We start from the raw sequence: 141,105 nt of genomic DNA, 5'->3' as shown, positions 1-141,105 counted from the left end.
TGCAAGTATGTCCTACCTTATCAGTAATTACTTCAAATGTAAGTGGATTAAACTCTCCAACCAAAAGGCAGAGACTGGGAGAATGAATTAAAAAGAAATATCTGGGGGACCTGGGTGGCTCAATCAGTTAAACATCTGACTTCAGCTCAGGTCCTGATCTGGTTCATGAGTTTGAGTCCTGCATCAGGCTCTCTGCTGTCAGCACAAGCCCACTTCAGATCCTCTGTCTCCCTCTCTCTCTCTGTCTGCCCCTCCCCTGCTTGTGCATGCACACGCTCTCCCTCTCTCAGAAAATAAGTAAATGTTTAAAAAAATAAAAAGAAATAAAAAGAAATATCCAAGTATATGCTCACAAGAGACTCACTTTAGATTCAAAAACACAAAGAGGTTGAAATTAAAAGGATGAAAAAAGATATTCCATGCAAACAGTAACCAAAGAGAGCTGGAGTGGCTATACTAATATCAGAAAAAATAGACTAAGACAAAATTATGGGGCGCCTGGGTGGCGCAGTCGGTTAAGCGTCCGACTTCAGCCAGGTCACGATCTCGCGGTCCGTGAGTTCGAGCCCCGCGTCGGGCTCTGGGCTGATGGCTCAGAGCCCGGAGCCTGTTTCTGATTCTGTGTCTCCCTCTCTCTCTGCCCCTCCCCCGTTCATGCTCTGTCTCTCTCTGTCACAAAAATAAATAAACGTTGAAAAAAAAAAGACAAAATTGTTAGAAGAGATGAAAAATGACATTATATAATAATGAAAATAAAAATTATATATATAAATATATAATAATAATAATATATAAAAAGGTCACTCTCTCAAGAAGATATAAAAATTGTAAACATATATGCACCTAGCAACAGAATCCCCAAAATATATGAAGAAAAAACTGACAAGATTGGGGGAAGTAAACAGTTTGACAATAATGCCAATTTTGATAATGGCTACAGCAACTAGATGCAGATCAGCGAGGATACAGTAGACTTGAACAACGCTATAAGCAAGCTAGACCTAGGAGACAACTATGGAACACTCCACCCAACAACAGCAGAATGCACATACTTCTCAAGTGCACATGCAACATTCTCCAGTATAGACCATAATTAGGCCACAAAACAAGTCTCAATATTTAAAAAGAATGAAATTATGCAAAATATGTTCTCTGATTACAGTGGAATAAAATTACACAAATCAATAACAAAGAAATCTGGAAAACTCAAAAACATGGAAATTAAACAATACACCCTTAAATAAACAATGGGTCAAATAAGAAATCTCAAAGGAAATTTTAAAAATGATTGGAGATGAATAAAAATGAAAATACAACTACTACATCTTACAAGATGTGGTGAAAGCAATGCTCAAAGGGAAATTTATACCTGTAAGTGCCTCCATTAAAAAAGAACAAAGATCTCTAACCAATAACCTATACTTCCAACTTAAGAGACTAGAAATAGAAGAGTAAATGAACTCAAAGAAAGTAGAAAGAAGGGAACAATAAAGGTTGGAGTGAAGATAAATGAAATAGACAGTAGAAAAACAACAGAGAATCAACAAAACCAAAAAATAGTGCTAGAAAATGATCAACAAAGTTGACAAACCTTTAGCTAGCCTGAACAGAAAGAAAAGACCCAAATTACTAAAATAAAAAAAAAAGTTGTGGGGACATTACTACTGACCCTACAGAGATAAAGAAGGATTATAAGAGAATATTGTGAACAAATATATGCCAACAAACTAGGTAGTTTAGATGAAATGGATAAATTCCTAGACACGCAATCTACCAAAACTGACTCAAGTAGAAAATATGAATTGGCCAATAACAAGTAAAGAGATTGAATCAGTAATCAGAAAACTTCCAACAGAAAAGGGAATCCTTGTGCATTGTTGGTGGGATTGTAAACTAGTACAGCTGCTATGGGAAACAGTATGAAGGATCCTCAAAAATTAAAAATAGAACTACCATATGATCCAGCAATTTCACTTCTGGGAATATATCCAAAGGAAATGAAAACACTTGAAAAGATATCTGCACCCCCATGTTCATAGCATCATTATTTACAGTAGCCAAAACGTGAAAACAACCTAAGTGTGTGTCCATTGACAGATGAATGGATAGAGAAAATATATATACATATATATATGTATATACATATATATATGTATATACATATATATACACACATTTGTATATATATACACATATATGTGTATATGTGTATACACACAATGGAATACACACACATACACACACACAATAGAATATTATTTAGATGTAAAAATGAGGAAACCCTGCCATTTGCAACAATGTGGTTGAAACTTGAGGCATTATGCTGAGGAAAAGAAGTCAGACAGGGAAAGACAAATACTATATGATTTCACTTATATGTGGAATCTAAAAAATAAAACATGAATAAACAAACAAACAAAAAGCAGAAACACACCGATAAATAGAAAAAACTGATGATTGCCAGAGGGGAGGGAGGAGGGGAGATGGGCAGAATGGGTGAAAGGGAGTGGGAGGTCCAAGCTTCCAGTTACGGAATGAATAAGTCATAGGGATAAAAGGTACAGCACTGGGAATGTAGTCAGTGGTATTGTGATAGTGTTGTGTGGTGACAGACAGTTGCTACACTAGTGAGCACAGCATAACCAGTAGATGTTGTATGCCTGAAATGAATGTGACATTACATATCAATTATACTTCAATTTTTTAAAAGTGTACAATTCAATGGTTTTTAGTATCTCCACAGAATTGTGCAATCATCATCACCACAGTCTGATCGTAGAACATTTCTGTTATGCCAAAAAGAAATCTCATGTCAGTGAGCAGTCATTTCCATTCCCCTCACCATCCCTCCCTCAGCCCTAGGAAACTACTAAACTACTTTCTGTATTCATAGATATGCCTATTCTTTGCCTTTCATATAAATGGAATCATCCAATAAGTGGTCTTTCAAGACTGGCTTCTTCTACTTAGCGTAATATTTTCAAAGTTCATCCATGCATTCCATTTACTTTTAATATCATTGTTTATGTGGTGGGGTTTAAGTCTACCATCCTGCTATTTCTTTCTATTCATACCATGAGTTCTTTGGGTTTTTTCCTCCTTTCCTGCCTTCCTTTGGATTGAATATTGTTTAAGAGTCCATTTTATTTTTAATTAAAAAATTTTTTTAATGTTTATTTTTGAGGGAGAGAGAGACAGAGCGTGAGCAGCGGAAGGTCAAAAAGAGAAGGAGACACAGAATCCGAAGCAGGCTCCAGGCCCTGAGTTGTCAGCACAGGGCCTGATGTGGGGCTTGAACCCACAAACTGTGAGATGAAGACCTGAAGTCAGAGGCTTAACCAACTGAGCCACCCAGGCACCCCAAGAGTCCATTTTATTTTTGTTGGCTTAATAATTATTCCTCTCTCTTTTTTTAGTGTTTGCTCTAAAGTTTGCAATATGCATCTTTAATTTCTCACAGTCTACCTTCAAATAATATTTACCACTTCACAGATTACAGAAGAAAATTACAACACTATTATAGCTCCTTCTCTTCTCTCGTCTTTTGTGTTTTTTGTCATACATTTTACTTCTACATATGTTATAAACTCTATAGTACACTGCTACTTTTTTTGCTTTACATAAACTCTTATTTTTCTTTTACATAAATTTTTTAATGAGGGGGAAACATCTCTTACTTTTACCATGTCTGGTATTTATTTCTTTCCATTTATTTCTTTGTGGGGATCTGAGTTTCTCTACCTGGTATCATTTCCCTCAAGCCTTCAACATGCCTGCCATCAATGAATTCCCTCAGCGTTATCACCGGCTACAGAATTCTGGGTTGACAGTTTTTTGTTCCATTCAATTAAATCTTAAAGATTTAGGGGCGTCAGCGTGGCTCAGTCAGTTAAGTGTCCAACTCTTGATTTTGGCTCAGGTCATGATCTCACAGTTCATGAGTTCCAGTAGGGCATTGGACTCCATGCTGACAGTGTGGAGCCTGCTTGGGATTCTCTCTCTCCCTTGCCCTCTGCCCCTCCCCTACTTGTGCTCTCTCTCTCTCCCTCTCTCCAAATAAATAAATAAATAAATACACTTTAGGGGTGCTTGGGTGGCTCAGTCGGTTAAGTGTCCGACTTCGGTTCAGGTCATGATCTCACAGTTTGTGGGTTTGAGCCTCTCGTAGGGCTCTGTGCTGACAGGTCAGAGCCTGGATCCTGCTTTGGATTCTGTGTCTCCCTCTCTCTCTCTGCCCCTCCCCCATTCACACTCTGTCTCTCTGTCTCTCAAAAATAAATAAACATTAAAAGAAATTTTTTAAAAAACTTTAATTGGTTAATTAATTAAAAAATGAATAAGTCTTAAAAATTTAATTCCATAGTCTGCTGACTTGTATTATTTCTAATGAAAAGTCAGAGATTATTTTTATATTTTCCTTTGTGTATAATGTCCCTCCCCCCTCCCCTGGCTCCTTAAAAAATATTTTTCAGGGGTGCTTGAATGACTCAGTCTGTTGAGTATCTCACTCTTGATTTTGGCTCAGGTCATGATCCCAAGGTTTTGGGATCAAGCCCCTGTGTCAGGCTCTGTACTGAGCATGGAAACTGATTAAGACTCTCTCCCTCTCTCTCTTTCTCTCTTCCTCTACCCCTCTACCCGCCACCCCCCCCCCGCCCCGGCTCTCTCTCTCTGAAATAAAAAAAAATGTTTAAATCTTTTTTATCATTGATTTTCAGCAACTTAAAGATACTGTGCCTTGGTGTGATTCTCTTCGTGCTTGGCATTGATTCAGCTTTTCAGATCTATGGGCTTAGATTTTTCATCAAATTTGGAAAAATTTCAGCCATTATGTTTTCAAATGTGTTTCTGCGCAGCCCCCAGAGTCTAATTACATATCTATTATTCCAGTTGGTATTGTCACAGGTTACTGACATTCTGTTCCTTTTTTTCAGACTTTTTTTTTTCTCTCTCTGCTTCTCCTGCAGCCTCTCCAGAAGTCATCCAAACCTGTAGGCCTTTAACTGGAACTCCAATCTTTATAAAGCAACTTATCCTTTCCTTTGGATTTATTTGTGTATTTGAAAAAGCAAAAAGAGTGCAAGGACATAATAGAATAGTGGTTCCCCCCCCCCCACCCCGCCACGAGAAGAAAGTGGGGAAAAGAGATGGGAAGAACACACCAGGGCAAGTTTAACTGTATTGGCATGTTTTGTCTCTTAAACTGGTGACAGGAACATGGGGTTTTTGTTGTGCTATTCTTTATATCGGTTTGTTTTAAATATTACTGAATTTTAAGAGAGCCCAAGGACATGAATCTGTATGTGTTAAAATCTCTAAAAGTGTAATGAAAGCGTTGAAATAAGATATTGGGGCACAGAAAACATTGGGGTCTAGATTTTGGCTCCCTGGCACTGTTTCTCCTGTCCCTCCGAGATGCATTTGGTTCTCTGCCTCAGCTCACTCTTTCCTGAAGCAGCCGAAGGGGGTCCCATGATGGAGCAAGCAGGGATAGAGGCGGTGGACCCCCGTGGGTCATTTGTTGACTCTGGTGCCTTGAGGCTGGCACTACTTGCTTTCTAGTATATTTTACTCCTGACTTTATTACCAGCATATTATTAGAATGCAGAAAATATGGCTAACACATGAGTGCCTTTATGCTGTGGCAAGGCGACTCTTTCCCCCAGATTTCATTTCCTCTTTGGCTGAGCAATGCTTCATACTCTTAGCTCTGTTCACTGCAGCCTTTCAGATGCTTCTAGTCCTTGCAGAATCCTCCCTTTCTTCTGTGCCTCTCGGTCTGATGGGCTGGGGACCCAGCTCCCTCCCTGCCCCAGCAATTCCCTCACTAGCCTACATAGCAGCTAACCTTTGGTAGACTTCTTAATCTTCATGCTGACCCTACGTGGCAGATCCCATTCTTCACAGTTCTCGTTTGATCCTCAAAATATCTCAGGTAAGGGAGACATCACGGTTCTCATCTAGAACACTTTATGGATGAGGAACCTGAGGTTCAGTAGCTTGGTCAAGGTCACACAAGCAGGAAGTGGCTCAGCTAACTCTGGACCAGAGTTTTTCTCTCTCTAGACTCTGTGTTTCTCGTGGATGGTCGGGAGGACCTGGGCAACCTGTAGGATAATGAGAAACAATAAACTGTGGTTGATTTGAGCCACTGGGTTTTTGGTGGTTTGTTGCACAGCAATATTTAATTAAAACAGATGCTGAAGATTAGATGGTAGATGAAAATTTTCTCCGTATTTACAGTGTGTTGTTAAGCGAAAAAAAGCAGGCTATAAAACAATATATGCAACATGATTTCACTGTTGTGGAAAAAAAAAAAAAAAAGGCACTTAATCTGAATCTATTCAATTCCTGATTCGGGTAGTGTGTGATGTGGAAGGATGCTTGTATCCCTAACAGGATGTTGATTAGTTCAGATCCTATTTGCCTGGGAGCTGATGACTGGACACCGAATGGGGGGTGGGATGGGGGGTGGGGAGTGGGGCTGGCACGGACAGGCTCCCTCACTCCCAGGAGAGGGGGAAAGCAGTGAGGCATGTGGCACTCCCCAGGCATTTACAGGCTCCAGAACCAGCCCTGCTACTCCAGCCAGAGCCTCCGTTCCTCCCTCTTTCTGCCAACAGATGAGGATGGTCCGAGCCCTCAGTCCCAAGTGGGACCAGCTCCCTAATTCTTGACGAAAATGAGTGGCTCCTTGTTTGAAAGTTACTAAGAATTTCAAGACAGCAGAGCATTAGACCAAGCATGGGGGGCACTGATGGTCCTGGGACTCTGTGTGACTGCACAAGTCACATGACCCCAGGCTGGGGCAGGAGTGCTCCACGGGTTCCCCTTCTACTTTCTGGGAGTGCAGGGGGGCTGCTAGAGATTACTCCCCGAGTAGGGTACCTGTGACGGGAGGACTGGCACCCCATGCCTCAGCTGGGTACCCACCCATAGCCTCCTGGGAAGAAGAATGGACAGAGAAGCAGAGCAGAGCTGGGGGCAGTGCAGGGCACCCCACCCCCCACCCCACATGCCTCCATCTGGCCAGGCAAAGGTGCAGGAGTTTCCTGTGGGAGGTGTAGCTGGGGAGGAATTCTAGTGGTGAGCCTCCAGGGGCTAGAGATGACAGGGTGTGTTGGAAAAAGTCCAGGCAGAGGGGCCTCTCCCCAGACAACTCAGCTGCACCCCACTTGGAAGCCTGTCCCCAGGAAGCACTGGTCATCAGGGAGTGTTGGCCAAGAAAACAAGACCTGTGACTGCGCCCCTCTCCAGCTCTCATCCCCCCACCCCCCACCATCACATCCCAACCTCAGACCCAGGAGGTAAAAGCCTTCTGATGGGGGCAGGGGAGGAGAATTACCCTAGATTTGCATATGGTGTTTAATTTTTAATTTTTTAATGTTTATTTATTTTTGAGAGAGAGAGAGAAAAAGCACAAGTGGGGGAGGGGTAGAGAGAGAGAGAGAGAGAGAGAAGATCGGAAGCAGGCTCCCCGCTGACAGCAGACAGCCTGATGTGGGACTCAAACTCACGAACGATGAATGAGATCATGACCTGAGCCAAAGTCAGATGGTTAACCAACTGAGTCACCCAGGTGCCTTGATGCTTAATTTTTAAATTGGACTGGATTAGCCTGGGCTTTTAATAATTAAACAAACAAACAAACAGGAAGTCTGACCAGAAAACTAGGAATCTGCCTGGAATATTGTTCAGGGCCAGAAAAGATTTAGCAAATCAGGTTGAAGGCTGTGGTTAGAGAGACAAAGCAGACACATTTCCTGTTTGGATCCTGTCAGCCTCAGACTTTTCCATAAACCAGGTGCACATGAATAGAAATATGTCTGGAAGGGTATAGAGCTAGGTGTTAGACCACAGTTGGGTTTGGGGATTTTGTACTAAGACAAAGAGTCACTTTCAATGGACGGAAGCATTAGGTCCTCCAACCAGCCCACCCTCCGAGCCAGACCCTGCTTCTCACAGGCTGCCCCGCCCCCCAGGGCCCAGCCGGTGCTGGCTCTGGGGGCAGGACTCCAACCTTAGCCTCCTCACTCTTGCAGTGTGAGTCCCTCTGGACCCAGGGCCCCAGCCTCATTCACTTCTGTCCCCCACAGTGTGGGACAAGTCTCATAAAGGCCTGTTACATCAGAACACCACCTCAGAGGCAGGAAGGCTTCTCTCCTCTGTGAGGTGCGATTTACAGGTAACCCCGGGGCCAGGGGACAGGTGCAAGATGAGGAGGGGAAATGAGATGGACAAGTCGGGGGAATCAACTTGTCCCTCATCCTGGGCCATCCAGGATGGCTAGTCACCCTAGGGGCAGGGGTGGGTTGGATGGAGGAGAAAGCTGGTAGAAATGGGGTGGAGAAATGGCTGCTGAGGCACAGGGGCCCTGGGAGCTGCCTTTCCTTTGTCTCCTTGGCTTTTACATCTTGTGAGGAACAAAGCCTCTCTCTGCTGGGAGGGGTTCCTTTTTCTAAGCCGGGAGGGGTGTGTGTGCATGTGTGTGTGTGTGTGTGCGCGCGCGCGCACCTGAGAGCTCTCACCACGATAGAGCTCTCTCTCTCTCTCTCTCTCTCTCTCTCTCACTCTCTCTGGAAGCAGGCCTGCCCCCTCCTCCAAAGCTCCAGTGGGAATGACTCAGCAGGAAAGCCAGGCCTGCCCCTCACTCTGGCTCCAAGGCAGTAGCTGGGCCCCCAGCCACTCATGGCTTCCTGCCCCCTACTTCTCCCTGTGGCACCCTAGGTATGAATCTCCCTGACCATCCCTACCCCATCATCAGGGCAGGGGACTTCCCAGGCTGAGGCCTGCTGCCATCTAACTTGGTGGCCTTGAGGAGAGGCACTGGGCAGCCGCCTGGGGGGCAGCTGGCCCCTACTCACCCCATTCCTACCCTCTCCTCTCCCCTCCTCAGGAGCTAACATGTCTGGGTCCCTGAGCCAGATGCTGTGCTAGGCATTCAGCATGCTGATTTCATTTGGTCTTCACGTGGTGAGGTCGGTGTTCTAACTATTGTCACCTATGGATTCAGAAAGTGAAGTACAAGAGGCTGGGTCCCTCCTTCCTACCCAGGTCTGAAGGATACACACACCCACGCGGGCTGAATTGTATAGGCAGGCACTCACTAAAGAACTGTACCCTGTAGGTAACAGAGACACCTGACTGGCTCAAGTGAAAGAGCGTGAGACTCTTGATCTTGGGGTTGTGAGTTTGAGCCCCATATTGGGTGTAGAGAGTACTTAAATAAACAAATATGTAGAAAAAAGAGGGGCGCCCGGGTGGCTCAGTCGGTTAAGCGTCCAACTCTCGGTTTTGGCTCAGGTCATGATCTCGCCGTTTGTGAGTTGGAGCCTCACATCAGGCTCCCTGCTGACAGCATGGAGACTGCTTGGGATTCTCTCTTTCTCCCTCTCTCTGCTCCTCCTCTGCTCGTTCTCTCTCTTTCTCTCTCTCTCAAAATAAAGAAACTTAAAAAAAAAAACTGTGGGTAACAGCTGGAAACAATTCATGCTCACCTAGTAGGGCGCATCAAATAAATCATGGTGTATCTGCATGATGGGACACCATGCCCCCATTAAAAAGGCTGAGGTGCTCTGTGTGTCCTTAAACGTGAGCAATCACCAGGTACAGCAATCGGGCTGGGAAAGGGTGCTGGGCAACTGGTAACTTAGCAGCTTGGAGGGCTGGTAGACAGATGCACCCGGCATGGCCCAAGTGGTGCATTTGCATAAACAAAATAAAGCAGAGTGCAGAGCAGTGCGCCTGTGGGCTACCCTGTGTGTGTGTGTGTGTGTGTATGTGTGCGCGCGCCCGCATGTGAGTGAGCAGCCTTATAGACTCTCATCTGCGAACGAGCTCTGGAAGGCGACACAAAGAAGTGGTGACAATGGCTGTCCCTGGGGAGGGGAGCAAGAGACTGGAAACAGTGAGGGGGAGGAAGACCCTTCCTTATTACATCTATGTGTGGTTCCAATTTCGTATATTGCCTTCTGAAAATGAGAAGTCATTGTTTAAAAACCACAATGCAGTATATAAAAGCAAACTTCGTATGTGACTTCAGAGCTCAGACTCTGACACCCAAGAGTGTACTGTCTTAGAAGAATTTAAACTAAGGGTCCCGTGCACGTGTGTGTGTGCAGGTCTGCTTGTGAATGTTGGAGTACAAGCATGCTTGTGTGCACGAGTAAGAGTGTATTTGTGGGAGCGGGGCTATGCAGATAAACTAGCAGGACATCCAGCTCTTGGGGGGCCTGGCTGGCTCAATCAGTGGAGCATGTGACTCTTGATTTGGGGATTGTGAGTTTCAGCCCCACATTGGGTCTAGAGATTACTTAAAAATAAAATTTTAAAATAAAATAAAACAAACAAACAAGAACATCCAACTCCCAAACAAGAATATCCAACTCCTGGTCCCAAGTGGGTTTTCCAGGATGTGGGCTGAGATGGCCTCCACCCCTAACAGCCTCACCCCTGCCCCCTCCGGGAGGGAGTGCTGCACAAACTGTGCCGGTAGAGAAGCGGGCCACGAGGACAGGCCTCCATGTGCAGACTCTGCAGAGTTGGCTCTGGGAGAGGCGAGAGGGCGCCCTCCTCTCTACAGCCTTCTGGAATGTTCCAGGCACTTCCCTGATCCAGCAGCCCTGGGACTGAGATGCAGGGAGGGAGGATGACCAGCCTGCGGGGAGGAACAGGGAGCTGAATGCAAGGGTATGTGGATGTGGCCTCCTTTGCTGAGCGGAGGGGTGATTTTTCTGGGCCTGGAGGGATTAAAGAGGGGGCAAAGCCAGTGTCCCTGGACATCAGGGATCAGGGTGTGGGCAAGATGCCCGGGGAGCGTGGGGCAGACAGGCAAGGGGAGCGGGCAGGGGTGCCCACAGCAATCTGTGGCCCGTGACCGCTCAAACCATAGGCCAGGCCCGTGGCTTTTTGCCAACATTCCCAGCCGGGTCATATTTTCTCCCCTTGCTTCAGACGTCCCCCTGAAGAGCTGGAGGGGACAGTCAGTACAGCAAACACATCTGACAGTCTGCTTAAAATTCCGCCATCAGAACCCTACCTGGGACGCATAACTCACGAAGATGCAGTGGCTTGGGAGTCACAGAGCTGGCTCTAGTCTCGGTGCTTCCACCGTGAGCGGGCTGACCGGGGCCACTGCCTTGCGGCCCTCGGGCCCAGAGGTTGGATCTCTCAAATGGGGATGAGGCTCCTAAGGCACAGGGCTGGCATGAGGGTGCAGGGAAAACTGTTACTGTCCCCTTCCTCATTCCTCGCCCTGGGGCGTCTGAGGGCTTGAGAGCCCCTTCTTAAGGGAAGAGGTAGTCAACGGGCAAATGAATATTTCAAAAGGGTGGCAGGGGGAGATAACAAGGTGGGACCAGGGGGCCTCAGCTCCCAAGAAGTTCTCCTAAGCCAGAAAGAGTAGGCGGTGGCGGGTCAGGAAAACACATTTAGCAGCATTCTAGAAACCTCTGCCCAGCTCACCAAGGCAACCGCCACCGCTCCTGTGCTGTCACAGGGCCTCCCCGTCACTGCGCCCCACACCTTCTCTTCAGCCAAACTCCACTCTAGGAAGGGAGGAGGGGCAGTGTTGGGTGCATGGGAGGGTTTGTCTCAGGGGTGGGGGAAGGGATGCTAAAGCTGAACCTGCAGGAACAGGACTGGGCAGCTGAGAGCTGGGGGTTTGCGGTGCTGAATGTTGGCAACAGGGATATGTAAACGGTATTTACACACAGAGAGGAAGTTACGTCGTTACTGTCTTTCCATTATTCTTGTTCTGTGATCTTATGGTTGTTGAGTTATTGTCCTGGTTAATATATGCCAGGGACCTCTTGTAGGCAGGAATTGGTACTTCACAGGTAAGATGTGCTAGAGAATTCTTAGGATTCCTCAATAACCATGCTCTTTTTCTCCCTTAGGAATTGAACACATCTGAAATAAGGACTATTTCCTAGCCTTCTTTGCATCTAGATCTGATCATGTGACTCAGCTCTAACTAATGGGAAATAAATGGAAGTATCATGAATAAGTTCCAGGGAGTGTCCTTAGGGAGAGAGGGCATGTCCTTGCTCAGTTGTCTTTCCTAATTCTCGCTGGTGGAATGTTGACTTGATGGCTGGAGTTCAAGCAGCCATTTTAGACCATGAAGTGGGAGCTGCATGCTACGAGTGGTAGGGAAATGTTATAGAAGGGGTCTGAGTCCTGATATTATAAGGGAAGGACTTTGCCAGCCCTGAAATGCTACCTCCACCGTGAGGACTACCCCTGACAGATGACAGAACAGGGTACTGGAAAGAGCTTGAGTCCTTCCTGACACTGTACAATGGCCATGTTAGCTCTGGACTGCCTGCCTCTAGACTTCATTTACACGTGAGAGCAATGAGTGTCTATCTCGTCTAGGCCACAACTACTTTGGGTTTCTTGTCTCTTCACAGCCAGACCAAACTGAGGTGAAACCCATGGTGAGTTTGTTTGCTGCTTCCCAAACCTTGCCCCAGTATGAGAAGGACACGGAAAACCCCAGCTGAGCCTCTCTTGGTCTGGACCTCGGAGGAGACTTGTGGTGGTTGGGGCCAAAATGGTATTTACAGAACCCAGTCATTACGTGGCCTAAGAACTAGACAGGGTGAGACTGGGCAAGAGTTCTTTCTTCTTAGAGTCCCAGAGGAATGGGATGGGGTCTGATGACTCAGGAACAAGATGGCAACTATACTAATTTTATTGCCCGTCATGCGACCGTAAGGGAGTAGAGGGTAGAGACTGGCACAGAGCCCGGCCCATAGTAGGTGCTCAATAAATATTTGTTCACTGGCCTACTGACGGTGACTCTACTAAGGAGTTTGGAGCAAGACTGCAGTGGTGGCCAAAGCCCCTGAAGGGTGATGGATTGGTGCTGGAGGCTGGGAAAGGGATTCCCTAGGAGAAGACGACCCTGTGGGGGGAGAGCGACAAGATGGGAGTCACGTGGCTTGTGACACACCCCCGCCCCAATATATCCTCCCAGGGTAGTGTGAAGAGTCCAGCGTTTTATCAATGCAGGATACTCCTGGGCAGAGGTGCGTTACCGGTGGTGAAGCGTGGGCACGTTCAGGGTAGCGTTTGTTCTTCACAGCCTCAGGGGCAGGGATGTTACTGCATTCTGAGCCGAAGAGAAAGCTAGGTCCCAGAACCGCAAGGTCACTTGCCCCAGATCACTCACTAGGAAATACAGCAGCTGGGACTTGAGCCCAAGGTTTCCAACCACAAACATTACCTTCTCTGGACAATGGGTGCAGGTGGGATTTCTGACTCTAATGTCAGAAGTTCTGCTGAAGTTCTCAAGCCAAAGCTGAGGTCCTGGGTGTGGTTTTGTAAAACCTTGAAGCGAAGAGGAGGAGGGACAAGGCTGGGAAAGGGTGTCAGGCAATTTCTCAGCAGTTTGGAGAGATGGGAGACAGCTGCACCCAGCACCACAGATAGCCCAAACAGTGCATTTGCACAAACAGCAAAAAGCACCCTTAATTTAAGATACTTTACTGCCATCTGCTGGAAAATTGTTGCAATAACCACACAGATCTATGAAATGTGAAAAATGTGCCCCCGGAATTGTAAAGTACAGAACCTGAACAACTGGACAGAGCGAACTTAGATGTATCTTCCTTTGCCGGAGAGAATAAAAGACAGGGTCACTGCTACCATGATAGTTCAAGTCCTGGCCTCTTCTTTCCTGTTTGGGAGGTCCTGGTTCAGAGAGTCTATAGTGGTCTGTCTCCCACAGGTACTCCATCCAGACCCATGTAAGCATCCATCCATCCTCCCTTCAATTCTGCTATTCTGTGCACATGTCCTGAACATCTACCCTGAGCATCTATCCACTGGGCACTGCGGGTACAACATAGGCAGAAGCTAGTCCCTGCCCTTCCTGAGCTCACAGTCCAATGGAAGACAATCAACCAGGCCATTAAAACTTGGTACGATATGGTGGTAGGACATGTGTCAGCTGGACTTGGAGGCTTGGGAGAGGTTTCCTGGAGAAGCATGAAGCTATATGAAGCATAAAGTGTGAGCACAATAAGGCAGACACAGGGGCAGGAAGTGTGTTCCAGGTGGGGCCACAGCACATGCTGTGGTTAGTCTGAAGTTTAGAGTGAGTGTGCAGTCTACAAGACTTTGGATAGGATCTGGACCCACCCACTCAGGTGGCTCCATGGAGCTCCAGGGGTCCCAGGACGCTGCCCAGGACAGGCTCCTTGCATAGGTGGGGACTAGAGAGAGTCGGGGGCTGGCTTCTGACTGAGGCAGCAATGGGGTGGGAGCCTTTGCTCACTCAGTCTTATAGCCACTGATGAGGAATGATGACTCTGCCCACATTCTGTGATTTAAATTGAACCTCAGAGAGCAAGTAACTTTCTCAGGGTCACGTAACTGGAGAGTGACGGAATCAGATCAGACCCAGATCTGTATGACTCTGGGGTCTGGTTGCCCACAGGTGCTGTGTGTGTCTCTGCTGAAGGATGCCAGTGAGGACAGCAGGCTGGCTCCTTCCTCACCCCCTCTAGGCTTTCAGGTCTCAGTTCCCGGGTTCCAGAAGTGGAAAAGGGAAGGAAGGAGGAGGCAGGTCCTCACGTGCGAGGACAACACTCCTCTGCCACCACCCGCGCAGCCCAGGCAGTTCTGCTTCAGGCTAGAAGGTCGCTTGCAGCACCTGCCCAAGGCTGTCTACCCTCGTGCGTCCCCCTCAGCTCGGGGACAGTACATTCTTCCTCCGCAAGGCCTCGGAACAATAGCCTTCCTGCTGCTGGGGGATTCTGAAGGCTCCTTCTTTCTTTCTCAAGGCTTCAGGCTGTTACAAGGGTTATAGAAATGTATCGAAGTATGCTTTCCTGTCTGGATCAGAGAAAGGATGTGCATCTATCCTGGATTATTTGGGTCCCTCGCCATTTACTAGCTGTGAGCTCTGGAACATTTCCTAAGCCTCTGGTTCCACCTGCGTAAGATGTGGATCCTATCTCACCAGGCAGTTTGAGACCTACATGAGATAATGTATAGCAAGTCCCTGGCACGTGGTCACTCTTTTTACCCCGTCCCCCCAAGTGGTCAGCTGCCAACCTGTTGTGGTGGAGGACTCAGTGGCCAATAATCTTGACCTGCTCCTGGCGCTGTTAGTCTGTTACCACACACACACACACACACACACACACACACACACACCAGGCAGGTGGGCAGCTCACTTGGGGAGGGCAGACACTCAGACGCAGTTTCCTTCAGCAACAACCAAGAAGCCCTGGACGTGAATCCAGGTAAAGTGCCTAGCACACAGCCAAGCCCAGAGCAGAGGCAGCGTTCAGTAAGTACTGGCTTTCACCTTTCTTCCACATTCAAACCCTGGCCGGAAATGGATACAGCTAGGAGGACTTGGGGACTGCTCCAGTTCCCCTGGGGTTGAATAGCTGGGGTCATGGGGATCGGACCTTCTAGTCTTCATTTACCTACAAGAGAAGGCTTTCAGACTATTGCTTCATCAGGCTTCTGGAAACTTCCATCAGGGTTAGGAGCAGGGCCACCCAACCCTTGAGATTCAGTTTCCTTATCTATAAATTTAAGCCAGCAACATTTACTTTTCGTGATCGTTGTGACCCAAAAAGTCCAAAAAGCACCCAAGGAGTCTACCATAATGCCAGAGAGAAGATAAACACAAAATGAATTATAGCTGTAATCACAATGATGGGGTCCAGAAGAGTTTGGAGCCGTCTGAAGGATGCTACTCTCAACCACCCAACTGCCAACCACAGCGGGGGGTTGAAAATGCAGGTGCCGTAGCTGATGAGGAGCCAGGATACGATCTCTCCCTACTCCCCCCCTCTTGCGGGAGGCAAGTTGGTGCAAACTTTCTGGAAGGTAGTTTGGCAATAGGGATCCTTTTGATCCAGCCACTCTACTACTAGGAACCCAGCCAAAGAAATAATCATAGAGCCCCATGGAGTTGTTTGTGCTAGGACACTCATTGCAATGTTGCTAATAATAGTGAGAAACCGGAAGTAATCTGAAGTTAGAGATGTGCTCAACACACTTTGGCTGGATGCCAGGTGGCCGAGTGTTAAGATCAGTATTCAGCCGAAGTCTAGGCCAATGCCTACGATCGTCTTCATGGGGCAAATATTTTTGATAAAGGAGTGCGTCTAAAATTTTATCGGAGACTGTTCCTGATGGTAACTTCGTTATTAATGAATTGCACTGTCAACGCTGTGCAGTTTAACACGACAGGGCAGGCACAATTGTCTCCTTGTACCTGTAGTTGCTGGCTTGCTCCTACGCTGTATCTTATAGACATGTTTGTGTTCAAAAATCAAAGCTTCCTTTTGACTGATGATGGTGAAGGAGTGGGATCCTCACTTTTTCCAATAATTTCTTCTTCTCTTCAAAGTCTTTATATTCCTCTCCACATTGGGTCAAATATGATTCACCATGGATATTGTTACATGTGATAGAAGCTTTCTTCCTTATGAAATTGGGAGGTTGATTGACATCCTGTTTTTATCTTTACAGATATCTTGTAGTTTATCTGTACAAGACGAATTGTAAAGATATCCACAACTGGGCTTTTTTACTAAAGCCTTATGGCCTAACTAGAATACAGTAACTAAAAAATTGACGTTTGTAAAGATTATTTTGTTCAGTGTTACAAATGCTAGTATCCCAAGCAATTCTACAAAGATTACAACTATTATATAATCTAATTTCCATTATCTGCTTCATATTATTACTTTAATGTTTTATTGTTGTTGCCCCAAAAAAGTATCTTCTGAAAGCACCTGGCAGGCAGGCATCTCAATATTTGTATCAGTTTTCAATGTTTCCTTCTATATTTAACACTGGAAAATTTTTAACATAAAAGGGACAGTGTTTATAACTGTCATAAGCAATACAGCATTTCACCCTTGTAATAATAAATATACATTTAAGCTTTAGCTGGCTGATAGGATTTCAACAAATAAAGCATAAAAGAAGATATTCATTACAAGCCACATGTGGAAGGTTATCTACATTTGAAACTAATTATTAACAGTAAATCCAAATGACATGCCATGTGTGTATAACAGAGGTTATTATGTTTCTTGGATACGAAGATTATGTAATATGGTCACAGGATCATGAATCGTACACAAGTCTAGGGAACTCAGAAATGACACTGAAGTCTGAACTTGAGCTATTCAGCCTTTCAAAGACCAAGACTGAAGCTGAAGCTGAAGAGTATATTTTGATGAGACACTAAGTTCAAAGCCAAATTTTGGTGTATCCCTACTAAACTGTGTCCCTTCTGTAAGAGAAGCAATCAAGCTGTCTGTTAAAAATGATGTGGGAGAAGTGTGTTTACCAACATGGGAAGATTGTCTTACTACTGTGGAATTTTATTTATTTTTAAAGTTTATTTATTTATTCTGAGACAGACAGTGACAGCATGAGCAGATGAGGGACAGAGAGCGAGGAAGAGAGAGAGAATCCCAAGCAGGCTCTATGCCATTAGCACAGAGCCTGACGTGGGGCTCAAACTCGAAACCTGAGATCATGACTGAGCTGAAACCAAGAGTCAGATGCCTAACCAACTGAGCCACCCAGGTGCCCCACTATGGTGGAATTTTAAATGCTGGTTATAAAAGAGGATGAAGATGTGAGCCCAAATTTATAATTAAAAGGAAAAAAATCTGAATAAATAGAAGATTCAAAGGCACATACAGAATATTAATGATCATTAGGTTTAGGATCAAAGGATTTCTGACTTATTTTTAATTAAAACTTCAAATTTTCATGCAAAAAAATGTTACTCATAGGTTTTTTGTTTAAGTCTACTTATTTATTTTGAGAGAGAGGGAGAGCGTGTGTGCCTGTGGGTGGGGGAAGGTCAGAGAGAGAAGGAGAGAGAGAAAATCCCAAGCAGAATCAGTTCTGTCAGCACAGAGCCTGATATGGGGCTTGATCCCACGCATGTGAGATCATGACCTGAGCCAAAACCAAGAGTCAGACGCTTAACCCCAGGCACCCCAGTCATATGTTTTTTTTAAATAAAAAAATATTTAAAGTACATCCTTTCTGTCTCTCTCTGTATCATCAGGGTCAGATGTCCTGCTTGCTGAGCTGGCCAGATGGCCTAGGACACTGACCATAGCTGCCTGTAGCGCACATTGTCTGTGTTCATTTGAGGTCAAGCCTTTGCCAGGCTGGAGCTGCTTTTCCTGGGCTTGTTTCTATGAGGAGAAATGGCCAGAGGGAGGCAAGGGTCAGTGGGAGAGTGGGAAAAGGCAGAGGTCGTAGCCCCATTTGACCAATGAGAAACCGGAATCTTTTTAAAAATGTATTTATTATTTTTGAAAGAGAGAGAGAGAGAGTGAGCAGGGAGGGGAAAGGAGTGGGGGGGGACAGAAGATCCAAAGTGGGCTCCAGGCTGACACTAGTGAGCCCGATGGGGGGCTCAAACCTACAAACCGAACCCATGAACCATGAGCTCAGGACCTGAGCCGAAGTAAGACACTCAACCGACTGAGTCACCCAGGGGCCTCGGGAAACAGGAATCTTTAAGTGACCGAAAGTGCCAGGAAACTCTTGCTTCTGTCCTGGGACTTGGGGGACAGACAACTTGATGTGTCTAAACTTTTCCATAGTAGAAGACAAAATCTGGCTTTGAGCTTAGTGTCTGGTCAAAATATGCTCTTCAGCTTTACCCTCAGAACTTTTCAAAAGTTGGCCCCAAAATTAATTTTCCTTTTCCTCTTTATCAATACAACTCAGAAATGTTAGCTGGTTACATAGGTACTTGTAGCTAGGTGTGACCACGTGACTAAGTCCTGGCTGGTGAGAGGTAAGTGGATGTATTCTAACTTCCAGGAAATGTCCTTGAGGAGAGGGGTATGTCCTTTCTCTTTGTCTCCTTCTTGCTGGCTGGAATATGGACATGATGGCTGGCCCATTGTGGGCCATGAGGCAGGAAGGGACATCAGGATGACAGGGCAACACAAGAGAAAGAATCTGGGTCCCACATGATCATGAAATGTCCATAGCAGCCTTGGACTGGCTCCTTTAAACTTCATTTATGTGAGACTGAAGTGAACTTCCATCCTGGCTTACACCAGTGTTTAATTAATTAAGATTAGGTACAATGGCTATCACTTGTTTAATGCTTACTATGCCAGCCACTATCGTAAGTGCTTTGCAGATGTTATCTTGTTTAATCTGCACGGCAACCCTATGAGGTGGGAATTACAATTAACCCTGTTTTACAGATCAGGAACCTGAGACACTGAAAGGTCAACTGACTTGCTCAAGGTTGCACAGGTGACTAGTGGAACTGAAATCTGAACCCAGATCATCGGACCCCGGAGACTGTCTTCTCACCGCTCTTCTGGACACCCTCTCCTTTGGTTCCCTTTTATCTTCTGGTCCCATCAGACCTTCCCACGCCCTCCTGCAGGCCTGTTTGTATTAACTCTATGCCACATCCCACCCCAATCCCGATCTCCAGACAAAAGCCCATTCTCTCTATCCCCTGTTTCACTAAGAAAAGATTTTGACTGGCTAATTCATGCGAAAGAGTAAAAGATGAACATCGTAAACATCAGCATAATATGTGACTCTGCCATAAGAAAAACAGCCTCTGTATTTCTGTCAGTGTGAGGGTTTAGGGGTGAGAGACAGAAGAAACCCCATTGGGTGAGACTTGGGCATTGGAGTCATGTGACCTGGATTTCATTTCTGCTGCCAGCGAGCTTTGCAATCTTGGCAAATCTTGTAACCACTCTGAGTCTCCATTTCCCCTCTACAAAATACGTAGAGTCAGACTTCCGTGAGGCAGAGTTGTTGCAAGGATTTAATGAGTTAACCAATGCAAAGGCACTTGGCCCCCTCTCAGCCTGACACATAATGAGTGTCAGTAAAAATGAGTCTTTATTAGTTGAATTCTGTTGATCCATTGCTCCCTATAGTTTATTTTTTAAAGTCAGGGGGCACATGGGTGGCCCAGCCAGTTGAATGTCCGACTCTTGATTTTGGCTCAGGTCACGATCCCAGGGTTGTGGGACAGAGTTCCGCATCGGGCTCTGTGCTGAGTATGGGGCCTGCTTGGCATTCTCTCTCTCTCTCTTTCTCTTTCTGTCCCTCTCACTGCCCACCCCCCACACACACTCTCTCTAAGATAAAAATAAATAAATGAAAATAAAGATCAGATATTAAGGGTATAATTACATATAGTAACATCCACCCTTTTGACAGGTACAGTTCTATAAGTTTTGGTAAACATATAGTCATGTAACTATCACCACAATCAAGGTATTTTTTACACCCCACGTCAGTCCCTCATGCTTTTTGTCCCCCAGACTGTCTCTTATTTATTCCAATATTTACTGAGTACCTACTGTGTGCCAGGCTCTGTGCTGGGTCCTAGCTACAGAGGCAAAGCTAATGGGCAAGTCCCTGCCCTAAGGGGTTTATAGTCTATCAGATGAAAAGAAACAGTAACAAGTAAAGAAACACACAAACAAGATCATCGCAGAGGCAGTAGTGTTAGGAAGCATGCAAGATGATTCGGTAGTTGGGGGATTATTTAAGTAGAAAGCCCAGGGCCTACTGAGTTGGCATCTTTGTCATGTAAAATTGATGACAAAATGCAAGTTAACGGACAGAGAATTTGAGGCTCAGAGAGGCTAAGGAAGGTGCTCAAGGTCACACAGCAAGTAAATAGGAACACAGGGATTTAGGCCAAGGCCAGCGGACACGGAAAGCTCACACCAAAAGCTCATGGTTGGTTTTTTTTTTTTTTTTTTTTTTTTTTTTTCCAATCACACCACACTGCCTCTCTCCTGGGCCCTGGGCCCTGGGCCCTGGGCATCTCTGCTGGAGCACTGGGGGAGATGGAGGCAGAGGGGTTCAGGGGTGTGAGGTCTGGGCTGCCCGCTTCTCTACGACCATTACAACATATCGAGAGTCTTACAAGCAGCCAAGGGCACTGCAGTGCCTCTCCTGGTCTCACCTCCCTCCTCCTCTGATTGAGACGTCAACCTTCAGCTTCATTCCCTCCCATCCTGGACACCTGGCCTCGCAGCGCTCTCCATGGAGACAGCGGATCTCCCCCGCGCCCCTGAGCATCGTCCATCATGAAGACATACTGAGGTTGTGTCAGACAGATGAGTGTGCTCTCTCTCAGCCCCTCTCCTTTCCTCTCTTTTTCTTCTCCCCTCTGCTCTCTGCCCACCTCCTCTTTTCCCTTCCTATGCCCCCTCTTTCTCCCCCTCCACTCCGCTCCCCGCCCCCCACCTCCTGCACACTTTGAGACCAAAGCGCCAATTAATCCTGCTGCCACCACCTTGGCTAAGCTGCACACTGGCCCACAGGCACAGGCCTCCCTACCAGGACCCGGAAACCATGCCTAATTGGTAAAAGATCACATTTGTTTTTCCACCGCCTGAACACTCTAAAGGAGGCGCTGTCAAGCCAAGCCAAGAATTCCACTCTTATGCATCAATCACCAGGGAGACTGCCGGGGCTACCCGTCACCCCAAGGGTGACATTCAGACCTGCTGTTCCCACCTTGACACGTAGGCTTTGCCGAAGAGCATCACGGCTCCTAATTCCATACACGCTCTCCAGCACCACAAACAGCAGAATGCTTGAGAACATTTGATTAATGTGCTGCGGGCTTACTTTGCCTTATTTTATTTATGTAGCTTTATATAAATATCTCACATAAAGGAAGATCATTCAGGTCTTTTATTCTGAAGGACTGTGTCATATACCTGCTTCCTTTATGCACTTGAGATGTTCCAAAAAAGTTGAGTATTAGTGAGATTCTTGCATGTTGAGTCACATTTTAAATCAAACATAGGCAAGGCTTGCAAATTAACACGGGGCAAGTCTCTGAACTCAGTTTCCTCCTAAGAAAAATGGGCTTAATAATTTTTGTCCCAGCTAGCTTACAGGGCTGTTGAGAGACTCATAGAATAAAATTTTAATTTTGTGGATGTACTTTGCAACCTGCAAAGCACTTTATTACATCAAAGTAACGTGTTATTGCTAAAATGAAGACATCGTCGGCCAAGTACCTTACCCCCTCCAAATAGAAATTCTGTGATAATCCAAATTCCATGTATTGGGTTTGATAAGACAAAGATGACCCTTATATGCTTTTTGGATCCAGGCAGGCAGGGATGGTGTCTCACTAAGCCTTCTGAGACTCGGGGAGCACTTTGTGGTTGCCCCTGGCTATGACTTGCTATCTGCAGCAAAAAAACATCCTGTCTGAGGATGTCTATTAAAATCTTAATTTCAGGGTACCAGTTAACCTTAAGACCCCAGTTTATCTTCACCCTAATCAATACGATATAAGGGTATGAGAATGAAGGAAAATCCCCACGGCCTCCTTCTTTGTGGCCCCTTGCATCTTGGAATGTTTTCCATCCCAAACAGCTGGGAGTTATAGGGCCGGATACACATGTGTGTGGGGTTCCCCGCCCAGGGGAGATGCCGCTTGCTGCACAGAGTTCCTCTCTGGGTACACAACATTTTGAGGCAAAATGGAAGATAGCCACTTGGGAGGGAATTCATCTTATTCAAATAATAGCACCAAATAGCAAGATTTATGGCACGTATTTCTGGGAAAGTGCTCGGCAGCTATCGGATGCCTGTCTTGTTCCCGCTCCCTTGGGCCCGCCCGCAGATATAGTCATAGCTTAACTCTAAGAATATATGACAAGGGCAATGGAGAGTGTAGTTTATAAATTATTTTCTGATGCTGTTTATGGACGATGAGACCATAGTTGGGGGGGGGGGGGGCGTGGGTAGTGGCAGGATGCAAGATCAATGGCGTCTGTGTCCTTACCAGATATTCCAAAGACCTTGGAACACAGCTTTTCCTCTCAGAGAGAGACCAGTATCAACTCATCAGTCAGTACACTTTTACTCAGTGTCTCTGCGGGGCAAATAATCATTTTAGGAGACATGGAAGAGACCCCAAAACATTTCCAACATAGAGAGCTCTCATTTTAGCTGGAAAGGCAAGATATTCTTGTGGGTAGAGATAAGGGCCCAAAAGAGAGATAGGAAGAGAAGAAGCTAACACTGTCCAATCTCCTGCCAGGACAGAAGTGCTTAAATTACATTATCCCATTTGATCATCACCACGAGGTGACATCTTCATCCCATTTTATGGGTGAGAAGACTGAGAACAGAGGGGTTAAGTGACCTGCTCAAGGTCCCACAGCTGGGAAGTAGCAGTAAAGTTGTTCATTCTTGGTCTGCTTAATTCCAATGGGTCCAGAATCGAGGTGAGGTTTTCAAATTGACTTCTCTATTGATTTTGTCAGGGATAAGCACCAATTTTAGAAAAACAAAATAACATTTGGCTGTACTTCCTCTTACTCAATTCACTAAGGTGGGGGGCACTGAGGAGATGCTAGCTGGAGATCTGAAGCTTTAATGTCTTCTCCTGTTGATAAACTATATTTCTACACAAGTAATTGTTCTTGCCCATCTGCGTTTCCACAGCCAGACTCTTTCCTGGCTGAGTGCTCCCTTCCCCCACTGACATCTTCTCTCTCTCCCTTCCTCCACACACACACACACACACACACACACACACACACACACACACGCAAATCCAGACGCACACCTTCCCACCACACACCCATATGCAAAATAAAATTAGAAATACTGCGCGACTCTCAAGGTATTTAAGGAATGGAGATCTTCAATCAATATAACCCAAACCCAGCACTCCGGCCTCCCTCCCTCCCCAGCCAGTGGCGGGGGCCAGCAGAGCTTACAAAGAGGGCCCAGACAGCCATGATCTCTACACAAAGCAGCTCTAAAGGGAAAAAGGCTATTTGTGCTTCTCTGTGTCTGCCCTGTAGCCCCCGGAGTCACAGGGCTACCAGATTCTCAGAGACCAGCCCTTAGCAAGCTATGCTTTTGCTTACACGTAAGACCCCTTCAGAATATAAAGAGGTTTCCTGGCCCCCTTTTTATTTTGATGTATACTGATAAAACACAGAGAAAACGGTGTCTGCTGACTCAAAACTATAGGCCGAGCTGATAAACATATGGTCCTCGTTTTGAGGGATTGCCCTTGTTTTAATCAACCAGATGAGAAAGCAATAAACATTTATTTATTAATTTAGCCTTCACCCAGAGGAGAGGAATAGGCCAGATGAGTGAGCTATGACAGCCCAGGAAATTGGGGTAGTGGTGACACCATTATGCCTGCAGTGTATCTAAAGCTTTCTCTGCTTCCTCCTCATCCCCACTGAAATGCACGGGGCCAGGTGTCCCCACCCTCTTGGTGCCTCTCAGTACCCACCTCAGAATAGTGGAGTCAGGAAGAGGAAGGACATAGGAATAGGGGGCAAGGGGTGGGGCTCTAGGCATGAGCTTCTGGTCCGGATAAAACCTTCTGCTGTCCTCCCTTCTCCCAAATGAGAGCTCCCCCTGGGTCTCAGGGTGATTCCGGGTGATTTCTAGAGGCTGAAGGCATATGCATTAGTTCGAACCCAGGCTCTGTCACTTCTCCGCTGTATGACCTTGGGTGTGTGACTTAGATTCTCTGTGCCTCAACCTCCTCATCCGCACAATGGGGATGATTGAACTTCTGCTGAGGATTAACAAAGCTGTCTTATGCTAAAGGCTTAGCACAGTGTCTGGTAGGTAACAAGAGCCCAGTAAACAGTGGCAGTAATTATGAACTAATACTCAAATAGAGCTTGCCACGGGCAGGCCCTGTTTAACGGCTTTACATACATTGTCACATAATCCTCACATCTCTGTTTTACAGATGAGGAAACTGGAATGTGAAGATCACACGGCTGTGGATGGGGGATATTCAGACCCAGGCAGACAGGCTCCAGAGTTGGGGCTCTCAGCGCCTCTGTGCACAACAACGTGGATCATTATGGGTGTTGCCCCTGGCAAACTGAGCTCTCAACACCCCCCCCCCCCCAGGCCTCCCTCCTTCCGAGAGAGTGGGGAGCAGGGAAGGAAGGAGCAGATGATGGCTAACACATCCACATCAGCGCTGAATCCAGATCCCCCAGTTGGTGGCTGAAGTCCGGCAGAGCGCCCCAGCCCACTCCAGGGGAAAAGGGGGGGGGGGCAAGTCTACGATGCTGAGAGGGGTGGCCAGAGCGCCGCCCCCAGGAGGGGAGGGAGGGGTGGCGGGGTTGAGGGGTGCCCAGCTGCCATCCCCGCCGCCTCCTGGCCCCCACTCGCTGGCGCCCAAGTGGGAGGACGGCAGCTGCCCGCTCCCTCCTCCCCACGTCCCCGCTACCTGCCCAGTCCCCGAAGCGAAGCGTGAGGAGGCTGCGAGCCAGCGGGGCCGAGCCCACAACTTTGCAGCCTCGGGGAGCGTGAGAGCCGGCGTCCGGGGCTCCTCTTGTCCGCGACCCGAGCTCGGTGAGTTCATTTCCCCACCCCTCTGCGGCGGTGCGGCGGCGGCGGCGGCGGCGGCGGCGGCAGCGGCGGCGGCGCGGGGGGCGGCTTCCCCGGCGTCCAGGAGGCGGTGGCCGAGACGCCGGCGGCCGCCCGCGCCGCCAGCCTCGCTAGGGCTCCCGGCCGTGCCGCCCTCCGCCGCGGGCGAGGCGGCCGCCAGTGCGGAGCGGACAGCTCCCCGCACCCCCCGGCCGCCCGGGCGGTCTCCGCGCTCCCTGATCAGGTGCAGGGCGCGGGGGCCGCCGGCCGAGCGCCCCTCGCTCCCCCAGCCCCTATCCGCCTGCCAGGAGCCGCGGCGCATCTGGAGGCTGCTCCCGCGCCCCCCTGGCGACCGGCGTGGGGAAGACACTTGCTTCGCCGGAGACCGGAGCCGAGGGCTCTCTGGGGTGGGCAGCGCCGCCGCAGCCCCCGGGGGCGCCTGGGTGGGGGCGGTGCCCGGCCTCTAGCGACCACCCCCGGGCTTGCTCCGGGCTGAGTTCCTGTCGAGGAGATTGGCTCGCGCTCCCTGTAGCGGCCGCAGGTCCCCGGGGGCACTGGCACCTGCAAAGGGGACTCCAAGGTGATCGATCGCCCAATCCGGACGGGACAGCCTGGACGGAGGCCTCGTGGCATTTGCCCATCCTGGGTGCAGCCGCCTTCCCAGAACTTTTCCTGCGCCTAGGGCTCGCCGGCTCCTTAGCCCCTGGAAAAGTTCTCTCGGGCGCCGGGAATCCTATTTCCCGGTGGCTTCCGAAGCTGGGCAGGAACCAGGGCTTTGGGGGGCAGGGTAGAGTGGGGAATGAGGTGGGGGTGTTCGGCAGCAGGGGGTAGATCCGCCGAAAAGGCTGGCCAAACATCCACTCCTTCGCCCAGGGCTGGCTTGTTGGCATCGAAAGGGTTTCGGCGCCATCGGGGTTGTTTGGGTTCTCGCTTCAGGAGGGTGGGGGGAGGGCGCAAAGGGGGATTTTAATTTCGTCGCTTCAAATGAAAACGCTCTTTGCAAAGAAATAGCCAGGGCAGCCAGCGTCGGGGAGATGGGCTGACCAGGATCGGCTGACACAGGTATTCAGACTGCGCCCCCCTTCACCTCACCCGGTGCCTGAGCGCGTGTGTGAATGTATTGATTGTTTTAATCGATTTTTTTTTCTAAAAGCCAGGTGGCAGCGGCTGCGTGTGTGATACACAGATATATACATACACAAACACAGATACCCAGGCACACACATATTACACGGACAGTCATGCACAAGGAATGCCCCCCACATATACACACACACTCACCACACCACAACCACCACCACACACACACACACACACATCACAGACCTGTAAGCACACATACCTCCAAGGAGCCTTAGGTTAGGGGTGTGGTCCCTGAGTATTGCCCAACATTGGGGGAGGGGGGTGGCCAGAGGGTCAGAGAAAAGGAGGTAAAGCAGGACTTCCAACAGGTCATTTCTCTCTGCCCCACTCCAAATTCTTCGCTTTCTCCTCCAAGGGAGTGTGGAGGAGAAATCCCAAACCTGGGCTCATTTCCACTGCCATAAAGGAGCGGAGCGCTGGCCCCACGCCCTTCATTCCCCCCACCCCCCACCCCCCAGACTGCCTCGTTGTGTCTGATTCCAGGGCTCTAGAGCCTCAGAGGTTGCTCAAAAACCAAGCGGGCACTGGGAGATAGGGCCTGACCCCCAGAGGCCAGTTGGGTCTTGGGGTTTGACACCTGCTTGGGCTCGGATTGGGGAAGAGAGGAGGCATGATCCAAGGGACAGGGGTGGGGAGCTTGGGTTTCAGTGGGGCGGGAGCGACCAACTGCGCCCCCTGGACACTGCAGTAAGTCTTCCTCTCACCCTGGGCCCCTTAGGAATGTAATCGAGGATGCTGGCCCTGAGGCTGCTCAACGTGGTGGCCCCCGCCTACTTCCTGTGCATCTCCCTGGTGACCTTCGTGCTGCAGCTCTTCCTCTTCCTGCCCAGCATGCGCCAGGACCCCTCGGCCGCCTGGCTCTTCTCTCCCGCGCTGCTCCACGGGGCGCTCTTCCTGTTCCTCTCAACCAATGCCCTGGGCAATTACGTCCTGGTCATCCAGAACTCCCCGGACGACCTGGACGCCTGCCAGGGGCCCTCGACCAGGAGGGCCCCGTGCCCCCCGCCCAGCACCCACTTCTGCCGCGTGTGCGCCAGAGTCACCCTGAGGCACGATCATCACTGTTTCTTCACCGGCAACTGCATCGGCGGCAGGAACATGCGCAACTTCGTCTTGTTCTGCCTCTACACCTCCCTTGCCTGCCTCTACTCCATGGTGGCCGGGGTGGCCTACATCTCAGCAGTCCTTTCCATCTCCTTCGCCCACCCCCTGGCCTTCCTCACGCTCCTTCCCACCTCCATCAGCCAGTTCTTCTCCGGTGAGTGGGCCTTGGCAGGCAGGTTGGGCCCTACATAGGGACCCTCCACCCCAACCCCAAGTTTGCCAGATTTAGTAAAGAAAAATACAGGATGCCCAGTTAAATTGTAACTTCAGATAAACAATGCATAACTCTTTTAATATAAGTATGTCCTAAATATTACATAGGGCATACTTATATTATTTTTAAATTCTGTTAACGGGGTGCCTAGGTGATTCAGTTGGTCGAGCATCTGACTCTTGATCTTGGCTTAGGTCACGATCCCAGGATCGTGGGATCGAGCCCTGAGTTGGGCTCTGTGCTGATTGTGGATTCTCTCTCTCTCTCTCTCTCTCTCTCTCTCTCTGCTCCTCTGCCCTGCTCATGCTCTCTCTATAAATAAAGAAATACATAAAGAAATATTCTGTTATGTAGCTGAAATTCAGGTTAACTGGGCATACTGTATTTTACCCGGCCACCTCCCTCTCCAACCGGCGCCCCCCACCCATCCTCATTCATCATCTCCTCCTTGTTTGCCACCGACTATTTGCTCATAGAATTGTGTGGCAATCCAGGCAGTACACTTGCTCTGTGCCAGACAGGGCTGGGTGCTGGCCATCCCTCCATGCAGTTTGTGAGGTACACCCATGCTATGACCTTCCTCTGCCTGGACTCCAGTCCTGTTCACACATTCCCCCAAGGATTTTGCCTTCCAAAGGTCTCGCCAACCAACCACAGTGAGACTGACCAGGGTGCCAGGCCAGCCCCCGCAGAAGGGTAAGCCCTACCCTCCTGCCCACTAAATTTGTCCCCACCAGGCTGTTCTCTAGCCTGCAGATGGTGCAGAGCAGGGGCCACCCCGGTTAGAGACGCAGCCGTGTTTAATGGCTCCACCTTCACATCACAGTGCTGTGGCACTGGCGTGTGATTTGACCCTCCAGGGAGACTCTCACGCTTGCAGGAGCCAGGCATGTGGGCCTTCACACCAGCACTCTGTTGAGCACCCTGGTGGGGACTGTACTTTCTATAGTGTGCCCCCAAGGAGAGCTCCATGATTCCTGGCACAGAGGGACCTGGCTCCTGGCAGTTTACCTGGCCTTGAAATTTGCCCCTACCTCATTTCCTTCCATTCCATCCCTACCCTGGCCTTTGACTTCAGCTGACTTGTTTCTTACAGTTGCTAGCATGCATGCATGTGTGTGTCTGAGATTGTTATCTCCACCTCCCAGATGAAGAAACCTAGGCTCATATGGGATTGAATGGCTTGCCCAGGATCTTACTATTACTGACCAGCAGCCTCTGCCCCGCCCCCACCCCTGCTCAGGTGTTTAAACCACCCCCAGCAGCACGGGGAATCTAGCACACCATTGGCCTTTCAGGGACAAAGACAGACATTGCAGCTACATCCATTGAGATCCCAAGATTAGTTAGATGTACCTGGGCTGGACCCTCATAAAAGTTCTGCTCCATTCTGGGGGAAGCCACCATTTTGGTCTTTGTTGGGTCTGCAGCCCGGTCCTTCACAGGAGCAGAACTGTTGTGTCCTTGGGTAGTGGGAACTCAGAAACTCAAGAAGGCCACAGCTGTGGGGTTGCCTTGAGGGCTGGTGGCTGAATTTGGCCCAGAACTTGGAACTCTGGGGCCTTCTGGATCTTGGCACGGGCCTAGGAGGCTGCTGGGACCAAAATAACCAGACCGGGGGAGGGGAGGTGGGCGGACTAGGGGGTGGAGTGTGAGCACAGACAGGTGGAGGGATGAGGAGAGCCAGAGAGCCTGATTACACTTTCTTTTCCAAGTAGCATCATCACATCAGAATGAATGGTTCCAAAGGGAGGATCCTGAAATGGTTTGATTTGAGATAAGCCTGGGCTTGAGGCCTGTCCATATGTGCTAGGTTTGGGAGACAGGATAGAAGGGAAGAGGGGCTCTTACTTTGATCTGGGGGAGAACAGAGCCAGTCAGTGACTACCTTGGGGCCCAGATCCTTGTTGCAGCACCCCTTTTTACCTCCTCCCCATACCCACTGGGAAAAGGGGGCCAAGGTTTCTAATCTCCAACTCTCCTGTCCCACCCATCGTCCTCCTTTGCTGACCTTCCTTCTTCCCCCTCACCAGGCCTTCTCCCTCCCCGCCCACACATGCACCTGACCCCATCAGTGTCTCCCTTCCTATGTCTTCTCCTTCTATTCTCAACCCGAATGGTTGCGGGCACACCCTCTCTCATCTGCTCAGGGGGGCAGGTGGACAGGAAGGAAGAGGAGGGGATAAGCTGTTTAATAGATTGAGCTGTCCACAAATGTGGTACCGACCTGAGTCAGATCTGCCACAAGAGCACAGCATGGCTGGGAGTGTTGGCCCTCCGCTTATGCCAAGGAGGTGGGAGACTAGCCAGTTCAATTTTGGAAGTTGTCCTTTCTTTGGGCTTCAGGGGGTTTGGTACAGGTTGTGTCAGCCCTCTGAGTCTCAGTCCTCTTATCTGGGAAATGGAGATGACACCATCTGACCTGTGTCATTGGGATAAGTGTGCCAGCGTGTTGGGTGCCACTAGAAAGTCCAGTAGAAGGGAAAGGGGACTAGCATTTGCTGAACACATAGTATGTGGATTATCACATCCATTTTAAAGGCTCAGGAGCCAAAAGCTCAGCAAGGTTAAGTTGCTTCAAAACCACACGAGTGTGACTCCAACCCAAGATTTGGACTCAGAGCTGCTAGCCTCCAGAGCTCATACTCTTTCCACTGCACCACACTGCCTCTGGAGCTGCTTCTTGATGAACGGGCTACTTTGGGTGGAAAAGAGGTTCTTGTCCCTGGCTGCCTATTAAAGATGCTGGGTGATGATCTGTCAAAGGTGTTACAGATGCTTGGTAGGAAGCAGAGATGGAAAGATTGGATGGTGTGACCAATCAGGCCCTTTAGGAAAATTCTGTGATTTTTCTAAAAGAAGAACTATTATTAAATAATTCAGAGGAGCTGAGGCAGCTAGGCTGAGCAACTTCAAACACTTCAAGAGAAAGCAGGTCCCCAGAATAGCCTTTTGTAGCTGCTGCAAGGGGCCAGAAAAAGGCCACGAGGTCTTTTCCGCATGTCTTGATTTAGTGCCAGAAAAAAGCCTATGGAAAACAGCTTCCATCAACTCAGGCTTATCCTTGCGGCTGAGTTGCAAGGCAGGCCCTGCACTTGACAGCTCTGATGTTCTCACATCACAGCTCGAGGGCCATCTTTGCCTGTCAGCATTCCTGGAGCCTGGAGGGCACCATGGTCCCGGGATCCTTCATCCTGCACGTGGCTGCCTGAGCTAACCTGTGCTGACAAGGAAGAAGTGGGTCAGAGGGATGGAACAGCCCTATGTAAGCCCTGTCCCACTGCCGCCCCCATGCCAGCTGAGGGGCTGCTCCAAATGCCAGCTGGAGTGAGCTCTCCATCCCCTGGGCAACTGGACTTATTTGTCTCCAACTTTGCAAGGAGAAACCTTTCAAAGCTCCTAGGGCTGAGGGCAAGACAAGGCTGTTAATGAGCAAACCTGAATCTGGCCCACATCCTCCTGGCTGCGGAGTCCACCGCTGCTCAGACTGGACAAATTTTAAAAGCCCAACCCTCGGGGGTCTGGAAACTGGGGACTGGGGAAACCAGGGAAGAGGTGGGTTGGAGCCAGGGGGATGCTGGAGAAGAAGGATATGGTTGAGATTTGCAGAGGCTGAATAGATTGTAAGGTGGGGTCTCTGGAACAGGCACCCTCATCTCATTGGAAGGGGTGGAGGTTGGCTTGCGCTACAGGGAGAGAGGGGCTGAGGAGGGCTTTTGAGTTCTCTCCTGGACCCAATGCCCTAGCTGCTAGGCAGGTCAAGGTAGGTGTCTCTACCATGGCTGCCAAAGCTGCAGCCCATCCAGGACTCAAAGCCCTGGAAAGAAGGAGAAAGCTGGCTGGTTTTGGGAGTTAAATGTGAGCCCTTCTTGGATGTAGTCTCCTCATCTATAAATGACCCTCATCAGGGAGCATTGCACTGAGTGTGAACCAGAATGCTGGTCACTTTGTACACCATTTCCCTGAATCACGCAACCTTATGGAGTCATTGTTATTATGCCAATTTTACAGATGAGCAAACTGTAATTTGGAGAGATTAGATAATTTATACAAGGCCACAGAGCCGGGAGAGTCAAACTTAGCATAGATTGACCACCCCAGTCTGACGAAGAGTGTGGGATCTCGTATTCAGTGGATGTTTAAAACCAATGATAGAGAATGCTAGTTTGGAGGGGTTTGGAGAGGTCCTGCCCAAGGCAGGGAGCTAGACTGATGATCTTGGGGGCCTCTTCCAGCCTTAGCAGGCCCTGGCTGACAGCTCTGGCCAAATGTTCTCGTGGCCATACTGTCCTCTTGTTAGCATTAGTGACTGAATTATTTTCTAAGTCAGCGCTCTGCACTGCCTTTGGAGCTTGTGACTTCTTCTTGATGACTAGGCCCTGTTCTCCATCATGCTGTCATTTTCCAGAGTCCTCCCGCCAGTGTTCCCAGTTCTGTAGGGAGATGGGGCTGCAGTCAAGGCAACTGCCCAGGAGCCAGCTCCCTCCCTCCCTTGCATCCTCAGCTCACCCCCCTCTGCTCCTGAAAAAACACCTTCTCCCTGTTTCCAGATCACAAAGAGAAGGTAGAGCAAGACGGCGTCTCTGACCCTAAGGAAATGGTGGCATCTAGGCACTGCCAGGAGAAGACGCTACCTTCTCTTCTCCCCCACGTCCCCCAGTTCTCCCCTCTCACTTCAGGAGCCGTGGGCACTAAGAAAAAGTTAGGGCAACTAGTTCATCCTTCCTTCCCTCGCTGCAGCGCTGAGATTGCTACAGCATATAGCTTCAGTCTCATTAATCTCCCTCCTTCCCTAGTGGAAAGCGCCTGCATGGATCGCAGTTCAGTACGTGGCCTGGGTGTAAAGCGATTCTGGTCTTTCCCCTCCCCCCTGCAGGAGCTGTCCTCGGTTCTGAAATGTTCGTCATCCTCATGCTCTACCTCTGGTTTGCTATCGGCCTGGCCTGCGCGGGCTTCTGCTGCCATCAGCTGCTGTTGATCCTCAGGGGGCAAACCCGCCACCAGGTGCGGAAGGGGGTGGCGGTGAGGGCCCGGCCCTGGCGCAAGAACTTACAGGAGGTCTTCGGGAAGAGGTGGCTGCTGGGCCTGCTGGTCCCCATGTTCAATGTTGGAGGTGAGAGCTCCAAGCAGCGTGACAAATAGCAGGCATTCCCATCATTTCTGTGTGTGTGTCTTAACTCCTCCTGAACATAAGACCGTGGCACTCTTGTCTCCGCCCATGACCCAATACAACCTTGAGCCAGTAAGGTCCTAGCATCCACCCCTGGTCTGTGACATATAGAGAACAGCGTTGGCTGGTGGATTGTGGCGAGAAGGAAAAATGGCCACTCAGGCATTGCTAGGCTCCCAAGAGCCAGCCAACTGCTAGGAGGCCTCTGCTTTTGTTCCTTCCCCCTTGGAGCCCCTGCTTTCCCCCTCTGCCGGGCTCATCCACTCTCTCCCATGTCTCATGTCATCACTGCTATTGGCTAGAGCTCTTCCTCTCAGACCCATGTTAGGATGGAGAGTGGATTCTTGCTGTTGGTATGATGCTCCCAGGACCTAGAGGTAGGCAAAAATGTTTAAAATTACCATGTGTGAGAGATAGCCAAGTCAGCTCTGCCAACTGCTAGGGAGGTTGAAACAGGAGGGGTGTGTTCTTATTCTCTCTGTGGATTTGTGAGCAGTGGAAGGGAAACTCAGGAGCTTACTGCCCCACCCCCAAGTTGCAAAGCCTTTTCTCTGGGAGACAGCAGCCAATGGCCTGGATTTTCTAGGTGCTGTGTCTGTCCATCTTGCCCCATATGGCCACCCCAGCCCAGTCTGGGACCTGCCTTGATGCTTCCTTTCCTTGGCACTCTTGTAGCTTTCCCTCTGCTGTCTAGTCTTTGGGGTCTTTGTTAGATGTTGGGAAGGCAAGAAAGAAGGAAGAAGGAAAGGAGAAATACCGATAAGTGGGAGAAGCATGTGGCTGCATGACCATACAGAAGGGGACGTGTGCATGTGTGTGTGTGTGGGGGGGGGGTGGTGGTGGTGGTGAGGAGTGTTGTGAAATTAGAAAATGCTTAGAGGAGGGGAGGAGAGAGGTCACACAGAGGTTGGGCACTGGGATATTTGGGAGATGAGAATGAGAGGGGCAAATGGGCTCATTTCTGAAGGACATTCTAGCATCTAAAGCTGTTCAGTATTTGAAAAGCTGCCTGGGGAAGTAAAGAGTGTCCCACTGGAGGTATTCCAGCAGGGACTGGTCAGTCATCTGGCAGGCATGCTGTGGAAAGAATTTCTGCACAGGGTCAGGAAAGGGAAGATCCTTTCCCACCCCCAAGAGTCTTGTGTCCTCTTTGTGACTGCCAGGTCCAGAGGCAAGATCTGTAGAGATGCCTGTGAAGTATTTGCTTTCACGAAGCAGGAAGAAGGCATGGAAGGGTCTGAAAAATCATAATGCAAACCTTCAGGACCCTACTTTGCCACTGAGGAGGGGTCTCTGGTGAGACAGGACAGACTGGGTGTTAATGCTAGCCGAGGGGGTTGGCATTTGAGGAAAGGGAGATGGAGCAGTGTCAGGGGCAGGTAGGGGCCATAGCGGGAGAGCAAGGCTGGAAGGTCAGGCAGTTGTGAGGCCAGCCTTGGTTATCTAATTGGCTCTGGATGGGGGCACTGCTCTGTGTTCTGGGGCCCAGAAGATCAAACCTCTGGGGCATATTTGGGAGTGGGGACAACACAAGTGCCCCTTCTGACTGGATCCCAAGGCCAGTCTACCACCCGTGCAGGCAGCAGAGCTGAAGCCCACACCCTACAGTGTCCAGCTGGCGGCCACAGGCACCCCAAGCATTGTCACACAACACTATGAGTTCTTGAGCAGAGCTCAGGAGCACTTTACCTTGGTCCTGCGTTCATGCCCCCTACAGGGCTAATGTAGTAATGGCACCACTGGCTCACACTCCCTCCCATTTTCATTCATTCATGCATCCTACATATATTTCTTGAGTGCCAACTCTGTGCCAAGTCTCTTCCGGGCACCGGTATACAATGATGAACAAGGCACACTTGTTGTAATGAGCACTGGGTGTTATATGTAAGTGATGAATCACTAGATTCTAATCCTGAAACTAATATTACACTATATGTTAACTAACTGGAATTTAAATAAACACTTGAAACAAACAAAAATGATGAGCAAGACAATAAAATCTCTGCCATCAGGGGCATCTTGTCCCTGCCTCCACCCACTGAATCCCACCCCTTGGAAAATGGTTACTCTGCCATCTTGGTGTCAGCAGGGCAGGTCACTTGGAGGGGAAGGATATTGCAGAGAAGGCTGAAGAGGAGCCCGGGCTGGCTGGATGAAGAAATCATTGGGGAGCATCTTTACCCCCTACTTCTGGCCATACTGCAAAAGTGGGAGTGGAAGGGGAGGGAAGAGATTCCCTGGGCAATCCAGACCTTGGCTCTTCCCTGACTGCAGAGCTCAAGCTTGGAAGCTAGCCATGCCATTCCCAGCCTCCTGGAGGCTCAGCACTGTAAGACTTGACATGGGGAGAGGAACTAAAAGGGAGACCTGCAGGAGTCGGCTTCTGGCCGATTGGTCAGTGGGTGGTGACGGGGGGGGGGGGTTGCCAGGTGTGGGACTTGAGTAGCATTTGTACACATGTCCCTGTATTGTTGATGAAGAACATCAATAAAACATGTGGTGTTAAATTGGATTTGATGTGATCACACGGGCACTGTGGTTGGTAGCAGAGCAGGCAAGGCTGTAATGCACCGACACAGTCAAACAAGCTGTTGAAATATTTAAGGTAAGTATTAAAAATACTTCTGTTCTAGTAGGTAAGTAACCATTGTCCAGACTCCCTGAGAACCTACTCCTGCTGCCCCAGCTTCTCCTGTTCCTCCCCTGGATTCCTGGCTAGCTTCAAAATCCAGCAATGAAAAGGGCAATGCCTATTACCTGCATGGAACCCTCAGGAGTTTATTCCAACCCATCAGCCAGTGTCCTTTGTGACTGGTCAGGGTTTGTGCTGTGTGGCTGGTAAATGTGTGGATACCACCCCTTGTTGGTAGCAGGTCTATGTGCTGGGATCATGGACCCATGGGGGCCAGGGGTAGAATGTGTAACGTAGTAGGAACTTTCCTCTTCCTCCTCCCACTCCTTCCCATGTCAGAGGACAGGTGGGGAGAGAATGAAGAGGAGAAGCCACTTGACCCTCCATCACAGGTAGAGCTGACTGCCCCCTGAGGATCAGCCAGGGCCCCCTGACCTCTCAACCCCTACAAAACTTGAAGACTTCAGGCTGCCCAGTCCTGAGGGCAGCTGGGAGTGGGTTAAGCCCTGCAGGGAGGGAGTGGTCCCTGAGCAGATGAATGGGCATGACCTCTGATGCATCCTAAAGATGAGCAGGCCTGGACTAGTAGAGGCACAACTACAAAGTGTTAGTTCTTCTTGGGCTGGTGAAGAGCCTTCAGCCTAGGCCAGTGTTGTATATAGGTCTGCGTTCCCTGGACACATGCCAACGAGCAACCAAAAAGGCAGACCCAAGATATGCCGGCGGTGGGGTGGGGAGGGGATGAATGGAGCTGTGACTAATCTTCGGCACATTGTAGAGCATGGGCTGTCTACACTCCATGGGGCAGACACACCTGCCTTTTCACCATTGTATCCTAAATGCCTAGCAGGGGCTAGGCACATAGTAGGTGCTCAGTAAATATTGACTAAATGAATGCTTAGATTTTGTGCTCATTTGCTCACTCCACATCTCTTCTTTGCTGTGCACACTGTGGGGCTGGAAGACAGATGAGACAACACTGTCCTCCAGGGGTTCACATCCTGGGAGAGGTTGCTGGGAAGCCCCAGAAGAGGAAGAGAGCATGTCCAGCTGTAGGGACCAGGGAGCTTCCATGTGTGCAGAGCTTGGAGGAATGGATGAGATTTGAGAAGGCAGACATGGATAAGAAGGCTTTCCAGGAAAAGGGAACTGGCCTGGAGCCCTGGAGTGATCATGGGATGGTGAGCATAGCGGCCATCATGGAGAAGCAGGTGGAATTAAATCTGGGAGTTGAGAAATCCTTATCAAAATAACACCAGCATTCTTCACAGAACTAGAACAAACAATCCTAAAATTTGTATGGAACCAGAAAAGACCCCGAATAGCCAAAGCAATCTTGAAAAAGAAAACCAAAGCTGGAGGCATCACAATCCCGGACTTCAAGCTGTATTACAAAGCTGTAATCATCAAGCCAGTATGGTACTGACACAAGAACAGAGACTCAGATCAATGGAACAGAATAGAGAACCCAGAAATGGGCCCACAAAATGTATGGCCAACTAATCTTTGACAAAGCAGGAAAGAATATCCAATGGAACAGAGACAGTCTCTTCAGCAAATGGTGCTGGGAAAACTGGACAGCGACATGCAGAAAAATGGACCTGGACCACTTTCTTACACCATACACAAAAAGAAACTCAAAATGGATGAAATCCCTAAACGTAAGACAGGAAATGATCAAAATCCTCCAGGAGAAAGCAGGCAAAAACCTCTTTGACCTTGGCCACAGCAAAATCTTACTCAACACGTGTCCAGAGACAAGGGAAACAAAAGCAAAAATGAACTACAGGGACCTCATTAAGATAAAAATCTTCTGCACAGCAAAGGAAACAATCAACAAAACTAAAAGGCAACCAGGGAATGGGAGAAGATATTTGCAAATGACATATCAGATAAAGGGTTAGTATCCAAAATCTATAAAGAACTTATCAAATTCAACACCAAAAAAACAATCTAGTGAAGAAATGGGCAAAAGACATGAATAGACACTTCTCCAAAGAAGACATCCAGATGCCTAACAGACACATGAAAAAATGCTCAACATCACTCATTATCAGTGAAATACAAAACAAAACCACAATGAGATACCACTTCACAGCTGTCAGAATAGCTAACATTAACAACTCAGGCAACAACAGATATTGGCGAGGATGCGGAGAAAGAGGATCTCTTTTGCACTGCTGGTGGGAATGCAAACTGGTGCAGCCACTCTGGAAAACAGTATGGAGGTTCCTCAAAAAATTAAATATAGCACTACCCTATGCCCAGCAATTGCACTATTAGGTATTTATCCAAGGGATACAGGCGTGCTGTTTCAAAGAGGCACATGCACCCCAATGTTTATAGCAGCGCTATTGACAATAGCCAAAGTATGGAAAAAGCCCATATGTCCACCGACAGATGAATGGATAAAGAAGATGTGGTATATATATATATACAACGGAGTATTACTCGGCAATCAAAAAGAATGAAATCTTGCCATTTGCAACTACATGGATGGAACTAGAGGGTATTATGCTAAGTGAAATTAGTCAGAGAAAGACAAAAATCATATGACTTCACTCATATGAGGAATTTAAGATACAAAACAGATGAACATAAGGGAAGAGAAGCAAGAATATATAAAACAGGGAGAGGGACAAAACGTAAGAGACTCTTAATTATAGAGAACAAGCAGAAGGTTGCTGGAGGGGTTTTGGGAGGGGGGGTGGGCTAAATGGGTAAGGGGCATTCAGGAATCTACTCCTGAAATCATTGTTGCACTATATATGCTAACTAACTTGGAAGTACATTAAAAAAAATCTGGGATTTGAGATCTGAGCAGAGGGGGCCTTGAATGGCAAGCTAAGAGATCTGGACCAAAGTTGACGGGGGAACCATTGAAAGTTGTGAGCAAGGGAACTACATGATTAGAAATATATTTCAGAAAGTAGGGCTTTGGTGGGTAGACCAGAAGTGGAGATGGTGGAGGGACTCAAGAGGAGGCATTTGCTATGAGCTGAGGGTGACATAGCCAGGGTTTGGGTGGGAATACTGGCTGTGGGCTGGTAAGGAAGGGAAAGTATCAGAGCCATTTCACCGACATGGAGCATGACTGGAGGGGTCCTGGGGAGAAGGCCCAAGATGATCCTGAAGGTGAAGACAGAATGGTCAAGGTGACCTCAAATGAAAGGCCATCAGGAGCAGAGAAGATCATGACCCTGGGATTCAAGGTAATGGGGATCACTTGCCTCTGTCAATGGCCCATCAGTTGGTGATTGATGCTATTGTCCTTAACTAACCACTCCGTAACCTTGCACTGGAGGAAGAGATTCAGGGCAACCTGCACATCGTGCCATGCAGCACAACCTTCTGGCTGCCAAAGCTGGGAGAAACCATCTGCCTGTGGCAATAGAGGTCATGAGTCCTTGAAGCAACCTGAGCCCCCACCTGCTATAATGAAGAAACCAATGCTTAGGTCCCAGCAGCCACTCTTTAGCCAGTCTCTTTTCCCAGGATCATGGTTGTCTTGTCACTTCATGAATTTGGTCCTCCTGGCTCCTCTCTGTACTCAGAATCCTGCAACTGGCCTCACTGCTCCCCGCATCTCCCTCCTCTGGGCATGCTCTCAAGGATGCTTGGAAGGCAGCTCCTCCTGCTGGGGAGAAAGGGAGGGGACGGGTAGGGAGCTAGGATGCATTGCTCCTGCCTTATCTGAGATGCTTTGGAGATAAGGCAGAACCTTGGACCTGGTCACCAACCAGGGTGAGCCTGTTGGTGGGGTTGGGGGGGGGTGGTCTGGGATAGTTCCTGATGTTGGTTTCTGCTTCTGTCCTCATTCCTCTCTCTGTGGGTAGTGCTGGCCCAGCTCCTCCATTCATTCCTCAGGCATTCATTGATGCCGACTCCATGCCAGGAATGATGCCAAGAACCAGGAATGCAAAGATTAATGAGAACTATTACCTGACCCCGGGAAGACCAAAGGGACGAGGACCAACTACGGACAGTTATGAGGGAGGACAGGGTGCCACAGGAGGAGGAGAGCACCCTCTCGGCGGGTAGGCTGGAAGACTTCCCAGAGGAGGCAACGTCAAATTTACACAGGATGATTAGGAGTTGCCAGACAGGAAAGCAGGGCTGCAGGTAGGAGTGCAAGTAGAAGGGACTGTGCAGGGGCTGGAATGCCAGATGATTCCTGGGAGTTGTGAGTAGCCATTAGGAGTGATAGGGCATGAGTAAGCATCCTGTGGTCACAGTCAGAGTTTAGTCTTCAGGCCACGTTCCCCATGGACCTGCCTCTTGCCTCTGATCGCTTCTTACAGGCTGTCCTGCTTGGGTGAGTCAAGCACAAACTGATGTCTACTTTTTTTCTAATGATCAGCACGATCCTCCACATTAGAGACCAAAGGCAGAGGGTCACGTTTATTTCCCCAGGGTTCAGTCCAAAGCTGTTGGAGAACTCAAACTGGGGACATCAGAGACACTTGGGCTCAAAGAAGAGCCTCTGGGAAGAACTCCCCATCACTCTTTCCTTCCCATAGAACTTCAGCAAGGGGGTTAGAAGGAAGTCGTTTCTACTAAGATGGCTACCAGGGGCTCAGGAAGAGGGGTGACCTTTCATGATGTACAATCCTCTCATCCTGACTGGCGAGGCCCATGTTCCTTTCATGGCCCTCTGCACCGCCCTCTCCCCACACCATCACCTAGTGGCCCCCGCATGTTTCTTCCATTAGCCCTGACTGGTCCAGGGAAATTGTCCCTCCTGTATGGGTTTTGTCTTCCAGCTGAACCTTGGAGGGCAGGAATGGCAATGGTGGAATTCTCTGGTTTCCCCTAGCACCTAGCATATAGTATATAGCACTGACACCATTGTTGATGCATGAGTCACAATGAGTAATAATGACCAACATTTGCTGAACATTCACTATGTGAATAGGCCCTTGTCATACACACTTTACCTATAGTAACTACTTATTCCTCATAGCAACCCCTCGAGGTATGCTTTTTTATTACCCCTATTTTCCAGGTAAAGAAACTGAGGCCCAGAGAAGTTATATAAGCTTCCCAAAGCCATGCAGCTGGTAAGTGGCAGAGCTGGGATTCGAACTCAGGCTGTCTGCTCCTGAGTTAATCTTGTGAACCCAGACACCAGACTGTCTTTGTATTGTGGACTATTGTAGACATCCAATAAACTCCCTGCTGACAAGTAACAGTCAAGTTTTCATTCATTAATTCATTGATCGATTTATTCATTTAACCTACTGTTATTCAGCACCTGGTATTCAGTAGGCCCTGGTGGATACAGAGAAAGGAATTAGGCACAGCCTCTGCCTTCACAGAGCTCACAGTAGCTGCTTAAGGTGACTGTGGGAGCAAACAGGCTGGCTTCAGGACCCTGGGATCCTTGGGATGTATCTGGTCCTTCCCAGGCTGATGATTATGGGCAAGTTGCCCAGGATGAAGCAGCTTCTTCCAGAGGCTAATTGTGGATATCTGAAGACAGTCCCGGCTGGGGACCCTACCCCAGGTCACAAGGATGATGTGTAACCAGGGAAAAAAAAAAGGCCTGAGCTGTTTCTGGGCTGCTGCCTTCCCAGGCAGTGTCAGGGTGCCCGCAGGAGGGGACCAGACACTGCCAGAGGCCTGAGCACAGCTGGCTTGTCTCTACACCCACCCCCTGGAGACCAGGGCATGGGGGCCACCAAAGACCCCAAAATAGAGCAGGCTCTGAGGAGAAAAACATCTGCCAAAGCTCATCTATGACATATGGGAGAAGAGAGGCCTCTGGAGGGGCCATAGCGATGGCTGGTGAAGTGGGATCATGTGTTAATGCCCCTCCCCCAATTTAAGCAGCATTAGCACAAAGCTCTGCTGGCAGGGAGCAGGGCACTGACCTGGAACCCTGAGCTGAGAGCAACAGAGAACCGGCCATGAGGCCTTCTGGGGAGGAGGCAGTCCCATGTGTGGGCTTCTTCCCAGAGTCCCTGTCCCCAAATGCCCCCTTTCTGGCCTGCTTGTGATGCCTGAAATTCCCACCAGTAATATCTCCTTAAAAATAGCATTGGTCCCCCAAACTCCTCCTTGCAAATTCTGGGATTTGCCTGAGCTGCCTTCTTCCTCTGCCTGACAGCTAGTTGAGAATCGGGCCAGGAGCGGTGTGCATAAGGGATTTCAGATAGAGAGTAGGGGAGCATGGCATCCCCCCATACTCTGAGGGGCCGGGGGCCCCCATGAGCAGAGGGAGGGGTGCAGTCCTGGGACATTTCTCTGCAGCGTGGGAGAGGAGGAGCAGTAGGAACTGGGCCTCAGTGGGCAGAACTGAGCAGGGGGCTGCACATCCCCACCCAGGAAGTGGCATCTTAGAAAGATGACCACACTGAGTCCAGAGTGCCCACTGCTGCTGCTGCTGAGTCCCTGTCACCCTGGGCAAGTCACTGCCATCCTCAGACACTGGACTCCCTCTTAGACTTAACCAAGAATTGGACACTCTTGGCCTTCAGCGGGGCATGATGTTTGAATGACTCCGGAAAGGGCAAGCCACTCTGCTTTGCCACAGACCCCACCCCTCCCCACTACCCCACAGAGGGCAACCCCACACTCTTCCCTTGCCTGTTTGGCACCTGGAGGTTTCTGACTTTGTGACTCTTGAGAGATTAAGCTTCAGGGGAGCCAAGTTCTAGTCCCAGCTAGGCCCTACGTATGCTGTATGACCTTCCCCAGGTCTCTGGGCAGCCTGGCAAAACTGCTTAGCGTTTTGTGCTGTGGACGGTGGGGGAGAAGGTAGGAATAGTGCTGCAGAGAAAAAAGCAGTGAGGGGTAGGATTCAGAGATGAGAGGACAGGGAACGTGAAATAACATGAAGTTGATTTTGATGGATTCCCAGCCAGCAGAGGTCACCAGTGGCAGGGGAAAGGCTGTGCCCGCTTTTATTCAGGCTACAAAGATTGCTCGCATGGTCCAGGTGGAAAGGGAGCCAGGAGACCTGAGGAGGGACGCCCGCCGAGGGGGCAGCCAGGTGAGCGGCCATCGAGGTCCCTCCACCTGAGCACCCGCAGCCCAGGCAGAGAATGACTGCGCTGCTGCGGGATAGTTTAATCAACAGAGGAGCAGGGGAGGGGACGCGCGGCTCGCCGGAGAAAGAATTTAATTAGCAACGCTTTCAAGAAAGAAAATTAAATTACAGGAAACAGTGGTGCACTCTGAGGAACACGAAACCCCTAAACCGATTCCCCAGACCCCCACGTGCGCCGAGACCACAGCAGGTGGGACGCGGCCGCGCGGGGCGGGGCCTCAGCCGCCTCTCCCGCCCGGCTTACCCGGCGCCTGGCGTCCCGGTACCCGCTGCGGTGGCCCGGCTCCGCCGGAAGGGGGCGCCGCCGGGCCACAGCCCTGTTCTCCAGGCGCCCGCGCTCCCGCGCGCAGCAAAGGTGGGCGCGGAGAGGACCTGGGCGAACCAAGCCCGGGACTGAACGGGCTGCTGGGTGTCTTGCCTCGCCGAGCCACACAGGGCTTCGCGGGCGCAAAAGGGCGAGATTTGGGTCCCGTGCTAATAGTGGTCTGACCCGAGACTCATCCAGGGAAATGGAGTCACAGAGTTCGAGGACCGGGCAGCCTTGTCCGCATCCCGCCCCCTCTCGGGTGCAATTCCTCAGACAGGCCCAGGAAGTCGCCCAGGAACACACAGCTGGTAAGTCATGACACTGACATCACACCCCATTGGCCTCTGAGTTCTTCTCCAGCAAGGGAACACCGGGTTTTGATCCCCAATCCCTATCATGACGCTTCTCTCATAGTAGGCACTCAGTGAGGATTTGCTGAATGAATGGTAGGTGTTTTCTTGGTTGTCAGAGCCGGTGCTAACAGCTGAGAGGCTGGGAAGATGAAATGACACCGTGTGTGTAAAACACCTGGCACCACACTCGGACCACTGTGAGCATCTAGTCAAAACTGGTGCCAGTGCTTCTCAAATTTGCCAGTGTGCGGGAATCACCTGGGGATCCGGTGAAAACGCGGATTCGGAATCAGCTGGGCCTATGATTCCGCGCTCTGACAGGCTCCCAGGGGATGGCGCTGCTACTGATCACATACTGATGGCACCAGGAGGAGAGGGCCAGCTGAGATGGTCTGGGTTCAAGGTCAGCCGTTCACTTTGTCCTTACGGACAGTGAGCAGCAAACCAGCACAGCTCCTGGCCTGCCTCCCCCGCCCTGCTGCACCCAGAACAGAGCACCCCCTTGGCACCCGCACTAGTCCCTCCTCCCCACCAGCCCCGAGCCCAATATCAGTCCCGTGATAGGGAGTCCCTGCGTAGTTCGTTCCAGCCTGGTCTGCACATGTGCAGTCACCTGAGGAGCTTGAAAACTTACTGATGGGGGTGGGAAAGGGGGAAGTCCTACCTCCTGGAGACTCTACTAGGATTCGTCTGGGGTGTGGCCTTGGCATCTGGATTTTAAAAGCTCCCGAGAGGCTGCCACTGTGCAGCCAAGGCCAGAGAGCCGCTGCAGTGGGGTGCCTGAGGAGGGCAGCAGTGCGAGCAAGTGGGGCTTTACAGAAGTTCACCTGATGCAGCATGGAAGGTGGACTGTACTTGAGCCTGGAGGTAGAGTCACCAGCCAGGAAGCTGGGCCTGGTATGAAATGGAGGCTCCCGGTGAGGGTGGGGCCGACAATCAATACTCCAGATTCCTCTATAGCTCCCCACCCCCTGACTGTGTAGCCCTGAACAGGGGTGAGGCTTGGGACAGGCTGGGGAGAACGTGTTTGCCAAGTACTCTGCAGGGTGTGTACTTCAGGAGGGGCTCTGTTCTGGGTGCAGCAGGGTGTGGGAGCAGGCAGGGAGCTGGCCTGGTCTGCTGCTACTCCTTGTGCAAAGTGAAAGACTGACCTTGAACCAAGGCCGGCTCAGCTGGCCCTATCCTCACTTCTGGAGCTTCACGTTTCACCTACAGTAACAATCTTATGAGTACTGTTTATTGAGCACCCACCATGTGGGGCCACTGGACTAGATACTTTATACATTATGGCATAATAATCTTTGAGAGTAGATAGTAACCTAACAAATGAGGAAACGAAGCCCACAGAAGTCATCCAACTTGCTAGGATCATACAGAAACCAACGGGATCCAGACCCAGAGCTATGATATTTCCATCCCACCATGATGCCTCTACTCAGTCTCTTTCCTTTGCCAAAAATGCTGGCCCCTTCCTCTCAGCTAATCTAAACTGCACCATATGCCTCGACTGGGCTCAAATCTCAACTCCCCTAGAGTTCCTTTTCAGGCCTCGGAGAGCTCCTGCAGCTCTGGTCTGTAGGTGGCCTTGGGCACCAGGCCACACTACCCAGTGTCGCTGCTTTCCCGGTGAGTCACATCTCCTGGCTCAGCTCTGAGGGCTCCAGGGCCGGGACCTCATGTGCCTTTCTGTGGGCCCTGGGCCTTCGTAAGTGTTTGGCGCTGCCAGGGCCGGGACTAGGGTGAGGCAAGTGAGGTGCCTATGGTACAGAACCTCAGAAGGTGCTCACGCTTGGGGTCACGTGAATGTTCCTGCCGGCCGCAGCTGCGAGAATGCAGTGAGAATGCGGACGCAGGTGCTATTGTGGGTGAGCTCAAAACTCTGGGAATGTGGTGACAGATGGTAACTAGACTTGTTGTGGGGATCATTTCATAATGTATAAAAATATCAAATCACTATGATTAAACCTGAAACTAACAGTATATTGTATGTCAATTATACTTTAGTTAAAAAACAAAGTCTGAAGGTGAGTCACCAAACAGATAATCCACTTGTGAGAACTCTCTCCTAGTGTGCCTGGGCGGGTGTTGGGGTGGACTTAACTAATATATTATGCCTGTATCAACACTTCTGTTCTCAGTTAGTAGCTTAACGTTAAGGACCCTTGCCCTAATCGGAGGATGATAAACCCCCAGGTTATCAAAATATTAATCTTTAAAATAAAAGTAGAAGTGAGTAGGACATATCACCTTGCCCAGATTTACACACCCAACTTTGGATCCATAAGACCTAGTGAGACCCAAACCAACAAAGGGATGATGGACTTAATTGATGGTCATTGCTGCCCTCCCACTAGAATATCAGCAGAGATGATGCCTGTTTTGTTTACCACCAACAACTAGGTCAGTTCCTGGGACATAAACGTGCTGACAACTTTATGTATTTGTTACTCTGAAGTAACAATGCCAATGTCTACATCAGGTAAGCTTCAGGAATCATTAAAACTTTCACAAGAAGCAGAAATGATCAGGGTTTGAGAAAAATACAAATTTGAGGGGAGGGAGGAGCAGGAGTGACAAATCAAGTAGTGAAGACCCCAGGTTTGAGGATTTTTAAAGGTCCCCAAAGTGGGACCTGCCTCTAGGGCGGACCTGTGATGTCAGGGGCCTGCTCACTTCTGAGCCTCAGGGTCCCAGAGCACTTTTCCTCTCAAAAACCAAAATCAAAACCAAAACATCAGCATGGCAGGCATTTACCATTGACTGTGAGCTCCCACAATGTCCCCAGTCCTGCAGTTGGCGGGGGCCAGGAAGCCAGACCTGTCACCGTGGCCCAACCTGACTGGTACAACTGGCAACATTAGCAACTTACTAGCTAAAGGCTTCACAGTGTAACTGATGCTTGGAAAATGCTTCAAGAATGAAAGCAGCATAGACTGTGAAGCACAAACTTCCAAATATATCTTGAGTAGACAAGGATCAACTGAAAGGCTTTTAAAAAAAAGGGTTTTCACCTTCAAGTTATTCTGGCCCTTCTCGGGCCTGCTGGAGCGTGAAAACCGTCAGTGAAAACCCCACGTCTAAACGCTGCCTTAGCTTCCCCGTCAGCTGTGGGCATCCTGGGCTGTTTGTTTGGGCGGTTCACTGCCTCTCCTCTGTGTGTTTTGCTTAAGTGAACACTCATTTGCATTTCCTGAGCAGCTCAGTAATAAGAAGCCCAGAGCCTTGCTGAAGAACAGAGGGGAGCAGGAATTAAACACTGGCTAGAGGACCGCTAGGCCTCCAGAACCAGGCCTTCCCGCATTTGTTAAATATGATGCAGGGCCCGCTGAGGGTGCAGGTTTTTTATTTGTGGGCATCTTTAAGTGTCTTCTCTTCCCTTGACTTTGCAACAGATTATGCATTTGTACATGGGATGGGTAAAGACGGGTGATTGCAACCTGGCTGTCGTAGGGGTGGTTCCCGTTTTGCCATCTACAGGTAGCAGCAGCTCTTGGTTTCTCAGCCTCACACCCAGCAGCCGCCGTGCTCTTAACCCCAAATGGAGGGCAGGCTCCAGGCCAAGTGCTCCTGTCTGCCCCCCAGCGGTCAAGGCTTTTGGTGGGGGGGAGGGTTGCCGGAACAGTCGGCCGCCTGTTGGACTTCCACCGGAAGTAGCGAGCCCCTCCTCCAAGCCACTGCAGTTCCTTAGATAGAGTCTTTAGGAAAACTAAAGGCAGCTATTTTCACTCCTGCTCTCAAGCCACTAGGAAGGCCCGGCTCCAAACCCTAATCTTCCAAGCTGCCTGGGCCCTCACGCGGGCTGGCCTCGGGATCCTGCTTCCAATTTTCAGTCCCTTCCTTTCCTAACGGCTTCCGCCCACTCGCTGCGTTAACTTCCTGCTCCACAGGCTTTTCTCTTTCTTGCTCATCTCCTCCAGCTGCTGTAATTTGAGGCAGGAACCATACAGACTGTTCTTCCAAGCAATTCTCTAACGGTTTGCATAACTGTCCTTCCGAGAGAGAGAGGAAGGAAAGCCACGTGCTCTAAGAACGAGGCAGGAATTCTGAGTGGAAAAGGCCGGAGTGGGTCACAGGACGCCAGGGACCCACAGAATATCTCCTTCCGGGAAGCCAGTCAAAGGCTGGGTTGATATTTGCTGTCTTCCCATTAGTTGGAAATGAGACTTTGGTAAAAGACAGTCATAATTATTCCAAGCAAATGACAACTCGTAAGGGTGTAATGCCCTCACTTGCATTCTGCTGATGGGTTCGAGTTGCAGGAGGCTGCCTGGCTCTGTGTTGCGATCTCAAAACACTTCAGAGACGGCACTGTTTTGCACCTCACCAACATCTTGGGATGCCAAGCGAACACAAGATCACACCCTCCTGATAAAGGAAACTGAGGTAGCAGAGATAAAGGATGCTTCCTACTGCCTCTTCCTCCTGCCCTTCTGATCGGGCTGCCTCCAGGAGGACCTCATCTCCACCCCTCTTCCGCGCAGATGCAAGTGATACCCAGGAGGCTGGGAACAGAATAAAGTCCTCATCAAGTACCACCTCGTTTACATGGTCTATGACTATTATCTTAAAAACAATGTTAAGTCAACCTCAGACACTCCTTATAACACTCACAGAAACATCTTCCCTGGTTGGGGAGAGAGAAATCTGTACTGAAATAAAAGCTAATTGACATGCCCTCCAAAATATATGAGTTATCCTTCATTAGAGACGAAAGGAAGGAGACGTTTGCAGATGACTGACTAGGAAGGCGGTGATTTGACTTAACCCCAAACAACTCTGCTATGGGGCTCGTAATCTCTGAGAGCAGGCTTTTATATGGGAAGTAGTGAATCCATTTTAGCTGCAACCAGGCAATCATAAGAAAGGCAAAACCAAGGCAGACCAGCAAAATGCTTCTCTTAGAGCCACACGGAAGTTAAAAATCCGACGGAACACTTTATAAAAGTCATCTTATCAGAGCACTAGGGAGCTACTTTGTAGGCACCCCAGGTTTTTAAAAATCTGTTAATTTTATGGCTCACCTATAACACAGCTAGAGATCTTTCGACTGGTGAGGGCTGGGAAGAACCATGTAGAACCAGTTACAATTCTTTATTATTCAGCCAGGAGGAGTGACCTCTAGAGAGGCTTAGTGACTTACCCAAAGCCACCCAGCTGATGAGTAACAGAGGGGACAGGTGCATGCAGGTCTTTAGACCCCATCACACTGGGCTACAATCTACCGTGATGCCATCCACAAGGTGGACCAAACAGATGTCCTAGGTGGACAGATATTTCCCTGTACAGGAATCAGGCCAAGGGACCGGGGCCACAAACTCAAATAACCTCACTTACCTTAGCCTCCTGAGATCCACTGTGTGTGGTCTGCCTCTCTCAGTGCCGCTCAGATGCAAGGATGGCTGTCAGTTTCAGGAGGGGCCTCCTCTAGCCATCTTGACATTTCATTTAAAGGGTCGTATAGCCGTATATTTTAAAGTTACTTAGAAAATTGTGTAGGACAGAAATAATGCTCTAAGAATTAGACTCTGGCATCAACCCTCTAGGCCTTTACATGAGGATAAGCTCGTAGTTTTGCAGCGTCCTAAAAATCTGGGGAGGGACGGCTTGACTGGCCTTGGGGAACAGGGAGGAGCCGAGCGTTAGGAATGAACTCTAAGAAGCACAGAGGGAGGCTTGGAGTTGTACTTGCTAAGGACTTCTGTTGTAGGAAGAACTTCATTTCATGTGGTTTTAGTTTATCCCAGCAGGCAACTGTAGTTTTGACATTTGTGAAAGTGTCAGATCAGAAGAAGGAGGGGCGCCTGGGTGGCTCAGTTGGTTAAGCATCTGACTTCAGCTCAGGTCATGATCTCACGGTTCGTGGGTTCCAGCCCCGTGTCAGGCTCTGTGCTGACAGCTCGGAGCCTGGAGCCTGCTTCAGATTCTGTGTCTCCCTCGCTCTCTGCTCCACCCCCACTCACACTCTCTCTCTTAAAAATAAACATTAAAAAGGAAGAAAGAAACCACTGGACTGTATTCTCCTCTTACTCCTCCCAACCTACCCAATATAAACTTCTAAGATGCCAGGTAACATGGGACTTTCATATGCATTAAGATCACCTTCATTTCCTTTTAAGTTCACACCGGTTCAGTATCTGATCCCAACATTCCCAAATGACAGGAGTACATATGTTTGAAACTTAATTCAAATACAGTTGAGCCTTGAACAACATGGGGCTGAGGGGTGCCGACCCCCCCGCAGTTGAAAATCCGCGCATCCCCCAAAACTTAAATACTAAAAGCCTACTGTTGACCGGAAGCCTTACCGGTAATAGAGTTGATTAACACCTATTTTATGTGTTATATGTATTATATACTGTATTCTTACAATTAAGTAAGCTAGAGGGAAGGAAGTGTTATTAAAACCACAAGGAAGTGACATTTGCAGCACGGTACTGTACTTATCGAAAGAAATCCGTGGGTAAGCGGGTCAGTTCAAACCCATGTTATTCAAGGGTCAAATGTACTTACTCTAGATTTCGCTTAGTATTTTTTAAGCAGTTATAAAGCAAAAAGGCCGGATAGTTTTCAAGTAAGTGACTTTTATTTTTCTCTGACATTTCACAGTCGATTTCTACAAAACTTCATACTTCCTCAAAAGAATTCACATTTGGTAAATAAATCTCTACCCTAAAGAATTCATAGCAGGAAAAACACTTCAATATATGCACAAGGGTTACTTTTCTGTTGAAGGACTCATAGTAAAGTCAGACAATACTATAATCAATAAAAAGCAACGACTGTAATAAATTACAAATGTTATTAAACTCCATTCCCATAGCCAATTCAACCAGCAGCTTTTTCTAGATGTGTTTCAACATGGCCAAAAAATCTGCCAAAAGTTCTCTTTAAGGGTTGGTCTGAACTAAGAAGTGCTTCTCGCCTTCAGAAGCCAGCAGCCCTGCCACAGTAGTTCATACCAGATCAAAGCATGCTCTCTAAGACCATTCCTACTTACAGCCGTGTGCAACCAATGGAGATCTTTCTGGTCTACTCCGAGGTTCCTCCATTTGCCGATCTGGCTTCTGGCCCCAAACGTCTGGGAGCCTCAACGGACTTCTTCTTCCAAGAACTAGCTTCCCTATTTGGCTTCATCTGCTTACAGCTCCACGAGGGAAGGAACACCCATGCTAACAGCCTAGAGCGACTTCCAACACTAAGTCACACGATCAGAGAAGAGCCGGGGAGGTGCTGCTTCGCCCTGCCACTCAGCAGTGCAGATCGATGATGGCTCTCATCATCTTTTACCATAACAGGAAGGGAAATGCAAACCCTGATCTAGGAAGAAGAGTCCAAGAGGCTTATAGCTCCACAGAGGGTTTTTCTGATGGAATAAATTTGGTTCTCAGCAAGTATGTTCAGATTTTTGACACTCAGTAAGACTCATGACTGGTGCCCAGGCTTTTCTGAATCCACCTGTCTCTCTAGCTTTGCTGCCAACATATTCTGCCAAAAAGGAAGCTTCCTAGCATGGTGCGCGGAGCAGGGCTGTCGTAGCAGCACAGATTCAGGGGAGGCAAAGGGAGTGGGCCAAGAGGAGAATATTCAAAGGAGCCGAGGGTCTGCTTAAAGACACATTTGCTGGGATTTTGAAACTCTTTTTCAGAAAGTAAATGGCAGGTAGTAATTCTTCCCTGGATCAGGAGAGTGTAGAGATTTTACCAAGCTATTTCTAAATTGGTCAGCCATATGTAAATCATACATGGTGGACAACAAAGTGTGGGCAATCTGAAGTCTTGTCATTTCAAAACTATGTTACAGTTAACAACTACCAGGTAAATCTGAGCATTAGCTTCTGGCCTTGGTAAAACTTCAAGAACATTTTAGTGCAGAAAGGACGAAGCTGGTCATACAGAACTTCTTAAGATAATTTGTACATAGATTTTTCAAGATGATTTTTCAACATTTCAAATTTCAAGATTTGAAATTTCAAAATTTCAAGATTTTTCAACATTTTTAGATGAAAGGATAAAAAGTCTGAAATGCTACTACTTAGAAATCCCATTTACCTTTAGCACGAAGCCGAAAGAATCGGGATCATCTGGAAATTCTTATCACACCCTCCATTTCTAGATGAACTTCAAATAACCAACACCACACCTCTGGCTTTGCTGCCGATATCTAATGCACGTAGGCAACACAGAAGACTCCGCCCCACATCGCTCCACGTCACTGTGACAGGCGACAAATGAAAACTTTGGGTATGAAAATAAAATCGGTATGAAGAATGGTCTCCAATATTTTGGGGACTTCTGTGTCATGACCTCAGGATGGTTTTAATTCAAAGTTTACCAAGCTCAGTAATCATTTCTTTCCTGTTTGACAAAAACAAAAGGAAAAAAAAAAAGTGGCAGCAGAGGGGTTAACTTACATCCATTCTTAGGAACCACGAAGCTACCTTGGAGATTTTCATACATACAACAGGTTGCACTGTTTCAAAAGAGGGGGTGGGGGAAGCACAAATTTCCAGAATCTTCCAGCTCCCAATCAAGAGATGCTGGCCATGTCTACTTTCTTCAGAGTCTAAGTCAAAAAAAAAAAAAAAAGAAAGAAAGAAAAAAAAAAAGCAATTCAGCAATTATAATTCCAGATGGTACCGAATCTATTCCATACTTTAAAAATCTGAAGTATTTTGCCTACCAGTTTAAGTGAAGAGAAATCTGGCTTGGAACTAAAGTGTAAGAGTTCAATGGTGCTACCCTTCTCTCCCCTTGACTTTCCAGTTGAGGAAGACAAAGCTTCACATGATTAAGCGCCTACACCCTCGGCCCAACCTGTGCCCGTGGCATTTTAGTTTTCACCCAAATGGCACGATGCCTCGTGGAACATGAGCACACCTCGTATTTTTCTCTGTGCATAAGATATCCATGAGGAGATCCACAAAGGGATCCTTATGTCACCTACTCCCTAGTTTGACAGATGTCACTCTGTGGACTCATCCCTGTCACTGTGCCCTTGATCACAGTGAGTGAGTGGGATGGTGGGAGGTGGCAGCCAGAAGAGCCCCCACACAACCAGCTCGCCTGCTTTGCCCCGTGACCCATCTACCAGCCTGCAGGCTAAGTTAAGGGGGACTCGAGGACACTCCGCATCCAAGGTCCTCAGAAGAACGGAGACGTGTGTAAACTGTGCACAGACCACAGGTTAAGACAGCCAGGTCCTGGCATGTGGCTTCGTAAGTGAACTGCCAAACGGTTTAAGTTTAGAAGGAAAAGCTCTTACATAAGCTCTGGGAAACAGGAGTAGAAACCGCAAGAGTTAAAAAGAACCGCTCAAGTAACAGGGAAATACGCCTCCTGTGTTACATGTCTGGGTGGTCAGAAAACGCTTCTGGGTCGCTGCCCGCACGACTAGAGCCCGATGTTAACGATGCCTGCAGCTTGGCCCAGGCCTGAGGAGCCCTGCTCTTGGTGGCCTCTATAAACAGCTGGGTCTGCTCCTTCAGCTGGTCTAGCTCCGCCTGAGTCGCCTGGTTCTGACGAATCAACTCCTTGGTTTTCAGAGTGATCTCCAGCAGACCGGACTTGTGCAGGACCACCAGGGTATTCTGGAAGCGCCTGTGCTTGCTCCGCCGCTGCTCCGCGAAGAGGTCGGGGCTGCGGCACAGGTGCTCCGCGGCCCACAGAGGCGAGCCGTAGCTGGCTGACAGCGGCGACAGCGGGGAGCTGCTCTCCAGGCCATGCAGAGTGCTGTCTGACGCGCAGACGGGGCTGGCGGGGGAGGCAAAGGTCAGGCTGGGGGCTTTGGCCACGTGGCTGCTGGACACGGGCTGAAGAGTCTGTGGGCTCCCGCCTGCCACCAGGGAGGGCACACCCTGCGGGGCGGAGTCCGCGGCGAGCTTGGCGCCTGGGGGTGCCGGCGCGGGGGGCCCGGGTGGCGCGGCACCAGGCTTGGTGGGCTCACTGGAAGACAAGCTCGGCCCAAGTCTCTCCGTGCAGACTTTCTTCTGCACCCCGTTTTCCCTTCTTTCTTCCGGGCTGAGGGAAAGGCCCCTTTTGCCCGGGTGGGGGGCTATTTTGGTGTAAGAATTTAGAATGGGCAAGTAGTTCCTGGAGTCCGACTTTTTCTCGCCGGCGTGACATGGGCTGACGGGAGCGGGCGCGGGCGGATGGAGGAACAGCAGCTGTGGCTGAGCCGAGATCACTTCGAAGGAGGGCTGGACGGTCCACGACTGGAGCTGGGACGAGCTGCCGCCCTGAAAACAAAGGAAAAGAGCGGCACACTACTGTGACCCGCCGAAAGGAGAGGGGCTGCGGCCTTCTGCCGGATGCTTGTAACGATTTCAACTACAGGGCTTCCTCACGGTGGGGGGGGGGGGGGGGGGGGGGGGCAGCCCTTCTAGAGAACCCGACCGGAAAAGTGGCTGGAAAATCCATCTGAGTCTGCTATCATTGGGCTGTTGTTTTTTTAAGCCTACTTACGGGAACACTGAAGGAAATACCAGTTTTTATTCAAGTGCTATCACTGAGAAAAAGAAATTGTAGGTAGGTGAAGCCATGACATGGTTAAGGTCACAACTGAGGCAATTATAATATGGGCGAGTACAACTGCCTGGCGTAAGCTGAAGTGTGCTAGTCTCAAGCCTACAAATGTGTCTTCAGGCCAAAGTCTGTCTTCATTTGGTTATACCTGGAACCTCTTCTACCTGAAACCGACTTTTTTTTTTTTTTTAACGTTTATTTATTTTTGGGACAGAGAGAGACAGAGCATGAACGGGGGAGGGGCAGAGAGAGAGGGAGACACAGAATTGGAAGCAGGCTCCAGGCTCTGAGCCATCAGCCCAGAGCCCGACGCGGGGCTCGAACTCACGGACCACAAGATCGTGACCTGAGCTGAAGTCGGACGCTTAACCGACTGAGCCACCCAGGCGCCCCCTGAAACCGACTTTTGATTAGAAAATTACACGTTGTCAGGGCCCCTGTTTTTGAAGTCAGTGATGCCCCAGCAACCAGAAAGCCACTCAAGCGAACAGTGCTTACCTGGTACTTACTAGGGGTTGGCACTGTGTGTGATGGTTTCTGGGGGTGCTTCCATTTAATCTCCCTAACAACCCATGTGGTCCTTACTGTCTCCTTTCATAAATAAGAAATGGAAGCTCAGAAAGTGGAAACGGCTTGCTTTAAGCCTCCAAGCTACTAAGTGACGGAGCTAGGATTCCATCCTGAGTCTGACTCTAAAACCCAGCCTAACCATTCTCTACTCTGCTTTTGTTATGTTACTCCTCAATCATACACTTTTATTCTTCAAGTAGTGATCCGGATGGAAGCCTATTAAAGAAGGGCATGGCTACTTGTCTCTAATATTCAAAAGCCAGTCTACTTCCAACTTGGTCCCAAAGATAGGAGTGGTGACGAGGCTAGGAAGAGAGAGAACCCGACAAAGGTTCTTATCCCTGGTGGGGTCATTTGAGTTATCTGAAGAAAGCTATGGACTGTCTTCCCACATCTGCCCACCATTTTGCACACGTTTCAGCTTCTTGGATGCCTGGCTAGGAACTTGAGGCCAAATTCAACTATAGTTCATTTGTACAAAGGCTAGGATTACCCGGAGAGCCCATTCTGGGGCCCACTTGGTGTTCAAACATAGCTGGGAGTATGTGTAAGCAATGCTAGGCCCAGCAGCCACACTTCCCTGTCAGAGATCCAAAATTAGGGGTCTTCTGAAGTAGAGGTCAGCCTAGCCCAGTCAGAAGCAAAACTTCAGGCTATCCCGCTAGTCACTCGTGCCCTAAGAATAGCCCCACAAGGCAAATGGATCCAGACAAGATCTAACTCATTGCTTTCCCAAGATGATTTCAGTGGACGGCTTTTACTGCCGCTGTATGCCCACTGCCCTAATAGATACTTAGCTCATTTGTCCTCATTCTTAGATTTTACAATGTATTATTCACGTTGAAATCATCTGAGGAAACACAGGACAAGATTTTCAGCTTGGATAGGATCTCAGCACATTTCACATAAAGCCTCCATGTTAAAGATGAGCAAACTGAAGTCCACGGTGGTTGAGTAATTACGTGCAAGATCACATGGGCCAGCGGCAGAAATGGACTCAGACCCTCAAAAGAAAAATACCTAAAAGCAAGCAGCAATAATCAAGACATTACACAATATGAGGAGATTTTTTTTAAGCGTGTAATTATTTTAATTTTGGAATGTGCCAGATTCTAGCACGTACGAAAAAACAACAAAACAAAACTCCTAGACTACTCCACTAGGTCAGCCTGCCCCCTGGGCCTCCAATCTCCTGATCCAGCCCAGCAGCCTTCCCGGAGGTCTTTGTCCTGAAGAATGCAGCTCTGCCGGAAAAGCCTACTCACTCCTCACCCGTGGGCTGTTCTCAGCTCCAGAGCTGCCAGCCTCGCCTACAACAAAGAAGGCGTATAAACACAGACACACCAGAAAGAGCTAAGGGAACAAGAGAGGAAGGCAGGGAGAAAAAGAGCCCCGGAGAAAGGAAGCCCAGAGAAGCAGGCGGCGCTGGTGGGGCCTGGACAGTCTCATTTGGGCTCCGTGTCATGTCTTTATTTTCTCTCTTCATTTCAGTAAGGGGAACTATGCTTCCAGCTGAGATACGATCTGCCAAGTAAAAATCTTCAAATTCTTTTCCCAGAGTCACTAGGTTGCCTTGTTGAAAATCAGTTTGTGTTTCTCTGTAACAACTACTAGGTAAACAGTTAAGATCTTAGGGTTTCCTCTGAGGCTCTAGCCATGTTCTTCTGCCTAAGGTGGGAAGGTCCACAACACAAAGCCAGATTTCAAACGTCACTAGTTTCAAGCAGCCTCATCAACGAATGGACCCATGCGAGAACTGGTATGTTTTAGAGCAAAGGAGGGTAAGGTTAAATGTTCTTTGACAAAATTCACATGATTGAATTCTCTGTTTCAAACACTGGGTCTTAGCTTACATTGTCATCTAAATCTTCTCTTCTTTCATATCCAGACAATAATCACACAATATGCATAGTTATATAATAAAGCCCAAAGCAGGGTATTTTTCAATGCCACAACAATGCTGTGTGGAGGCTGCTGGGATGGCCATACCCAAACCAAAGAGCTGCTTTCTCACTAATGACATGGCTTTGGGAGAACATGGAAATCGCCTCTACTTCTCAAACAAATAAATACACCTTTCATTCCTCAATTCAGGGGCAATTCAAATTAAAAAGAGATTGTTTTGTTGCTACCCTCACTTCTGTCAAACGTTAGAATGCACCAGGAAAGTGACGACAGGGGTGCCTGGGTGGCTCAGTCGGTTGAGCGTCCGACTTTGGCTCAGGTCATGATCTCACGGTCTGTGAGTTCGAGCCCCGTGTCGGGCTCTGTGCTGACAGCTCGGAGCCTGGAGCCTGCTTCAGATTCTGTGTCTCCCTCTCTCTCTGCCCCTCCCCTGCTCATGCTCTGTCTCTCTCTGTCTCAAAAATAAATAAAACATTAAGAAAGTGACGACATTACTGCTTCATTCCTTTATCTGTGACTAAAGAAAGCTGGGGTCCTTTTGGACAAACTAGGAATATAGAAATGAAGTAGGCCTGCCGTCTGGAAAATGGGAACACGTGTCATGACCGCTGTGGTCCTGCGGAAAACACTGTCAATAGTTGAAAGGAAACATCGTCTCCCCAGGACAGAAGTGTGCATCGGTGTGGCACTGGCAGTCTACTTCTAAAATCTCTCCTGGGCAGATAGGGAGAGGCAGGGCACGCAGGAAGCTCGGGAACATTCCCGTGCAGAGACGGCAGGAGATAGTAGTCCCCCTCACCTGTTTGACCAGCACGTTCTTCATGACAACCATCGGGGACAGTGCAGGGAAGGCACTGCCTGCAGTCTTGGAGTTCTGCCTTGGCCTGTCTTCCCGGCCCCAGCCTAAGGCGCTCAGCATGTCCTCGGATTCCATCTGCTCTGCCGAGCTCAGACATTCTGAGCTCCCATCTGGTGGGCAGAAGAGTGGTCAGTTCACTTAGGATCTAGGCGAGGGGCTCTTAAGCAGACCTTCAAAGGAGTCAACAGACTTCTTGAAATGGAATAGAACATTTGTGATAGAAGTTTTTGTGAATTTTTCTGAATGGGTCTTTAGCTTTCATTGTACTCTCAATGGAATCCCTCCTATCCCCAAAGATTAAGAATCCCTACCCTAGGACAGCAGGCTTCCTTTCTAACTCTGTTACAGACCAGAGCTTGCATCAGTTAGGGTGTATGTGAAAGTAACCATCACCACCACAGGAGAAATGGGTTGAAGGCTTCAGAGTGAGAGCATTACCTTCAAGAATCTGTTGCTGAAAGGGGAACAGAGTACATGCGTGACCTGGGGCAGGATTAAGACCTTTAGAGGCCCTGGGCACCACAAAATAGAGTTACGATAATAAAAACAAAATGAACCTGTAAACCTCCAAACTTACATCCATGCTGAAATGTAAACAGCTCCGTCATCCTAAGTTTTCTAATTGTACACTTCTGGGTAAGCTCATCAGAGCTGAAATTTGAAATGTGTCTTTGTTACCCACCTCCACCCAGTTAAGCACCTCTCTCGTGGGTGTCCTAAATGCATGCTGAGTGTGCCTCCTAGGGACCCTGCACAACCGGTGATAGAAAGACGCTGCTCTCTATGGTAAAGAAGATAAGGCTGCCCTACGGGAAATCCATACAAAAAAGACTTAATTAGCTACCTGCTAGAGTAAACCAAGAGATTGCTATAACCCTGCTAGTGAGGAGTCTGGGAATACACTAAATGCTCATCAAGAATCTCAGAGTAATTTGGATGAGGCAGGACCGAAATGTGACTATAATTTAAATGAGTGTAACTGTCAACACTTGCATTTAATCAGAATCTCTCGTGATGCTTTTTAGAATTTACAGATGTCGGGGTCCTCCCCTCAATCTGCTGAACTGATTTATCTGGTGCCCAGGAAGTGGATTTTCACAAAGCACAAGTAATCCAAACGTGTGCCTCTAGTTAAGAACCATGGCCAGAAACAAAGGACCTCAGAAGCAAAATGCATACCTAGTGGATGGATCTTGGTTTCTAAATGTCACAGGTGAGTTCAATTCAAGTCTTTGGCAGTAAAAAGTACAAGATGAGCCTGGACGTCTTATTGTCCCCAAAAGCAAGGAAGTGTTCAAACATAAATGCGGTCAAGTCAAAAAGACACAGGAACTATCAAGAAGGAGCTTCCACTGGCCAAACTTGGGACGATTTGAGTATCAAAAAGAACAATCATATAGGATTGACAGACTGAATTACAAAAGAATTCCATGTATCCATAGCAATACTCAAAAAAGGAGGACAAACTCTTCTTTACAGAAGAGTGTCAGCTAATAAAATGTACAAGGAACGATAAAATCAGATCACCCTTTTTAAGCCACAAATGTAGTAACTGATTCAGCTAAGGATAATCAGTAGTGGTTGCAAAAACCACTGGTCAAGAGTTTTGGGGAGGGGCGCCTGGGTGGCGCAGTCGGTTAAGCGTCCGACTTCAGCCAGGTCACGATCTCGCGGTCCGTGAGTTCGAGCCCCGCGTCGGGCTCTGGGCTGATGGCTCAGAGCCTGGAGCCTGTTTCCGATTCTGTGTCTCCCTCTCTCTCTGCCCCTCCCCCGTTCATGCTCTGTCTCTCTCTGTCCCAAAAATAAATGAATAAACATTCAAAAAAAAAATTAAAAAAAAAAAAAAAAGAGTTTTGGGGAAACAGGAGAGTCACACAGTCTCCAAGTATCATCCCATAAATTACGTTCTAATTACAAAGAGAAAAGGATACTTTTACGATAGAGAAATCTGGTACAGGCTTACACACTACCTTAAACAAGTGATCAGCCAGGGCTTCATCAAGAATAAGACAAATTTAGGAGTCTCATCATGTGTTGCGATGGGAAGGATGTAACATCAAAAATGTAGTACTCTGGTAAAAAGGAAATGTTTATCCTGATTCAAATAATGGGGAAAACACCAGAAAAACCCAGAGAGTGAGACATTCTACAAAACAACAGGCTAGCTCATTAAAAAATGTCACTGTCATTGTAGCGCCTGGGTGACTCAGTTGGTTGAGTCTGACTTTGGCTCAGGGTATGATTTCACAGTTTATGGGTTTGAGCCCCGCGTCAGGCTCTGCACTGAGAGCCTGCTTGGGATTCTCTCACTCCCTCTCTCTCTGCCCCTCCCCTGCTCATGCTCTCTCTCAAATAAATAAAATAAACTTGACAAAAATGTCACTGTGATTAAAAAAGAAAACAAAGGAAAGAAGGGAAGGAAAAAAAAGGCAAGGCAAGATGAGAAAGCTGTTCTAGACTACATAAGACTAAAAAGGACAACTAAATGAAATGCCCAATCCTCAACTGCATCCTGGATCCAAAACCAACAAATACACAAAAAGACAAACAAAGGACATTATTGAGACAATGGGGAAAATCTGAATATGGACTATAGCTCATTAATAACTACATCAAGGTGAAAATTCTCGGTTATGACAATGATATTATAATTATACAGAAGGTTATTCTTTTTGGAGATTTGTACTTAAGTAGTTACGGACAAAGGGTCAAGTGTTTGCGACTTACTTTCAAATAGTTCAGTACATAAATACATTTTTTACACATACACGTTTAGATTATATTATATATATATATTTATGTGTGTATATAAAGAGGTGTGCTTGTGTATAGAGAGAACAATATGGCAAAATGATATCACTCAGTGGATCTGAATGAAAGACATTTGTGACATTCACTCACTTTTGTGTAGATTTGAAGTTTTTCAAAATACAAAGTTGGGGAAATAACTAAAATGGGAATAATTAAATATGGAAAAGTAATTACAATGGGAAAAACTACCTTGGTTTTACAAATCACATCACACTCCCAGGTAACTGGAACAATAACTCCTTGAACTAACTCACTGGCACCTGGCCCAGGAGTGGCCGGAGGCATCCACTGGGGCCATTTTCGGGGGCATAATGAGTTAGATTATTTTTAATATCATCTTGTGTCTGAACAACTCAATGCTTCTGAAAGCACTTCTACATAGACAATAAGGAAACCATCAGAAAAACTATGCCCCAGACTTTGGGACATACTACCGAACAACCGGCCTGACAAGGTTGAGGTTGTCGAACGGTATCCTGAAATGTCAACATATTGGGAATAATAGGTGATAGGATTATGGAGAATGTTTCGTTTCTTCTCTGCATGTTCCTAAATTTCTAAGCTTCCTCAATGAGCACGCATTACCTTCACAGTAAGAAAAAAGGACGAAAAACAAACATGATAATAAAAGTAAGAGGTATTAGGCCTACGATGTTTCCCAAACCAGTCTGATCACAGAAATCACCAGAAACACTTGTAAAAAAATAAAATAAAATCCACCTTTCCTGAAGGCCCTCCCCCAGACCCTTGCTATCACAATCTCCAGGAGGGGTCTGGTGATCAGTATTTTTTTTTTTTTTTTTTCCCTCTCTCACAGCCCCGAGAAAATGAACCCTGTCCACCAGGAACCATGATCTTGGACTTCTCCCCTCCAGAACTGTGAGACAATAAATTTGTTTTCTGAGCCGCCCAATTTATGACACTCTGTTGTGGCAGTCCTAGCAAACTCATACATTATCCTAACCAACAGAAGTCTGGCTGGAGTAACCTCAGCTTAATCCAGGACAATATTCTTACCATCCAGATAACAGAACTACACACATTTCCAGGAGCCCACCCAAACTTCCACCATAAGCTTAGCCCATTCCCTGATCGGCAGCTTTGGCCAAAGCTCAGTATGTATGGAATGCTAAAGCAACGGAACCTTCTGACTGTCCTATGGAAGTACAACTTTATCACACAGCAGCGTGTTAGTCACACCAAATGTAGGTTTATTTTAGTCCCCACACAGAACATTTGCATTCCAGTGTCACAACTGTGAGCATCCCAGCCAAAGTGTATTCCCCATCACTGACTACTCCTAATCAATCACTGAGTGAATAAATGATAAATGAGGTGGATTTGGCTGACACTGACCTAAAGAATTGCACCAGAGCTTTCCAGAATACTGGGCAATGGTGTCGAAAGGTAGGGCCTCTGGAAACACATGTCCCTGGATTCAAATCCCAGCTCTACCACTGACCAGTTGCATGATCCTGGAAATTATGTAATCTTTCTATGCCTCAGTTTCCTCATCTGTAAAATGGGGAACATAATACTTTCTCACAGGATAGTTATTATGATTTATTGTATGTGAACTGTGATCTATGCAGCGATGGGCTGCAGCTGGTTCTTACCAGCTCATAAGGACTGGTGGTATACATCTTTTCTAGTTCCCCAAATCCTCCCATCCCCACATTCAGTAACATCTTATTAGTAGCCTGAAATTAATTGGTCCTGGTGAGAGTATACACATCACGGAAACTGGCAAACATTATTCATCAGGGCCAGCCATTGGTTATATAGAACTTCTATAGTAAATTCTATATAAATGTTAACGTCATTATCATTACTCAGGAGGTACACCGATTCCCTTGTGAGTCTGAGAAGGCATGCTGCTAATTAAATAAATAACACTGATGAAATTCCTTCAGCAATTGATTACCTCAGGGGAATCAGTATATACCTGGATGGTGGTGACTGGTATTTTTAACAAGAACCTCAGATGAGCCTTGTGATGAGTCAAGCTTGGGAAACAATGCTGAGAGAGAAGAAAAACCCAAAGGGCTATAAGCTGGCCCTCCCTTCACTGGACTGTCCCTATTCTAGTCCTTCGATCGGCTGGTGCTCTGTTCCTCTCTGAGCAACTGTCTATTTATAATTTGGCTTCTCGTGCAGCATGCCTACAGGCAGAAAACACACCCCTCTAGGGATGAGAGAGTTCTAATTTTCCTAACAGCTGCATTTCTCACTATAAATTAATAAATCAACAAGATGGATTGATAAGTCTCTGTGAAGCTGGATAACATAAATCTTCCTCTCGGGGAGGGCTCTGCTCTCAGGATGCTGACCCAGCCAGAATCCCCTGGCTTCATCTCTCTGCATCCTCTGGACCAAAAATGTTGCCCCCAGAGCTGTATTCAAGTCACTGAAACACTCAAATGTGGAAACAGAAGTGCCGGGCACAAAATTAAATGATTCACTGCATATGCAGCTAGCCCTTTCAGATAAGGTTTGAAACAAACTAATGAGGAAAACCGTTCTACTTTCTTGTCTCTAGTAGAGTCTCAAGTTTGGAACTGAGGCTCTCCAAGCCCAAATACAAACGCACAGGTACTGGCAGGGATGGGTTGTGGCGGGGAAATGTTTTTAAACACGGCAAATTACTTTCTTACTAAAAACAGCTGTCTTAAATCACATACTCCTGTTTCGTTTGCTACATGGAGACAGCATGCAGCAGTACTTTTTTTCCAGCAATGTAGCTGTTCCTATGAAAAAGGAGCTCGGACAACAGAATTACCAGTATTTAAATATTTTTTTCCCACTAACTTTGCAACGGCTGGAAACGTAAGGTTTAAAGTTGAGAGTCTGCACTGGAAAAAGATGTCAGACCATTCCTTCAGAACTAACCCCAGTGACTCTGCTGGGTAAGTGGCCCACCATGTGGCACCAGAATTGCCATTTTAAGAGATCAGAGACTTATTTATCTTGTACATGAAAGCTTCCCACCTTTATCACACAAATGAGTTCTAGGGAGGGCGTTTTTCAGGCAAATCATTCATCACAATGTGGAAGGAATAAGGTATTTTTAACCTGAAAATCCAGAGTCCTTATCTGACTCAGCAGCTGCCATGCCGTGCTGACGAGCCACTTTCTTCATCTCTGTGCCTTTGCCCAGTTTGGCCGAGAGTCTTCTGGGGCTCTCTCTGGGTGGGTTTTTCCTCTCCATGTTTTACCGGGCTAGAAGTGGATTCATCAAGTCCTGTCTTTCATCTGGATTGCCCTGTGAGACACAACAATTACATAAGAAGACACTGCCTGGAGAGCTGAAACAGGTGATCCAAACGGTGAGGAAAGGAAAGGCAAAGAACACTGGCCTCACCCACTTCCTCTGAATTTTCCCAGAGGTCTCAGCTTACAAAGGCTTCAAGTTTGCCAAACACTAGAACGGTTTCCACCCAAAAGAAGGTTCACTGTCCTCTCCTGCCCTCAAATTCCATTACGAATTCAGGGCACACAAACCACACTCAGTGGAAGCTTTGTAAACTGCGAACAAAGGCACACTTGATTAGGCTTTTTGGAAGAGGCAACTCCCCCTGCTCCCTGAGGGAGTGAGGAGAGGTAATGCCCACCTCGGACAAGGCTTGCTTTCCCAGCGTGCACTGGTGGGCTCTGGGCTGCCACCTCCCGTAACACAGTTGCTCCAATGAACCTTTCACTTCTTTGGGTGAGGTACTAAACAGAGTAAACACAGCTCCTCATACAAGCCACATACAAGAACTTTTCTGCACGAAAGCAAGATCATATAGAACTGTGCTTCGATTGTACGCAAGTCCACACACGACATTATTGCTGTTAATGTCCTCCTCGGTTGCTATTCCATTTTACAGAGAAGGAAGGTGAGGCTCAGCTAAGTTATACTCAGTCGTTTAGAAATACTTATCAGGTGCCCACTATGAAGCAGGCATTGGGCTAGGACCAGTACAAAGTGAATAGAACAGACATGGTCTCTGCCTTCCTGGAGCTTGCGGTCTAAATAGCCAGCCAGACATTAATCAACCAATCCCACAATTACTTAATTACTATTTGATAACAGCTATGAAAGGGAGGGGCTGACAGTCTGAGGGGACTGGGCAAAAGAAGGCTTTCCTGAGGAAGTGACATGTAGCCCAGGATCTGGAGAAGCCAGGGAAAGGGGGCTGGGTGGGGTGTAGAAGTGAGAAGGCCCTAAAGGTGCAAAGAGTCTGACACATTCAAAGAGTTGAGAGGCCAAGGAGGCCAGAGCACAGTGAATGGTGGGGGGGGGGGTGTTGAAGGCCATGCACTTGTGCCTCGAGGGATTGGTGAGGGCCAGACAGGCAGTGCCTTATGACCCATGATCACGTCAGCATCTTAAAAGCATTTTGGATGCTGAACTGAGATTCAAGTGGAGAGAGGCAAGAGAGGCGCTGAGGTCATTCGGATACTGCCCCGGTAGCCAGGTGGATTAAAGTGGTGGCAATGGAAATGGAGAGAAGTGAACAGACCGGAGACATATGCAGGAGGAAGACTTGGGGCTTGGTGACTGCATGTTGGGGGTGTAGATGGTGGTACCACTTCCTAAGCTAAGCAGCCCAAGAAGAGCACAAAAGAGATTGGGTGGGGTGGCTAGGCCGTTCCAGTCTTGGTCACATAGAGTAGTGGCGGTGGGCCATCCAGGTGGAGATGCCGGGTGGGCTGTCACATGCACAAGTGGGAGCCCCGAAAAGCTGAAGAAGCCTACACTTGCCCCACTGACACACAACTGGTCCACAGCAGACCTAGAACTTGGCTAACAGTGCAAAGAATGAGACAAATGAGCCCTTCAGAGGGCTGGCAGAGGCTGGGAACATTCCAGATATTTTAACAAGGCCGCCCGAGTCCCCACAGAATGGCAGGGGTGAGGATGGCATGAGAGGAATACACAAAGGATACTTCAGGGATGAAGAGAATGGGGAAAACGACAATAACAATGAAAACTGGGGAGGTGCTACGGTCTGAATGTTTGTGTCCCCCCAGAATTCCTATGTTGCAACTCTGACCCCCAGAGAGGATGGTATTAGGAGGCAGGGCCTTTGGAAGGTGCTTACATCATGAAGGTGGACACTCACGAATGGTATTATAAAGGAGGCTCCGGAGAGATCCCTTTCCCCTTCCACCACGGGAGGACAGTGAAACAGACTGTGACCCGGAAGAGGGCCCTCACTTGAGTGTGCCGGCACCCTGATCTTGGACTTCGAGCCTCTAGAACTGTGAGAAATACGTCTTTGTTGTTTAAAAGCTACCCAGTCTGTGGTATTTCGTTACTGCAGCACGAAAGAGATGGAAACAATGCCTGGTGAAGTTTTAATTCACAGTCCATTTGCCCTCCTGAGTGGAGAGAGACACAAGCTCCATGCCAAAGGGCACCGTATCTGGAATACTCCGAAACGCCAGGCCTGAACACTTCTCTAGCAGAGGATCTAGTGAAGGAGCAGAGGAGCGATTCAGGAGAAAAATTAAAAACAAAGATATTTACAAGCATCCTTGAGCAACCCTCTTGCTCATACTTTTGCATACAGAGTGGACTGAAGCGAACACATCTGAATGAGACTAAATTTTATTTAAAAAAATTGTTTTTAAGTTTATGTATTTATTTTTGAGAGAAAGAGACTCTGAGAGGCAGAGAGAGAGAGAGAGAGAGAGAGAGAATCCCAAGCAAGCTCTATGCTGTCAGCTCGGAGCCCAGTGAAGGGGTAGATCTCACGAACCCTGAGATCGTGACCTGAACCAAAATCAAGAGTCAGGACTCTTAATCGACTGAGCCACCCAGGCGCCCCTGAATGAGGCTGAATTTTAAACACAACTACAAGTAAAAATTATTTTGTACCATAGCTAACTCATGTAAGGGGACTGGCTTCCCCATTCAACCCATGTCAAACCAAGCACTCTTCCACAGGTCCCAAGTTAAGTCCTATGAATGTGAAAGATAAACAATGCCCCCCCCCCCCATCTCGCATAGCACCATCTTGCAAAGCAATGTCTCTATTGATTGGGTGGCTATGAAATTTGACAGCATGAATAATCCAGTTTAAAAAGTAAACCAAAATGTAAAACTGTATTTCTAATTAAATCAGGATCCTTTTGTATGGAACCCAACAAATGTGCAGTTTCTTTTCCCTGAAATAATACCATCCAAAAGTGAATAGGAAGCTTCTTCAAAAGGGAAGTAGATATAGCTTGTGGATGGGCAATCACTTATTCAGGTCTGACTTACTTTCTTACTTATTATTACAGGGCGCACGCGAGAGCTGGTTAGGAGCAGAAAGAGGGAGAATCCCAAGCAGGTTCCATGCCCAGCGCAGAGCCCAATTTGGGGCCTGGTCCCACGACCAGGAGACCATGACTGAGCCACCCAGGTGACCCCAGGTATTTTAGATAAAGCATCCCAATTTAGTCTACAATCCTTTTGACAATGAAAAATGTCTTGCTACTATTATTAAAGTGTAGCCAATATAGCTACAGAAGATACACAGGAGGGGCACCTGGGTGGCTCAGTAGGTTAAGTGTCTGACTTCAGCTCAGGTCATGATCTCCCGATTCTTTAGTTCGAGCCCCGCATTGGGCTCTGTGCTGACAGCTTAGAGACTGGAGCCTACTTTGGATTCTGTGTCTCCCTCTCTCTGTTCCTCCCCTGCTCATGCTCTGTCTCTGTCTCAAAAATAAACATTTAAAAAAAAAGATACATAGGAATTTTCTGGCTCATTGGAAATGTGCAGGACAATACTAATTGTGGAATCAAAACACAAATGCTGAAATAGGTTAAAAGAGAACAGATGCAAAAATACTAAGTCTTAGAGAATGAGTGGTCGTTGGAAATAACGCATAATCCACTTTAGAATAGCAAATTGAGGGGTGCCGGGGTGGCTCAGTCGGTTAAGCATCCAACTCTTGATCTCAGCTCAGGTCATGATCTCATGGTCTGTGAGATCAAGCCCCGAGTTGGGCTCAGTGCTGACAGCATTAAGACTGCTTGGGTTTCTGTCTCCCCACCCTCCCCCCCCCCACCCTTCTCCAGTTTGTGCACATGTGTGCACTTTGCTCTCTCTCTCAAAATAAATAAATAAACTTAAAAAAACAAAAAGAATAGCCATCGACTACTTTGGATGTGAAAGTGACTAAAAGTATGAAAGCCTCTGCCCTAAGTAATGTTCTTTTTAAGCAACAGAAAGCCTTAGGGTCTTAGGAAAGTTCAAGCGGGATGGACAATGAAAGGTTACATCATCCCACCTTGACCTCTCTTCTCTGCGAGGAAACGTACTTCCTTCCTGAGAGTGGCACCAGGGACATCAATTAGCCAGTGAACAACAGACCCACTCATACACAGCACCACGAGGCCCTTGGCAGGAGAGAAGCACACAGAGTGATGGCATTTACTACCGCTGTTGTCAAACCCAGGGCCACGCAAATGGCAGTCTGAAAACCTTAAGATTCTTTTTCCTCCTCAATATTATTTTACCACAAAGTCAGATGCTCATAAGCTGACTAGCAGTCAAAAATAGGTTACTAAGCCCTTACCCACCATGCCGTCCCCTGCTTCCTGGCACTGACTGGAAACCACTAATGCTGCTTTACAAACATCTGAGATCCTCACGTGCCGGACTCCGCACTGAAAGGACTCCAACTTAAGCTCCCCGGATTGTCAGAATCGACCCTAATCGAACCTTTGGTAACCGCGTATGTAACATATTCTCCAAATAGTTCCCAGACAGAATAGTACACATAAAACTCATAAGGGAAAGTGAATCGATAAAATACATAAGTTGATATAAATAGTAACTAAAGTGCACCATAGCACTTCTATTTTTATACTTCTTACATTGGAGTCTAGTTATTTGTCTCCTCAACCTCAAGAGTTGTTTTTTTCATCTTTGCAACTTCAGCCCCACCCACGCCCCCCATTAATGTGTGAGGTACTCGACAGAATAAAACATTCCAACAAACCTTCCATCCTGCTGAGTCTTGCGGACAGCCTAGCAGCTTAGCTGTCACTGAAATACCTGAACAGCTTGAATGAAGGTCAAGACTGTGCATCTCCAAACACCGTGGTCACCTCAAGACCTACCTTCCAGACCCAACTTCCTTATTCTAAGGTGAAGCCTTAGGAATAAATCCACCCACCAAATTAAAAGGTTGTCTAATCCACAAACAATCTTTATGGAGATTTAGGCTTATGATAAAAAGGAGACCCAATGTTTACAAGGATTTGAAATGCTGCTCTCAGGTCTTTCCTTTTATAGACACCTGGCAACTTTCCCAAGAGCTCAAGTTCCCTTTAAAATGTGTCACATGCATAGCATGCGTGCATGGGCAGAGGTGTGAGGTGAAAGCCCAGAGGCTTAAATACAAAAAAGGACAAGGCCATAGAAAACTAAGACCTTACCACCCCAAAAATCATGAGTAATCCCAGTTAGAATTAGAAATACATTACTAGCTTTTCTTTTGAGGTTTGTTTTCTTTTGGTCTCCAAAGATACCATTCTGGTGAAATGTCTATGTGTTTTAACAGGGGGCTGTGGGGGACCAACCCATCTACCTAAATCTCGAATATTCATTTTCCCCTTGGCATCCATTTCCATTCTCCAATTTGGCTGCAAATTTATGTCAAAGATCCTGAACCCCAATTCCATACAATGTCCTCTGTTTGGAACCAGATATGGCTCACTCCATCTCCTCCTTCAAAGAGATGAGATTAGAGAATTTCTCCAAATCCCCTGCTTCCAGAAGGGTTCACAGTAACAGTGCCCACCTCCCCATTCGCACCAGCCCACGCTGCATCTGTGCCAGACAGCAGGAGCACCCTCCAGGCATCCAACAGCCTGCCAGCTCAGCAGGGCAGAACTGGGCAGACCCTAGGACTGTGCTGTGACTGGCATACCACCAGGCTCCCAGGGCAAACGCCCAGGCAATGCATACTGCCAGGACTTGGGCAATAACACGGAGTCTGGCTGCGGCCTGTGCCCTGGGCCTGGACCAGCGCTCCCCGAAACCCACCCACTAACTTCTTACTTGGCAACACCCACCTTCTCCTCTACCTCCCCACCCCCTGGCACCATACCTGGCGAGCTGGCCACCCAGGGGAAATAACCAGCCAAGTGGGTGACAGCACACCTGCGTCCCGGGCCCAGGACCGGGCACTGTGTCCACCCCCAAACTGGAGGCCCAGGACTCTCACCGGCTCACCAGCCTCGCGCCCACTCACCTGCCCATTCCCTGCCCCTCTGCTCACAGCTCTGCAGGCCTGCAGGCTCTCCGCCCGCTGCCCGGACTCTCAGCAGGGTTAGACGGGGGCCCACCCTTCCTGAGTGCGTACCCAACTCGTTCCCCACACAAACCCTCTCCCCACACACAGCCTCTAGGCACCTGCGATCCCCTCTCCCACGCAGCTTCGCCCCTCGCAGCAAAAGCACCAACTATAAGCGGAACAGCCGCACCGCCTCCCGCTCCCACCATTTGGCCCTCCAGTCCCCTGAAAGTCCGGGTGCTCTCTCTTGCCTACGTCGCTCTCATTCTCTCTCCTACTCCTGCCTCCTTTCCCCACGCTCCCCGCGCAAACCCTCTGTCCCCGAGCCCAGCCCTCCCTCTCTCACCTAGGGCCGAGGTCGCCTCTCCACGACCGGACCCGCGGGTCAGGTGGCGCATGCGCGAGCCCGGCCCCGCGGCTCCATGACAACCCCGTCGTCGCCCAGTCTCAAGCTACCCCTCCACCTCCCGCCCATTTCTCCTCCCCGCGCCTCCTCGGCTGAATTCTCCAGCCACGTGACTCGGCTCGGAGGACCCGGCACCATGGAGACTGTCGGCGGTACTCCTAGAAGGGCCCTTCGCCGGAAGGCGAGGCCGGCACCCCTCTCCGAGGGCCGCGGACGTCCCTAAGAGGCCTGCGCGCTCTCCGAGGAAGGCGGGCGTCTCTATGGTTGATTCCGCGGGTTCGCCGCCATCTTGTACAGGGGATCTTGAACGAGGAGCCGCGGGGGCACTGCTTTGAGGCGGGGTTTGGAGGAGCGGCGGGTGGGCGGGCTTCTAGCAGACGGCAGGTGGCGTGATTCTCCTGTGGGAGCCGGTGGAGATTGGCCAGGGGGAACTGCCTCTCTCGGTGTGTATGCGGGGACACCCTTAGGGTTGGGGACCGGGACCCGCCGGGTGACGTGCACGTGAGGCGGAGGCGGTGGCGTCAGGCGTGGGAGGAGGGGTTGCCACCCTTGCAGATGTCTGGGCCCGGCGGAGGCGTGTCTGAGAGCCCCGCGCGCGCGCGCGCGCTGCTCACGTTTTTGCCACGCCTGCCGCGGCGGTTGGCTTGCGTTCCAGTCTACCTCCAGAGACAGGCCCCCACGAGGCAGGGACGCAATCAGTATTTCTGTTGGATGGTTTCATGTCATTTGACGTCTGAGTCCCTTTGTCTGGTGCTACTGTCCGAGCTCCCGGGTTGTATATGGGTACAGGCTCTCTTGCCAGCTTTTGGTGAAGTGCCACAATGAGCACACGTGTAACACCTAAAGAAAAGATAAAGTGGGCGGGGGGGGGGTGGGATTGGTTCTCTTGCGTCAGATCAGTGAGGGTTACTAATTAGATTAGAAAAAAAAATCATTCTCAAAAGAAAGAAAAACATTCCTTCTCAGGTGAATTTAAAGAGACAGGTGGAGGCAAGTTCTAGAGCTGTCCGCTAGGGTAGCCACTAATGACTAGGGGACCTTAAGCTAGCCACATTTCAAACCGTCAATGACCACATGTAACGAATGGCTACCTCATTGGACAGCGCAGATTATACCACATTGCCAGCATTACAGAAAGTTGTATTCAGCGCCGCGGATCTAGATCCCGGGACGGGGAAATCGCCCTGTGTTGGTAATCCAAGCCTTTTTGTAAGCGCTGCTAGGTCATGGTTAATCACGTTAGTCCTCTAGACACAGTTCATGCTAATGCATGTTTACATATGAATGTGTTTGTTAGCATAAGCCCCATCAACAAATAATAATCGAATGACTACAGCATGTAAAGCTTTTGTTTAGAGGATGGAGGGAGTGGAAACAATAGTTAACAATTATCAAGTAATTAAGAGCCAGCCAGCCTTACATGCATTCTCTTATGATGCTTCTGCAAATTTATAAGGTCGGTGCTGGTATTTGCAGTTGATAGATGAGGGCACTGAGGTTTATGCTCATGATGACACAAACTACTAAGTTCAAGATCTTAACCATTAGCTATATTGCTTCTTTGGGGGCGGAATAAAACATCCTTTGTCTTCAGATAGCTTAGAATCTGATATGGGGAAGACATGCTGTAATTATATGAGAATGTGATAAATGCCAAAGGATTTGGAATAGAATCTAATTAATAAAATCAAGGGAGGAAAAAAAAAAACCCTCAGCTTTTTGTTTGTTGTCAGAGGAGGAAGAGAGCAGGAGGTAAAGCTTTAAGAAGGACAGATAAAAGTTGGATTTACAATAATGGAAGTAGATGAGGGCATAAGGCATACCAGGCAAAAGAGAATAAATGAAATAAGCCAAAGCATGAGGATAGTTTTAGTCCTCCAAAGGTGCAAGTAAACCAGACTTCTCTGATTTTACCTCTTATGAGCAGAGATCCATGCTGTATCAATGACTTGAACTTCAAAGACACATTTGCTAATGGAACCAAATGAATTAGACCAATTTACTGACAGACTTAATTTTTATTGAGTATTGTTCTATATAGTCATACAAAATAAGCCCTTCATGAAAATGGTAATATTTTTATATAGCCAAGCCAATGTAAAAAAATTGCCTGACTTTGTTAATTCACCAGGGTTTATAGCATCTTTGTTGATAATTTTCTGGTGCCATGAGTTCTTTAATCTTTGCTGATAGGTGAGCCTAAATGTGAGTTTAGGTTCCTGGGACAGAGAGTGGGTTTCAAAGCACGGTTTTTTCTTGCAGTAAAGTCCTTTCCAATTGGAGTCCTCAGTGCCAGCTGTAGTTGAAGACTCATTTTGTCACCACTGCTGCCAGCAGGGGGAGTCCTGCTCCCTTAAATGGTACACTCAAAGGCTTCACAAACTGGCTTCTTATCCTCCTGTCACAGAGTGCCAGTCTGGAGGCAGAGGCTGCACTTTGACCCAGACTGCTTCTTTAAGATGTTACTCCCCCGTCCATGTGAGGGCTTGCCTTTTGAGTCCCACATCCCATAAGGATGCCATGAAGAGTCAACCTTGTGCTGAGTTTCATTTGAAGATATTCTCAAGTATTCAATATGGCATATAACTTAAAATATTTATAAATAGTTTTAAATACGTATTTTAACATTTAAGGTTGAATTTTTTTTTTAATTTTTTTTTTAACGTTTATTTATTTTTGGGACAGAGAGAGACAGAGCATGAACGGGGGAGGGGCAGAGAGAGAGGGAGACACAGAATCGGAAACAGGCTCCAGGCTCTGAGCCATCAGCCCAGAGCCCACGCAGGGCTCGAACTTGCGGACCGCGAGATCGTGACCTGGCCGAAGTCGGACGCTTAACCGACTGCGCCAACCAGGCGCCCCTAAGGTTGAATTTAAAATTAAAGTTCAGGGGTGCCTGGGGGGCCCAGTCGGTTAAGCGTCTGACTTCAGCTCAGGTCATTATCTCACAGTTCGTGAGTTCGAGCCCCGCGTCGGGCTCTGTGCTGACAGCTCAGAGCCTGGAGCCTGCTTCGGATTCTGTGTCTCCCTCTCTCTGTGTGCCCCTCCCCGACTCATGCTCGGTCTCTCAAAAATAAATAAACTTAAAAAATTTTTTAGTAAATAAAATTAAAGTTCGTTTAAACCTATTTTAAAGTAATTAAAATAGTGTAATAGCAGTGAAAGTATTCAATAGATCGAGTTTCAAATCCCAGCTCCTGTCAATATCATTTTATAAAAGAAGGGCATTTTAACATTTTCCCCCACATATATACAGGAAGGAAGATAGGCCATAATCTCATGATTTAAAAACTAAATAATTTCTACCTTATGAGAATTCATTGCATGATTCTTACTTTTCAGAATTTGCTGAGGATCAGTGAAAACATCATCCCAAGGACTAGCATTTGAGAACCATCTATTTTATTTTTCCAAACCTTAGTCTGGCCATCTGTAAAGTAGTTACCCTCTAGTCTGAATCTAGCATTATTAGCGCTGACCACTTCAGTGTTATAAGAGGATTTGCTGGGATGGTAGGCGTGTGTATGTTGTGGAGACCCAGAGCCGTGAGTCAGTAAGAGAAGAGGTTGGGGGCTCCAGCCTGTGCATGGGCAGAGGGATCCAGAGTTCCCAGGCTGGCAGGGGCAGAAGTGGGTGAGAGCGGGATGCAGACTCCTTTTTTTCTCAGCAGTCAGGTGACTAGGCCCCCATCAGCCAGGCTGGTTTTGGGCTCATGTTCTTAGGGGCTATCTGGAAGAGTGGGAACAACAATGGATAACATTTTGGTTACAATCAGGACGTTACAGACACAGGTTTGATTTCAGGGGCAATGGAAGCCCCTCCCAAATACCTGTCCATCTTCTGGCTGGTACCTGAAATTCCTTTAAGTAAAATTGCTCAACATGCAAATACTCTAGAAACCAAGACAGAGCTTTTCACAACCGCTAACACAGAGTGCTTACTATTTGCCAGACACTGTCTTAAGTGTTTTGCCTAGATTTACTAATTTAATCCTCAGAGTCCCATGGACCGTTACAGTATTATTATTCTCGTTTTACAGAGGAGGAAACTATGGTAAAGAGGCCATATCACTTGCCCAGGTCCCTAGTAGTAAGTAGCGGAGCAGGGTTTGAATTCCTGTGTCCTTGCTTTTAGCCATCCTGCTAGAACGGCTCCATGTCCATGTGGAAGCGGTACCGCCACACCCTTTCCTGCTGTGGGGAGGCCAGTGGGGAGCCAGAAGGCACTTGTGTGGGAAAGGATGCCAGGAATGGAGACTGGCCACCACAGAGGCAAGCTTTGCAGAAAACACCTCCATCGGGCCCTCTACTCTGCACGTGGTACAGGTATTTGGTGTGGGGTGGGGGTGGGAGGTCATGCAGATTTCAAATCACATGTTTCCAAACCCCTCAGCAGCTGCCTTTTACCTATTAGATCTCCTATCTAGGATCCTTTTAGTGGAAATATTTTAAAAGTGTCCTCTTCCCCCCCCACTGAGTGTGAAGTTTTTGACTTAACACTCACAACTTCTCTTTTGCTAGATGGCCCAGAAAGCCGTTCAATTTCCCCCTTTGTGTGGAACCATTTGATTTTTAACTTGTAGGTTCTCCTTGGCCACATCTCCTATCTTGCCTTATCTGCTCTCCTCCCTTCTGTAAATAGCCCTCGGATCCCAGCTGTGTTCCCCGGCACGGGATTGCCAAAAGGCAGGGCACACAGGCCACCACAGCAGAAAGCCAGTTGGAGCTGGGGCTTTTAGTGGAACCTGACACTTCAGTAATAGGAAGCTGGCTACAAAGCCCAAGATCAGGAGCAGCTCGACACAGACAGTAGTAGTTATTCCCCAGATTAAACACTTGCTGTCTCTCAGGACTTGGTCAAGACTGGTTTGCACTGTAATTTCTTGGGTACCTATCTCTTCCCCACTGGAGTCTAAGCTCCTTCAGGGAAGAGATTACGTCTAATGTTTTTCTCCCAAAAAGCAAAAAACACTACATATTAAGTATTCAAACGAGTTGTCTTCAGTGGGACCCCAGATGCCTGAAAATTTAACAGTGCGCTCACACGTCACTGACCAGAATCTAGAAAAGGAAGACTCTACCAGCCAGGGAAGTGAGTCACTTGGGTGGCCACCGGTGCAAGAACAGACTGGAGATCTCTTGTCGGTTCCCTGACGTGCTCTGCTCTGCCCCACCTCCAGGCCTCTGCACACAACTGTATGTGTCACTGGGGCTTGTTGAAAGGTGGAGTGAAGGTTGTTGCTGGTATGTTCTGCTCCACACTAGGTAATTCTGGCAAAGAAATTCCAGAGCCTTCAATGTTCCTACTGTACTCCCCAACCCCCTCCCCAGTCATTGGAGGTCTTTTCTGTTCTGGACATTTGCTCAAGAATACCCTTGAATCCTGCCTGAGGTTTGACTGAGCTCTGTTGGAATGGCTGGGTTTAGTTGGAATTCCACGGAGAACCTCATAAGACTCAGTAGTCAGTGGAGATGACCCATGTAGTGTCTTTACTTTGCAGACCGAGACAAGCCCAGCACCTCACACACCACCACTCCTTCAGGCACTGGATGTGCACGGCTGGTGTTTTATTCCACGGGGTTGGCCGGCTGGGCTTAAGTCAGTATCACAACAGGTTGGATAAATGGGCACCAGATGTTGGGTTGAAGGCTTACCCAGCTGTTCATCAAAACTACCTGCTTGATTTTATCTCAGATCAGAATCTCTTCTCTCTCCAACTGATTGCCTGATCCCAGAGTCAAGGATCTTAAAATTCAATCTTAAACAGGAGACTGAAAAGCAAACAATTTCTCAAGAAGTTTCAAATATATTTGTGGGAGTTGGGAGTGGACAAATACTCTTTTTTTTTTTTTTTTTTTTAATCTAGGAGGTGGTCCTTTTGAAACTTCACATGAAAAAGATGAGTACTCTTGGCCTTCCAAAATTTGAAGTGGCATTTAAATTTGATTTCCATTTTTCTTAATGCCAGAGAAGCTTTGAGGCATTTCTTATTCATTCTCCAGGGCTTCGTTGGGTTTTCAGCCTATTTCGAAGATAATGATGTCAATACCTACAGTGGAGTGAAGTCTTTACAAGGCAACTCATTTGCCTAAAATGTCTGGGAAGTCACAGCCAGACAAAGAAATTACCAAGAGCATTTTCTTCAGGTATAAAAAAGTGTAGTTTATTCACCCAGAACTTTGGTTTCTTTGAGATGTTGAGTGTCCCATTTTAAGACTTAAAAGACTGCTTTTTATGTGGTAAAATCTCATCCCAGCTGGAGTTACAGGACATGCTGATCTGGAGCCTTGACTGAATTGACAGCCATCCACACGCAGAACCGCAGTGCTTTTGGTCTCCTGCTTTGTGGACAGGGATAAGAGGGTAACCCACAGGGTAAACCCAAGAAAATTCACCAGAATGTCTTGTGCTGGTAGTTTAACGAAATTCTCCCTCCAGCACTTTCTGACAGGGCATGGGGATTTTCTCGTGTCATCAGACTTCAGGAGTGATTATGTCATCCAGGTGCAGGTGTTCTTGGCTGTCCTTTACCTGTTGTCTCCTCATGTCACATATAGCCAAGAAAGCAGATGACAGGTTCATCTCTGTTACACACGGAATTGCCAAGTGGTTGCCTAGCAACTCAGCACAATCAACATGGTCTCTGTTGTGGAATGTAGAGTGGTTGGCTTTCAAGAATGACTGTATTTGCATATTTCTTTGGGGCCTCCAGAAAAATAGGTATGTTTTCCTGGATTTAAGGTTATTAAAATGGCCTTTTGTATTGCTTCACCCTAGTACTCGTTTTATAAAGTGACAGTCATCTAATCAAACTGTTAACATAGCAATTGCTTCGATTAAATTCAATTCAGTAAGCATCCTCTATATACGGGATACTATACCAGATACCATAAAGAGTTATAAGGGAGCACAAGTGTGGTCCCTGTCTCAGGGAACGTCTGTGTTTAGTAGATGTGTATAAATCTGTTGTTTACACGTGTGAAGCAGACAGCTATGATGTGTATGAAAAATAAAGGTATTTTTATTTGGAAGGGTTCCTTTGTGTTTGATCAAAGGATTTTTCACTTTTATTTAGATTCCTTCCTTTATAGCTTATAGCGACGATCCGTTCAAAAAGCTGCAATCAGTTCAAAATCACTTTTAAGACCTCACTCTTATTGGCATCTCAGTAATTAGCAGCTCTTACCCAGCTCGTGTTGGATGTGACACCGCCAGTGTTGTCGGCTGGCGCGGCGCTGCCCTGAGTCTGTACCGCGGTCTTTCAGCATAATTGCTGCTGAGATGCTCACAGCCTTCCCACCTCTATTCTCTCACATTCCAGTTTAAAAGAAGCCCCTTGCCCTTCTTTGTCTACTTTGCAGCAGTGCCATCAGCCTCTGTCCACTTAAGGAGGGACTTTAGAATGTTCCATATCTTGCATCAGGGAGTCTTTTGATCACTCGAGCGAAGTTCTTTCCCACTGGAAAGATGGTTGCTAGACAGAGCCTGGGGTTTGACCAGCCCCTTTCCCTTGAGTTGGTTTGCTTGGTGGATTGGTTTCGCATCTTCCTCAAGAAGGCACCAGGGCCTGGCGTGAAGGAACTCTTCCTGACGGCTTTGGTGCGCACCCTGTGCACCCTCATTAGCTGCCCCTCCTGAGCGGACTCCATCTGGAATCCACAAAGAAAAGAGGAAGCCTTTGAGGGCAGCTGGGCTGTGGCACCAGCGTTCTCCTCCACCACCTTCTGTTAGCACACTGTGGTTTCTGTGCTCGCCTTCCCCAGATCCAGTGCGGGACTGGTGTCTCGCTCATCGTCTCCACCATCTAGTTCCCTCAGATCTTTTGCCATTCTCAAGAAATCACCCAGACCTCTTGTGTTCACACAGGGCATCTGACCTTTGCTTCCAGATCCGACGGCAGGCAGAAGAAAGGGGGCAGAAGGGAGAGGAGGACCAGACAAAAGGAGACACTGTATTGATGTTTGCCTTCTTGTTCTTGATTTTATCCTCACACGTCTTCTCGTCTTCTCGGTAGCTCCTGCTGGCCCGCTCTGCAGATGAAACTCCAGAAGTGCTAATACCCACCATTCTACTGAGCATGAGCATATTGTCCCAAGGCAGCTCTTCACTTATGACCAAACCAACCAACATTTACCATGTGCTGTGTGTCTCCTAAGGGTCAGGGACATGGTAAAGAATAACACAGTTTCTACCCCTGAGCAGGTCACCAGTCGGTTCTGTTAGGTGCTATAATGAGGACTGGGAACAGAGACAGAAGAGCAGTGAGTTCAGGTAGAGGGTGGGAGTTCAGGAAGAGATGTGTCTAACCCTTCAACTAGACCCGGGAGGCTGGCGGACCGGGGAGGTCTCTCTACTTACCTTTAGGAATGGGCCAAGAGCAGAGCGTCTGTGTCCCTTTGATGTTAGGAAATCCTTTATTGCTCTGATCTAAATCCTTTCCCCTGCAGTTTATACCCTGTATTGCCTCTCATTCCAATGTCAGTTGAGATAGCAAAAATCATTGCCTAGTAACCTAGTCAGTCAGAAGCCTTTAGTAAATCATCTCTGGTACTCTACCTTAGTACAGGACAAAACCTATTTTCCTCCTCCCCCAAACCCTGCAGCTTGACTTCTCCAGCTGCTACCCCAGGGAAGAGTTTCTGAGAGGTGCCCCCCTATTAGGGTGCTTCCTGGAAAGGTGGGGGGGAGACAGGGCAATCAGCTATGGAGATGCGTGCCCCAAATAATTGCGCTTGGAAGAGTCCGCACTGTAAGCATGTTTCAGGGCATCTTCACTAAAGACAGAATTTTTGAGGTTGAATGACATAGTAGAAGAATAAAGTCCAGTGTTTACAACATCCCACTACCAGCCTTCACCAGCCTGTGGGTTGTCATATTGACATCCGGACGTAAATTTCCTTAGTTCTGAGCCCTCTTGAAGGCCTATAGAACTTTCTCCTGGTCCCCTCCTCCTACTAACTCACCCTCAGTGATTTGATGCCCCTGAGGGATCTGGTTCATGGCAGATCCATGATGCTCTCCCACTGCAACCTCCCCATTGGTGGTCTACTCTTCACAACCCCTTACAAAAGGGTACCTCATCAGCATGTGTGTCCCCTGTGAGAACAGTGTTTTTATAATGGTCACTCGTGCTGGGCACAGCCTTCTCTCCCAAGTCACCAACTTGCCAAAGTGGAGGGCAGGATGGAACACTGGGGAACAAATGACCTTCTTGCTGATTGGCTGTACTTTGTTACCTGTGTCCCAAAGCAAAACTGTTTGTATGTTCAGTTGCTCAAAGTCTTACTTGATTACTCCTCTTTCACCCAACCTCATCTCTCACTGGGGCTGGAAAGGAATCTCTCAGGCCAAGATGGCCAAGATGGGGGTTGACAGTTCATCAGTTCCTTCCTTGCTCTTTCTCCACAGGGAGCTCCTCACCCAAACTAACCAACTCACACAAAACAAAACAAAACAATAAGCATCTGGGGCACCTGAGTGACTCAGTTGAGTGCCTGACTTCAGCTCAGGTCATGATCTCGCGGTTCGCGAGTTCAAGCCCCACATCAGAATCGCTGCTGTTAGCATGAGCCTGCTTTGGATCCTCTGCCCCCCTCTCTCTGCCCCTCTCCTGCTTGCACTCTGTCTCAAAAATTAAAAAAAAAAAAAACCTTCAAAAAAGAAAACTCAAAACTTTTCTATTTTAATAAAAAATAACAAAAGTGTGCCAATCGATGCAAACATACTAATACTTGAGGGGACTGTTGGTGGTATTCTGTAAACTCCATCCCATAATAAAACTCAGGAGTATTGGTTTCTTGTATAATTTGAAAATGAGGTAAAGACTTTTCACCCCCTTCTTAAAGGCACCTCTTATTTCCATAAGGGGTACAATGCATGATAAACTCCCATCTCATGGGCAATCTGTGACAATGCCATTTTAAGACAAATTAGCAATGGTTACAGTTCAGACTTTAGCATTGTATTGTTAGTTAGGGTTCTTTATAAGAATTTTCTCTGTAGACTCCAAGAAGCATCCATACCATCATCTTTCTCCTCCACCTCTCAAAAGTGAACACAGAACAAACTGACCCTTGAACAACACAGGTTTGGAATGCATGAGTCCTTTTATTTATTTGTTTATTTCATTTATTGATTTAAGATTATATTTTTTAAAGTAATCTCTACACACAATGTGGGCTTGAAATTACAACCCCGAGATCAAGAATCCCATGCCAACTGCGCCAGCCAGGCACCCCTGCATGAATCCATTTACACGCAGATTTTTTGGATAAATACAGTAGAGTACTATTAATGTATTTTCTCTTCCTTAAGATTTTCTTAATAACACTTTCTCTTCTCTAGCTTACTTTATTGTATGAATCCTGTATATAATACATACAACATAAAAAATGTGTTAATCAACAATTTGTTATTGGTAAAGCTTCCAGTCAATGGTATTGCTATTACTAGTTAAATTTGGGGGTAGTCAAAAGTTATACTTGATCTCTGTGCAGGGATCGGCACTCCAGCCCCCTCATAGTTCAAGGGCCAAATGTATTTAGATCTAGATAATGAAAAAAACAAAAATAGCAATGGGATTGCCCTAAAAGTAGACCTTACTGTGCAGCGGACAGAGCCCAAAGTATGGCATTAAAGATCTCACTTGAATCCAGGCCCTGTCACTTACAAGCTAGGGTCCCTTGAGAAAGTCCCTTTACCTCTCTGAGCTTCTATTTCTCATTTATAGAATGGAGCAATGATGATGTTTGCCCTCCTTTCCAGGGTCGTGAAAATGGAATGGGATAAAATAAATGTAAATAAAAGTGCTTTGCAAACTACAATGTGTCTGTTATTCCCTAAAGGGAGAGCTGGAAGAAATCACAGCGGCTCAGTCACGTCAATGTGGTTTTCGTAGGCTGGCGGAGTCTTTCTTGGGAGTGGTTCTGTGCCCGGACATCATGCCACCTTGTGTCTCCAGCATAAATACGAGCCCTGGAACTGACAGAACACATCCTGATGTGCCACCTTGTCCTTAGTTACAGTGGCAAATTCATTCTGATGAAGCCAGTTCTAGAACGAGAGAAAATGAGAATGACAGTGACTCGGTGGATGTGGATGTGCTCACTGACATCTAGCATCAACCAAATCCCCTTTTCCATTGGAGGCCAAGTCTTCTGAACCTCTGCTCATCTCAGAATCATTGCTGTTTTCCCCAACAATATCATTCTTCATACCAAGAGCACTCGTGATGCAGCATATCTTAAAAGAGTGTTTCATTATTATGTCTGGGATTTTTTCCAAGCCATGGACACTCTTTCTTCAAGTTTGATGCTGGCACTTTCTTGATCTTACCAGAAGGACCCTTCATATGCAGGGAGTGACAAACAACAGCACTGCTGAAACCAGGAAAAGCAGGGCTCCTACTCCTGCCCGCAACCCACGCACCATTGGCACAAAAATATGACAACAAAAGGCATGTTATCTTTCCTATCCTTGGAAAGTCCAGCAGGTGTCACTAAATGGTCATGACTTTGGCATTAAGAAGGTTTGGTGGTGCGATTGGCTCCACCAAAGATCCAACCCCAGCAGCAAAGGCTGCCCTCAGTTTAGGCAGCCCTTGCCCACCTCCCAAACTTTGGGCTGGATCCATCTAAGAGGGAGAGCTTTGAAGCGCTGTGTATTGGATGATGATTGGAGTTACAGTAGCAGATGGAATAGCTTCTTTTTTTTTTAAGATTGGCCTTAAATTAATTGTGATGTAAAGGGTCTGTTGACAGGCTGCCATTTCTCACTTAGAAACTTGTCTCTTTTGCTGTTCCTTTTCTTTTTTAAAATTTATTTATTTATTTTTGAGAGAGAGAGAGAGCATGGGAGGGGCAGAGGGAGGATCTCAAGCAGGCTCTGCTCTGAGCACCTGAGGCAGGGCTCAATCTCACTAACCGTGAGATTGTGACCTGTGCCAAAATCCAGAGTTGGATGCTTAACTGACTGAGCCACCCACGCTCCACTTTTGCTGTTTCTGTATAATATTTATCCTGCACATCTTATGGCCTGTTGCTCACTCACCCATGGCTACCTTGCTGTCCCCCTAGCTCATGGTCTCTCAGCAGTCCCCAAGGTGAAGTTCTTGGCCCGGTGGGGGGCATCATCCCCCCTACCCATGTTCTGCTAGCTAGTCATATTGTACCTCTCCTCTGTTGCACTCCATCCCTCCCAGGCTCTTCTCATCCTCTTCCTCCTTGATACCCAGGCCACTCATTGGCCCTGTCCCACTGGATGATGCGGACCTAAGGGCCACCACCTGGAGCACCCAGAGCACTATACGGGGTAGGGAGTAGGGGGTAGGGGTGTGGTTGGGGAGGACTGCCCAGCTGCAGGTGCGTGTGTGCAGGCACGCTGGCACAGCAGTCTCCAGGACTGAGGCACAAGGGTTGGTGGCTGCAGGCACTTGACCCTCAGGCTGTTGCCTTAGAAAACATGATTCCTCTGCGTTGGGTCCTACCCAAAGTCTGGAAAACAAGTCAGCAACTCACTTTATATCTTCTTCATATGGTGAAAGAAACTGTAGAAACTGGCTCTTGTGGTCTAAGTATTTTCTAAGTTCAAAACCAAATGTTCTGTTACCACTGTTACTTGTTCAAGCCAATGAGGGTGTCTGGGACCGGAAACTCATAGGATTTCTATCTAATGAACACAAAACGTCACTTCTACACAATATGCAATTTCTAGAAGGGAGAGGAAGCCTCAATAAACATTAAAAAAATCAATAGTATGTGACAGAGGCAGGTAAAGGCTGAAATAGAGCGTGGATACAAGTGTTCTTAAAAGGTAATATTAGGTACCCAGTGTTTAATCAACGTAATGATACATTGCTATTGTTTTCTCATAGTGGTGGATAGGAAATTATGAAGAGATGGTTTCTGGATCTCAGCACGAAGAGATGGTGCCTGGCCATGGGGAACCTTCATGTGCACTGATTGGACAATAAATACACAAGCAGGTATTCTCTACCCATTATTCTAAGTCATTGATAAATCACTATACTGCATATGGACTTACGCATTTTGTAATGCACTGATTTTAGTTCATTTTTTCTATAGACAGGAGCCCCATGAAAATATTTTCCTGGGGCCTGACTTAAGGTGGTCCCAGAGGAGCACTGCTGTATGGCCAGTGACACAATGAATTTCAGAAGTATTAGAATATGAAAAAAACTTGATCACAAAATAGATGAAATACAATAATTCAGTGGCTTAGAAAAGACAGCAACTTTTTTCTCACTTGGGGTAGTCTTCATTCCGGGGTGGAAGGGGGCTCTGCTCCACATGGTGGTTCAGGGATCCAGGTACCTTTCATTTCCCTCTCTCAGCCCCTAGGGCATCCTTCTCACTTGCATGGTCAAAGCTGGGTCTCAGGCAAGTTCATGTTCTGGGTTAAGGGAAGGGGAAAGAGTGTCAGTGAGGCAAGCCCACTATCTTCAAGCATAGGTCTGATGGTCCCTTCTATTCAGACAGTGCAAACTTAATCACATGGTCACACCTAGCTGCAAGGGAAGCCAGGAAATGCTGTCCCCAGCTGGGCAGCTATGGGCCCAACTACAGATGTGTTACTGTGGAAGAAAGGGAGGAAGAATCTTGGTGAAACTCTAATAGTCTCCATTTTAAGAAGCCATTTAAAAATTTTTTAATCTTTATTTTTGAGAGAGAGAGAGAGAGAGAGAGAGACAGAACGTGAGCAGGGGAGGGGCAGAGAGGGAGGGAGACACAGAATCTGAAGCACACACAGAGCCCAACGCAGGTCTTGAACCCACAAGCTGTGAGATCATAACCTGAGCCGAAGTCGGAGGCTTAACTGAATGAGCCACCCAGGTGCCCTAAGAACCCATTTGAATGAACCATGTCAGTTGCTACTTTGTCCTAGACACATGTAAGAAAGCTTTTGTTTGTCACCTGGAAGTTGATTCAGACAACTGTAGCACAAGCTTTGTACTGCCATTCAGCAACATCCTCTTTACACTGTTATCTCTCAATTTGATGTATTTACCAACAATGAGCTTCTTTTTAGTATAAAGACTGCTACCTGTCTGTTGCCTTTTGCCATCCCAAATCCTTTCACCTGTCCTCTGGTAGTTGTACCCTGATTCTCCTATTGGGAACCCCCACGTTTCCGTCTTGGATGTCCGGCACACAGAGCTGACTCCACCCCTAGATCCAGAGGGGGTCATGTGATTACAGCCTGACCAATTAGGTCATCACATTCCCCAGCTATTGTGTACTGCTTGGCGATGGACCCACGACCAAATCAGAGCAATGAAGTACAATGGGACTTTTGCTGGGAATACAGAAAGAAAACTACTTGGCATTTTTTCCTCCACAAATCTCAAACTGGGAACATACAGGATTGAAGCACTGGTGGCCATCTTGCCCACATGTGAAGAGAATATTCAGAAGAGCAAAGTCAGGAGGTAAAGATAAAACCAAGTCCCAGTAAGATTGTTTGAGTCCCTGGGTCAGATTACGCTTAAGCCACTACTATGCCTAAGTCCCTGGTCTTCTCAGTTACAAGAGATGACCTCCACCCCCCCCCCCCCCTTTTAAGTCATTTTGCGTTGAATATTCTGTCACTTAGTGCAACCAAAAGAGTCCTGATACAAGGACCATGAAGACTTGGTCTTTTGTACGTAGAGTGAAAATTCTCTTGGGCTGTATGCAGCCTACTTCTTCCCTGAATCTCTGGAGCCGGCTTCCAGCCAGTGGTTCTCAGTCAGGAATGGTTTTGTCCCCAGGAATATTGGGCAATGTCCAGAGGTGGGTTTGATTGTCAAAGTGAGGGGGAAGGGGAAGGAAGGGATGCTACCGGCTTCTTGTGGATGGAGGGTACATCCTAAACATCCTACAATGCACAGGGCAGCCCTCACAACAAAGAAGCATCCAGCCCCAAATGTCATCAGTGCTCAAGTTGAGAAGCCCCGCTAACCCCATGCAGAGTTCAGACACTCTGAAGGGACTCCCCAGTCCAAACATACTCGGGAAAGTGAGCTCCCAGAAAGAGCTGTGTTCTCACCAGGGAAGGCCTCACCCTGAGACCCTCCAGGGCTCGTTAGCTCCAGGCGAAGTGACAGCAACTTGTTCATGATTAAGCTCTTTGGGAAACTGATCCAAAGAGGGCAGCCATTGCCTGGTGGGGGTTAAGACTGCTTCTTGGCACCCAGGAGAGAGAAATGGGTGGCCTGTGACAGATTTTATTTAAGGCCTAGCATCTTTTAAAGAGTGTTAGGAGCCCTCTCTCCAACAGACTGAAAAATGAGACTTGTTTAGGTCTGAAATACCGCTGTTATCCTTAGCCTGCAGGGTAAATGCTTTTTTACTGAAATATAGAGAACCGGGGATCTCTCCTCTCTGAATCCTCTGTGCTGGGGAAGGGGGGCTTTTCCAGAAGCCCTGATTGTGGAATGCCTTTGCTTCCAGGCTCACATCCCCACTTGCATTGCAGCCCACGCCTCTGCTCAGCGGGGTCCTTTCTAAGAGCTTCCTAGTGGGTGTCTGATCAGCAGACCAATGCTCTGAAGACCCCCGGACTCTTCACAGACCCCCAGCTGCTGCCTGGTCCGGGTGTCTCTCTCCAGGGCTCACCCTTCTTTACACGCCTGCCTCCTATAAAGGGACAGAGCCACCCACCCTTGCTGCAAGGACAGTGAGAGAGGGGGGCTCAGAGACAACTTTATTTCCCCTTCCCTCCCCCCCCCCCCCCCCCCCCCGCCAATAATAACAAATAAGACCCTGCAAGCACTGATCAAATCACGGCTCCAACAACCCTGGGAATTTAGATATTTTTTTAGAGGAACTCTCCCCCCAGATGTTCAGCCTGGCTTTGCCCAGACCCCTCCCCCACTTAGTTGACTGCACAAAGCTTTCGAAAAACAGCTTTTGTTTCCAGGCGGAGCTGTATCCTCCCAGGAACCTCTCCTCCAGCACGCAGCCTGCAGACCTCATGCCTTGCCTCCCCCTCCAGGGTGAAGTCAGGCCAACACAGGGTGAAGAATTCGGAGGGTGTGGGTGTTTGGCTGGGGACAAGGAGTCCCTCCTTTTTTTTTTTCTTGGTGTCACTTCCAGACAGATAAGAAGGGGAAAAAAAGCAGTAAACATTCTTCACTTATGGACAAAAGTGGAGATGGAATTTTCTCCAGGACCCTCTCTGTGGGTCAGGGCTCTGCGGTTGGGGGTGGAGGGTAGGGAACGGAAGACCCAACTTCCCTCGAGAAAGTTTGAGTTCAGTGAAACCAATCCCTCGAATGTGGGTGTAATCAAAATGTCACTCCATTTTGGCCTCTCCCTGGTCCACGTGAACTGTTCAGCAAGGGAGGCACGTCCCCTCTGTTCAAGCTCAGGTAAGGTCATTCCACAATCCATTTAGAGACTAAAAGCACTTGGCTGGCTCAGTCAGTGGAGAGTGCTTATCTCAGGGTGGTGACACCTTATCTTGTGAGTTCCAGCCCCACGTAGGGTATAGAGGTTACTTAGAAAATAAAATCTTAAAACAAAAAAACTCATCTCGTCATAGATATGACACTTGCCTCCCTTCAGAGAAAAACATCTTCCTCCTCCTGCTCTAAGGTCTGTAGTCTGGACTGCTGGCCTTCAGGGACTGCTCTGTGGCAGAATTTTCTCTGTTTTCTCACCTGACTGCCTCTCCTTCCTTGCTGATGGCGTCCAAGGTCTAAGTGGGAGGGATTGTTGGGGGAAGAAGTGAGAACAGAGGAAAAGGGCAATTCTTATCTGACCGCAGAGTTGCCAGCCCTGTGGGCCCAGCAGATGGTAAAAGCTGTTGGCTGGGGCATCTCCCAGATTCTTCAGGGGTTCCCATCTCTGAGGCTCTCTCCTGAGGGTCCCGATCTGCATCTCCCTTACAGGTAAACCACTTGTGACTCGTCTTCAGCCCCCTGGGGAGTCCAGCATCCCCCTCCAACTTCTCCCTGCTGAGATCCCTTTGCCCCTTTAGGAGGTGCTATGGGGCTTAAAATGGCCCCATGCTGGACCTCTTCCCCCACAGGCTGCATCTGGTCCCTGGAAAGCACTCACAGGGCCCCTGCCCCAATCCCAGTACAATGCATCCTGTTGGCACAGACCCGTGGCAGCCCACAGCTCTGAATGGCTTCGTGGGAGCCCCCATCATGAGGCTTGAGGTGAAGGTGGTAGGGCCCCCACCTTGTTGAGGGTGGAACTCACAGGATAGCTTTACTCTTTGGGAAGGTTTCTATTTCCAAACCCTGCTGTTCTCTATACTCTGGCCCTTTTCATATCCTTGATAGGCTGAGGGGCCCGAGTGCTGTGCAGCTGGGTCTCCATTGTTTCCTTTGTAAATACTGCATAAGGCATGTGTCTCCTGCTCCGTCTGCTATCTGACATTGCAGTAGCCAGCCTCTGAGATGGCCCCCAGTTGTCCTCACCTCCTGGTTTTCTCACCTTGTGTGGGCTCCTCCCTCCCAAACAGGGCTGACCCTTGTAACCATTTGCTATGACAAACACGATGGTATGTGGCTTCCGAGGCTAGGTCGTTGTGTGGGCTTAATTGTGTATCCTATGAGGATACGTTGAAGCCTTAACCCCCCAGTACCTGTGAATGTGACCTTAGTTGGGAAGAGTCTTTACAGGTATAATCAAGGGCATAATGGATTAGGACAGGCCCTAAATCCAATGACTTATAGGAAGAGAGACACAGAGCAGACGGACACAGGGAAGAGGCCATGTGAGGACAGAGGAAGAATTTGGAGTTATGCCAAGGCTACAAGCCAAGGAACACCTGGGGCCACCAGAAACTGGAAGAGACAAGAAAGGATTCTCCCCTAGATCCTTTGGTGGGAGGACTAGAACTAGGATCCAGACTCCTCACTTCTGCTCTTGGATTGTGTTTCCTGCCGACACCTTGACCTCAGCTTCTGGCTTCCAGAATCGTGAGAGAGTGGATATCTGTTGTGCTAAGCCACCCTGTTTGTGTTACTTTGTTACAACAGCCCTAAAAACCTAATACGGTCATAAAAGACATTGTGATTTCTTCCTTGATCTCTCTTGAATCACTCATCCCAAGGGAAGCCGGTTGCCAGGTCACGAGGTTACTCAAGCAGACCTGCAGAGAGGTCCACAGGGCAAGGAACCAAGGCCTCCTGTCCACAGCCAGCACCAACTTGCCGCCACGCAAGTGAGAGGCCTTAGAACCAGGTCCTACAGCCTCAGCCAGGCCTTCAGATGACTGCAACCTAGCTGACATTTGCTGACATTTGCTACTTCTCAAGAAACATGGAGCCAGAACATTAAGCCATTCCCTAGTCCCTGGCTCACAGAAACTGTGAGGTGTTAAGCGTTTATTATTATATGAGCTGCGGATCATTGAAGTAATCTGTTATGCAGCAATAGATAACTAACACTGATATCTATATATTGGGGCTTCGGTATAACCTCAAACAGGAAGAGGTGCTCTGTGGAATCCTCATACATCACTTGGAACGGTCAGGGGCCCCAGCGCCATTCTCTTCAGGGACATTTCCAGCAACGGGCTCCCAGGCCATCTGTGGTTAGGTGTCCCAATTACTCATTTACCAGTGAGCACCTTCCATGCGCTAGGCACTGTGTTAGGGGCTGGGGCTATAGGTGTGAACAGTCTGTTCACGGCCAGCTGCCATGATGGCCGTACCCCTGCTGGTAGACGGGTATGGGCAAGAAAGACTGCACTCATCTGCAGAGCCAGGGGGAAGAGGGGACATGGAGGCCTTAAGAGGGGAAGCCTTCAGCAGTAAGATCCTTCGAAGACAGGAAGAGCACTAAGTTCAAGGGGCCACAGAGTGGTGGGAGGTAGAGCTGGAGCTGGCATCTCGACTCCCCACTTGGGGTCTTGGAGTTGTGTTTCTTAAACAGCACGGAGGCTGGTTCGTGGCACCAGGGTCTCTGCAGATCCTTGGAGGCAGAGACTCAAATCCTGCCGGGGACACTGTTCTTTGGATAATGGTGTCTCTGTGGAAAGATGGGAGCCCAAAGTCCCAGGATCTTGTTTCTGCTCTGCCAACTTGGCTAAGTCCCTCCCTTTGGGGATCCTTTGAACCATGACACATCAGCCACTCCCTCTGAAAAGCCTAAGGGTGAGAAGGCTGGCCCTTCCCAGTCCTAGCCCTCCTTCCTGCTATTTTCTAGAGAGATTTAGTCAGTTTTTGCCACCTACAGAAACCTTCCAGGCTGGTCCCTCCCAAGGTCAACTTGCATACCTTGCAGATAAGGATAACCACCATTTCTGTAGCATCTACACAACAGCAAGTGATTCCTCTAATCTTCACGGCACCCTCTAAGGCAAGGACTTATGACCCACAGTTGGCAGTTGGGGATAATGTCCCACTTGCCTCTCACTGCCCCAGAGGGTGACTAAGAGGCATTCAGTCTGAGGATTAAAGCCAGGACCCTAGGAACTGGGACTTTTTGCAGCCTCGAGGGATTACCGTGGTGGGTAGACACGGGGCAGTGAGGTTGCACAGAGTGGTGGTTAAAGAGAAGGAGTCTAGGGGAGCCTGGGTGGCTCAGTCGGTTGGGCGTCCAACTTCGGCTCAGGTCATGATCTCACGGTCTGTGGGTTCGAGCCCCGCGTCGGGCTCTTTGCTGACAGCTTGGAGCCTGGAGCCTGCTTCAGATTCTGTGTCTCCCTCTCTCTCTGCCCCTCCCCTGCTCAGAGTCTGTCTCTCCCTGTCTCTCAATAATAGATAAACGTTAAAAAAAATAAATTAAAAAAAAAAAAAGAGAAAGAGTCTAAGGCCAGACTGCCCAGTTTGCAACCTAGCTTCCTCTTATGCTCCTAGCTGCTGATTCCCCATCTGAAAGACAGGGATAAGAGCTCGTACCTCCTTGGGTTGTTGGGACGGTTAGATGAGATAACGTGTGAATTCCATGGCAAGAGTAAGCAGCCCACGACGTTTTTCTTCCTTTGATATTATTATTGACGTGACTGTCCCCCCCCCCCCGCCCCCCATGGCCACGAGACTCTTCTAGCAGGGTGATATTTGAAAAGGGACGAATTTAAGTGAAACGGATATAAAGCTGGAGGCTGATGGAAATTTGTGGCTGGAAGGCTGTTTTCTGCTTTTTGGAGGGATTCTTTTCCAGCTCCAAGACAGCTCCCTGTGTAAGGTGATGAGTGTGATTAACTGTGATCGGCTCCTCTCCACATAAGGAGGAAAGCTGGACGTCACCTGTGGCTTCCATCCAGGTGAGTGCAGTTACCCATCATGTCCACAGGATGTCGCTAACAATCACACTTCGACTACCTGCAGCCACACCAAGTAGTTCAGGGCTGGGAACTCGACAGCAGACTCCCGTTCAGGGAAAAGACGTTACGAGGGGCTGAGCGATCTTCGGCAACACCCTTTGAACCCTTCTTGACACCACAACACACTGAGTAGAAGGGTGTGTGGTGGCCAGGAGTGACTTGGCCCAGGTGACCCAGGGGGTGAGGTACAGAGCTAGTAGATTACCAGGGCCTCCCGCCTCCCAGCCAGGTGTGCCGACCCCACACCTGTCCTGTGTGTGCAAGAGGCTCGGTGGGAACAGGAGCCTGGTTTCTGGGTCTCGAGGGACGGCCACCTTAGGGAATGTGATTTGAAGATGGGGGTTCAGGGTGACACGGAAGGGCCTGTGCTCCTCTCCCTTGAGCCCTAGGCCAGCTCTCAGGGCCCTCTAGGCTGCCTTCTGATTTCTGCTATTTTAATGGCAGGAACAATGGAATTAGCAATTCATCCTTAAGGCAGGTGCTCACAGAGCCAGCCCCTCAGGAAAATGCTGGCTCCGAGCAGAGGGGTCTTTAAGGCTCTTGGCAGGGGTGGGGATGGTGTCAGCCAACACAAATTTCTCCATCCAGAATCATTTTTAGGAGCTCTGACTGGAAGTGAAGCACCAGAGATGCAAGGAGTTATAGCCTGGGGGCGCTTGGGTGGTTCAGTCGGCTAAGCTAAGCTTCCGACTTCAGCTCAGGTGGCAACTCGGGAGTTCCAACCCCACATCAGGCTCTGTGCTGACAGCTCGGAGCGTGGAGCCTGCTTCGTTATGTCTCCCTCTCTCTCTGCCCCTCCCCTGCTCGCTCTCTGTCTCTCTCTCTCTCTCTCTCAAAAATAATTAAACATTACAGACATTAAAAACAAAAAGGTCACAGCCCACTTGCACAAAGTGAAGGCTGCTCTGAGGGGTGAGGGCGAGAGCATTGTCTGTGGAGGGTCCGTTGCATGTACAGTAGTCGTAGTCATAGTGTTAGATGCTCAGGAAGCTCCATTCCCATCCTTCCTCGTTTCCTCCTAGCCTTCTGGAAGGGGCCATCCTAGCCCCATCCTGAGGCACTGCTCTTTCTTTTCTGATGATCGCAAGCTCTGTGATTTCCTTCCCCTCTCTCTTCATTTTGCCAGAATTCTCTCTCTGCCTCTGGAGCTATTTGCCCTGGGGCTCCAATCTGCAGGACCCAGAAGGCATTGCCTCTGAGCTCCTTGGCCTCAGGGAAGTTGGCTCAGCCTGGGAAGCAAACATGTAATAGAAAGTAGAGCATTTTCTCCTCCGTGCAGGGTCAGCAGGAGAGAGGGAAGACGGCCTCGACCACCGTGCATTTGGACTGAGGCATCGCATCATCGGGGCGGTCGAGGGGTGCAGCCTTCACACCTCCCCTTGGTCTACCTGGAGCAGGTAGGGCCAACCCCACTTTTACTGAGATGTGGAAATGATGGGAAGGAAGGGAAGACCCAGGACTAGGAAGTGTGGTGTTTTGTTTTTTGTTTTTTCAGAACTGTTGGAGGTAGGGACAGGGAGAAGTACAATCGGCCCGGGATTGGTTTATTTTTATTGCTTTTAAAAATCATGTGAATAATACATGTTCATTGAAAAAAAATAGAAAACACAGATAAGCCAAGAGAAGACAAATCATCTGTTAACATCTTGGCAAATAGCCCGTTTCTATGCTTAGATCACAGAGAATACTTTTGTTTCATCAATAAAATGTTTTCTTGCTGTACGTTGCTTTAAAACCTGCCATCTTGGGCTCCTGGCTGGCTCAGTCTGTGGAACGTGCGACTCTTGACTTCGGCTCAGGTCATGATCTCACTTTGTGAGATTGAGCTCTGCATTGGGCTCTGCGCTGATGGCACAGAGCCTGCTTGGGATTCCCTCTCTTCCTCTCCCTCTCTGCCCCTCCCCCATGCTGGCTCGCTCTCTCTCTCTCTCTCTCTCTCAAAATAAATAAATAAACCTTTAAAATAAATAAATAAAACCTGCTTTCTTGTCTTTTTTTAACAGAAAAATATACTAGGACATCTTCTCAGGCCAGCAGATAAGTATATTTAATTTGCATGGATGTTGTGGGCTCTGCGGTATTAAACTAGTGGTTGGGAATTGCCCCCGTCATTCTGTCTTTTGTCAGCAGCGAAAATGACCTGGGTGCCTGCACCGGGCTTGGGACTGGACATCGGTCCTTGGGCAGCTGGGGAAGGTTAAAGTCGAGCAAGGCACAGAGCTGTTGCAGAATAAGGACATGCCTTCCCAACAGAACCCTGATGATCTTGACCCCTTTGGCCCCTGACACAGGAGAATACCAGCGGATGAGGCGGGGACGAACAGAGGGCAAGGCCACATGGAGAGAGAGGTACAAGTGCGGTATGTGGGAGCCACGGTTGCACAGTGGCTAAGCCCGTAGTCTCTGGAGTCTGACAAGGACCTGGCTACCAATCCTGGCTCTGGTACAACCAGCTGTGTGATCTGGATCAAGTTACTTAACCTCTCTGAGCCTCCATTTTTGCACCTGTAAATCATAATGGCACATATCTTATCAAGTTTGTGAAAATGAAGTCAGATGATACATGTAAAGCACGTGGCAAATTGCACTGCATGTACCCAATTGATGGTAGCTAGAGTTATTTTGATCATTATTAGGTAAGTGGGCCTGGAGAGCTGGGGGACAGCTGCACATAGAAGATGAATGTGTATTTCCCCAAGTCCACAGCTATGGCTGAGTTTTTTTGTGTAGGGCCAGGTGTGGGTGTGGGTAGTTGGGATCTAGAGAGGAAGTAATGGGGCCGGGGGTTGGAGAGTGAGGGCTTATAATCATAGCTCCTCTGAAATCAGGTAAAGGCTCTGGTCACCCTTCCACTTAAGGAATATGTTGGATTTGTCCATATCGCACCTCCCTCCCTGGTACTGTGCTTGAAAAGGTCCCCGGGGTGGGGGTGGGGGTGCAGGGCATGGTTCTCAACCTGGATAATAAGAACAGAGGTCGCGATGTCTGCACCTGTGTTTGTGCAGGTGAGGGAGAGAGGGTTGTATTCAGCAGGAGGACCCTGGCGAAGGGACTAGGTGGAGAGGGCGTGGTCATTGGAGGATCGCTGCCTGGCTGCTAGACCACCTCTCCAGTGAGCAGAAGGGGGCGGGCACTGTGACCTTGAGCAACTAGGGACCTGATGGTCAACTGGGTCCACCCTCCCGGGGAGCAGGTGCCCCGCTGGCCTTGCCTGCACACCGGCAGCCTGGGTCCTGGACCAGCACCCCCGCCCCCCAACCCCCGTCCCTTTCCCGTATGGCTACTAATGAGGAGCAGGTTCTCCAAGGGCAGAGGGCTGTGCTCTCAGCAGTTGGGTTGGTGGTAGATGATCAAGACTGAGAGTGTGTCTGCCTGTGTTCTTTTAACTTCTCCAGAAAGGTCACCAAGGGGTCTCCATTACAAGCGGTCTTGAGCCCAGTATGATTTTCTCCTACAATTGAATCTACTCCCTGGATGGCCTCCAGTGTTCAAGCTGATGACAATCGCCTGTCTTTGCAATTGATTTCCTGGAAGCGGCTGGCCGGCCAGCAGCCACATGATGGATATATGCTGGGGGACTGGTGCGGCTGAGTGGGGCATAGGAGCTGTAAGCGACCCCCCCCCCCCACACACACACAGACACACATCATGGCAGGGTCTGTCAAATGTAGGACGCCTGCACTTCTGCCCACTCACTCCACCTTGAGGTAGCAACGCCCAGAGAACTATTCACACATGTGCACCGAGAGGCATGGGCAAGGATGCTGGCTACAGAATTGTTTGCGTGGAAAAAAATTGGAGCCGCCTTATCTGTTCATGCGGGATGGGAGGAGCTGCCACATTCTGAATGTGAAGGGCATCCCTTGGGATTGTGCAGAGGCACTATCTACCATAAAATCCTTTTGACTCCTGCTTCCCAGAGTTGGGCGGGCAACGGGGACCCTGAGTGAGGGTGTGAGTGGAAAGGGTAGGATTGAATCGGCTGTGTTACATCCATTCAGGCAATATGACGCAGACGCTTTTAAAAAACAACCAACAAGGATGCCCCGTGTATATTGACATGAGAAGATGTCCAGGATATACTGTTATGGGGAGAAAATTGCAGAGCGATATGGTCAACAGGAGAGTATTTGCGTAAAAGCAAAGAAAAATAAAGATCCTGGCACCCTGCACGTGCGTGCATGGATGTACCTGCGCGTGTGTGTAAATGCTTAGTAAAAGCCCGTGATGACACACAGCAAACTGCTAATACAGGTCACTGCCAGGGAAAGCAGTGATAATTGATGAGAGATGGGAATAAAAGGAACTTTTCACTTTTTTCTTTCTTTACCTCTGTGTTCCCCCCCCTTTTTTTTTTTTTTTTATGGAAAGCAAAAAGGGTAGTGTAAAAAAAAGTGCCCTCCTTTTCTGTGTGCTGCTTGCCTAACTCACTCATACACCACAGCCTCCACCAAATTCCTGTTCCTTACCATCCTCTTTGGGACAGTGAGTCCCTCCAAGGTCCCTCAGCTTTTCCTCTCAAAGGGGAAATCCTGGGCAGGAGACCTGGGCACGGCCTGGACTCCCATCAAAAGGCCCCCGGGACACTGGAGGGGACGGACAGGAGCCCGACATCTGTCCTGGACCTCTGACCCAAGTCCAGTGGGGGTCGTGTTTTCCAGGAGACACTGCAGACACAGCCCGTGGGGATGTGAAGGCCCTTCTCTGCAGATGTGCAGCAGGGGAGACACGTGGGAAGGAACCCAACAAGGCTGAGGGGGCTCGGAGGGTAGAGCTGTGTCAAATAAAGCCCCTTTTTCTGGGGGGGGGTGAGTGTCAAGCCAGGCCCTGTATGCCCACCTGGCCTACTTGTAGGCCCAGCCCCCAAGCCCAGAAGGCTTTGCTTCTTCCCTCCCGTTCTGGAAGGAAGCACAGGGAATGAGGGCAGGACACATGGATCACGCACCTCTTCTGGGCCAGGAGCCTACCTAGGTTCTCAACACTTAGCTCATTCACACCTTTTCACCACGCCACCCGTAGATGAGGCCCACAGACACAGGGGTGGGTGTTGCTTGGCCACACGGCCACACAGCAAACACGGGGTTAAGATCTGCGTCCAGGTCCCTCTGGTCCCACCACACCTCGGTGCAGGCTCACAGCTCAGCAGGCTTCAAGGAGGGTGTGCTTGTCACTCACTCCTGGAGAGCAGAGAAAACAGTGATGGAGGGAGCCAGGGGTAAGGACCTAGGCTGGGCCAGGAGGCCAAGGGGGAAACCGGCCTCCAGGGTCTCCTGAGGGCTCCTGGAACCTCTCTACCCAGCTCAAGGGGGCTGCTTCCAGGGATCCTCCTGGCTTGTGCTAGCTTCACTTACTAGCTCAGACCCTGCTCCATCGGAGGTGGGGCAGGCCAGGCTTTGCCCGCCTCATGGATTTACCAGTCTTTCCTCTGGCATCCCCTTTCCTGGACACATGGGCAGGACCCCTTCTTCTAAACTCTCACCCCTTCCTGCCAAAACCTTTTAGCCAAGATTGGGTTTTTCCATGAGAGCACATCAGCAAAATCTGATGGCGAGTATGGCTCAGATCCCAACTCTGCCATCACTAGCCATGCGACCTAAGGATGTCTCTGAACATCTCCACACGTCAGTGTCTTCCTCCGTGAAATGGGGATGGTGATAGCGGCGAGGGTTTCCGCCAGCATCACCACAAGCCAGTACTCAGAACAACTCCCGGCTGCCGGTTCCTGCTCTGTATGTCTTCACTTTTACTGTCTCTCTTCCTCCGTGGGCCTCGTGAAGGGTAGGTCATCCTGTAGACCCAAGCCTGGGCGGAAATCCGAGTGGGCTGGATGGAAACTAGCCCGAGGGCCTGATGAACTGCCATATGGTGCTTTTCTCAGAGCCGTGTTAAGGGAAGAACAAGTTCATATGCCAGGTGGGGAGATGATGGAGGCCAAGAAGGGAAATAACAGAGACATGTTTTAAAATGCTCCGTTTCGGGGCGCCTGGGTGGCGCAGTCGGTTAAGCGTCCGACTTCAGCCAGGTCACGATCTCGCGGTCCATGAGTTCGAGCCCCGCGTCAGGCTCTGGGCTGATGGCTCAGAGCCTGGAGCCTGTTTCCGATTCTGTGTCTCCCTCTCTCTCTGCCCCTCCCCCGTTCATGCTCTGTCTCTCTCTGTCCCCAAAAAAATAAACGTTGAAAAAAAAAAATTAAAAAAAAAAAATGTTCCGTTTCTTGCTCCCTATTTTTCTCCAAAGCTGTGACCTCCCATAACTCCCTGTCAGGTTTGTGGGACTCCACCCGGGGAGGGCAGAGAGGTGGGGTCTGTTCTATAGGCAGCCGTAGGAAGAGGAATTCCCCAGCATCTTGTGGAAAAGCCCCACTGGGAGGGGGTGGGGCAGCTGAGGGAGGGGCAGGCAGTGGACAATAGCCAGCCTGTCCTCAGGGAGATGCAAAGGGCCTGGTGCACTCCGTAGCTCAACCACCAACAGGTCCTGCAAGGATGCCTGAGAGCAACTGTGGGCAAAGCCAACGTGAACATCTCTAGCAGCTAGCTTTCTTTCTCCGTGCAAGAGGCCCTTAAAGAAATGACGCGTTTCCTAGTAAAAATAATAATAATGATAATAACAACAACACTCAGAACCCTCACAGCCGGCCCTAATCCCTTTTCTGGAACATTTGTATTGATTTGCCTTCCCCACCAGGCTGCCCCTGAGGATGAGACTCTCTGTCCTGCTCACCACCGTGTCCTGATGCGCTGTGCCTGAACAAACGATTGATTAGTATTTGTGGACAGAATGATGGAAGGAGGGATCTGAAAACCTGGGAGCCCTCCCTGAGGGCTCCCATGTGCGAAAGGGCCTCCCATTATATGCTTTGATGGCACTTGGCACTTCTCATGACTCTCATCGCATTTTGCAGTTACTATGAATCTGTGGAAATACTATGCTGATGCCAGTCTCTCTCTGAAGCCTGCGTCTGTTTTCTCATTGCCTCCCTTGTGCCTGGTACAGGGTCTCGTACAGAGCTGGTGCTCTGCGAAGAGCAGCTGTAGGAGTGAACGAATGAATGAAGACAAGGCAAAGGCCCTCAGAGGCTTTCCATGGTCACTACGGGCTCAGGTGACTCTGGCTCTTGCAGAGCAATGAGAAGCAATGGAATGGGAGTGCTTTGTGGCATGGCTTCTGGGGTTCAAACCCAGTCGGTTGTCACTAGCTGTGTGACCTTGGATTGGTTACTTAACCTCTCTGTGTGTGGCCTTGCTCATTTGCACAGTGGGAATAGTAATAGCACTCACTTCATAGGCTTTATGAGGATTAAATGAGTCATATATGGAGAGTGCTTACAGGGATGCCTGCCATATGTTAAGCACTACCAAAGGTTATGTCTTATTGTTACCAGAGTGCCTAGCAATGGGGTCCCTCTTGCTTGAACCCTGGACTCTGTCCAAGGATCAGCTTCTGGAGAGTTCTCGCTAGTATACTTGGGTAAGCACTAGACCCAAGGAAGTAGCCCAGGGTTTCCATTTGGATTGACTCTCCCAGGATTTGTCATCCCACCTGCCGGAGGCCTCAGTGATGGTCACATGAAGTGTGCATTCAGGGGTCTGGCTCCCACCTGGCCTGGCTCCCACCCCTCTGCTCCCCACCGCAAGGAGCTGGCACTTCTGGCCTTCCCTCACCACCCGCCTGGCATGGAGCTGACTCACCGCCAGGAGGGGTGGTGATTAGCATGCAGGGCAGATACTGGGAGGAAAGCTGTCTCCATGCAACAGCTCTTGATGTGTTTCTCTGATTAATGTGGCAGAGAGAACATTGCAGCTTTTTCCTGAATGGTCGCCACGTGGAGCCGGAGTCATTAGCATCACGTCTCCCGCTTGCCATGACCTGCTGACCACCCTAAGTAGATAAAAATGAAAATGGCCAAGACAGCTGCAAGGCTCAGAAACAAACTGCCTGGTGGCTCTGCAGAGTCTTTTATGTGGAAGCTTTCCGGAACAGCCCCGCCTTCCCCATCCTCTCAAACCCCTGTAAAGCCGTCCTGAAAGTTTCTGCTTCTCTAACTGCTGGTCCCCGGTGAGGGCAGAACCCCTTTCTCGGGAACAGAGCCCAAGTGTGTGCGGCCCCCACCACAGGTGTGCGCTCCAGGTGAAAAAAGATGGGAGGAGGGAAAGGGCTTCTAGGCAGAGGGACCAGACTGGGCAAAGGATGGGAGAGAGCTGGAGCCCTGAGGCGTCTGTGCAGGGGCAGAGGAGGTGGGCGGGGTGGAGACTGGGGACCCAGACTTTATCCTGAGGGCAACAGAGAGTTAGCTGGGGTGGAGGGAGGGTATCTTGCACAGTGTGCAACGGGGCGTTGTAAAAGTCCCTCCATCCCAGCGTGATGGATGTTGGGGGCCCAGCGTGGAAATGGGAGAACGGTTAGGAGGCCGTTGCCAGAATCCAGGCAGGTGATGATTCTGCCTCGAATTAACACGGCACCTTCCTCAGTGCTCTTCCCCCAGTCTGGGAGTTGGAGCATCGATCCGCAGTTTCTGGAGGACAAAATCTGAGACAACCGACGGCCACCTGACAGCCTCCCAAGGATGGGAGTGATGGTAGGAGGCTTGTCTTTGTTTTTGCCTCGGCTCTGTGGGGTGGGAGTCGGATTGCCATAGCATTCTGAGTCACCGGTTTTGGCTTTTTTTTTGTTTTCTAAGCTGCCCCTCTCCTTCTCCGGGCCTCGGTTTCCCCAGCCAGGCCGTGGGGGCGGGGCAAGCCCTGGAGACTGGCTCCCGGGCTCCCTGGGAAGAACCGTGCTCAGCAAGCGGGAGCCCATGCCAGCTCCACACCCCATCACTGCACCTCTGCCGCCGCCCCCTCCACCGTCAGCCAGCCCCACGGCAGCCGCTTGCCAGAAAGCAGGCCCGTGCACTCAGCCCAGGCTGGAAGGGAATGAGCAATGGCCCTAATTGCGGAGCCGGCAGGAGAGGCCGGGAGGAGGCAGCGGAGAGAGAGAAATCATCTTGCGCTGCGCCAATTACTGATCAGCTGGGACATAATTGTGGGGCTGCCATCCCGGCTGCTGGAGGTACCAGGCCTCCCTCTCGTTAATCAACGATAATCCAGAATTACGACCCTTAATGACTTGCAAAGACACTTATGCACACACGCACACATGCTCTCACACGGACACAAGTAATTGATAATCAACCATGTAATTTGAGGCAATAATTCTGTCCGGGCCAGATGACAGGCTCCACCCTGCCAGCAGAACAGAACCCAAATCACAGCCCCACCGCTGCGATGGGGGGCAGCCTCCCTGGGGGAGGGAGGCTCCTTCCTGTCTCTAGAGTGGGTGCCGAGGAGGCCTCCAGTTGTCTCTAGGCCGTAGGAGTACAGGGAGGTTTTGTTTGTTTGTTTCCCACTTTTACTTGTCTGTATTTTCTAACTTTTGCACATTATTATTTGTAACATTTGCAAACCTCATTGCCGCCGTCATCCCTCACTCGTGGCCCTAAACCAACGGTCTCAAACTTCAGTCCACGTTCACGTCACCTAGAGAGATGGTTAGAAATGTGGACTTCTGGGCTCCGCCCCAGGAGAGTTAGACCAAAACATGGTGTGGGACCCAGGAATTGCATATTTAATAAGTGCCCCAAGTGATTTGGGTACGACGATCCACACACCATACTTAGAGAACTAACACTCTAAACCAGTGACTCTTGATCCTGGCTCCACGTGGAAATCACCCCGGAGCTTTCAGGAAATTCTGATGCCTGGGCTTGACCTAAGTGGGCTCAGCCGGCATCTGTCCTCCCAACCTGTCCTTTTTTCTTTACCTTGGGAACCGCTACCAGAGTCCTCTCAAACTTGAACATACATATGGACCACTGGGCGTTTGTTAAAAGGCAAAATCTTGGAGTGGGGAGGGGAGCCCTGCGTTCCTAAACACATCCCAGGAGGGGCGCCTGGGTGGCTCAGTCAGTTAAGCGTCCGACTTCAGCTCAGGTCACGATCTCGTGGTCCGTGAGTTCGAGCCCTGCGTCGGGCTCTGTGCTGACAGCTCAGAGCCCGGAGCCTGTTTCCGATTCTGTGTCTCCCTCTCTCTCTGACCCTCCCCCGTTCATGCTCTGTCTCTCTCTGTCTCAAAAATAAATAAACGTTAAAAAAATAATAAAAGGGGCGCCTGGGTGGCGCAGTCGGTTAAGCGTCCGACTTCAGCTCAGGTCACGATCTCGCGGTCCGTGAGTTCGAGCCCCGCGTCGGGCTCTGGGCTGATGGCTCAGAGCCTGGAGCCTGTTTCCGATTCTGTGTCTCCCTCTCTCTCTGCCCCTCCCCCGTTCATGCTCTGTCTCTGTCTCAAAAAATAAATAAACGTTAAAAAAAAAATTAAAAAAAAAAATAATAATAAAAAAAAAAATAAACACATCCCAGGAGATGATGATGGTGCTGGTCCTGGAGAAAGAAGTAAGGCTCTCTCATCCTTTGCTCTAGGCCCAAGCACATGAAGTCAGGTGCCAGAAAGTCCTGTTTATGAAGCTCTTCTTCTGGGAAAGGCCATGTGCTGGGTCTGCAAAAGTGAATCTGCCCCCAGTTTTGTTCCGGTGGCGGACTGCCTGTGAGTCACATATTAGGTTCTTATAGATGCCTGAGAACAAGACAGGCTTAGGCTGATCTGCAGACCGTGCGACTCTTGATCTCGGGGTTGTGAGTTCGAGCCCCACTTCGGGCATAGAGCTTACTTTTTAAAAAGGTAGCGGGGGGGGGGGGGGGAGCGCGTGGGTGGCTCAGTTGGCCAAGCGTCAGACTTCCGCACAGGTCGTGATGAGTTCAGGCACCCCGCCGAGCTCTCTGCTGTCAGTGCCGAGCCGCTTCGGATCCTCTGTCCTCCCTCTCTCTCTGACCCCCTCCCCCGCTCTCTGTCTCTCAAAAATAAATACGCATGAAAACATTGTTTTTAATTAAAAAAAAAAAGAAAAGACAAGTTTAGGCTAACTTAGGTGCTGGGGCCCTAGGAAGCAGGAAACATTGGTGCCTGCCCTCAAGGAAACAAGATACAATAAATTCTTGCGAACACGAAGGTGTCACTGGGCAGGAGGGCCTGGTAAGACAAAACATGGGCATGTGCTTTGTATCAGGGGTCTAGCAGGCTTCATAAGAGTGTCATGGGTCAGGCCCAGGGGCTGAGATAAAGGCAGCAGGAGGCTGGGGATGGTGGTCAGTGTCCCTCGATGGCCACAAGCATCTTCCGTTCTGGTACGCGCCCTTCGCCACACCCTTCAGGAGGAGAAATCTGTTTCCCCTCCTCCTGAATCCAGGCTGACCCCGTGACTTACTTTGACCAGCAGAACGCGGTAGAAGTGACACTGTGCCAGCTGGCCCCTACGGAGCCCGGCAGCTTCTGCTTTCATTCCTTTGGAAGCCAGCTGCCACGTAAGAAATCCAACTACCCTGAAGCCACCATGCCAGCCACGTGGACAGGCCATGTGGAGGAGGGCTGAGGTGCTAGGTGTGTAAATGAAGCCTTCTGGGCCCTCCCCTCCCAGCCCAGCGGGCAGCTGAATGCAAATGAGTGACCCCAGGTAACTCATGAACAGAGAACCACCGAGGCGGGCCCTGCCTAAATTCCTGACTCACGAAATCACGCGAAAGAATAAACTAACTTTTCTAGTTGATTGGTCCACGGCGATAGATTGCCGAAACACTTGGGTTCTCGTCTCAGTTCGGACACTCGCAGGCGAGATCAGTAAGCTTGCCGGCCCTGTTTTCTGGCCTGCAAGATGGCGGGCAGGGGAGATCATGCATCCAAACCCCCGCGCGCGGGGCCTGGCACACTGCTCGTGCTCATACCAAGAATGTATGATTGTTAGCGAGGTGGTGCCAAGATGCCCACATCCGGCTCCACCCTAAGTGATGGCCATTCGGATCGTATCGTCCCACGTCCTCGCATGAGTGGCCATCATTCTCCTCTAATGGGAATGGCCTGTCACCAGGGTGACACCTTGGCTAAGAGCCGTGGCTTCTGAGCCAGACAAGCATGGACACAAGCCCTTCTCTGCCAGTTTCTAGCTTTGTGACCTCACACAAGTTATTTAAAGTCACTGAACCTTGGTTTCTTCACCTGAAAAGTGAGGCAGTCAAACCAGCTCCTTCTCTGGGAAGCCTACCCTGATTAACCTCTCCCCACCCCTTTTCTCTAAATAGAGCTTTGTCATATCCTGCTTATAAGACAGGTGCTAATTTCTGAACTTTCAGAAGAGGGCTGAAATGAACTATACTGGATGGCAAGAGGGGGTAGGGGACCCTTGATCATACTTTGTTCATAAATATAACTCCTCATTATTGAGTCCAAGAGTTTGCCACTTGATTTGCATGCACTGTCCTCACGGCATGCCTGTGAAGGAAGTCCTGTTACCAACCACTCTCACCTGAGAAGTTGGGTGGGGTCTTGACGAGGATTTGCTTCCGTGTTGGTTGTGTTTGTGTGTGTGGACACCCTTCCTTCTCCCTACATACCTTATGGATTAGAAACAAAATATGCCAGGGAAATATTTACACAAATCAAAGTGGATGATTTCTCATCTAACTCACCCCCCACCCACCCTATCTTTGGAGTACGTCCAGCAGTGGACACTCTCTCACCAACTTTGCCACCATCACCCTGGTCCCAGCCATCATTTCCTTGTCCACATCCCTCCCACAGCCTGGGCCCCCTGCTCTCCCACTCTTACTCCCTACAGAATGAGCCTGTTCAAGTGCCAGACAGATGATGTCACTTGTCTGCTCAAAACCCTGCATGGCTCCCAGCTCACTCAGGGTAAACACCAGTGTCCTCCTGATGGCCCTCAGAGCCTGATATCACCCGCCCCTCTTCATTCTCTCTCTGACATATGTCCTATTCTTCTCCCTTGTTGTCTCCAGGACAGCCTCCCTGTCAACAGGCATGTTCTTGCCTCAGGGCCTTTGCACCTGCCATTTCCTCTGCTTGGGACCCTCTTCTACCGAGTAACTACATGCTTCACTCCCTCACTTTCTGTAGATCTTTACTTAAATGTCACCTTCTTAACACAACATTCCCTGACCACGTTACTAAAACTTGGCCCCCATCCTGGGACACACAAAACACCTCGTCTACTTTGGCTTTCCCCATCGCACACGTTACCATCAAACATGTTTATGCCACTTGTTTATTTACTTTTCTGTCCCATGCCCCCACCACACATGCACACACACACTCACACTCACACACACCCAGGCATGTAAACCCTCATTGGGCAAGGATTTGTGTCTGTTTCGTTTACTGCTGTTGTCCCGATACCTCGCAATCAATAGCTCAATAAAACTTTGTTACGTGAATGAATGCAGAGGCACATAAACACATCCTCAAAAAGCAAAACAGACCCAACTTGGGTTCTGTTAATACAGGTGTTAAAGCATCTCTCTAGCCTGGAGGGGTTCCAGTGCTCACCTTTGCTTTGTGTGTGCGTGCATGCACACGTGTGTGTGTGTGTGTGTGCACATGTACATATGTGCAGTAAAGACCACTGGCGGTGGAAATTGCTGATTGTGGTAGTGATGGGAGTTGTCAATTAAAATCCATTGAGAATGTATTTCCCATCCTTGTCAAGCCCTTGCAGCCATTCCCAGTGACAGGAATTGCCCGGTAGTCTGGGAGAGAACAGGTAGCCAGGAGGGCAGATAGCCCTCGCCAGTCTGATCCTGTGAGGCTAAGCAGTCCAATTAATTCGAGGAGGAATAACCAGGCGTGGCCTGGAATATGCAGTGTGGGGATTTGCGTGGTCAGGTTTGCTGTTTGCACAATCCTGCCACGTCCACTCTCGTGGGCTCAAGGAGAGGTTCGGGCTCTGCCATTAATCTCCATCAGAAGGGCCCGGAGCCTGGGCTCAGCCAGGGTACTGGTGGATGGGAGAGCGTGGGGAGCCTGGCATGCCGCAAGAACATGACAGGATCCCTTCTGGATGAACCAAATGAGTGACAGCCCAGGTTCAAAGGGATGAGGTTTCCATAGAGAAGACATGACGGCTTGGGTGGCTTTCCACTCCCCTAAATGACAGCGTCTCTCCCCTCTGGTTTTGGGGGAAGGGTAGAGAAGACTTCTGGGTCACAGATGAGGACACTAATGCTCAGAGGGATTATGTGCCTTGTCCGAGGTCCCTCCACAGACCACCAGTCCAAATGCAAGGAGCTTTGCAAGTGCTGTATCCGATACAGATGGTGGTTCCTGGGGTGGTTTTTGAGCTCGAACCCATGCCTGCCTGGTTGACTTCAAAATAGGTTGGCTCCGAAAACCTAGTTTACCTGTCACTCATTTTGCATCCCTCTGAAATCCTGGCTGGTAACACCTGGGGCATGCTCTGTGAATACTGGGTCAATATATATGTCAATATACAGGTCAATATACAGCCAGTTGTGCTAGCGAGGATCCCCCTGCATCACCCCCAAGCTCCCTGAGCCCACAGCCCTGCTCCTTTGCTCCCAGCCAGCAGGGGGCGTTGCACACATTGTTTCCAGCGGGCTTCCCACCAACCTCTCCAGGTGCCCAGCCCATTCCCCTTCTGTGATTGAGACATACAGGAGCCCGATAGGAACCAGCCTGTTTCCTGCCCAGAGTCTTCAAATTGTGTGGCCTTCCCCCCGCAGGCAGCCCTCTGGCAACGGATGGGACTAATATGTACTGAGTGGTTCCTCCACCAGGCACCGTGCTAGACGCTTGACAAGCATGACCTCATTTCATCACGCGAGCTACTGAAATGATCAATTTTATAAGTGAAAATACTAAGGTACTAATTTTACCTCATTTTTACAAAGGAGAATACTTAGGTTTGGAGCTAGCAAGTAACTCGTGACCCCTACCCTTGAGGCCTCTCCTTTCTTTTTTTTTTTTAATATTTATTTTTTTTTTGATAGAGAGAGACAGAGCACAAGCAGGGGTGGGGCAGAGAGAGAGGGAGACACAGGATCGGAAGCAGGCTCCAGGCTCCGAGCTGTCAGTGCAGAGTCCGATGCGGGGCCCGAACCCACAGACCGTGAGATCGTGACCTGAGCCGAAGTCGGACGCCCAACCGACGGAGCCACCCAGGCGCCCCTGAGGCCTCTCCTTTCTGCTCCCAGGTGGCAGACTTGGGCAGTGGGATGGGGGTGGAGCGACGGGCCGAGGCCTGGGCCTCCCCGGAGAGGGCTGGCTTGGGAAGAATGCTTCTCAGAAGAGGAATAGTTTTTGCTCTCGTTGTGCCGGGTTCCTGCCTCCCTGGGGTTTGTTCCTCGGAGCTCTGGGTGGGCCCCTTGAACAGGCCTTCCAGCTCCATGTTGCTCTCAGGGACATCCAGGGACATTTCCTTCTGGTGTCAATTCCAGCTCCCTGGCAAACACTGAGGAGTGTCCCGGGCGGACGCTGGTGGTGGCAGGGAGAGGGCCAGCCCCATAGGAGGGGAGAAGGCCTCACAGCATGTCACAGTAGGACCAGCTAGCCCGGCCCCTCTGCCATTCTACATGCGAGGAAACAAACCCAGACAGGGGAGGACAGTGACCCAGGGTAACCTGGCTAGTAACGGCAGAGCCGGGGCCGGAACCCAGGTCTCTGAGCTGCCAGGCTTTCTTCAAGCTTTAGCAATCATGTTCTCCAGGGCCCAGAATTGCCCCCTTCCCACCACCCAACTCCCCATCACATCCTGGCCATATTCCAAGTCAACTGTTGCGCGCCCTCTTCTAGGCCCAGCCTCCCGCCCCTCTTCCCCGCAGGCTCTCTCTCCCTGTGTTAGAACCGCTTTGCTCTCTTTGAAGCACATGCCTTCCAATCTAGGTTGACTTGTCTCATCTCCCCAGCTGATGTTTGAGACAGGTGCCAACGGGTAGAGCAGTACACTGGACAGGGCACTGGGCCAGGGGCTCAGACACCTGCATTGCAACCTGGCTGGGCCACTGACCTGCAGCGTGTCTCAGGGAGGTCGGGGCCTCCGTGGCCCTGTGGTCTACACCAGTGCTTTTCAGACTCTGTCCGTAGGGTCTGCCTTGGCCAGAGGGAATCCTGCCCCCGCTTGGATTCAGCTGCGGCAGCTTTCCCCTTTTTCTTTCAGAGGGGAAGATTCTGAGGTGGTGAAGACAGTTTGAAAGCCATTTTGAGGTCCTTTCTAATCCTGTTAATTTTTGTATTTCACTCACCCCTCCCGTTGCTAGCAGGAATACGGCATCCTACACAGAGCATTCACAATAAACATGTGGCGGATGGAATTGAATGGCAGTGCTGGGAAGCAGAGGGCTGCTAAGCCTGGCTGGGCAGGGAAGGGGCACATGAGCAGGAAGTAAATGGCCAGAAGGCAGCTGGAAGGAAAGGGGGCCTGGAACAGGCTTCCGAGGTGAAGGTGGTCTTTGAAAAGGGGCCGAGACTGCCCTGAGCCTGCGGTTTCTGCTCCCTTCCTCCTCCGGGTTCCCTCCTTGCTTGCCCCTTAAGTGGGCCACCACCTCTTCCACAGCCCTCCCGCAGGGGCCACGGCGTCCTTGCACAAACCCTGCCCATCCCCTGCTGCCAGGGCCGCCCACGCGGCTGGGCGGACACGAGTCTGGCAGCCATTGGTGTGGCTGAGCTCTCCCGGAATGAGGTTCGAAAGGGCCATGGGGCTGGCACGGAACAGAATCCTGTGGCCTGGTCAGCAGGCCAGAAGCCATGGGGGGCGCTGTCGTCTGGGCCCCCGAAGGCAGGCCTTCCTGAAGCTGCAGAAGTCTGCAAGGCTTCTCCGGGCACGCAGGGAGGGGGCCGGATTTTGTGTGCTTTTGTCAGATGCAGTCTGTGCTTTCCGTTGTGTGGGTATGTTAGTGCTGCTTCCAGATCTTGGCTCCTCCTGGAGCTACAAATTACACTCTAGCCTCCATCCTGTAGCAGCGCTTCCATGCCCCAGGGTAACAGGGACCACCCCGATCGTACAAGTGTGGCCACCCACAACTAGAAAAGCCTGTGTCGTGCATGGTTTAACTCTGACCCGGGTAAGAAAAGGCCTGAGAAGCACAAAGGGGAACCACAGTGACAGCCCCAGGAAGCGCCATCAGGACACTTCCTAACATACTGTTTGAATTTCATCGTCATTGCCATGTTCCTCCAGCACCCGCCCACCTCAGAACTGCTCTCCACTTTATGCCATCTGCCAAGTTCTTGGGGCCGCCATCACAGTCATTCAAGCAAGCACTCACCTCAGCGTGTCTCAGCTGGAGAGTCTTTAACCTTTTTTATGAACGTACTATGTGTGGGGCACTTTATAAACTTCAGATACTCTACAAACTTTGTTTTATTTGGTCATCAGAACAACCCCACGAAGCCGATGCTTTTGGCCGCAAGTAACGGTGAATTCGGTGATATCAGATTGAGCCCGGGGTCCTCACCGAATGATGAAGGAACTGATGAGCTCAGGAAATAGTCCAGGGGCAGATGGCTCCAGCCGCCACGACCCAGGTTCTTGCCATGTTTCCATTCTATCATCTTTACCGTGTGGGTTAGGTTCTCCGAGTAGGTATCTCCATCATAACAAGATGGCTGCTAATGTCCCAGCCACCATTCCAGACATGACATCTGGCTGCAAAGGCACAATTTACTTCCTCTCATGCTTTAAGAGCAAGGGAGTATTTCCTAAAACAACCCTACACACACACACACACACACACACACCCAAAAGATCCTTCCTCACATTCACATCTCATTGACCAGAATTGGGTTATAGATTCGTCAGAAAATTAATCACTGGCGAGGGGAATGGCATACCAAGGTTAGTTTAGACTAATTAGGATTTCCCCTCCCACCCCAGGCAGCTTCAGGAGGAGGTGGACTCCTGAAAAAAAAAAAAAAAAAAAAAAAGCAGAGCATAAAGGAAAAAAAGCAAGAGTGATGTCTGCCATTGGATGTCTGCCATGTGGATAATTACTGTTGTCTCCACCTTACAGATGGAAAAAGTGAGGCTAAGAGAGATGAAACAATGACTTAAGGTCACATTAAGAGGCCCAGTTAGGACGTAAGTCCAGAATTGTTTGACTCCAAAACCCTGGCTCTTTCTACTACAGGATGTACCAAGCACTAGTCTATACGTGCTTATGAGTAAGAAAGATTGGTATATCCATATCCATCTCTGCTGGAACAAAGGGTATAAATAATATCCACAAACACTCGCACACTATTTTACTGCTAATACAATTATGTCATAAGAATTTACGTTCAGGTATGTTTATTTGGACCAGCATCTATCTAAGGCCTCTAGGGCCTCTAAGGTCTCTAGAAAGAGACTTTGACTTTCGGGACAGACTGGTAAGCCCTCGCCTTGACCTTTAGAGACTCCCCAATGAGGGAGTTGTATGAAGAGATAAGTACAACTCTTTGTGATATATGCAGATTGCCATGTGAGTACAGAGCCAGGACATGCTGGAGACCAGTATCACAGGAAAGGTAAAAACTTTACCTGCTGTTTTGAAAGATGCCTAGAAGTTTGCTTAAAGAAGAAGAGGGGAAACACATTTCTTCTAGGCAGAGAAAAAGGCATGGGCTTGAAAGTTCGTGTTACGTTTGAGGAACAAAGAGGGATTTAATGCGGTCAGAAAGTAATTGAGGGGCAGGGAGAGGCAGAAAGGGGGTTGTAAGCACTTTCCCAGGAGTCTTGCCTTCCAAGGTGGGAAGTGTGCCTTAATTCTGTTAGGCACCTGGAAGAATTTTAAGTGGGAAAGTAAAGTGATCAAATTTGAATGATTTTGGAGATTTGGAACCCCCTAATGAGCCCCAGTGAACGTGAGTGGACAATGTCCGTGGCTCAGCTACAGATACGTGGATTCCAGAATGAGTTAAGAGAAGTCACTGACAAGGAACGATGCCTCTGGGCATTAGCACCACGTCCCACCGTAATTGGAGCCAATGTGCCTGTACAGGGATGTGCAGAACCTTGCACGGGTTTGAGAAGACCCACAAAGACTATGGATAACTTGATTGATGTATCCATACTGAACAAACACACTGACTCTGAGATTATTATGAAAAGCTAGCATCTATTGAGTACTTACTACATTCTGAGTACTCTGCTAAGTCCCCCATATGCACTATCTTATTTAACTCTTACTTAAGCCTCGTAAGGAAGGTTTAAGCTAAGTTATATGAAGTTGCCAATATTTGATGTGATTACCTTATGAAAACTGATGAGGAAGCCTGGTGGTTGGCACAGATCACACGATCACACGTAGCAGAGCAGGATTCGAACCCAGGTCTGATAAAGACTCTAGAGTGAGGCAACCCTAAGTTCCCACTGTGGCTACCACTGACTAGCTGTGTGTCCTGGGACAAGTTACTTAACCTCTCTGAGCTTCTGTTTCTTCACCTACGCAATGAGGATAATAACCGAACCCACTTCATTAGGTGTGGGTTAGGAGAGAGAATGCATTAAAACACTTAGCACGATGCCAGACACAGAAGAGGTACCCGATGAATATTAGTTGTGTCTATCATCACTGCTATTAATATTCCAGAGCCTGGGCTGTTAAGCACCTTCCCAACCTGCTGTGGGGGAGATGCCTTCTGGAATCAGTGTGCCCCCTGGGTGGAAAGGAAAGAGATTTTCCTGCAGGAACCGGATCGGCATTGCTGGTAAATAAATAGTCTTAGGCTCGAGGGGTGAGGAGAACCAGGAGCTATGTTCTCTCATTTCCAGCACTGCTGGCCTCTGCTTATTCCTTCTCTCCTGAGTCCCTGGGTCCTCGTGGCCCCAGGGGATGGACCCGGGAGGAAGCGGCCTTCCCACTGGAAGAGTAGCTGGGGTAGCTCCCATGAAGCTACTTCTGCCTCCTTTTCCCATGAACCAGCCTGAATGAGATGTATCTCCAGGATACCCTGGCTGCTCTTGCTTTTGAGAACCGCACCCGTCAGTGAGGGGTCCTTCTAGTTCCCATTGTATGTACTTTCCGGTTTTGTGTACAGATGCCTGTGATACATGCATGCATGCAGCTGTGTGTGTGTCTCTGGACCCAAGTGGAGCTCCACTGGCACGGGCTGGAGGTTGGCACCACCTTGGCAGCCTCAGCCCCAGGACACCTTTTGCTTATTACATTCCACGCTTGGGTGGAGCTCCTGCCTGCTGGGTGAGTATTGACTCCAGGCACTTCTTCATCTAAATCTCCAGCGTTCCTTCTTTAGGCAGAAGTCACAAGTGCTGCTAACTTGAGAATGAAGTTCAAAGCCCAGCCCCCTGCAGTTCTCAGCATATCTCCTGGAGATGGGGTGCTTCCGAGCACAGACTGACACAGGCAACTGCGATAATAAGAGGCTGAAAGAAATCGAGAAGAGGCAGGCTGGCTAAACCACACCTTTGTCTCAGCACTTTTGCATGCGCACAGATCTTTCCGGCATCGTCTGCCCCTTTGCCTGGCTGGACTCTTGCACAAGACCTGGCTGCCCCCAGTTGAGTCTCTCTAAAAAACATGTCCAGTCCCCTCCAGAGGAACTCAAAACACAAGACACTCCTTATACATTTTCCTGGAAACATGCTATAGTTCCAGCCTGGGAAAGCTTCCAAAAAATTTCCAAACCAAAGATGATGATGATGATGATGATGATGATGATGATGATGATAATAATAGAGGTGGGGGAGGAGAGAAACTTGGGCAAACGCTCCCACTGATTAATGTTCAAGGGAACAGACTTGGATTGTAGGGAAAGGAAAAAAGAAGGGTTTTCCAGGTCAATTTAAACATTTGTGCTGTTTGCTTTAAAGGCAGTTTCAAAATAGTTGGCCTCCCCAAAGCGATTTTTTGGAATCTACCCAGAGGGCAAAAACTTACCCTTCCTTCCCCCATCTGGAAAGCTTTCACACCAGAGGCCCCACTCATTCCTGAGCTCTGGCTTCAGAAAGAAGGACTTTCCCAACCTTCCAAGATTCCCTGCCCTCCCTCACCCTGCTGACCCATAAGGAGCTCTGTTTGCTCCACCCAGCAGCAGCTGCATTCCAGCTGTGAAGCTATTATGAAACATTTAGGAATCCTCTGGCTGGAAGGTAAATGAAGAATGTGTCCTAATAACACCTGAATGCTGGCGAAAGCTGCAAGGAGAGAAGCACCAGGAACACAGCTTTGACTTCGGGTTCCCTTCATAATTCTACTGTGCCGAAGAGGCGGCCGTGAGCTCCCCAAAAAGTTTTTAGTGATCTTACAGACAAAAGTGCTGACCAGCCTGACCGCGCCCCACCCCCCCCCCAGCCCCCGTCACTGTGAAACACCAGCAACCAAATTCAGACATATTTGTGAAGATTCAAAAATATTTTCACTTACTCATGAGCTCTCGTCTTTTTAATTAAAGCACAACATCTTGCTCAAAACAAGCCTTTGGAACAGCAGAGTAAACAGAACCTTAATTTAGGAATTCGCCAACCAATCTCCACTGCTGCGGGCAGGTTACGGCAGCAGTTTGGAGGCAGACGATGGACTGAAAGTCCAGGAGGCTCCCTGCCCTCCCAGAGATGGTGTCTGTGCCTGACGATTCAGGTGGGAAGGAGGGGGAGGGGGCTCAGAGACCAAAGAGGATCCTTTAAATACATAGAAGTTGGCCAGACAGGGCAGGCCCGAGCAAATGGCTTTTTAGGCAGCTGAAGCCCTCAGCAGCTGTCAGAACAACTGCCACCAAGGCCTCCCGGTTGCCAAGAGCACTGCAGCATTCACTGGGGCCTTTCCCCTCAGCCTCATCGCCATCGTATTATCTCCTGGGACTGCACTGGAGACCGTTGGGTTAATGATCCCATCTCACTACCTGGTTTTAGAGCGGTCGGCAGTAGCTGCCTAGCTACACGCTGCCTTATCCAAACCGCTTCATTCCCTGGCGGCTGAGATTCTGTACTTATTCGCTAGCATCACCGGCCACCCAGCCAGACAGCAACAATTAACCACCATGGGAATGCTTTGAGGATCCAGCATCTGGGGTGAGGAACCCCACGAAGTCCTCCATTAATTCCTGGTGCTGAAAGCCGATATGGAAATTTAGCTGGAGAGCTGGTGGCCTGTGTCCCAGGGGGCCACCCAGCTATTGTGAAAGTGCCCTCTCCCTTCTTCCTGCTCCCGCTGTCCCACTTCAAACACTCCCTGTGATCCACCTTTTTAACACCTCCAGGGCCACCACTGCCACCATCACCCCCGCCCCCTGACCTAACCACCCACTTCTCATCCAGGTCCTTTTAGAGAGCAGCCTGCAGAGTTGCCATGGAGAGCACCCCTCCCCCCCCCCCCCCACCGTACCATTTGGGGCTTTGAGACCCTAGAAGGAAAGCACCAGGAAACCCCAAAGAGTTCTCCTTCTCGAAAACAATGGCTTCCAGGGTCTGTGCCAGACACAATCACAGCACCCGAAATAGACTCATTGTCCTCTTGTGCAATATCCAGGAATTTGGTGAAACTCATCATTTTTCAGGTTACCGATAATGCAAGTTTGGAAACTGAAACAGGAAGGAACACAGGCTGAAAAAGCTTTTATCCAGCCCACAGCATTTTTCTCTCCAGATGCAAGACAGTTTGTTTTTTTTGTTTGTTTGTTTTTTGGGGTTTTTTCCAGCAGTACTTTGGTGGGGTTAAAATTAGCTGGCAGCATTCTGGTCACATGCTAGACAGCAAAACAAAAGGGAGTTGTTCCCTGGCAGGTCCTGAAGCAGCCGACAGACCTTCCTAATCCATGGACTTCTGGGAAGCTGGCTCTTCAGGCCCTGGTACAGAGGGGCCACGCCACTGATTCCCCTCTGTCGTCACCCGGCTGCAACAGGGACGGAACACGGGCGGTGTCCAGGCTGTTTGGGACCTCGGAGCTTGCCTCCATCTGGGAAGTCACTCAAGGGCCACAAAATGGCTTTTGCAAATCTTCCCATTTGGGAGAGGAAGGCTGAAAAAAGGAAGAACCTCTGAAGCCCACACATAAGCAAACACTGCAAGGACGCGGAGAGAAAGAGGAAGGGCCGTGTCTGAAATGTGGACGCGGGCCTCACCTTCCGGGGCAACGGGCTGCTCCTGGCATGTTTAAAACAGAAAAATCATACATCCGAACTATGTGTGGCTAGCTTTTTGGATGGATCCTTTATTACTGGACCCTGATGATAGGGACTCATCATGATCTGCTTTGTTCTTCCAGCTTAAAACTGTCACCCAGAAGCGCTGGATGAAAAATGCAGCCTCTGATTCATGCGCACAGTCAGGAAACATCTCTTGCGCTCAGTACAGAAACATGTCCGTCAACTTGGGGAAGGAATCACCGCCACGAAATGTGCTTTTGGCTTGCCACAGCTTAGCAGCTGCCAGAGCCAAAAACCCAGCTGCCTGGGTTGTCTGGGGAAGGTGGTAGCTGGGGGCGAGTGGGGAGAATGTAGAGAAAGAGGGGCTTTCTGAATCACCTGATCTGTGTGCCTCCACCTCCTGTTTAATTCCAAGCCAAAACCCACCTCGAGATGTCTCAAGGGCCAACGGCTCCTAAAAATCGTCTTTAACACTACCCCTTCCAGCTCTGCGCCTGCCGTCAAGGTGAAGCGGATGGCTTTTATTGATTAATTTATTTCTTTGGAAGGGGCTACTTTGAAGTCAGGAAATTCCAGGGAGACAGAGTGCGTTGCCCTGGCCAGAACTGCTGTGACAATCATAAGCAGACACCCAGAGAGAGAGGTGGGTTAAAAGAAACTGCAGCTAAGCGCCAGGAACTTGGATTTTTCCTCTTTCCCCGGCCCCGGCCTCCATGTCAGCAGTGCACTTATGAAGAAATACCTCGTTTGGCTCAACATTCTGTGGTGGTCAAGGGTTTGTGCGAGCTATGTGGAGCCTGCTTTGTCAAGAGGGCTTCATAAACCAAACCGGCCTCTGACTTGGATCTCATCCTGAAGCCCTCATTATACAGGCAGACCGAAACAGAAATTCCCCTTGCTTTAACGCCCAGCACATAAAGTCCTCTTTAATAAACATACACCATTTTTCAGTGGGACAGCCTCAAGGTGTCAAAAGTACATAAAGGTCTGAAAGCTGAAACCGTAGATAAACAGTGCGCTGAAATATATTTAGCAGAAAATATTGAAAGCCACAGGAAAAATATGTTCTCTTCCTGGGATGTTAACGAAGGTTTAGGTTCAGGAAACCTTCAGGAAATAGCAAGTTGGGTTGAGAAGGAATACTGTTCAATGTAAATAAATCACTAAACCTCTTTGGCCTTCCTAGGCCTTGGCTGGAATGGAGTATTTCATTTTTTCCCCATTAAACAGGCCACCCGGGGAGTTGGCATTATAGACCTGAACATGTACCAAATCTGAATGTGCTATTTTGTTTCTGTACATTGAATCAGACTGTGTTTCAAACAGCAGCTTGTGCAAAATGGGGGGGGGGGGGGGGGAGGGGGCGGGGGACGGCCGCGCAGGCTGGTGCGCCCTCGCTCAAAGTGTCAATGACAGACCTGTTTCACCTCAGATCACCCAGTGTCTTGTCCCTGACAGGGACATAGTCTCTGTTGTTGTTGCCCAAGGTGATGTCATGCTCATTCTTAAACCCAGGGTTCTAAGGGTTGCGCTTATGCTGCAATAAAATGGCTTCAGAAAGACCCAGATTTCCTGCCGTCTCAAGGTAGGGACACAGAGAACAGGAAAGGGCAGGCAGCCACTCTCCCTAAGATGGATGCTGCATGATGTAAGCGGCTGGCTAAACGTCTGGCATCCTTGCCGTTTTAAGTTGCCAGCAAAATATTATTAAAAAGATAAAATACACGCGAACCGTGCAGAATGTAGGGCTGCTGTGTTTACATCCGGGTTTTGATGACTCAAAGACTTACACTCGGGCTTGCTGAAAAGCTCTATTAAAAACACAGCTTTGTGAAAGCCCCCAGGGAGCAGGAAGCCGGGCTGGGGGTGTGCGTGATTGTGCTGTAGGGGGGGTGGGGGCGGGGGGTGGGGGGTGTGGTGACCCGCCCAAGGACGGGCTCTTAGGCCTGCGGTCCTGGCCCGGCACTTAAAGCCCGGGAAGTGCTTCGAGGTTAACCTTCTCTCGGCTTTGGAACCAGAGCAGGCAGGGTTAACCTTTTTCCAGAACATTTATTTCACCATCTCACTGACTAGAGGGAGGAGGGGCAGGAGGCAGAGCGAGAGCCTGCCGCGCTGAGAGGCTGCGGATCACAAGGCCATTCTGATAGCCTCCTGTCCCCATGGCAACTGCAACGGCATTTATCAGTTCCTTCTGCGCACAGGCCCAGCAAATCTGCATTGCACATGGCAGGCTTCCAGCATTTCAAATGAAAGAGCACTTTGAACGGCTGCCAAGTTTGGAAGGAGCAGAACTGTCAGGGCTGCTTAAAGCTGGCAGTTTATACTGGGGAGGCTTTCGCTTCCCAGAATCCTCCGGGCCTGGCGAGCTGCCAAGTACTTAGCGGAAGCTAAAAAGTAACTCGCTCCCCTCCCTCCTCTCCCCTCCCCTCCTCTCGTCCTCCCCTCCCCCTGCTCACACTCCCCCTCCACGCCATTCACTGCAGTGCTCTCAAAATTTTCCACATGTCCTGTGTCACCAGTGCAGGCTGTACAATGAAAACCAGAACGCAGGCTGCCCACGGCCGGTCTTTTTTATTAATAAGGGGGGTGCGGGGAATGAGGCAGGTTGGGATCCGACACTGACAGCCGGGGCACCCTTTCTCTGCTGTACCTGCCATAACCGCTGGGTGTGAGCCTGTGGGGTGTGTGTGTGTGTGTGTGTGTGTGTGTGTGTGTGTGCATGCGCGCCTCTCACCCTTAAAAATACATTAATGAAAGTAAAAGTAAAAGCAGCTTCAGGGTGTAGTGGGGGTAGGTTTCCGTTGGGTGCTTTGGAGCTTCATTGAGGGTGGAAAATGGAGGTCATGCAGGCCGCGCTGTTCAGATCCAGCCTTTCCAAGAGCCCTGGGGAAAAGGGTTGTTATTGAGAACTGAGCCAGTTTCTGGAGCTTTCCTTGAATCTCTCGGGTGTCATGGTGAAAGCTCTGAGGCCACCGGTGGGGAGGGAGTTCAGAGATGGTTTTCAATGGAAAGTTTACCAGATAACTTCTGACCGTCAAGCACAGCACAAGGACTTCTACTAGCAGAAACTGGAAATTGGCGTAGTGTTCACTGTGCTGAATTTTTTCAAAAAATTATAATCTACACTGAGATCAAGGGCCTAGGCTTTATTTTCCAGTACAAATAGAACGAAAATTGTCTGCCGCTTAGGCGGTTGGATAGAGTTCAGGAAAACTATGTCTGGCATTAATTCCAAAGTGGAGGTTTTGGTTCAAGCGAGGCCCATTAATTTCAGTAAACTGTTTTCACTAGTCCAGACCCTGCTGTGCAAGGACTATTTATTACCTTTTGCTAACCTGATGTCTGCAGAGTTGTAAAGCAAAGGGAAAAAAAAAAAAAGAAAGATCCAGGGTGGAGATATCTATATCTTGGATCAAATGGGTTTTGCACCTTCCCTTTGGGGGCCATGTTTTATGGGGCGTTTTCTATCCTTGGTTTTCATCAGCCCCAGTTTTTATTTTAATCCATCTTGCAATGAATTAGAGAGAAAAAAATCCTGATGGAAAGGAATCTGGCAAGAGCAAATACCTATCTCTTACCTCCTTCAGAGGGGCACCTCCAGGCCACAGGATGTTTTGTGTGCCTGTCCCAGGCCTCCAGGTCCAGTGCAAAGCCCTGACATGATTCACCCCAACGATTGGGTCTAAAATACACCAAGACAGTCAATTTTGGCATTTGTTCTCCCTTAGGAATTTTACTAGCTGCCTTAGAAAAGCACATAAATTGCTTCCCCCTCCCTCTCTTTTTTCCATGCCTCCTCTCCTCATCACCCCCCCCCCACTTCAGTCCATCTTGATGTCATTTCAAAGAGAAGGATGAAAAGGGGGGATTTGTCAGGCGGTCAGGTTTGTGAATGTGTCTTTCCAGCCCCCAACACACACACACACACACACACACACACACACACACACACACACACACACCAGCTGAGAATGTTAATCAGAATTAAAAGCCAGTCAGTACTATTAAAGCATCAAACACCAAGACTTAGAGCAGGAGGGGGAATATAGGGTGGGGGTGGAGGGAGTGGGAATGAAATGGAATTCAGGCCTCTGCACTGATTTACTAAAACGAAGGAGGGGAAAGGTAGCACCAATTTGATCAGCTTGTCAAATGTCAAAATTATTGGTCTTTTCTTTAACTACCCCCCTCCCTGCCCCAACACAGTCAAGTTTTGTGCCTTTCCCAAGTGTGATTAATCTCTGGCAGAGGCCAGAAACAGGAGTAGGTTTCTTGGCTGCCCGTTCTGATAAACAATCTGTTCCTGGGAAGAGTAGGTGAAGGGGGCGTAAATTGAGGGGGGTAATCTCCGGGTGTGGTGGCTGGGGGGGGGTGCGTGGAGGAAAGGAGGGGAGGCGGAGGCCAGCCTAGTTAACTCTCACCACCCGCCTGGGAAATGCAAGTGTCCTTCCTTTGGAGCGCGTGGTTTTGGGGTGGGTCAGGTTTCCTGCCCCTAAGAATGTGAGCAGACAGTGAACCCATTCTTGCTGCCAGTTCACAACGTTCAGGAAATGTCGGAGGGACACCGAGGCCTCAGGGAGCAGGGGGCAAAGGGAGGGCGCTCTGGGCGTTGCAGACCACGGGCCAGTGTGCACACAGAAGGCTTGCCGGGGGAAACCGAGGCAGCGGCTGGGAAGCCTGGGTGGGGCCCGTGGTGGTAGGAAGTATTGCAAAGCGGAACAGGGAAAGACAGAAGATGTTCAAAACAAAAGGAGGGATGATTTTGCTGCATCGGACGCTGCTGGTATTGAAACTGTAGGCAAGAGAGCTGGCTGTGGATTTTGCAGTGGGTTTATTGTGTGGGCATCCAGGCAGAAAGCGGCAATATGAAAAAGTGGGGAGGGGAAGAGTCTACCTTGAAGAGAAATCAGTGCCGAGAAGCCTGTGCATGGCTGGGAAATGTCACTAAGGAGAGTGCAGTGGCACTGAATAAAAGGTGAATAATTGGGTACCTTTTGGAAAAGAAATATAAAAATATTAATAAAGGCAAGAAACCCGCTTCTTCTCAGCTTGAAAAGCAAATTCACTTCTCACCTCCTGCTTCTCCTCCCCACCCAACACACAGGCACAGGCACCCATACAGACACACACACACACACACACACACACACACACACACACGCACACCCCTCTTGTCTACTCTGCATCCAAGAAGCCTGGGCCAGGCTCGCTTTCCTTTGGATTTAATTACATGAAAATGCTGAACAAAACCCTGTAATTACACCCTTAGTCCCTGCCACTCAGGCCCAGCACACTTCCTGACTAGTTTTGTTTTTTAAAGAAGAGGTCATTGCCTCTTTTCTTTCCAAATTGACCAAAACAAAAAAGTAAAAACCCCAAATAAATCCAACTGCTCCAAGCTTCAGCACCACCAGGGATTGGGGATGGGAAATCCGTGTCCCTGTAGGAAAGAGGAGAGAAGACAGGCTGAGCTCCTGTCCTCTTACTTTAGCTCTTAGGTTGAGGGGCAGTGACTGTTGATTTGTCTGCCAGCCCAGAAGAACAGAGATGCCAGGCTGGCCACCCCGGAAGGAAATCTTCCAGGAACAGGATGAAGAGTGTGGCCAGGCCTTAGCATCAGGCCTCAATTTCCAGCTATTTTACTGAGAAGGGCTTAGAGCTGGAAAAGAGTTTTAAGACGATGGCTCACCTTTCTATAGCTCTATGCAGTTTTTTAATATATATTCTTAAAGTTTATTTATGTATTTTGAGAAAAAGTGCGCCAATGGGGAGAAGCAGAGAGAGGAAGAGAGAGAATCCCAAGCAGGCTCTGCAGTGGCATCTCAGAGCCCCACTAGGGACTCAAACTCGTGATCTGTGAGATCGTGACCTGAGCCGAAACCGAGAGTCAGAAGGATGCTTAACAGATTGAGCCAACTGTAGTGCCCCTAGCGCTATATGTATGTGTACAAACACACACACACACACACACACACACACACACACACACAGACGATTTCACAGTAAGCCCCTGAAGTAGGGAGAACAAATTTCAATATCAATGCTCACACTCAATGGGTGAGGAAACTGAGGCCCAGAGAGAATAAATAGATTGCTCTAAGTCAGTCATGTGGCTGGTGGGAGTGTTGAACAAGCACTGCCTCTGATGACTTTTATGCTCTAACACCAGGAAACTAGGACATCTAGGAGGAAATGGAGGTTTTTGGATTTGGGGCTGGAGCCAATCTGACTTGGTTCATCATTAGATCCTCAGGACCGAGAGAGAAAGTGCTCTCTAAAAAAAAAAATAGTTGAATAACGGAATGAATGGCAAATGGAAGGGCACACGTCAAGGAGCTGGGGAATGGAAACCCACCAGGCCATCTGGTGGCCCAGTTTCAGCTTTGAAGCAAAAGTAAGTGATGAGAATAGTTTCACACCCACTAGGGACATATCAGGCTTGGATCCTCTAGGTCTGGCCAGAGAGGGAAATTCAAATTAAAGCGTGGTGGTCCTCTAGATGGATCAGGGTTGGGGATACCCCTTGTTCCCTCACCTCCTATCTCCAATGATGCCTAGGCCAGGTTTGGTTGTCAGGGGTATAGACCTCCCCTGGGCGAGAAGTGTTCTGAGGACAGCAGCCGTACTTACCAAGTGGCCTCCAGCCCAAATACAGGCCTGCACAGTTTGGGTGGGTGTGTAGTCAGTGTTACCTGAATTAGGTGAGAACAAAGGGTTGTTTCTTATGTGATATGGACTGTGGGTCTGTGAGAACAAAGGGTTGTTTCCTATGTGATATCGCTTGTGGGTCTGGAAAGAGGTTCCTTCCACCATAAAAGGTATGCTCTCAGCTTTCCTCCTTCCCCTTCATCATTCAGCCTGGGGTCCTCCTCAGGGGTGAACATTTAAAATGTGGCTATCCTCAGGGGCGCCTGGGTGGCTCAGTTAAGCGCCCAACTTCAGCTCAGGTCATGATTCGCGGTTTGTGAGGTGGAGTCCTGCTTCGTGCTCTGTGCTGACAGCTCGGAGCCTGGAGCCTGCTTTGAATTCTGTGTCTCCCTCTCTGTCTCTCTCTGCCCCTCCCCTGTTCATGCTCTCTCTGTCTCTCATAAATAAATAAATAAATAAATAAATAAATAAATAAATAAATAAATAAAACGCAGCTATCCTCGGTGAGGGTAATTTAGTAAGTTTCCCAATGCTTTGGTGTGTTCGAGAGCTTCAGATTTTCCTCCAAACCCTCCCTCCTAAGGCCGGGTATAGAAAACCCAGAGAGAGAAAAAAGTCTCAGGGGATGCCAGGGAAGCAGTTACACCATTTTGCTCAAAGCTGACTGACTAGTGACTGTACCTCCAAAATAACTCAGGCTAATTTGTGCATAATTCTGCATCTATTGGGACAGCAGTGACATTCTTAACCTGCAAACTCTTGTGGGGAGATGCATTTCACTTTCTTGCAGTTTCTGAATTTCTTAGAGGCATCCGGGGACTTCCCCCCACTCCCTCCCAAAAAGCTAGCAACTCGTGGGGGAGAATAAGGAATGCTGGGTTTAAAGCCAGAGAACCTGGTTTCCAGTGATTCTGAACTAGCTCTGGACCTGCTTTCCTCACCTATACAGGAGAGTGATGAAAGTAACACCTACCTCACAGGGCTGGTGGGGGATCGGTGAGATAATGTCTGGGAATGCACTGCAGGGCCCTAGACAAATGGCCGTCATTATATTGTTCATAATCTCTTACATTTTATTAAGTACATTATAATCTTGTATCTTCCATGCAGACCAATGAGTCAGGCAAAGGAGGCAGTGAAATTATTCCCATTTTACAGACTTAAGAAACCAAGTTCAAGTGATTTGCTCAAGGTCAGATAGCTACTTAGGGTCAGCCAAGTCCAAGTGGAACAACATAATGTAAATATGTACAATGTACATATTTCCTTTCCTCCTCCTGAGTTAGGGGTTGACTGCCCAGCTCAGGCAAGTCAAAATATTTGCAGATCATAGCCATCCACCCCAACCAGTGACAGCAGTGATGATGATGGCCCGTCTGTACCAGACTTGACCGACTTGACGGTGGGACCGGGAGGCCTCAGGGAGGGCTTCCCGCTCTGAGGCCCCGCCTTCTGGCGGCCCCCAGCAGGAAAGCGGGCGGCGGCGGCGACCGGTCTCCGAAGCTAGGCAGTGGAAATCCCCAGCACTGGTGCGGACTGGTGGGAACCCACTGGCACCCCTGCTCCCTGCTGAGGCCCATGCGGAAGCCGGTAGGATGGAGGGTCCGGGGTTCTGCGCACCTGTGGCCTTAGTTGCTCCCCTGCCAAGCTCTCCTCTGACTCTAGTCCTCCAAGGTCTCCTTCTCGGTTACTCCCCTTCTTGGGGTGTGGGTATTTGCTTTAACCCAACTGGGCCAGTGAATAGAACCCTTGTCTGCCGCTTCCCATTTTTTCTCTCTAGGCCTGGTCCTTAGGAGGCTCATTCCAGGGCTCCTTTATTTTTGGACCTAAAAACACACAGCAAGCTTTTGCTGAGGGCAGCGCTGGGCTCCCCGGTGCCCTGGCACGCTGGCGAAGAGGAAACGGGGAGGAGGCAGGAACCAGACGCGACTCCCTCGGCCTTTCTTTCCTTCCCTGCTCCCCGCCCCTTCAGGAAGAAAGCAGTCAGAGATCTGATCGCTCGCTGAGGCCGCTGTGCCAGCACCAACCACTACGTCGTCCTCCTTTTCTTCCACCCAGCTTTGCCCAGAGCGCCCGGCTGCCCGCGCGCCGCAGGCTGGGCAGGTCCTGGCGGGTGGCGCTGGCTCCCCTCCCCAGGGATTCTCAGCGAATCACGTTGTTCCTGGGCTTTCACGCTCGAGTGGCTCTTGCGTAACTCTACGCCCTGGCCTAAGTTAATACTTTTTTTAAATAGCAGAATTAATACTTTAGGAAAAGGCAAATACTTCCGCCACGGAACCCGAGAAAATGTGTAAATTACTGCGCTGACTGGTTCTCCCTCCCCCAGATCCCCGAGGTTCCTGGCTCCTGGGGAAGGGGTCCCTTGGAGAGGCCGGAGCAAGGCCCAACCCAGACGTTTGTTTTCACCGGGTCCAGCTTACCGCCAGGCACAGCGTTACCAAAAAAGGCCTTTCTCCTGCCAGAGCGCTTGGCTGCATACGGCTGTGCAGCGGGGTGACGCGAGGTTCAGCCCGGGCCTCTTCGAAGGCTGAGCCAGTTGGCGGCAGGGATGCCAGGCCGAAGAGTCCCCAGCCCGACCCATCTCTGCCACAAAGGGCTCGAAACGGCTCGGGGACAGAAGGGAGACTGCAGGGAGCTTAGAAATGTGTGGACACGCTGCGACCTTCTCACCCTTAAGGTTGGGCGGTGGTCTCTGGCAAGGCCAAGTGGAGAGTTGACCAGTTTAGAGGGGGACAGTTCTCTGAGGGTGTCAGCTCAGATGGCACGCTGGAGGAGCGACAACCATAGGAAGTAAATTCAGGGAGGACTGCAGGCATTTCCTCCTTGAGCCTGGTTGAACCTGGCTTTGCTGGTCTCCCAGACCCCACCTCCAGTCTCTCCACCTGCTGTCTTAGGTGGAGCCCCAGAACAACCCCATCTTTCCCACCCACACTGTGGACACAGCACTGTCACAGGGGCTTCGCCTTCCAGGGAGAATCTACCCTCAAAACATTGATGTTCTTGCTTCTCACAATCCTGGACACATCCCCAAATAGGGCCATCTCAGACAAGCAGTTAGGACAAAACTGACCACCATAAATGACGGTGATTCTTTGAGGGTGGAAGGGTGTCAAGAGAACTATGCTTTTTAAATTAAAGGATTATGAGACTGTAATGGAAGTTTGTTTAAATGCATGTTTATTTCTAACTCAGTGTGTCTGAAGACACCCGGCATGTATGTGTATATATATCTCTCCTTTAGTAACAGCGAAGACAGAGACAGACAGGGAGATGGAGACATATGTGCACGCATACCAAACATAACACTGTGACATAGACTCCAACTTGCTTTCTCTAGCAGCCTGGCTAGAGGGTTGGGGCTAGGTTGCCGTTCCTCAGTATTTTTGGTTTAATAAAGGGGTGGGCTGGATAAATATTAATGTAAAGAAATGGGTGAAGCAGCCTAGCCAAAGCTAATGAGCCTGGAGCCCTGGGCTGGTGGGGATGTCACTCCATTTCCCAGCCCTATGTTTTGACTCACTCCAGGATAGCTGTGGTGTGGGGAGGGCTGAAGTTTGGAAGGGTGAGGCAATGCCCTGGAGCAGCTCTTTACAGAGGAATCACTGCTGGGAGCCAGTCAGCCTGGGAAAGTTTATTATTGTTGGGGGGTGCACAGCGAGCTCCCTTTTTTTCTTTTTTTTCTTTTTGCAATAACAGAAATCCGGCTGCTCTGAGATGAAAGAGGGGTTCCCTAGGGCTCTTCCTTCCCCTTTTCTCCCCATCCTTAAAATTCCCCTTCCTTTGCACCTCTGACCCCAGAATGAGCGGGAGAACCATGTGCTGAGGAGTGCTGGGTGGCAGAACAGTGTCTGAAGGTCAAGTGTCAAAATAAAAATAAATACATCTTGTTTCTTACACTCAACTTTATTACAATTAGTAGTAACAGTAGTGATGTGCATAATGACCCTCACATTTTATGCAATTTACAAAGTACTTTCACATGTTAAGTAGCAATAGTACCAACATTAATATCAATACTACTAATAACCAACACTTACTTCCTGTGAAGCCTGACACTGTGCTCTACACAGCGTATGGTGTGTTTGTTTCAGTCTGTGGCAGTGGCAGATCCAAAACTTCTTTATGTGTGAGAACTCACTGGCACAACCTGTTTGGAAAGGGAAGGATGGGGGTTGGTTATGAAGGTGTATTTTGTATAGCACTTTACGTGAGATTGTATGTAACAAAGAAGGGCCGATGGAAATTGTGAGGACTGCAAATCACCTTTGAGAACCTGAGTTTGTCACAGCTACCTCTCAAACCAGAATTACTGGATGCAGATCCCACCTCCATCTCTAATGGCTGTGTGACCTTGGGCAAGTCATTTAACCTCTTTACTTTCTGAGCCTGCAAAACAGCTAATGATAGTATCTACCTGGGAGACAGTATTGAGAGTTTAATGATGACGCAGGAAAACCACCTGGCAGTGTCTGGCTTACAGCAATCTCAGTGAGTTACCTCCGATTATGACAAAAAACAAAACAAAATCGCAAACAATTCTAGTAAGGTGGGGGCTATGATCCCATTTTACAGAGGGAAAACAGGTGATGTGAAAGAAAGTAACTAGCTCAAGGTCACAAAGCTAGTAAATGATACAGAGGAAATTCCAACCAGGTTCAACAAACTCCAGAACCTGAAAGCCCCTTCTATTGCTTCCTCTCCTCCAGCCTAGCCCATGATAATCTCAGTTTTCATGACGGTGGGATGAGGGTGGGAGGAGCAGACCCAGTACTTAGAAGAATCAGTGGAACTGTCCTAACTAGAGCTACGACCAACCTTATCTGTTTTTGCAATAAGCAATAATGATGAGCAGTGATCCCCTAACGGAAAAGACATCACGGCCTTGCTCAGCTTTCTGAGCACTACGGAATGAAATCACAACATGTGAGAAAGAATCTTGAAACTGCCACTGTGCTTTACAAAGAGATAGCAATATTATTAAATGCTGCTCCACCTTCTTTTATCAAACCGGGAAAAAGCACTCACCTGTTTGGCCTCTGCAGCACCTTCCCCCTCCCTGCCCCCAACTGCAGCTGTGAGCAGCCAGTAGCTTGTTTTCCTTAAAGGCCTCCGGGTGCTCTGGGTGCTCGCTCGTAGCGTCTTTAGACACTAAGCCAAAATTTTTAGAGTGCGACTGGGGGGGAGGAGTAGCTCACCCTGAATTCATTTAGCTCTGTCATTGAAACTCGGGCTCCTAAACGAGAGCACAAAAAGAAATCGAAAAGGCAGTTTCTGGACCAATGGAAAACAGCTAATTTTGCAGGTGCTTTGGCATCAATGGTAGCAATGAATGTAACATCCATACCGGCGGGGGTGGGAGAGCTTTGATTACAGATGAAATGGGTAGTACCCTAAACGAAATTCGCAACGAAAATCTTGAAACTGGACATTTAAATTCACTGCCCGGGGTGGGGTAGGGAGCGGGATCGGAAATGACGCTTGTGGTTTTTTAATGCGTTTTTACTTGGGAAAGCCGGGCGGGGAAAGGAAAGGTCATCGTCTGTTTAATTTCCACCCCCAGCCCTGGACTTCCAGCATTAGCTCGCCCGGCCTCAGCTGTTGTACACACACGGTGAGGGGGGAGGGGAAGGCGGAGGCGCGGAGGCGGGGCCGACTGGGAGGAATCTGGGCGTCCTGCCGCGCATGCGCCTTCCCCGAGCAACAAGTGGGCTCCACAGACAGAGGAAGTGTAAGGGGGGGGGGCAGAACTGGTGCAGAGCATGGTGGTGACGTCAGCGCTCCGCCCGGGCGGCATCCCGCGCGGCCAAGCCGGGGACAGCGCGAGCCGCAGCGCGAGCGGGAGCGCCGAGACGCGCCTCCGGAACGTAGAGTAACAATCACAACCCCACATTCCGGGCGAGTGCGAGCGGGAAGGGATGCGACCCGGGCCGAGGCGCCGCGCGAGCGCCCTGCAGCCAACGTGAGCGCCGCCAACAGCGGCGGCCCGGGCGCCGGCCAGGCCTGGGGGCGGCGGGAGCCTGCTTGCGTGCGCTCCTCTCCTCTGCTCTCGTGCGTTCTGGAAGCAGTGGCCGCGGCGGCTCCCTTCGGCCGTGCAAACCGAGGCGCCGCCAGCGGAACGGCCGACGCTGCGGAGGGGAGAAGCACCTCTCGGCTGCCACCCCCTCCCTCCCCCGGCCCTCCGGGGAAGCAGCGACTTCAGCAAGATTGGACCCGGGCACCGGGTGGCACTGAACCCTCTAGCCTTCGCCCCGGGGAGCCTGGCGGGGAGAGGACGCAGCTCGTAGCGGGGCCCCTAGGGGAGAGGAAGAGACAGCCCCTTTCGAGCTTCCAAGCACCAGCCACTCCGGGGAGGGGGCCAAGAGCCAACGGCGGCCAGCACTCGGCACCCTCGCCCCCTCCCCTCGGGCCCGACGCTTCCAGCCCGGGTGCGCGGCACCAGGAAGAAGGCGCCTGAGCTCCCCTCCCGACGAGACAGCCGCAGTAGGAGGTGGGGGCGAGGAGCGGGCTGAACTCGTCCGCCGCCCCGGCGGTGGAGCCCCCGCGGAGAGGCGCTGCGCCGGCGGTGGAGACTCGCGCTCCCTCCAACCCCTGGGGCAGAACTTTCTCGCCCCCCCTTCCTCCCCCGCAGCCGGACTCCCTCCCCAGCCGGCCAGTCCTCCCGGAGGAGAAGGCGCCGCGGAGACAGCCTGGGCGGGGGCCTACCTTCCCCAGGGCGGGCATCATGTCGGCGGCGCAGGTGTCCTCGTCCCGGAGACAATCTTGCTACCTGTGCGACCTGCCCCGCATGCCCTGGGCCATGATCTGGGACTTCTCGGAACCCGTATGCCGCGGTTGCGTCAACTACGAGGGCGCCGATCGCATCGAGTTCGTGATCGAGACCGCGCGCCAGCTGAAGCGGGCGCACGGCTGCTTTCAGGACGGCCGCTCCCCCGGGCCGCCGCCGCCCGTCGGGGTCAAGACGGTGGCCCTGTCGGCTAAAGAGGCGGCGGCTGCGGCAGCGGCGGCAGCTGCCGCCGCACAGCAACAGCAGCAGCAGCAACAGCAGCAGCAACAACAGCAGCAGCAGCAACAGCAACAACAGCTCAACCACGTCGATGGTTCCAGCAAGCCTGCGGTGCTGGCGGCCCCGTCCGGCCTGGAACGCTATGGCCTGAGCGCTGCCGCCGCCGCTGCCGCCGCCGCCGCCGCCGCGGTGGAGCAGCGCAGCCGCTTCGAGTATCCTCCACCGCCGGTGAGCCTGGGAAGCAGCAGCCACGCCGCGCGGCTGCCCAACGGCCTGGGGGGCCCAAATGGTTTCCCCAAGCCAACACCGGAGGAGGGACCCCCAGAGCTGAACCGCCAGAGCCCCAACTCCTCTTCAGCTGCGGCGTCGGTGGCGTCTCGGCGCGGGACGCACGGTGGGCTAGTGACGGGGCTGCCCAACCCGGGGGGCGGTGGAGGCCCCCAGCTCACGGTGCCCCCCAACCTGCTGCCGCAGACGCTGCTTAACGGCCCGGCCAGTGCCGCCGTGCTGCCCCCACCGCCGCCGCACGGCCTGGGCAGCCGTGGGCCCCCGACGCCCGCGCCCCCAGGGGCGCCCGGGGGCCCCGCTTGTCTGGGGGGCGCCCCAGGCGTATCAGCCGCGTCGTCCTCAGCGTCGTCTTCCACCTCGTCGTCAGTGGCCGAGGTGGGTGTAGGTGCTGGCGGCAAAAGGCCCGGCTCGGTATCGAGTACAGACCAGGAGCGCGAGCTGAAGGAGAAGCAGCGGAACGCCGAGGCCCTGGCTGAGCTGAGCGAGAGCCTGCGCAACCGCGCGGAGGAGTGGGCCAACAAGCCTAAGATGGTCCGCGACACGCTGCTCACGCTGGCTGGCTGTACGCCCTACGAGGTGCGTTTCAAGAAGGACCACTCTCTACTGGGCCGCGTCTTTGCCTTCGATGCTGTCTCCAAGCCGGGCATGGACTACGAGTTGAAGCTGTTCATCGAGTACCCCACGGGCTCAGGCAACGTGTACTCCAGCGCATCTGGTGTGGCCAAGCAGATGTACCAGGACTGTATGAAGGACTTCGGCCGGGGTCTCTCCTCCGGCTTCAAGTATCTGGAGTACGAAAAGAAGCACGGCTCCGGGGACTGGCGTCTACTTGGAGACCTGCTGCCTGAGGCCGTGCGCTTCTTCAAGGAGGGCGTGCCCGGCGCCGACATGCTGCCCCAGCCCTACCTGGACGCCAGCTGCCCCATGCTGCCCACGGCGCTGGTGAGTCTAAGCCGCGCCCCCAGCGCGCCCCCGGGCACCGGGGCCCTGCCGCCTGCCGCCCCTTCGGGTCGGGGCACAGCTGCCAGTCTTCGCAAGAGGAAGGCGTCCCCTGAGCCCCCGGATTCCGCCGAGGGCGCCCTGAAGCTGGGCGAGGAGCAGCAGAGGCAGCAGTGGATGGCGAACCAGAGCGAGGCACTAAAGCTCACCATGACGGCCGGGGGCTTTGCGGCGCCCGGGCATGCCGCCGGAGGTCCGCCCCCACCGCCTCCGCCCCTGGGACCCCATTCCAACCGGACCACCCCGCCCGAGTCAGCCCCCCAGAACGGCCCTTCCCCCATGGCCGCCCTCATGTCGGTGGCAGACACTCTGGGCACGGCGCACTCGCCCAAGGACGGCAGCTCCGTGCACTCAACCACTGCGTCCGCGCGGCGCAACAGCAGCAGCCCGGTGTCACCGGCCTCGGTGCCCGGGCAGCGCCGCTTGGCATCACGGAACGGGGACCTGAATTTACAGGTGGCGCCCCCGCCTCCTAGCACCCACCCGGGCATGGACCAAGTGCACCCCCAAAACATTCCGGATTCCCCTATGGCCAACAGCGGGCCCCTCTGCTGTACCATTTGCCACGAACGTTTGGAGGACACGCATTTCGTTCAGTGCCCATCCGTCCCCAGCCACAAATTCTGTTTCCCTTGCTCTAGAGAGAGTATCAAGGCCCAGGGGGCCACCGGCGAGGTGTACTGCCCCAGTGGAGAGAAATGCCCCCTGGTTGGGTCGAATGTACCTTGGGCCTTCATGCAGGGCGAAATCGCGACGATCTTAGCTGGAGATGTTAAAGTGAAAAAGGAGAGAGACCCTTGAACCACAAGACAGCCACCTCCTTTGCCCCTGACCGGCTCCTCTCCGATCCAGAGGGCCCCTCCCCCACCCCCCTCCCCCCTCCCTTCCCTCACCCCCAAGGTGTAGAATTGTGAATATAACAAACTGCAAAAAGTTAGTCTTATGTATAGACATTATTTTCGTCGTATGTTTCTATATTTTGAAACAAAAGGTATGTAACTTCTTCATTTGAAGGATAAGCTGGTTTGTGTTAAGCAGTATAATATTGGTTGGGTCATTTGCATCATTTCGTTAGCATTTATTTGGTGGCAGAGTGTTTGCCTAGGTACCGAATTAATAGCCCTTAGCAACGACTGCTGCTGGTGTGTATTTTTGTAAATGTTATGCACTCTCTGAAAGGAAAAAAAAAAAAAACACAAAAGAAAATGACTTTTTGTTTTGTTTTGCCAAGGCCAGTGTTGCTGCCTAAAAAAAAAAAAAAAAAAAAAAAAAAAAAAAAAAAAAAAGCTATAAAATGGTGAAAGCTTCTTTCTAAACAGCCCCGAGTGTTGAAGTCTTCACTTTATTTTGTTGGTTTTGTTCCGTTTTGTTTTGTTACTCTGTTTTGTTTGCAAAATGGTAAGGGGGAGGTGTTGGGGGGGATGGGGTGTTTTTTGTTGCAAGTTTGTGAGGGAAAATGTTTTGGTTTGTTTCTACTGACCTGGATGTGTTGGATCTTCACGTGTTGTTTTGTTTTTGTTTTATTGATGCACGGATGCTTTTGAACAGTAGAGCGAAATGCTAGACATGGGGAGTCTGCTCTGTTTGTCCTTTATACATTTCTGTAGTTAACAGAACACTGTAATGTGCCTTGGAGCTTAGTAACTTGTAATAAATTCAATTGATATTAATTCTGCCCTGAGTCAGCAAGTGTGTTTTTCTAGAGCTAAGGCCACATAGTTCCAACATAGGGGACACCCTCCCTACCAGCAGAGGACACAAATGCTGGTGCCTTTGCAAGCCCTGAGAGGTTGGCATCTGTAGAAGGCCTTGTGCTGGCTGGCTGCCCCTCCCCCCTCCCCCCCCCCCCCCCCCCCCCCAGTACCAGGCTATTTACATTCACCTCTGGGGGCAGGATGGTTGCTGACTAAGCAATTTCTGTTTACTCTTCTGCGTCTCTATTTTCCCCATGCACGCCCCAGCTGCAAATGGCATTGTCAGGAACTCTCCAGTGCAGCTGTGACTTGAGTTCAAGTGGGAAAAAGCAAAACAAAAAAGCTAGGATGCTTTGCCTCTTCGATGTGGCAGAAATCACGCCACATGTAAAGCAAAAATGCCAGAGAGCTGGGAGCTGTCCGCGGAGGCATGAAGGGTGTGGGCAACAGGGAAACACAAGCATGGACTGAGCCAGGAGAGTTGCCAGCAGCTTCCAGCTGATGTATTGGAAAAGCAGGGCCACCTCATTCATCACTCCTGTTTCTTCTCTTTATGATAAGTACTTCCAAAGGCTGGACACTTAGCTGGTGAGAATTGTGGGGAGCGGGGGAAGAGAAAAAAAGCCAAATCCAGTTCCTGAGGCAAAGGTCCCTTATGACATCAAGTAAAACCCATTCCCACTGGTGAAGAAATTCAAGTATTCGTCTAGTCAACTTTTGGGCAGCATTTGTGAGGTACAGAGGGGTGGGGAAAGGGACCAGGACTGGAATGTCCCTGGGAGCTCTGAGCCCCCTGGGCTGAGACCAGACTGGAGCTCTCCCAGAGCTAGGGCAAGGCAAACAAACCTGGTTTGGACCTTGTACTTTGTGGGAGGCAAATGGAAGAGGAGAAAACAGAGGGAGGTAGCAAAACAAAACCTATCTGAAATTCACTCCTGGTCACACCCCAGTCCTGAGAGGGGTGCGGGCTGGGCCAGGATAGTTCCCATCAAGGTGAGGAATAGATGAACAAGAGAAGAGAGACCTGGTGTCTCCAACCCACTCCCATCAAAGAGGGTGCAGGAGCAGGTGGGGAGGGAGGCGGGTATGGGTGCAGGCATGTTTGGGGAAAAGCAAATCACTGGTTAGCACAGAACACCGGTGTGGAGGTTGGGTTGGTGTTGGGACTCGCTGTTAATAACACCCTTTTAGTTTCTGTTCCTGCTTTGCCACCACCATCACTGAAGTAGTGGAAACCATGACTCTGTGTGTGTGTGTGTGTTGTGTGTGTGTGTGTGTGTGCGCGTGCGTGTGTGTGTGCGCGTGCGTGTGTGTGTTGGGGGTGTGGATAACTGGCAATTGATGGATTTGCTGCAGCCTCTTAATCCTGGTACATGGGAGGTGCCTGTCTCACCTCTTTAAGAATCTCCCCACATATAAATAGATATGCGTGTCAGCTTCCTGCAAATGTGTCCTTGCATTTTCGTCTGCTGCCAAGTGTTGTATTGGTGCTTATGAGTCATGAAACCTATTTTCATCCTCAGGGGTAATTAACTTGGGGGTGATAATGCATAGCAGACTGTAGGAAGAGTTAATTCTAAAACCCATCCTCGCCGGCTACCAATCACGCATTTCACTTAAAGGTCTGGGTTGGCTTTTCTCATAAGCTCATTAATAAAAACCAAGCATGTTTCGCCTGGAAGATCCTCTAAGGTGCTCCCAACCCCCACTCGCAGCACATACACTCTTCAAATGGGTAAAGCACAGGAGCCTGAGAATACAGAGAGAGAGTGTCATGGGTGTATTTTAACCACCATTGAATGAAGGAGCCGTGGGTGCCGCCATGGCATTGAACTGCGCATGTGGACTTTGATGTGTGGATTACCTGTCTGGACATAGACCTGCAAGTATAGTGCAGTGGCTCCAAGTGGGGGTTTGGTCCTGTTATTGCCTCTGTGTGCACATCTGCTGCCGGGGGGCTGCCACTGTGTCTTCATTGCTATGGTATTACCTTCAGGAACTTTTAGGATTACAAGACCCTTGCTTTAGTGCACATAGGTAGGAAAGGGGCCTGTCATTAAGAGCTGAGAACAGTGGAGTTTGCTCCTTCTTGTCGCTGGGTGCATTATTAGCGGGAGAGGCAGTAGCTGTAATAATGAGGCATCCAGCAAAGGCCGCCAGTTTGGTTTCACTAAGGAAGCCTGCCTTGATGAGGCCTGGGGGAGGGGAGGAGGGAGTGGGAGGGAGAGCAAGGGTTGGGTGGAACTCTGGCTGGAAGTGAATTATAATGGCACAGTTAATTAAAGTTTACCATAGCCAGGGGCCATTTGTTAAATGGCGGCTCTCTCTTCTCTTTTTTTGGAACCATGTGACCTTTCTCCTCGCTCAGACCCATTCAGCCGCTAGTCTGGTTGCCTTAACCAGTCTTGCTTTGATCCTTCAGCTAGATTCCCCCTTCCCTGAAGCTTTCCGCATTGCGCGCCTAGGAAGCATTTTCTTCTCCCGCACGAGAGGATTCTTACGGGTTTCAGAGATTCAGATGGAGATGTCTGGATGAGCCTAGGCTTCTTCATCGCCAGTTCACCCTGGCTTTCCCCATCTCTGCCATTTCCCGTCCTTCTTGCTGCCTTCCCCCACAGAGCCAAGGTGGCCAACATTTAATAATACATATTGTGTTTATTTATATGCATTGTTGGCACAGCTAATCCAAGTTGGATGTTTCTTTTAGAGGACACAGGGGTAAGGCAAGGAGGGTTTTGAGAGAATGGGCTGATGGGGTCATTTTTTGACCTTGATCTCTGAAGACTGCACCATCAGAGAGCCACTGCATCCTGCACTCACATGTGAACCCACTGCGCTCACGTGGGCATGGATGCCTGCGTTACCAAATGTACGATTCATGGGTGCATTCGCACGTGCATCTAGCCCAAGCTGTTAAGGTAGTGACTACTGAAATTCACTTTTGCTTTCTCCCAGACCTTATCAAATCCAGGAAATGAGAACCGAGAATGACCATACAGTCATCTAGTGAAATGCTTTCTAAACCTGAGGTCAGAGACACCATAGAAAAAAATCTGATAAAAATGATGGATCCTTCCCCAGAACGTACAGGTGCCCTCACACACATGAATTTGCATACATTTTCTTTCCTTTTTAATATAAATTTTATGTGTTTATTTTTAAATAGAGGAAACATTTCTTTGGTTCAAAAATTCAGAAGGTGCAAAGGGGAATACGGTACCATCGTAAGGCCTTCTTTGTGCGAAAGGCCCTGTCCGTGCTCAGTTCCCTTCTGGGATACAACCAGTGTTCCCTGATTTGTAGAGGAGTCTGTGCACATATAAAGCCCAACCACAGAACCTGAGGTTGGAACTTAGGTCTAGTCCATCCACCTTATAAAGATAAGGCCGCCAAGGCACAGAGAGAGGAAGTAACTTGTCTATGGTCACACAGTGGCAGAGCCTGGACTAAATCCCTGTTAGGGAACTGCTCTGATGGACATTTCCTACAATAAGTAAGTAAGTAAGTAAATAATAAATAGATAGATAGATAAATAAATAAATAAATAAATAAATAAATAAAAATAAAGTAAGGACACTTGGCCTAACCAGAGCAGTATACGAGAAAAGGCGACGACGAGGCGGGCAAAGGACTGTGAGTGCCTGATGGGGTGGGGCTCAGAGATTTCACTAACTCTTGGAGGACTAGGGACAGGCATTTATTTGTTCCTTGGTTTCTTGTAGCCATTCCACTTGGGGACGAGGATGTTGAGAGAAGTTTCCAGGTTCCTGACTGTGAACGTGAGAGGAACCTGAGCCAGTGGTCTTTTCTTGACCTTTGAGCTGTGGGTCTTTGCACCACCTTCCCCTTTGCTGATCAGAAACTTCTGATGATTTAGACAGATAAGCAAGCATCTGGGCATAGAAGTAAGTAGGAAGAGAGAAAAAAGATCAACCAGGACTCTTCCTGCCTTCCAGTGAGCTAGTTTGGGGCCTCTCTCCTCCCTTCCTGTCACCTACCTCTGCCTGGTTGTGTCTCCCCGCTGACAGAGGGAACTAAAGGGGACAAGGAGCACCCCATGTGCTGTGCGACGTGCTGGGTAGGTGCACACTAGGCCATCCAAGCTTTAGGCCTAGGAGGAGGGTGTGATGATTCCCATTTTACAGACGTGCCAACTGAGCTCAGAGAGCTTAAATACACAAGGGCATCCCTGTTATGTTATTCAAGTCCAGGGCAGCCTGGATTCTTCCCAGGACTCCTATGTTGTTCCAAGCAAAATGCCTCTGACTTCTGACCCTAAGGGCCCAGGAAATCCAGGCTCAGAGCTTAAACCCGTCCCTCAGCCTCCTTTCATCTTCCAGAGTCTCAGTGTGAGCCTGGCCAGTGCCAGTGAGCAAGACTGGCCTACAGCAGGGGCTGTCGGGATGCCCTAGGAGAGGGCGTTTCTTGGGCTCAGTGTTTTGGGGACACGTAGTGGTGCTGTTCAGACAATATGTGCAGTCAGAGTAAGATTTGTTCTCAAGTCTCCCTCAGCCACGTGCTACCTGCAAACTTAAAGAATGAGCGCACCTCTGTCTCAGTTTTGACTGAACAGAGAGGTGGGCAGGAAGCAAATGGGGATTCTAATTTCTAGGGCACATCGCTTCTGATGCAGAACATCAGCCTTATGAGCCACCATCTTCCCTGGTGTTCTTGCTTCAGTTAGGGGAAAAGAAGTGGCAATGAACTCTTGAGCTTGGCTTGGTTGTCCTGTCTCTTTTGGAGTCTCAGATAGGAATCAGAGATTGATATAAGGTATAAGAGATTGTGTGCAGTCTCTATGAAGTCTGTGTTTAGTGTTGGGGTTTGATCCAGGAAAGCATACCTCTCTGTGAGCACCAGATTGTGGACCCCCAATTAATGGGTCCCTGGTTCAGGCCAGACTCAAGCGGAGTGTCCCAACCCCCCAGCTGGTCTCTTGTTGGCTGTAGTCGCTGCTCACTCCAGGACACGCCTCTGTAGTAGTCAATTCTTTAACACATCTGAGCATGTCACACCCTTGCTAAGAAACATCCCTTGGCTCCCTGTTATCTATAGGATAAAGTCCAGATTCCTTGGCTCCACAATTTCCCTCTGCCAGGGGTAGGGTATTTTAATTTTTAAAAAGATAATGACATGTACATGGTTAAAAAAAAAAAAAGAAAGAAAGAAAGAAAGAAAAAGAAAATCACACAGCACGAAAAGAGGCTCAGTGAAAAGTTAGTCACTCTCCTTCCTGTTCCAGGTCTCCAGTCCCGCTCTCCCAAGGGAAACATTGTGGGCAGTTATTTGGGTTATACTTTCAGTATTAGATGCACAAAAAAGTTAAGGTTTATAATATGTATCTTCTGGGGGTAGATACCGAGACAAGCCGAAGACAAGACGAAAGGTCCAAGGCAAGGAGCCGGACTTGGGTCAGGGGTATCTGAGTCTGGGGTGTCTCCTAACCCCACAGCCAGGGGTTAGCTGTTATTCTTCACAGGCTCCAGACAAAGGGCGTGTGTGTGTGTGTGTGTGTCCCTGGCCCACACCCAGTGCACCTGCACCACTGTGATGTGTTGGGCTCCCCTGTGTGGCGTAGGGGGTTCTCTGGAGGGAATGGGGGTGGGGAGAAGTGGGGCAGTGGCCATGGAGGCCAGGTATCCCCTGCAGTGTGCTTCCTCTCCCAACACCCACCACAGACAGCTCGGTGAAGCTGGCTCAACTGCTTCCCTAGGTGACAGACCAGGAACCTGTGGCTAAAAGAAAGAGCAAGGGAGGAACATTATTGAGTACACCTTTGGAGCGGACAGCCGGCCAGGCATTGTCATATACTATTTCTCTTTTATTATGGCTGCTTGTTGCATTACTCTCCGGGGACAGGGTAGTACCCACAGTAGGTACTATTATCACTCCCATTTTCCAGACAACACAACCGAAGGCCAGAGCTGTAAATAACTTGCCCTTGCCTGGCCGCGGGCCTCCTCTCCCATCTGGAGGCTAACCTCGCGCTCCCCTGGCCCCACGCTCCCTCCCAGCCTCACTCTTGCCTCACTCTTCCCCAACGCAAACCCTTCCAGGGAGGCCTGGCTTTTGTCGCAAGGACTGAGCGCTTGAAATCCGGGCCACGGGGGTTGGTGGCTCAGGAGCCGCGACTCCAGGGGGTCCGGCTGCCTCGGAGAACAGGTTTGGGTCGCTGGGGGAGCCGGGGCGACGCTGGCGGCCAGCACCCCGGGAGAGGCAGCTGTGGAATGCCGGCCACGTGAACGCGAAGGAATTAACTCTGCGCCCCTGGGTCTCGGCCCAGACGGTCACGTGACCGCCTCCTACAAACTCGCCCCTCCCCTCCTCGTCGGCTTGGAGCTGTAGGCCCGCAGTGCTCTGTCTGGCCAGGGCCAGGCCACCGACGCCCGAGACTCCTGGCTCGGGGAGTTGCCAACAAGCCCAATTCGCTGGGGGCGAGGGAGCCCTCTAGCATTAGGATCGTTTTAGGGGACGGAGAGAGAGGTGTCCGGGGAGCTCCCCAGGGTAGGACAGAAAAGGGGAAGAGGTGGGGACCCCAGAGCAAGAGCTGCTATGGGCTCCCTGCCCCCCATTACGGGGAGGCAGTTAAACTACCTGGCCAGGCCATCTGCCCGGAGGCAGCTTCTCCGGCTCCAGCCCCGTCCTGCCCCAGAAGGATCTCCATGCCACTTGGGTGAGTGGAACAACTCAGCTGGCAGGCAGGGCCAGCCCCAGCCAGGCTGGGAGAGCTGGCACCCTGCAGCCCCTGGTCAGCCTCAGGCACAGCCCACACGTAACCGGCTCCTACCAGTGGGCCGCCGTGCCCCTCCCCCACAGAGGCGGAAGGGGTCAGCAGGTGTCTGCCAGCCAAAGCCGCTGGCTGCCTCCAGCGCCCCGGGGAAAGGGAGGGCCTCTGACAGCCTGCACCAACTTTTCTTAATTCCACATGGTTCAGGTAAAGCCCTTCTCCCTGGGAAGCAGCTGAGTCAGAGCCTGCAGCCTCCTTATCCCTTCATCTCCTGTCCCACCTGCCGGTGACTTCTTCCCAGGGCTCGCTCTCCTCCCCACTGAGGCTGAGTGCCTGAAGCAGGGCTCCTGTTCCCTCAGGCTTGCAGAGGCGGTGGGAGACACCTAGAGCCCAGGCTGTTGCTTGTCTGAAAGGCTGCACCCTCTCCTTTTGTTCCCCCAGTCCTCCTGCTTCTCCTTCAGTGCTTCTCATCGCCCAACAGATGCCGACTGATTAATGTCTGGGTTCAAATCCTGGCTCTGCTGTTAACTTCAGGCAAGTTGCTTGATCTCTCAGGGCCTTAGGGTCCTCCTGTGAAACGGGATTACCCCTCACAAGGATGTTGGAAGAATTAAAACACATAATGCAAGTCAGCAAGGCTCTCAATGAATGTTGGCAGTATTGCTGCCCTTACTCTTGCTTGGCCCAGGTGCTCCCTCCCTCGCATGCCCCTGCCCCCAGTGCTGGGAGGGGCAGAGGACGGATAAGTGCTCTGACCGAGGGGCCCCAGGAGCACAGATGGGGCCTGTCCCATCTGGGGCACTGGAAAAGTCCCCTTCCAGAAGGTCAGGCTTATAAAGGAAGGAGAGAGGTGGGGGGAAGGGGACTAGGAGGCAGGAGATCATGGTTCCATTGGAGAAGCGCAAGGAGTCAGCTTGGTTTGGCTGGTGGGTGGGGAGAGGTCCAACAAGCAGGACCTCCTGAGCCAAGCTGAGGAGCTTGGAATTAATCCTGAAGGGCCTTTGAAAAATACAAGCGGAGGGACACAGTCTGATTTGCTGTTTGATTTACTTTCCGGCAGTAGCGTGAGGACTAGATTAGCCGGGAAAGAGAACGAAGGCTAGGAAACCAGCTAGAAGGCGACGGTAGGATCCAGGCAGGAGGTGCTGAAGCCAAAGTAAGGAAGGGCAGTGGTACAGGGAGGGGCTCAGAGATGTTGCGAGGAGGGAAGGCAGGCCCCAGTGCGAGATGCACTCAGGTGCATGAGGGACAGGCAGAGGAAGGAAGGAGGCTGGGCTAGCCCTCGGGCAATGCAGCATGGGGGCAGGTTTAGGGGAAGAGGTCTGGTCACTTTTGGACACTGCCTGAGGTGCCACGGGCCAACTGGGGGGGCGATGCCAGGTAGGTAGGTGGACATGCCTGTCCGGACTCTGCAGACAGGTCTGGGCAGGAGCAGAAGAGGGGTTGTCTTCCTTGTGGGTGGCATCGGAGGCGTGAGTTTGCAAGAGGTCCCTGAGGGAAAGCGGGCAGAATGACAAGGCTGTGGAATACTGGGAGCACTCACCTTCCAGGGCTGGGGGAGGAGATGAGTAGCCGGAGGGGTGGGAGGACAGCCACAGGAAAGAGTGTCCTGCCTGCCAAAGGAGATGCTGTGGATAGGGCTGGGTGCTGGCCTAGATGGAGGAAGATCAGGCCGGAAAGGTGTCCGTTCAATTCGGCAGCAGGGAGGTCCCCAGAGACCCTAACCAGAGCAATTTGTGCAGGATGGAGGTGGGGGGAAGTGCAGGGGCAGCAGAAGACCCAGCTTGTCCCCAGAGTCTTGGCCCTGAAGGGAAGCGGAGACCTTGGCAGCCAGCGGCGGGTGGGTGGGGTCTCTCTGGTGCACACTGAGACAGACTTAAGCACATCTATAGGGAAAAGCTAGTGGAGAAGGAGTGGTTGAATATACCAGAAGGGGGATGGTAATGAATGAGTGACAGCCCCCAAGAGGGGAGGAGGCATCCAGGAGAAGCAGTGCAGGGTACTGAAGAGTCATACTAAAATAGCCTCCATCTACATTGTGTCTCCTATGTGCCAGGCACCGGTCTAAGTGCTTTATAGATGCTAACCTGCTCAGTCCACACAACAGCCCTAGGAGGTAGGTGATGTTATTATGCACATTTTACAGAGGAAGGATATAGACAGAGAAAGGTTAAGTAGCTTCCTCAAGGTTATAAAGCTACCATGTCATGCTGCCGGTATGCTGGGAGTTGAACCCACGCAGGGTGCCCCCAGAGATGTGTAATGGCCCAGAGCGTGGATTCTGGAGCCAGACAGCCCAGGTTTGTATCCCAGCTTCTCCGTTTACTTGCTTTCCCCTCTGTCCCTCAGTTTCCCCACCAGGAAGATAAGTATGAGAATTATACCTAATTCGTAGTGTGAATTATACCTAATTCGTATATGTGTAAATGCCCGGAAAACGCTCAGAGAAGGGCTTGGGACAGGGAAGGCGCAGGTGGAGGGACTCACCTGCGACAGGATTGGGTGCCTCTTCCACTGAGAGCAGCGGGAAGAAGCCAGCACAGGGCTGATGGAGGGCTTCTCATAAAGTGTTTGCCTATTTATGGGCACTCTCTTGGGTCAGACAGGGCTCTCTGCTGGCAGCTTTGGATGCTGCTTGCACTAGAAGCCGTCGGGACTTCTCTGCTTAGCCGCTGTGGGACCTTCTGCATGTGACTGTAAGCCTCAGCATCCTCCCAGGCCCAGAGGGGCAGTGATGCCTACCTGCCAGGCTGTGGGGAGGATGCTAACACTCATCCTGCAGAAGGTCCCTCTACCGCTTCTACAAACATCGAAGAATGGCAGGGGCCAGGCACTGTTCTGGAGTGAAATTATTAGTATTTTTCTTAACGCCTCAGCACAGTACCTAGATGCTCATTAAATGTTGGTCAGATGAGGAAAGAGGGCGTCTCCCGCATGGAATGAGAAACAGGTGAAGGAAGAGGTGCTAGAATTAATTAGAAGAGGAATGTGGGTAGAGCCCCCCTCGCCCCTTTGCTCCATAACATGCACCCTCAGATGTCCTCAGGGATCACTTGCCTCACCCCTTCTGGGACAGCATTTGCTCTGTGGGCTGATGGGCAGATCTCTGGTTACATGCACATGCGGCCTAGAAGATAAGAGTTGGGGTTGTGTGCACCTGGGGATGGGAAGCCCGGCCTCTGGGCCAGCGGAGGATTTGCTTCCAAAGACCTTTGCTCTGAGGGCTCCTTGAAATCAAACCCACTTGACTTGGCTGCATGATTTCCCCAGTTACGGGAGGAGTTTGTTCCAGGGATAGTGTGGGTTCTGGGCAGGACTGGCTTCAGGAGCGTGGACCTGGGGGGTCATACCAAGCTCCAGATTTGAAAGGGATGGTTTAATGCTTTGCTGTTGTCATCTTGAAATTCTTAATGATTTTGAGCAAGGGGTCCTACATTTTCATTTTGCACGGGCCCTGCTAATTATGTGGCCCGTCCTGGTTCTCCGCCCTGGGGTGCTTGCGGTCTCCCTGCCCATAATGAACCTGGGAGGGCTCGCATCTGCACGTGACAGAAGCTGAGAGCTTCATGGCCAGGCCAGAGGGGCTGGGGAAGGCACCTGTGTCTCTGTCCCTCCAGAGGCCTGGGGTAGGGGTGAGATTTGTGGTATTGGGTAAAGCACGCTGGTCAGACAACTGGGTTTGTATCCTCACTCTGCCACCAGGCAGCTGTGTGCTCTTAAGCAGGTCATGGACATCTCTGAGCCTGTTTCCTCATCTGTAGAATGGGGATAGGGTGGCCACATCACAGTACGAGGGTTAAATTAGCTAATGTATGGAAAGTACTTGGTTCATAGCTGGTGCTTAGCCGATGTCTGCTGGTAAGTGTGTGCTTGGGGTAAGAAGGGCAGTTGGATTGAGGGTAACACGCTCCCGCTCTAGCCGACTGTGGGAGAAGAGGCATTGAGGCCCCTCTCTGCCATCCTTGGAACCATCTTCCAGGAAATGGGTGGTCAGCTCTTCCTTCCAAGTGGCCCCCATAGGGAGAACAAATCCCAGCTCTGGTCCAGCGGTCAGAATTTTAGGCTGCCAGGACAAGTTCCGGGGCCCTGAGGGACCCTGCTCCACCCTCCCTGCACCTTTGCACAGCCTAGTTTCCCGAGACCTTTTCCACTGGGATGCAGACCTTCCTCTGCACATGGTGTCTAGGCTAGCCCAGCTTTCCCTGTATAATAGCAGTGAGCCTTCTTTCCGCAGGCCCTCCCCCTCCTGGGGACAGAGCCATGGCCTGAGGTCACATGCCGCCTCCTTTTCAACCCCCTTGTGTCCCCACCCCTTTTCTGATCCTTGACTTACCCTGAGCTGGATTAAGACCTTTAAGCGGCCCAGAGAGCTGAGAGGTTGAGGTGTACCTCCCCCCACTCATCTCCATGCAAACTCAAAATAAAGACCACTCTAAACCTTAAAATTAGTGTGAGGAAGTCCAACAAAGTTCTGATTTTTCCCAGGGTGACTACTTCCTTGCTATTTTTGAAATACTAGGAATCAGCCCTTTAAAAAAACCAAACGAAAACCAGGACACTGTTGATGCCCTTTTACTGCCAGTGCCCTAAGCACACGCTTAATCTGTCTGTTGGGCAACCTGGCCTCGCCTGCCCCCTCCCCTGTGCCAGAGCCGGACAGAGGACTGGCCTGCAATACAGGGCATTGGGTCACTCTGCCCGGAGACTTCCCCAGGGGAGAGGGAAGCCCAGGGCCAATCAGCCCCTGTTGGGGAGGTGACATC

At 49.7% G+C, this 141,105-nt stretch overlaps 3 protein-coding genes and 4 long non-coding RNA genes across 25 annotated transcripts; 6 read left to right on the top strand and 1 right to left on the bottom strand.

The window, feature by feature from the left end:
* Window positions 1-24,817: 24,817 nt before the first annotated feature.
* Window positions 24,818-35,536, top strand: ZDHHC22 (zinc finger DHHC-type palmitoyltransferase 22). 4 transcript variants are annotated; one of them, XM_045451666.1, is made up of 3 exons: window positions 24,818-25,383; window positions 27,260-27,799; window positions 32,736-35,536. In XM_045451666.1, the coding sequence occupies exons 2-3, from the start codon at window positions 27,274-27,276 to the stop codon at window positions 32,999-33,001; spliced, it is 792 nt and encodes a 263-aa protein (XP_045307622.1). In that variant the 5' UTR covers window positions 24,818-25,383; window positions 27,260-27,273; the 3' UTR covers window positions 33,002-35,536. The 4 variants fall into 4 exon arrangements, with proteins under 4 accessions (XP_045307622.1, XP_045307626.1, XP_045307624.1 ...); XM_045451670.1 differs by lacking the exon at window positions 24,818-25,383 and adding an exon at window positions 25,696-25,805; XM_045451668.1 differs by lacking the exon at window positions 24,818-25,383 and adding an exon at window positions 25,831-25,978.
* Window positions 35,537-38,563: 3,027 nt separating this feature from the next.
* Window positions 38,564-69,865, bottom strand: CIPC (CLOCK interacting pacemaker). 10 transcript variants are annotated; one of them, XR_006705176.1, is made up of 5 exons: window positions 69,663-69,794; window positions 63,110-63,299; window positions 57,167-57,336; window positions 50,370-53,606; window positions 38,564-39,295 (listed from the first exon to the last, which is right to left on the bottom strand). XR_006705176.1 is itself a non-coding variant. In XM_045451657.1 (5 exons), exons 3-5 carry the CDS (start codon window positions 63,243-63,245, stop codon window positions 52,713-52,715), a joined length of 1,200 nt encoding a protein of 399 aa, XP_045307613.1. In that variant the 5' UTR covers window positions 63,246-63,299; window positions 65,449-65,496; window positions 69,663-69,709; the 3' UTR covers window positions 49,934-52,712. The 10 variants fall into 10 exon arrangements, 9 of the variants coding, with proteins under 9 accessions (XP_045307613.1, XP_045307616.1, XP_045307612.1 ...); XM_045451657.1 differs by lacking the exon at window positions 38,564-39,295 and adding an exon at window positions 65,449-65,496 and having other exon boundaries at window positions 49,934-53,606; window positions 69,663-69,709; XM_045451660.1 differs by lacking the exons at window positions 38,564-39,295; window positions 69,663-69,794 and adding exons at window positions 65,449-65,496; window positions 68,018-69,243 and having other exon boundaries at window positions 49,934-53,606.
* Window positions 42,239-48,055, top strand: LOC123584125. Its single transcript, XR_006705185.1, has 3 exons — window positions 42,239-43,327; window positions 45,773-45,851; window positions 47,290-48,055. It is a non-coding gene; the product is annotated as an uncharacterized LOC123584125 (long non-coding RNA).
* Window positions 58,132-60,950, top strand: LOC123584124. The gene is made up of 2 exons (XR_006705184.1): window positions 58,132-58,439; window positions 60,855-60,950. It is a non-coding gene; the product is annotated as an uncharacterized LOC123584124 (long non-coding RNA).
* A 128-nt stretch (window positions 69,866-69,993) lies between the features above and the next one.
* Window positions 69,994-100,907, top strand: LOC123584123. 7 transcript variants are annotated; one of them, XR_006705182.1, is made up of 10 exons: window positions 69,994-70,165; window positions 73,857-74,047; window positions 82,594-82,704; window positions 91,285-91,402; window positions 92,009-92,354; window positions 93,401-93,612; window positions 96,690-97,106; window positions 97,792-98,132; window positions 98,474-98,580; window positions 100,460-100,907. It is a non-coding gene; the product is annotated as an uncharacterized LOC123584123 (long non-coding RNA). The 7 variants fall into 7 exon arrangements; XR_006705179.1 differs by lacking the exon at window positions 100,460-100,907 and adding an exon at window positions 98,683-99,547; XR_006705178.1 differs by lacking the exons at window positions 96,690-97,106; window positions 97,792-98,132; window positions 98,474-98,580; window positions 100,460-100,907 and adding an exon at window positions 94,007-94,334.
* A 19,829-nt stretch (window positions 100,908-120,736) lies between these two features.
* Window positions 120,737-122,785, top strand: LOC123584119. The gene is made up of 2 exons (XR_006705172.1): window positions 120,737-121,221; window positions 121,958-122,785. It is a non-coding gene; the product is annotated as an uncharacterized LOC123584119 (long non-coding RNA).
* A 738-nt stretch (window positions 122,786-123,523) lies between these two features.
* Window positions 123,524-129,591, top strand: IRF2BPL (interferon regulatory factor 2 binding protein like). The gene has a single exon (XM_045451648.1). It carries the CDS (start codon window positions 126,353-126,355, stop codon window positions 128,720-128,722), a length of 2,370 nt encoding a protein of 789 aa, XP_045307604.1. The 5' UTR covers window positions 123,524-126,352; the 3' UTR covers window positions 128,723-129,591.
* The last annotated feature ends 11,514 nt before the right edge of the window (window positions 129,592-141,105 follow it).

Source organism: Leopardus geoffroyi, chromosome B3 (genome assembly GCF_018350155.1).
Source record: "Leopardus geoffroyi isolate Oge1 chromosome B3, O.geoffroyi_Oge1_pat1.0, whole genome shotgun sequence".
Lineage (NCBI taxonomy): Eukaryota > Metazoa > Chordata > Mammalia > Carnivora > Felidae > Leopardus > Leopardus geoffroyi.
Note: the sequence above shows the minus strand (reverse complement) of the source record. Positions and strands in the feature narration are given on the sequence as shown.

Bases quoted from the DNA above. Each gene is read 5' to 3' on its own strand.
- ZDHHC22 (XM_045451666.1), top strand. From the start codon at position 27,274: ATGCTGGCCCTGAGGCTGCTCAACGTGGTGGCCCCCGCCTACTTCCTG. The intron at 27,800-32,735 runs GTGAGTGGGCCT...TCCCCCCTGCAG, and splicing joins CATCAGCCAGTTCTTCTCCG to GAGCTGTCCTCGGTTCTGAA.
- CIPC (XM_045451656.1), bottom strand. From the start codon at position 63,245: ATGGAGAGGAAAAACCCACCCAGAGAGAGCCCCAGAAGACTCTCGGCC. The intron at 57,337-63,109 runs GTTAAAAATACC...TCTGCCCACCAG, and splicing joins TAAGGACTCTGGATTTTCAG to ATGGGAGCTCAGAATGTCTG. The intron at 53,607-57,166 runs GTGAGGGGGACT...CTTTGTTTTCAG, and splicing joins AGAACGTGCTGGTCAAACAG to GGCGGCAGCTCGTCCCAGCT.
- IRF2BPL (XM_045451648.1), top strand. From the start codon at position 126,353: ATGTCGGCGGCGCAGGTGTCCTCGTCCCGGAGACAATCTTGCTACCTG.